Source organism: Pectinophora gossypiella, chromosome 4 (genome assembly GCF_024362695.1).
Source record: "Pectinophora gossypiella chromosome 4, ilPecGoss1.1, whole genome shotgun sequence".
NCBI classification, from domain to species: Eukaryota; Metazoa; Arthropoda; class Insecta; order Lepidoptera; family Gelechiidae; genus Pectinophora; species Pectinophora gossypiella.
The window spans coordinates 15,110,248-15,254,426 of NC_065407.1; the positions used below are offsets into that span (position 1 = coordinate 15,110,248).

At 37.6% G+C, this 144,179-nt stretch overlaps 2 protein-coding genes across 4 annotated transcripts; one reads left to right on the forward strand and one right to left on the reverse strand.

The window, feature by feature from the left end:
• Positions 1-19,904: 19,904 nt before the first annotated feature.
• LOC126382405 (uncharacterized) lies at positions 19,905-91,182 on the forward strand. 3 transcript variants are annotated; one of them, XM_050032262.1, is made up of 7 exons: positions 19,905-19,941; positions 78,354-78,559; positions 80,962-81,115; positions 84,723-84,840; positions 89,914-90,080; positions 90,584-90,643; positions 90,934-91,182. In XM_050032262.1, the coding sequence occupies exons 1-7, from the start codon at positions 19,914-19,916 to the stop codon at positions 91,005-91,007; spliced, it is 807 nt and encodes a 268-aa protein (XP_049888219.1). In that variant the 5' UTR covers positions 19,905-19,913; the 3' UTR covers positions 91,008-91,182. The 3 variants fall into 3 exon arrangements, with proteins under 3 accessions (XP_049888219.1, XP_049888218.1, XP_049888217.1); XM_050032261.1 differs by lacking the exon at positions 19,905-19,941 and adding an exon at positions 57,303-57,341; XM_050032260.1 differs by lacking the exon at positions 19,905-19,941 and adding an exon at positions 77,171-77,244.
• Positions 91,183-97,453: 6,271 nt separating this feature from the next.
• Positions 97,454-99,076, reverse strand: LOC126366468 (uncharacterized). The gene is made up of 2 exons (XM_050009576.1): positions 97,937-99,076; positions 97,454-97,591 (listed from the first exon to the last, which is right to left on the reverse strand). Exons 1-2 carry the CDS (start codon positions 98,897-98,899, stop codon positions 97,454-97,456), a joined length of 1,101 nt encoding a protein of 366 aa, XP_049865533.1. The 5' UTR covers positions 98,900-99,076.
• Positions 99,077-144,179: the final 45,103 nt, after the last annotated feature.

A 144,179-nucleotide genomic window follows, 5' to 3' on the forward strand; every position in this document is an offset into this window, starting at 1 on the left:
TGTATTTGTATTGTATTGTATTGCATTGCCTTTTGGTGTAAGTTTATTTCTGATTTCAACGGTTTTGAATTAAAATGTTCAAAAATTATCTGCAGTCTCGCGATAGTCTATTTCTACAAGAAGCGACAACCTATCATATTTTTTTTTAATAGAAAAGTCATACAAAAGGAAGGAAGCAACAAGTTTAGTCGTAACGAATTTTTCAAACAGCCATCCATAAAATATGTTTACTTGTTGTTACGTTGACCATGTTTCAGCCTCTATAAATTTAATTTAAGTTGTAAACGACTTTTTACGACATTTTTTTAAATTAAAAAACTATGTTCTTTGATTTTTTTCATAAAATAAAATAATACTTTGGAAGGATATAGGTACCTAGTAATAAAGCATATTGGCTCACTTACGTACATGAACTCATGCCTATTTCCCATCGGAGTAAGCAGAGACTGTTCCGTTTGCTTTAATCCTGACACATTTCTCTTATTTTCTCCACATTCATCACTCGTTTCATACACGCACGCCGGTTTAGAGTAGACTCACATAGCACACAGCAAAGAGCAAGTATAATTGGCCTTTAGCAAGTTGAGAGTCACGTTACTCACATTGTAAGGTCACGAGTTCGAATCCTAGGTCAGGCTCCTAACCACTAAACCCGAATTGACAACAAATTCATGTTTGGATAATAAATAATGGACACGTGCGTAAAGGTAGGTACTTAATGGAAAACATCAAGAGGAAACACACATACCCGAAATATGTGTCCAAAGTATGCGATCTAACCTGTAATTGGGCTGCGCTGGTTTTTCAGGAGGGTTCTGTATTCAAAAAACAAGAGATTAAAATTAGCATAAGATTTTTTGTGTTCGGAAATGCCTTGATTGCTGAGGGGCATTAAGAAAATAAAAGCATTGTACAAGGTATTCAGTATACGACATGGTAATATTCTACATCTCGGTAGCGCCGGCTACCGCACACGGTTCATAATGACTGCGTTTTGTCCCCGTCATACAATGCGACTGCACTTTGTCAACGGGCGTCAACGCATTTTTTATTGTCCCAGTTTCTCTGTGATACACTGCTTTGTGCCCACTGTGGATTGTTTCATACGCTTTTTACTGTCAAAGCTGGCATATGTGGGTTGGTATGGTGTTTTACTGTTACGCATGATATCTATGTCGTTTGGAATTTAAACCTTTTTTGTTATTCAGCGATGCGAATTTAGAATTTAAATGATCACCTACACTATGCCTATGCAAATGCTGGTAACTTTTCAGTAAAATGCGATATATGTGATGTGTGCATCACCATCCTATCATCTCCCCAGACTTCGTCTTATTATGTGTCAGGTGTCAGGGTTATTACTGACACCAGTCCCCAGTTTTACTCAAACATACATTTACCTTTATAAAAATTAGAACTTTGGTCACAATTACTTTTGTATCAAATCAAATAACGATGATTACGATAATAAAGAGACACAAAGAAGACTCTTGAAAGGTTGAAATTCGAAACAATATAAGTAAAAACATTATTCTATATGATTTGAAGTTGAAAGGAAAAAATCTCTAAGCTTCAGACGTCTTATTGTCTTTCGGAAATAGTACGCTAACGAGATATCCGTAACAATTAAAGTCGGGCTCGTCAAAAAGTTTTAATGACCGCTCCGCTTCGGAAAAAGAAAAAAGTAAAAACGCCGATTGAAAACAAGTCGTGAAAGAAAAGTGCTACCTGGCCTTGCCACTGTTTTTTTGTCGAAATTGCCTTTCCTTTTCGGTAACAGCTTTTCGACCGAAAAGTTTTTTTTACGTTTTATAATTATACCAAGTTTTTTTCTTTCTCTTTTCTAACTGCGATTTATGCGCAAGTAACTACCTACGCAATAAAATGATTCTCAAGTAAGTACTTACAAAAAACTTCATCGTCAAAAATAAAAGCTAATTTTTAACCCCCGACGCAAAAACGACGGGGTGTTATAAGTTTGACGTTTCTGTGTAAATGTGTATGTGTCTGTCTGTGGCATCGTAGCTCCCAAACGGATGATCTGATTATAATGCGGTTTTTTTTGTTTGAAAGGTATATCAGTCGAGAGTGTTCTTAGCTATGTTTGGTGGAAATCGGTTCAGGTTTTTAAGGTCTACAGGTCATTTGCTAAGTGTGATAGGAATATTACAAGCTCAGTTTGCTTGCAAGCATATGGGGGATATGTTAGTTTTTTGCTTTTTATAGGGTTTAGCATTTTTAACCTTTTGTCATAATAATTGAGTACTGTTTTTTGGTCGAGGATTATCTTTTTTTTTTTTCATTTCACGTTATTGGTGACCCCAAAAACTTTAAAAGATTGTAAACAATGGAAATCTGTAAAAGTAAAGAATATAGACACGAATATAAAAGAACTGGCTCGACAAAAACTACGCCACAATCACACCCTGCCGAATTGTTTTAAATCACGAAATATTTTTCAGCGTATTTTACTTTAATCAGTACGGAATACCACTGGGGAATTTACATAATTGTCCAATAAAGGGTTTATCCAGGCTAATAGCTCGTATTTTAAACTGAATACCCTTAAGGGCTGTAACTCACTGTCGCTTATATAATTCCAAAAATGTGTTAACTGACCCAACTTGGGTCGTTACACAACTTTGCACGTAAACAGTGGCTGTAGTGCGGTTTTCGTATCAAACGCTGAAGCAAAGTTTTTACTAGTCCGTGATAATTATTCGTTTTAGAACAGTTCTGTTTTGAGTTCTGTGAGAGCTAGTGATGTTTCATCGGTATCAAAGAAACATGTTTTGTCTTATATTTTACTGTGTGTCTTGTGTAAGTTGTTTTTATTATTTATTTTTATTGTAAGTTACGTGTTATTCCGCGTTTTGTTTTACTTATATTTGTTACTGTAGTGTCCGTGTATAATAAATGTTTCTTTCTTACTATCTTTTTTGATGACAATGATACAGAATAACTGGAATTCAAGTTTGAAATCTTCTTCTTCTATCGGGTAGGTTCTAAGTTCGATGATAGATCAAAATCAACAACACAGATAGTTATAAAAATGTGTTTTTAATGGTTTTTTTTAATTTTTATTTATTTTGTTTTTTTTTATCGTTAGATATTTAATGTATCCGCTTGCTGATTTTATCTGGTAATGTGTAAAAAATTTACATAAAGTTAAGTTCTTCTTCTTATCGTGTGGGTTATGAGGTGGAATATCAACCTCATCAAGAATAAGAATAAAATAAATTTATTGCCAGTAACAGTTTACATTAGATAATGTTACTTGTGCTATTTTTCTAAGTACAATCCATCGATATATTAATATTTTTTGTAGAATTATGACTTTTGAATTTGGTTGAGTAAATTTGTGCGTTACCACTGCCCTATTTTTCCTTAAAAAAGGAGCATGGAGAATATTACACCAACAAGAATCTGTGTGGCTCTTAAATTTAGTGATGTGTGTAATGAAATTGCACTTTGTTTAATGTGTTGCACTTTTTAATTTGTCGCTCTTCCGCAACGTCGATCTGAAACAACACGAATAACATATTTTCGAGTTCCAAAACGGATCCGTTTCTCCAAACTTTGTTGCTTTTTACTCTGTGTAACGTAATGTCTACCGAAGTGCAGTTTATTAAGCCGTGAAGCCCAAATGGGTTCGTGCACTACAAAACTACGTCAAACAACCAAGTTGGCCCTCTGTCTGCTGGGCACAGGCCTCCCTTCAATCAACAGGAGGGCATTCCGGGAGGGTATGGAGCCTATTCCACTACGCTGCTCCATTACGGGTTAGTGGAGCTGTTTTACGGATAAAATATCCGGGACCAACTTGCGCTACGAAACACGGAATCATCTTAATTTTTTGGACTACCAGGTGATTCAAGCCAGCAGTATCCTTACCACTTCCTTACCAAACAAAGGATAAAGGAACAAAGAAATACTTAAATAAATAGTATATAGTATTTGGGACCGACTTCTCAACGTGTCCTCCAAAGCATTAGAGCATCTTGATCAGTCTGCAATCAGGTAATAGCATGTGCTTGCGTGCGTGCGTGCGTGCGTGCGTGCGTGCGTGCGTGCGTGCATGCGTGCGTGCGTGTGTGTGTGTGTGTGTGTGTGTGTAGTGTAGAGTGTGGTCTGTGTGTGTTGTTACAATTGTAGTTGAATGGAATGTATTTGTTTATGTATTTTTAAATTACACTTAATATATTTATTGGTGGCAATTGTTATTTTTGGTGCAGTTACTGGGAAATTGCATTAAAATCGTAAATTGAACATCAATCAGGAGCAAAATACAATGGGCTTTCTAACTCCCAGACCTTCCGTCAGCCAAGCCGGAGCGATGCAAGCGATAGTATCATCATTGTCATTTGACACCGCTAGAGGATATTAAGCTGAGAGGTTCTATCAGCTTCAATATCGCTAGTCGAAATTAATGGATTAGGCCTCACTATTGGGAACGAACTGAGTAGCTATACGCTACAGAGCACTGTTACACGTATATGCCGGATTGGATGTGAATAAGAAAGCATAGTGCGCTCTCAACTGCATACCTCTTCTTTTATATAATAAAAAAAAAAATATTTTCAGACAACTTAAGTCAATAGAGTGTTAGTAACAATACCCTTAAAACTATGTTAGTAATTATACTAGGTACAAGGTAGGTAAAAAATTATCATCATCATCAGCCGTATGATGCCCACTGCTGGGCATAGGCCTCCCCCAAGGATCTCCACGACGATCGGTCCTGCGCTGCCCGCATCCAGCGGCTTCCCGCGACCTTCACCAGATTGTCGGTCCACCTTGTAGCGGGCCTACCCACTGAGCGTCGTCCAACACGTGGTCGCCATTCTAGAACCTTTCCGCCCCATCGGCCATCGGTTCTCCTCGCTATGTGTCCTGCCCACTGCCACTTTAGCTTTGCAATTCTCCGAGCTATGTCGGTGACTTTAGTTCTCCTGCGGATCTCCTCATTTCTGATTCGATCGAGCAGGGAAATACCGAGCATAGCTCTCTCCATTGCTCGCTGAGCGACACCGAGCCTCCTCACGAGACCCATAGTAAGCGGCCACGTCAGGTAAAAAATACACAAAATAAATATTTAGGTTAGGTTAATAGGCTCGCGTTTTACCACAATCTCACCAGATGTTAAGTGACGATGTGGTCTAGGGTGGATCACGCTTACCTAGCAAATGCCTATTCACTCTAGCCTTGAAGACTCCTAGATTATAACGAGTCGAAAAAACAGACGACGGCAGACAGTTCCAGTCCTTTGCCGTTCGCATCAAAAAGGAAGAGGCAAAGCGCTTAGTGCGGATTGGTGGTATATCCACAACAAAAGGATGAAATGCCCGCCGACGCCTAGTTGTCTGTAGATGGAATGGAGTGGGTGGAATTAACTCGTGAAGTTCCTGCGCACACTCACCGTGTATCCTATAAAAGACCGACAGACAAGCTGCCCTTCATCTGTGTTCTAAATTTTGGAGTCGAGTCTTCACTAACGAGTCGTTGTCTATGAGTTTTATTGCTCGTCGCTTCACCGAGTCGAGACCTCTCTAGACCAAATATTCATTTCATTTCTTTCCAGGCCTTCAGCGCTTCACATTTGTCCGGTCGAGCCATTTGCGGCATCAAGTAAGGTGAAAAAAAAAACGGGCATGTTTTAAATACCCAAAAACACCTCCACCAACCCGCAGTAGAGCAGCGTTGTGGTATGCTCCATAACCACTTCGATTGATTGAGGCCGGCCTGTGCGCTGCTGTGGGTCGTATATAGGCTATTTATGTTTTTAATTCGTTGATGAATCGTTCGGGATTACGTCCTTTCTAACATGCAGGAGCAAGTGAGGCTGCTGCCACTTTCACTGTGATCTCCAGACGGTTCATCATGTCTTAGGACTGTTTTCGCTTAATATTATGTTCCCACTTTAGAACCCCGTCGCAATAACATGTTAACAATTAGTGTCATTCACAGTTCAATTTGTCAAATAAGTTAATGTGACATGGCATTAAACGTGAACGAAGCACCCTTAACTTACGAAGTACCGAAAATCACGAAAAGTGTAAGTACTGCATCGAAAACAGTAAACGTCATTGAAGAGTAAATTTTGTTAAAGTAACTTGAGGGACCGGGTAAAATATCCATTTATCTGACGCCGGCGTCAATCGTGTGTGGAAAGTAAAAAGTTTGGGTGATAAAGTGAGTGCAAAGTGTGCCATCAAGCGAGGAAACGAGTGAGTGTGGTATACCGATACACGTATCAAGGATTCCTTAAAACAAAGCCACTTACGCATGAAAGCCTCGGAAGGAAAGGGCGAAGTAGAAATCAAAATAATAAAACAAGTAAGCTACAAAAGTCAAAGCGTATGTGAAGAGATATAATAATTGCCGTGATTCAAATAAATCACGTTTATAATGAAGGATTTTCTAGGCATCGTTCCCCAAAACCAATATAGATGGTGTGGTACAGAATTAACGTGATAATTAACTATTTTCTCATTATTCGGGTACATAATTATTCAAAAAAAAAATGTAATGACAGAAGCATAGGTATATAAAAATAATTGTTGATTGATATTTGGATCATATTATGTATGGAATTATGTTGTTTTAAGTTTACGTGGTTAGAATCATAATTAAAACACACAATAACGAGTTTTTACCGCGTTTAAATCAGAGATATGATCAAAAATCCCTATCCCTGATTTAAACGCGGTAAGAACCCGTTATTATGTGTTTTTATTATGGAATTATGTTGCTATCTATATTGCTTCTCTTAATTTTGATCAGAACAGTAGACTTAAAAGTCTACGAGTTTCTATACCAGTTTTAAATAAACTAAACATTTTTTTTTATGTAAGAACTGCTACATCCAAAAGCAAATCGTTTTGCGCGATAAAAATCGTATCCCTGAATGAAACTAAGAACACTAGAATATTTTCTCAACGTAGCTGAAAGCGGTATAAATGCAGCCACTCAAATATTCTTCTTCAGGAAGCTAATAAGAAAAAAATGCCGCATCCGCATAACTGTCAGAAGAAATTCTTCAATTCAGCATCGCGGTATCACTCTTAGCGTTTTGAATTTTTAAAGAACTCAGTCCCTCGAAGATTTCTACAGCCTTCTAACTTTCCCTGACTTGCTTCCCCCCATTTACATAACACGCGTAATGTAGAACTAACTTCGGTTTTCTTTCTACAAAAATCTCCGCACTGACTTCTCAGCTCTGTTGTTTTTTTTTTTGTTTTAATTTTAAAGTTTGCCCTCCATCTTGAACGCGGGACTTTTTCAATGTTTCTTTTAGCTTAATCCTGTGGTAATGCACTTCCTGCTTCATTGATGGATTTTGCTTTTGCTTTTAGCTTGAAAATAACTTCATATTTCATAGCGTATTTACGAAATACGCTTACAAAAAGAATTTTGTTGTGTATCATCTAATGTTTCTTCTATTTTTTGTTTTCTTAATGATGTTGTTCATTTTAAATAACAGGACCTATCTTTCATTTACAGCCATATCTTTTATGTATATTACACACATACATACTAAATTGACGTCTATTTGCAACCGGGATTAGCAAAGACTATGGAATTCCAAAGTATTTTTACAAAATATTCTTGTCTTCAAAACAAGGAGATTTGAATTTAGCACATATGCTAAATTGAAAATCTCCTTGTTTAAAGTCGGTTAGAAAGCGGTTACTGAGACGTCCTTTGACGTACTTCCAGGAACACCTTTTAAATCAAGGCTCAATTTAGCTTGCCCCAAATTCCAGAAAGCTTCAAAGCAATCAGTTTGTCAATGCGCTACAACACGAAACAGAAACAAAGGCAGCACTTGCCGTGAAGATAGCTCGGTCTCACACTCTATAGCCTTGGGCACAGACCAAATAGCAACTAGATTTTCCAGATTTTCTAGAACCTCCAGCATTATTCAGGTTGCCTAAACCTGCATTCGCTCTATCACATAAGGCCACATAAATGTCAAATAGCACTGGTCCTGGAGTGACAGTTTTGAAACCTTCGTGGCCTAGCGGTTAGAGAGTTGGGCTCATGATCTGGAAAATCCGGTTTCGATTCCCGATGGGGACATTGTCGAAATCACTTTGCAAGACTGTCCTTTGTTTGGTAAGGACATTGCAAACTTGAATTACCTGATTGCCCGGAAAAGTAAGATGATTACGTGCTTCAGAGGGCACGTTTACCTTTATAGCAGGAATTTAAAATTATATGTTCAGGGTTTTATGTCTCAGAGAACATTTCCCAAAAACCTTAATTCTAAGGAATATTAGCCGGACATCTCTACAGACAAAGTTGTAGATTTGACGTCAAAATGAATGTATCTGATTAAAAGACTGGAAGTTGCTTAATTTTACTGATTTTCACGAAGGCAAAAAAAGAATCAAAAAGTCTGACTCGGACGCGATTTGAACCCTCACCTCTTGTCAAGCGGGGAGTAGAGTGTTAACCATTTCACCACCGGGGTTCTTTTCCTGTCCATCCAAATTTTTCGATCTATTTCGTCATTACGCTAACGTTTTTATTCGTGAGTTTCCCTGAGCACGGGTGCGTGCTATAACACACTTCAATTAAGAGAAAAGATATTTTCCTGAAGTCAGCGCAAGTAGAAAGACAATCGAACTGTATGGTTGACCCTTTGTCACAGACAGGAGAAATCCGGGAAACTGGAACAACCTTTTTTGAAGCAGCTATAAAATATGACGACAGTATTGCAATTCTTTTTACTAAAAACGTGCATATTTGATTAATTAGGCACTATTTGATGGTATTCGATTTCAGATAACTCAACACACTTAGCTAAAATCGTGTTTTTTTTTTTAAGTTTTTTTCTAGAGTAACCACTATAGAGCACTTACAAGGTTTACAGGTAACGAAGGTGCTGGTTGCGCCGGCTTTAGAATTTTGATTCTAATAATGATGTTTGAAGTAAGATACAAAATCGAGAAAAGGGCACAAAATGTGTTATATCTCCTAAACCGTAAATAATCGTTGAACATACATGGGGATGTTTCTGGTAGCCAGTGAGCCCATCTATCTAATTTTTCATTTTGAACGTGAACCTCTGGACCACCCTGTATATGTCTTACTTTTTATTTAACAGATTTTATGAATTACTTTTTTTTTAATTTCTTCAACGTATTTTGTTTTTTTTTTTGGTTAGGACATTATAGGCTGATCACTGTACGAAAGTAAGATGATCCGTGCTTCGGAAGGCACATTAAACCATTGGTCTCGGTTACTTACTGATGTAAGTAGGTAGTCGTTACATGACCAAGTCAGGGGCCTTTGGCGGCCCCCTGCACCCTGGAGTCAGGGTTATTACTGACTCCAGGGTTGATGAGGTTGGTATTCCTCACAACCCACACGATAAGAAGAAGAAGATTGATAACAAATTAGAAAACTTTCAATATAGAAGGAAGGTGAAAAGAATCTGGGTTACGAGCAATAATTTTACTATTTTTATTTATTAAATAAATGAAGATGGACGTCTATTCTTTGCTCTTTGAACTCTGCAGGGTGTCAAAGCCCGTTGAAGTGTAACAAACGTGGTCGGTCAGGCGACGACTGCACCCGCCATGAGTCCGGAGATAACGGTTGACAACAAAACAATGATAAAAAGACTTGAAAAGTCTTTGAGCTTGCTTGAAAGTAAATGAAAGTGAATAATGAAAGTGGTAATTTCATCACAGCATAAAAAAATAATGTCTTTAGTTCTCTGTATAATTTATGAAATTCAATAATTATTTATATTTGTAAGTGTATATTGAATTTCATAAATTATTCAATGATTTCAACAATTTGGTCGGGTCGTGTCAGAGAACCAAAATTATTATTTTTTATGTTGAATCTGAAGAACTTTCTTCAGATTACGAAAACAATTCTTAATTTGTTTTCAATAAAATGTTATTATTACTTTTATAATCTTATTATTTTGTTCAAGTTACGTAGTTCGGTCTCGGTTTATAACCGATTTCATAAAACAAAAGGAGGTTATGAATAGGCTTAAGTGGTAACTCATTGGAATTGTACAATAGTGTACCTATTACTATTGTATGGTCATGAACAATTAATGTACCGACTTTAGGACCCTGTCGCTCTGTCATATATATGTTATTTAATAAGACTTACGGTTTAATTTGTCAAAAAAGTCAGTGGGATATGGTTCCAAAGTGTATACATATTACTCGTGACCATACATAATAAAATTATGTTAGTGGGTGGACTTGTTGTTACTAGGTGGTGGTAGTGGTATTACTAGGTGGATTTCTAAATACGCATGCCAAATTTCCCACGAGTATGTCTATAATATGTTTTATGTTTTTCCTCGAATTTCTCAGAAACTGGGAATCGTAATGAAATACTCGTAATTCTATTTTTACTGGATTTGGAATCATTCAACTTAGAAACAGCTAAATGTAGTTTGCTTAAGTAAATAACATACCTACATACATAAACTCACGCCTATCTTCCACCGTAGTAAGCAGAGACGTTGCATACACGCACGCCGGTTTAGAATAGTACTGAAACTACAAAGAACATCTGCAATTTGGTCAATGTACGGTCACGAGCATTAATATGGTACCATGTCACTTTAACTTTTTTGACAAATTGAACTGTAAGTCTCAATAAATGTCAAATATGTTAGTGCGACAGAGTCCTAAAGTGGGTACATTATATTGCTCATGACTGTACGTCCTTCTAGGTGTTCCTCTGCCAGCCCTACACCCAACCTTCGCTTTTTATACCGCTTTCCAAATCCTATCATCCTTCAAATAAAGTAAATAAATTCATATATAATTAAATACATTCGAAACATTTACTGCTAAACGAATTTTCTTCGTAAATCCAATACGATCGGATGCAAGTACCTAGTTCAACAATTCGCGCTTTCAAATTGTGAAGTCTATCAATCGGTCACTACTCTACGATACATTTTGTATGCGATCGGAAACCGACTCGAACAGAGGATAGCAATAGTGACGTAACTAGGTTGGGTGACACCTGATCCTGATAGGGTGTCACCCCATGAAAAACTAAACTTCATTATACAAACAGAGGTAAAACCGCGAGTGTTATGGACCATTATGATGCTTCGCGTAAGGTAGATGAAATGGTGAATAGGTTATTTATTATTTATTTATTTATTTATTTATTTGTACACAATGAAACAGACACAAGAAACATACAAAGAAAACAGATAGTACAGGCAAGCTTATCTAAGCTTTAAGCTTTTATTTATTTTTTATTAGGCTCAAAAACAGATTCATATACCTATATCAATATATATTTTTAGCCTCCAGTACCTACTAGAGACTAAAAATATGTACAAAATAAGTCCAAGACATAGTGTGCTCAGGAAAGCCAAATAGGGCGAAGAGGACTATTGTGGATGGAGCCATAAAGAAGCTTAAGTGGTAATGTCTCCTTTATTTATAGTTTCCAGTGTGTCAAATAAAGAAGATTATTTCTTTTTTTAATGAATGTCTAGGAACCTGTGCCGAAGATTTTCCTGTAGCTATACAAGTTTTCTTGGCTATACAGGTTGTGAGAATCTGCATTAGTTTTAAGCGGATAAGAATAAAAATATATTATTATATTTATGTTCAAATTGACGATTCAAAGCGTGAAACTACGTTACGTAATGAAGAAAGATTTTTTTTAATTTAAGTTTGAAGAGGCCTGGGAGGCTCTTCAGTGGACGAAATAGATTGACTGTAATTTTTTTTTCTCCCTTTGTATGTATTTTTTGGGCGTCACCCCGAATCAAAGAGCACACAGTGGGTGACACTTCTCTTTTCCCCTACACCACTGAACAGCAATCTATTTCGAGAAACAGGAGACGAAGCAATGATTTGTGTTCGTGTGATTCGATATTCAGCACTTAATATTGTCAGCTGAAATCCTCACTTGCCACTGAACCGGTCTGAATAGCGTCACGACCATTAATATCTATACACTTTGGTACCATGTCACATTAACTTTTTTGAAAAATTAAACTCTAAGTCTCACTAAATGTCAAATATGTTAGTACGACAGAGTCCTAAAGTGGATACATTATATTTTTCCTGACTGTACTCACAAAAACGATCGTACCTACACAGAACACAGATCTTCCTAAGTATAGAGTACAAAATACTCATCTATTAAAAAATAATATTAAACAAATGCCTGAAGGGTTAAAAAGGCCACAAAGAAGCAATTCATCTAAAAAGCAATATTGTAATCTGACATTTGCGCATATGAAAGTAAGTGCGCAATGCAAACAAATGTCAAATAGCAATATTGCTTTTTACATGAATTGGGTCGTGTACTAGATTCAAATCAAGATAAATTATGAAATTCTGATTACTAAATAAAGACTGATCTAAAGCTAACGAAAAACATTTTCTTTTTTCTATTTAACTTATTTTTGAATTTAAATAAATGAAAATGTAATAATAAATCCGACTTTTTATAACGTTTTTCAATGACGTCACAGTGTGCTTTTTGATACAAATTCCATAGTAATTTTACGTGTTTTAGCGTTTAGTAAAAAGTAACTGATTTGACTAGTTGGAAAGCTAGCCTATTGTTTCGACGTGGCCTTTTTAACCCCCCTGAAATGACAAACTAGGTACCCGCGTTTCACTAAACTTTATTGGAACAACTAAACTATTTTTTTTTTACTTTAATAAGTAATTTTTTATTTATCCTTTGGAACCCGATAGTAAAATATTTACTTAACTACATTTTCTGCATTTATACGAAATTATTACGATATTACTTTCTAATTATTTACTTTTATTACTTTGTAATCGATTCTATTTTATATTTCTAAAGCGCTCGTCTATAATTTAATATAAACCTCAATCTAAAATGGAAGATATTTTAAATAATTTATTTAAACCTTCAACTCTAATCATTGAGCTTCTCTCGTGCATTAGACAAGCGGTGCTCAAATCCTAATTTCACCCTGCGAACCCCTGCTGCATGGGTTGCGTTATCGTACGCGTCACGACAAGCAACGCTGGGTTCGACCAATACGAGCAACAAATACTACATAGATAAACTTCATACGACTTTTTGCCGTTCTAATGATTGTTAGCGGGCGCGCTATTGTAGATTTTCCGCATGGATTAACAACTTGGCCGGACAAATGGGGACCGCTGAGGGCTCTCACTCGGAGCGGCAACACTGGTTTCTATAGATTTGTATGAAACACGTACAGAATGAGTTTTTTTTTTTGGCGTGACTTATTGTAGATTTGCCGCAGATGGCATTAACTACTTGGCCGGACAAATAGGGAGCGCTGAAGGCTCTCACCCGGTACAACATTTAAGACAACAGGCCTGAGGGTGCCCAGTTGGGCGCGAACCTCGGCTCAGGGCGTCGTCTGAGAGTAAAAATATTTGAAGGAATTAATCGACCCTAGTGGGTCGAAAGCGATAAGCGCTGAGTGAGGGAACGTACGGAATGTGTTTTATACAACATACACAGAAATAAGTGCTGTCACTAGCCATAGACACCGCCAATCAGCTCGTGATACAAACGCGTTAGGACGTTTTTTGTCGTACTGCACTTATCGCGACCCACTAGAAGCAGTTTTTCTCGAACATAATATACAATTATGACAAAGTACTGTCGCCTCTCGCGGTAGATTGCTTCATCACAACATATCAACCATAATCACATATTTATCCAAGAATCCTATAATATTTAACCCATGCCGCAGGGCTGAAGTTCTTTGCACTTAAATCACGGCTATTTCAACGGTTCTTGAATGTTTTAAATTGAAAAATGGAATTCCGATTGGAACAGTGAGTGAAGCGATGGACCTCGAAATACGCTTCACTTGACGTAATAATTGATACACCAGCGCTTGATTGAGAAGTTTTCATTCATTCAATTTGACGACCTGCATTTTCGTAAAATAATGAAGTGTTTGATGATTATTATTCTGGGAAAGTAAGTAGTTAATGGTATTGCGCAAATCTACAATAAGTCATGTCAAAAAAAGATTATTGATTGTTTTACCATTTGCTGATAAACTGCCTTCTGGGGTCCGAGTATCTGCGTTAGATTAGATATCAATACAATGACATGTACTACCGGATCTTCTTCTTCTATCGTGTGGGTTGTGAGGTGGATTACCAACCCCATCAACCCTGGTGTCAGGGTTAGTATTGAGCCGCCATGGGCCCCTACCATGACTCATGTAATGACTACGTACTTACATCAGTAAGTAATAACCGGGACCAACGGCTTAACGGCTTACCTGATACCCACTCGCAGATAAGACACGCTAACAGAGAGGTTGGGTAAATCTAGCTAAGAGTCCGTTACGAATTGATGCGGAGTAGGGAGTAATCATTCTTGCCGTGTGCCGTTGTAGCCCAGTCAGAAGAATGCTTGACTTTTATTGTGAGATCGTAGGTTCGAATCCCAGCCCGGACCTAAACCAATAATTTTCCAATTCAAGTTTAGATCACAAATTATCAAATCAAATCAAATATACTTTATTGCACACAACATACAAAACAAATTAACACAGATGATGATACAGATACAGTACAATCTGGCGGCCTTATTGCTAAGCAGCAATTTCTTCCAGGCAACCAGTGGATAGGAAACATTATTACAATTTAGTGCGGGACAGTGCAACATGTATAAAATAATAAATACTATAAATAAATAAAAAAAAACAAATAAAAGTAAAAAAAAATAATAAAACATACATACATACATAAACTCACGCCTATTTCCCACCGGGGTAAGCAGAGACTATAGAATTCCATTTGCTTCGATCCTGACACACTTCTCTTGCTTCCTCCACATTCATACAAAAAAAATATATAAATATAAATACATACATACATATACCCATTTATATCAGACGTATATATTTTAATTAAATATGACATTACATGTGGATATGACAATAGTTTCCTGTAAATACTAAAGGATAAAATACATTAAGTATATTAATATCCACACAGCGACTCGTAATGAGCGAGCAAATTATGTAAATTTTTTATCTAAACATTTGAGTGCATTTGACCGCGATCCGCGTCTTAAGCAGTAGTCTAAAATTGAGTATGCAAACTCGAATAATGCTTACTCATTCTTGTCTTGAAAATTCCGTGCTCAGCCGAGAAATGCGTTTCAGAGGTAAGTATGTGACCTAACTTGGGCTGGCTTTCCCTCCGCGAGTTGGAAGGGCGGTCGATTCTGTAAAAAACCAAACCTGTCAAATTCAGTTTAGCTTAGCGGAACTTGTGAAAACGGGGTATTACTAGGGAGATATGTAGAATTACATACATACATACATAAACTCACGCCCGTAATCCCTAATGGGGTGGGCAGAGCCACAAGTAATCAAAGACAACTTGCAGCCACTGTTGATACGAAGTCCAAAGATGGATATGATGAACCTTATGGTGATAAGGGATCAGCCTATCGCCCATAACATTAGTCCATCATGTTAGAGGACACAATCCCTCTGTCGGTTTTTACGACATGCCCGGGAAGAGAAGCAGCTGAACGTGTTCTATGTTTTTTATATGCTCCCAGAACAGCATAGAAATGTTTATGTAGAATTATTCTTTATTATATGCCATCGCGCAGCAAAACTGACACAATTCCTACACCAGCTAACCGACATAATGTACTAAATATTACGAACAATTAAATAAAACGAATTCAACATTTTCTATTTCAGTTCCGCTTCTCATTTTGAAATGACTCGACCGGGTCTGATGCAAAATACAACTAGAAAGGGGTCTTAGGCTTACGCAGTTCTTGTCTCCGTTTTGCGTACAGGTTAGCACTTATTTTAGATCAGGGCTTTGTGTCGAGGTTTTACTTGCAGGAATTTTTTTCTCTGCTTTCGAGGTTTAGAAGCTGCAGTTGTTTTCGCCGCATGAGGTCTTTGGCAAAAAATATATAAATTAGTTTAAAACTAACGATTCAAAGTGTGACTATTTATTTATTGAACAGTTTATTGTACACAGAACAGGATATAAAAACAATGAGACTAACACATGACATACAAACGGTTCAGCTTATTGATAATAGAAATCTCTTCCAGGAGACCAGGAAAGAGATAAAATTAAAAGTAAGAGAGACAACCTTAACTATAATTATGAACTATGTTAACCATTGAATTACGACATTGTGAGTTTGAATCGATTTACTGAAGACAATGTCTATAAGTTATAATTTTCTATCAATATACATAAGATGTATCTGTTTTTACAGATTGTGTGGTATAGTGGTGGGTGGTCTATATAGTATATAGACTATAGTTATACTTCTGCTCTTTACACCCTCATCAAAAATTTCATAATACATGCTTGCCGGTTTAGAGCAGATTGGTCTATGGAAGTCTACACGGAGTCGCTCAGGAGAATGTAGATTTTAATATTTTGTTTTATTTTGCACCACTAAAAAGGTGGCATTTTCTTTAGGACAAAAACATTTTCAAATATAAAAAACACATCTCTAGCGACACTATTTCGGAGCCAGTAGCCAGGTAAACGGTTGGACTGTTAACAGTATGCGAGCGAAATAGCTCACTAATTAGAAGGTAGAGTAGACTGCCAGACTTTAAGATTCGATTTAGCTAAATGCACTCTGAATTCACATCAGAGCGCACAAGTCTAAAGTTTAGAGCCTAATGGGTCTTAATTAACACGGATTTTAGAGACGCTAGCAATTAAGGAACTTAATTAATTAAATTATTAAAGTAACATGTTTATTTACATTTTTAAAGAGATGTGTCGGTATTTCAAACGATCTAGGTAAAATTCTGAAGGACATTTACAGTGCGTAGCTTTGTTTTTTTTTTTTTTTTTGACGCGACTTATTGTAACGCCGCAAATGCCATGAACTACTTGGCCGGATAAATGGAGCTGACGACTCTCACCCGATGCGAAGCTTTGAAGACTAATAAACACTTCAGAAACAAATGCCTATAAAATATTTATAATTATAGATTTATATAGGAGCTCGGTGGCGCAGCGGTTAACGCGCACGGTCTGCGATTGTTGAAGTAAAGCAACTTTCGCAAAGGCCGGTCATAGGACGGGTGACCACAAAAAAAAAGTTTTCATCTTGAGCTCCTCCGTGCTTCGGAAGGCACGTTAAGCCGTTGGTCCCGGCTGCATTTAGCAGTCGTTAATAACCATCAATCCGCACTGGGAACCCCTAGGGAAGGCCCGTGCCCCAGCAGTGGGGACGTTAATGATGATTTATACATTTCACAGAAATGGTGACGGATGGTGGTGGTGAGGGAGTGTTTTTATGAGTATTCAGCCTAAATAATTCGTTTCAATTCTGAATACTTAGTAACCATATGAAAATGAACGCATAAATCGAACGATACTTATAAAGTGTATGAATGAAAAATATGAATATACATTGTTTTTTTTAGTTTACGCGGTTATTTTCATTATTAAAACACATAATAACGGGTTCTTACCGCGTTTAAAATAGGGATATGAGACTCCCGATATTTCGACACAGTTGCAAGTGCCATGATCACGGGATGATCGATGAGATTGGAGTGGAGTAGGTAGATTCATAATTTTCTGCGGGCAGACATATTTGTCTATCCTCTTTCTTTGCCGTTTGTTTATGTTCATGTTGTGGGTTTACCTACTCCACTTCAATCTTATCAGTCATCCCGTGATCATGGCACTTGCAACAGTGTCGAAATATCGGGAGTCTTTATGTGTTTTAATTAAAATATGAATATGACGATATGAATAGTACGTACGTTCGTTTGTATTATCTCTGTATTATACTCAATTCAATTCATTTATTTGCAAATAACCAATCATATAGATCAGATGCAAATTAATATAAGATAATTAAGGTTACAATAAGTAGAGTATTCAATTATTTAGCTCCCATTACATTTACAGGAACAATAAATACAAACATAAGATACACACACTCACACAGTTAATTATTCTTACATTAACAAATATAACATATTAACACAACAATTATAGAGTAAGACACACACATATAGTTAACTATCAAATAATTATACCGAATATCGAATAAATAAATAATAAAATATGTCATTGAATAAAAACGTAATTACTTTGTTTCTTTATTCTTATTTTCGTCTTAAATATTTATTTTCACATCGTAAATAGGATAATAATGTACAACATATTATTCAACGAAGCAAAACAATATCATAAAACAGTCGTCATTGAATCACGTGAAAATCCTTTGTCCTCGTGAAGGTATGAGCGATATAAATATCTCGGCACAAACATGTCTGGGACAGCGAAAATCATAAATATTTTACGTAAAGTTCCCTCTCAGGAGACAGTTTCGGGGCATTGTGGTCATTAGAAAAGTTTTAGTGGCCATTACAGCTTGTTTTATATTTCCACTGAGCGCTGCGTGGAAGATTTACGTAGGCGAAAACGCCATGGGATCGCTTTGGCCGCTATGCCGCATGGTAATGCGTAAAGATTTTCCTTGCCCCCGAAATTGACAAATAAAACGTATTTAATGTCGAACGACTGTTGTTTACATTAGCTTGCATTCACATCACTAGTTTAAGAGTCACGCTCTTGTCGGTGTAGCATGATTGCTACTTTTTAGCTTGCATTAAAAAGGTGAGTTTTATTACTGCCGCAGTGAACAGGATATAAAATGTTGATACTTATGATTGATTTCATTACCGGGAAATCATAATTGGGTAGTTTCCTAGGTCAAAGATAAATTATGAAATTCTAATTACTAAATAGATACAGGTGACACAGAGGTTGCCTTTTTCTACTTAACTTATTTATGAATTTTAACGAAGAAAATGTAATAATAAGTGCGAGATTTTGGCACGTTGCTAGTTTTTTCATACAAATTCTATAAGTAGTACGTAGTTTCGTGTTTTGACGTTTAGTAAAAAGTAACTGATTTGACTAGTTGGAATGTATGAATGTATGTTAATGCGGCGAGTATTGTGGCTACCTTTGCACCGGGAACAGTCTGGGTGTGTTATTTAATGACTAAGTTTTATATAATTTATGTTAAACGTAAAAAAATATATAACACTCCGGAGAAAATATGTCATACCCAATTTAATAAATTTACGTCCTTCTAGGTATTTCTCTACCAGCCCTACCAACAACATTCGCATTTGATACCGCTTAATTTTTTTTTTTAATTAAGTATAATTATTCATTTCAATCGGATAATATTCAATAAAGGCCTGAAATGATAAACGCGTCAACGCAAAACATCAAAGTGGCTGTGAGATACGGACGGACAGACAGACATGACGAATCCATAAGGGTTCCGTTTTTTTACATATGGCTACGGAGCCCTAAAAATAATCCAATCTGTATCTATGTTAAAACCAGGGGAGTTAAAAAGCCACATCGAAGCAATTCATCTAAAAAAGCAATATTGCTATTTGACATTTACGCATATAAAAGTAAGTGCGCAACGGAAACAAATGTCAAATAGCAATGTTTCTTTTTAGGTGAATTGCTTCAATGTGGCCTTTTTAACCCCCCAGTTCACAATCTAATTCACCGAGTTCTAAATCTAAGTACTTACCTAATTCAGCTGAATCGAAAGGAATTATTCTCTAATGGGCAATAAAATAGTCTTTCTTACGTTCGTGAACGTAGCTAATAAAATTTTCGATCTGTCGAACATAATTATTGTACTAAATTGAGCTCTTTTCTTCGAGAAAGAATTGTGAAGTTTTAATGGCGTACATTATTGTAGAGTTTGAGTTTTATAGCGATCATAAGATGATTAAATGTGTGCTTAAGTATATTAAATCATGATATTATAGCGGTAAAATAATAAATAGGTATTGGCCCTGATTCCTGTAGACAGCTCCTAAGTTTTAGTTTAAAATGTTTTATTTACATGTTGCAGATTACTCTCAAATGGCTGTTCTGGATAAAATCAAATCGGGTAAGTAATTTCAATCAATCAATAATACTTTATTGCACAACGACATACATACAAAAGATTATAAACATACGAATAAAAATAAGCATAATGGGCAGCCTAATTGCTAACCAGCAATTTCTGCCAGGCAACCTTAGGGTGAAAGAAGATAAAAATACAATCGATTTTATTTTGTGAATTTCGTATCTTTTATTTAAATTAGGTTGTATTTTCCATCTCTATCCAAACATCTCTGTCAAAGGGCTTAGCCAAGTCGCAAACGATTATGACAATCAGTGAGTGCGGTTTGTCGTAGTGAGTTTGGTGCGAGTTCAGATGGTTCCGAACATTCCGATATCCAATACATAAACAAGCGGCAAAGAAAGAGGGTAGACAGATATGTCTGCCCGTAGAAAATTATGGATCTACCTACTCCACTCCAATCTCATCAGTCATCCCGTGATCATGGCACTAGCAACAGTGTCGAAATATCGGGAGTCTCATATCCCATATTTTAAACGCGGTAAGATCCCGTTATTATGTGTTTTAATTAACTGTTACGTAGCCAATTGTCATAATCGTATGCAACTTGGCCACCCCCTGAGCGTCATCTGGCCTCGCCCTGAGCGTTATCCTACCATGTGTTATACTAAAACCAAACCCCTGGTTGTTCCAAAAGCGAGCCTAAGTTCCTATTAAGCGTAACCGCTCGTTTGAGCCAAAAAAAACGGCGAAATAACCACCACAAATCAGTTAAAACCGAAAAACATCAATTCTGATTTACATACAGTTTACTGGAAGTATGTTTCGACCTCTGTAAATGCCCCATTAAGTGCGGGTAATTGCAATATAGGATTTTCGTTTCGCGGTGAGGAATGCACGGTCGGGATTATAATATTAACGGTCGCCAACGTTTTAAAAAAGGAAATTACGGTTACACTCGGATTTTTAGGCGTACGGTCACGAGCATTAATATGTATACACTTTGGTATCATGTCACATTAACTTTTTTGACAAATTGAACTGTAAGTCTCACTAAATGTCAAATATGTTACTGCGACAGAGTCCTAAAGTGGGTACATTATATTGCTCATGCATGACTATACGTGAGATGATTTGGCCATTTATTTTGTGCAAAGGTAAGTTTATTGGTAGGTCTAACTTGATAACCCGGCACAAATTCTATGGGACTTAGAGGGAAGTGTTATTTGTATTAAATTAAATAGAATATAATAGAAAAGTAATACTTTATTATAAAAGGACGCCATACACAATGAAAGTCCTTCATTATACGTTAGTATTATATGATCTGTGATTATACGCAATGCTAGGGAGTGGAATTATTTGCCGTCTTTGTATTTCCGAATGCATATAACCCGGGTGCTTTCAAGGCCAGAGTGAACGGGCACCTATTGGGCGAGCTCACTCCATATTAGGCCTCGTCAATGCCTGCGGGCAAGTCTGGAGCAAACCCATCAAATGTAAAAAAAGACAATAAAATCATTTAAAATTATCACAAAACAATTACATATAAAAAAAGCTAAACGGATGTTCGTCGAAATGATCATACGCTGGTGGTGGACGTCCTGAGATAAAAGGGCCTCACTCAGCACAAGTCGCGGCGTGAACTACGACGCTGATATTATGTGGACCCAATTGGATGAGGCAAAAACATCGTTATAATAATATTAAGAATAATTTCAAGAATTACCTAACGTAAATTACATTTACTTAGGTACCTAAGTACAGTCATGAGCAATATAATGTACCCACTTTAGGACTCTGACGCACTAACATATTTGACATTTAGTGAAACTTACAGTTCAATTTGTCAAAAAAGTTAATGTGACATGGTACCAAAGTGTATACATATTAATGCTCGTGACCGTACAAGTAGTAGCAACCCTGGTTGCAGGGTTATTATTGAGCCGCCAAAGGCCCGTGATAGGGCTCATGTAATGACTACGCACTTGTATTGAGCAATCAGGGGATCAGCCTGCAAAGCCTAACCAAACTAAGGCTCACAAAGCATTTTTTTGTAATACGTCGCCCCCGAGTTTCGAACCTGGGACCTCTGGATCGTGATCCTAACACTCAACCACTGAACCACGGAGTCCGTTGTCCAACTATGGTGTCTTAATGAGATCTGATGAGCGCTGCAGATAGCGCCATACTTGTTGCCAAGTTTTGGGCCGATACTATTTAGTTAGCCATCGACACGATAAGAAGAATGAGATTAGAGCTCTTAGTATTTTTTCATCGAGAAACCTGAACAAAAAACTATTTTAGTTTGTTAATTAATATCAGGTCCTTTTAATAACGCTGCTGTACTTATAGTTTTATTACAAGCGGAAATTTCCTCTTTTGCCTTATTAATCTACGTTCTACCCTTCCGACGTTTAATGACGGCAACAAAATAACTAAGAGTTTTATATTTTAGTGTAGTTTCTCATTAAAAAATCTTTATCTGAACAAAGAACTTTATTTAACAATAGGTATCTTGAGTGAGTAGAAATACTGGAGTAACTGGAGGGCAATCTTATTACAGGTATCTAAACTGAGACAGCTGTTCAGCTGGGTATAATGAAAAATAAGAAAACCATGACATTGTTTAGACAAACAATACATACTACATACATAAACTCGCGCACGTAATAATTTGTATTCAGTGCTAAATACCCACAAATACAATATAATTATGTCATCTAGTAATGGCAGCCGTGGTAGCCTAGTTGGTAGAACGCGTGCCTCTCACTTTGAGGTCGCAGGTTCGAATCCAGCACAGCCCTAAACCAATGATTGTCGAGTTTGTTTTAGAATTCATTTTTCGATCATAAATGATTATCACGTGAGAATTGCATTTTCGGAGGTATATGACCTAACCTGGATTAAGCTGGTTTTCCTTTCGCGGGTCGGAAGGTTAGTTAGGCAGCCGCTTCTATAAAAAACCGGACCTATGAAATCTTCCGGTTAGGTAAGCGGACCCTGTGTATAAGCGTATAATGCTAGGGAGAGAAGACCGAAGTTGACTAGATAACTTTTAAAGCTTTTATATAACTACAAAACGTTTGGAAGTTCACTTCTGATTACTTTTTAACCTGCCCGTTTGTGTAATTCATATAATTATGTAATTTAATTAAATTATGTATTTTAATGTTTTTCAGTGTTTTGAATGATGTTGGTTTCCAAGGCTTAAAATTATATCTGTACACCGAATTCGTTTGATTGAAGTAACTGCTATAAACTTGCTCGCATGGCGTACAAAAAAGAATACGGCCTTTATATATTATTCAAAACTAAAACATCATCATCATCAGCCCATTAACGTCCCCACTCCTGGGGCACGGGCCTTCCCTATGGATGGATAGGGAGATCGGGCCTTAAACCACCACGCGGGCCCAGTGCGGATTTGTGGTTATTAACGACTGCTTATGCAGCCGGGACCAACGGCTTAACGTTGCTTCCGAAGCACGGAGGAGCTCGAGATGAAAACTTTTTTTTTGTGGTCACCCATCCTATGACCGGCTTTTGCGAAAGTTCCTTAACTTCAACAATCGCAGACCGAGCGCGTTTACCGCTGCGCCACCGAGCTCCTCAGATTCAAGTCTAAAACATAATGCAGCATAAAATAGAGTGCTCAAAATGGATCTCGGAATAAATAATGTGGAGCTCACTCGCCGTAATTAGTTCAAAAATGTAAAAATACTGCAATGTTGGACCGAATTAGGCAGACTCTAGGGAAGCCGTCGGGTGCTATGGACAAAATTAACTTTGTTACTTTGTGTTGGTTTAAAACTAAAAATAAAAAGTACGTAATATGACAATGACAATGTTGTCGTGCTGGCCACTCTAGAATTAATTCAAATTCAAAAATATCTTTATTCAGTAGGCAACATAGTTACACTTTGAATCGATTATTTTACGTAACGAACGTCTCATCCGCCTAATACTACTGGAGCTTCTGTATAGCCGGGGAAAATAAGCTGCAAGAAACACCTTTATAGATTGACAACGATGATGATAGCTAGTCGTACCTTTACGTTATAAGGGTGGCTCAAAATTTCTTAACACATATATAAACTAACGGGCATTTTTTTAAAATAGAATCCTGATATAAGATTTCTACGCCCATATAATTCCACCAGCCCGTTAAAAGTATGGTAGAGTATGCTCCATACGCTCTCCGATCGATTGAAGTGGCACGTACAGTGCTTCTATTTAATGTCTCTCGGAAATTATCACATTTAGTAACGAATGCTAATTTCCATGTTAATTACTAAATTTATTGTGTATCAGAATTCAGTACCTTACTATTGTTCCCTCTTAAGAACGCAACAAGAGCTAAATAAGAAATTTAAATTCAGAATTTAGAAGCCCACTGAATTCTGAATTTAAATTTCTTATTTAGTTCTTGTAGCTTTCTTTAGAAGGGAACAATTAGTAAGGCACTGAATTCTGAATTCAAATTCTGATACACATCATCATTGGTCTTATACGTCTTTTTCAGACGATTTATGATGTCATTGCCTCGAAGAAATGCACTTATTTAGTTCTTGTTGCTTTCTTTAGAGGGAACAATCGTAAGGTACTGAATTCTGAATTCAAATTCTGATACACAAGTAATGTTATAATTTATGATCATGGAAATTAGCATTCGTTCGTATTCGCAAATACGAGGGATATTTAGAAAAAAGAAACGCATATTATTATGCTGATTACGTTTTCTACTTAAAATCCATTTCAACCCAAATATATTAGCCAATGTTTACTGAATTACAAAAGTCATTATAGTAGACTTATGGCCATTTCTCGTGACAAAAATCTACGTTTACTAAGGTCCCAAGTCCCAACAGATTCACATCACAATAATCGTAAATACAAAGATAATAATGCGTACTCGTAAATCGTGGTCAACTATGGAATACAGATGAAGCGAGTTTGTAATAAAATATTACCGAATTTCCCTCGGCAATACTACTGAAGCTCATGTTTTGTTGAACTTAACAGCAATTACTCACTTGTCTAAAATACGTATGTTACGTTCTAGTACATAAACTCACGCCCACAGTCCCTAATGGGGTGGGCAGAGCCATATCGAAATTTACTACTTTTGTTTCGAAACCCTAATAAAAAATATATAAAACTAATAATATAAAAATAGAAGTATAACAAAAATATTTTTCATTCAACAATGTTAAGTCAAAGTTCAAATAATAAAACTTAATAAAACAAACAGCAAACATAATACTATACGATGCGGGTAGAAATCTCTCAATTATTTTTATAACTTTTTCTTCTTGAGTAAGAAAGCACTTGCATTGCTTGTCTCGCTCGCACACGAAAAGAACGAGATTTTTTTACGGAGTGTCCAGGCTGTGCCTTCGGTTTAGTGGTCAAGGTAAGCCATAACACCACAAAGGTCGTGAACCTCAAAGTAATTATACATCTATTGATTTCTACATTCCTTTCTAGTCATTACTAAGTCTTTAGGGGTTGTCCTTAATAATTTGGCTATAGGACGAAAAAGGTTAGACAGGTTATCAAAAGCCGATTAATCATACTTAATCAATGTTTAAGCGAAGAGAACGGTACGGATTAAAATGTCATTATCATTATCGATTTTCTAATTAAGAACTCTTAATTACAGGTAAGTATACTGTGTAGTTTTACATCGATGAGTGTTGATGAAGTATTGGTAAATTAACTGATGGTACCATGTGTTGGAAGAATAATTTCGAACGTTTGCTTGTAAGATTGCTTGAAAGTAAAAAAAGTGTCTTTGTGAGATTGTATACCTAAGCTATGTACATGTGGGAAGTTATTAAAATGAAAGTGCAATTCTCAAGTAAAAACTGTTTATTCATATTATTATCCAATCAAAAACATAAATGTGAAATGACAGCCAAGTTCAATACAATGATAAATGCCTTGATTGTTGACTTCAACGACAAAAGAAGTGAGATCTAAATGGGTGCCAAGTTCAATGGTCAGTCCTGAATTTATTTATAAGTCACAGTATAACATAAAATATCTTCTTATAACATGAGATAATATATTGTAGCCTAAGGTCTGTCTTAGCTAGTTTTCATATATGAATTATAGCCTTCTCAAGTTCTAAACCTACAAGTATTTTGTCGGTTCTTATTTTATAATTCCGAAAATTCGGATTGTTGGTAGGTTTATAAATACGGAAGTTTGTGAGTGTGTGTTTGTTATCTTTCACGAAAAAAATACTGAACGGATCTCAATGAAGTCTGGAATAACACATAATTCCGAGGGAAACGGGGGCGAAACTGCTGGCCTGCTGGCATAGTAACATTCTTCATTAGGTATTTTAGTTAATCGTTCATAATAGAATCTAAATATTTACAAATTGCCAGTTTTATATTTTTTCCTTTGTATTCATCTAATTACCTATCTGCATACCAAATTTTAACGGTCATCTGGAACTGGGTTAGAGTTTTGATCTATAGGTCAGTCAGTCAGTCAATGATAAAAATGAGGATTTTTGGACATTAATATCTAAATAACCGTTTGAGGTAAGCTTATGAAATTTAGAACACATATGTAACTCGCAAGTCTCAATAAATGAGCCAAATTTGATACGTTTATGTGAAATAGTTTTTGATTTATGAGGAGGTCAAAAGTGTCTCCAAATGGTTCGTGTAATATTACACACGGTGCGGCTCGCCAGTTCTGTTTCTTGAACTTGGCTTGACACGCGACCGCGTGTCTAGATAATAAATCATAACAAAAATATCTTACACCATGCCCGTTATCTGTTCGAGATAGCGGCAATTCACATCTATAAACCCTTTAGTGGTAGGCAAAGAAACAAGACAATGTAACTAGGTGCCTTTTTCGACACTAACGTTTAGAACCTCTTTCACCACAAGCTGATAGCTGTCGCAGCAGGTCGCAGGTTTGAATCCAGCACAACCCTTAACCAATGATTATCGAATTTGTTTTCAAATTCATATTTGGATCATAAATGATTATCACGTGTTCAGCGGTGACGAAAAACGTCGTGAGGAAACCCACATTATCGAGAAATGCATTTTCGGAGGTGTATCATTTGGCCTATTGGGCTGGTTTTCCAATCGTGGGTTGGAAGGTCAGATAGGCAGTCGCTTCTGTAAAACACCGGACTTGTCAAATTACTTAAGCGAACCCTGTGCAAACGCTAGAGGGATGGACGACTCATTTTGTTTTCTATATTTGTTTTCTATTTATTTTGCATTAAATTTTCTTGGATTCCCTGGCGTGTAAACTCGACAAGAGCTACAGATACTTATCAAGAAATCGATTTGGTTACGTTACACTGAACAATTCTGGGAAATCTGATAGAGTTGTGTTGTGGATCCTTTCCGGGTTTCATATTGTGATAAACAAACAAATGCCGATTCAGTAAATCGACGAAATAAACCACATTATACAAATGTGGAGAGATATTAAGCCACGAGATAAACAATTGTTTAACACAACAAATAACATAAGCTCACGACTATATTCCAATCGGGGTAGTCAGAGGTACATCCGTCGCAAGATGAACTAAGTACCCACACCTCACCGAGCTTGCTGTTAGACCAACGTAATAAGTGGTGAGCCGTATCGCCGTCTGTAAATAATTGTTTAAACCAGTAAGCGTAAGGACGGCATGTTAAGTCGCTGGTCCCGGCTATTAGCCGTAAAAACACCTCCACCAACCCACAGTGGAGCGGCTTAGTGGAGTATGCTCCATACTCCCTCCGGTTGATTGATGGGAGGCCTGTGCCCAGCAGTGGGTATATAGGCTGTTTATGTTATGTTATTGTAAGCAGTCCCCGACCAAACTGCGACAGGATTAGCAGAACGTAGAGGGTACATTGTTTTAAGTTTACGCGGTTATTATCATAATTAAAACACATAATAACGGGTTCTTACCGCGTTTAATAACCCTATTTAAACGCGGTAAGAACCCGTTATTATGTGTTTTAATTACGTAGAGGGTAGCTCACTGGGATGGGCTAACCTATAAAATACTACTTAGGTTCTATGACGATCTTGTGACGTAGCGAGTATGCACCGCTACTTCAAAAGCGCACCCCTGATGCCGGGCAGCAGCGGTATCAGTACTGGTTGGAGGCCGAGGAAATGGATTCTGGTAGGGCTCTAGCTGGAAACATCACCGATTGAGAAATTGGTCGGTGTACTGCAGAACGGAAGGCGATTGGGGCAACCACCGTTCTATACGCCCTATCTATGGAGTAATGGCGATTATTCCACCAACAAGAGCGCAGCTCTTAAATAAAGAGAGAGAGAGATGTTATGTTGTTTATTAAAAATATACATTATTGTGTATTTTAAGTTCAATTTTTTTCATGTCCCATTAAGTATTCATACACTCATTCATTCTATATTAAACACATTGTCACAAAACGAAAGCCTGTATATGATCAGTATCATTTCACACAATTTAACAGCTATTAAGTCTATTGTTGTTTCATCGCCCTCTGTAATAAATTTTGTATGCTTTTGGAATTCTAAAATAATTTACCCAGACAATGGATGTGGCGTATCGACTGTACGGCCAAATAGACGCCTATTTTATTTTTAGCCTAAAACTAGTCGAGGTAAGGAAAGGGTGAAGAAAGCGATCTGATTGGCGAATTCAAGATTTTAAACTCGCCGAAAGTTCATGAAAGCTTAAAATTAACTAAGTCACAGATGCTTAAGATATTATTATTAAAACAAACTTTTTGTTTGAGTCTTGTTTTAGACTTAATCTTCTTCTATCGTGTGGGTTCTGAGGTGGTGTACCAACCTCATCAACCCTGGCATCAGGTTTACTATTCAGCCGCCAACGGCCCCTGACATGGCTAATGTAACTACTTACTTACATCAGTAAATAGTAACCGAGACCAACGGCTTAACGTGCCTTCCGAAGCACGGATCATCTTACTCTCGGACAATCAGGTGATAAGCCTGTAATGTCCTAACCACAAAGTCGAACCCAGGACCTCCGGATCGTGAGCCCAACGCTTAACCACTGGACCAAGGAGGTCGTCAGATTATATTTTAGATTTAATAATAATAAGGAAACAAACAAACGGAACGATTTAACGAATATCAATGTTTGTGATGATTTAACATGTTAAATATAAATAAATTTAAAAAAAAACAAGCAGCTACGACTGGCCAAGGATTGTCTGTCAGCAATTTACATCGGACTTATTTGTCTGATGCATTGACAGAATACGTCTTTGTATTTTTAGGTGTCTAGTAGTTGTATTGTCGATGATTTGCTCCTGGGAATGGACGTGGCGTTTCCGTAGCGGGCGTGCTGGTTCTGCTGTGGACGTTTTTAATACGACATTAGTCACAATAACCTATACAGATAAGAGAGGTGGTGTAATTATAACACTCGAAAAGCTTTTGGGTTATCTGAACTATCTATTTTTTTACTTTGTACTTTGCTTTGTTTTATTTTTTGCCTTTGCTTTTGGTTTCATACAAGACCATTGACGCGACCCGAGGGGGGACAGGGTCACCTTCTCTGCCCTCCGCTGGGGCAATTCCTGTGCGGCGCGTCCTTACCGCGGGGCTGAGCGCCTCTTTCTTCAGTAGGCCGGAGTGAGATGGTGCCTGAGTTAAACGAACGTAGAACCCTTGCCTATGGATACCTAGGGGTGAAAACCTCAATGGTGGAAGAGTCGGAGATCGGAGCCATCGGTATAGCAATGCACGATGAAAGAGACGAGTCACAGGGGCTGTAACCTGGAACCTGACAGAGGGCTGCAGTAACTATCAGTGCTATTCAGAGGCGGCGTACAGGATTACTAGTACGGCTTTGAAATAGGCATCTCACTTGTGTCAGACAGAATACTGCGGGGTGGAAGGCAAGAGGGCAACCACTGCCCTATTTTTCCCTACAAAGTAGCATGGAGAATGCTACACAGACAAGAGCGTGGCTCTTAAATTAGTGATGACCTATTTACTTTACTATCTTTTACGTTCCTGTGGACTTCAATTATCGTGGCAAGTATTATTTTTCCATAACTTTATATTTTATGTTGCAACACCAATTTAAGAAAACTATTACTGGTCCCGGCTATTAGCCGCAAAAATATCTCCACCAACCCGCAGTGGAGCAGCGTGGTGGAGTATGCCCCATACCCACTTTCGGTTTATTGAGGGGAGGCCTGTGCCCAGCAGTGGGACGTATATAGGCTATTTATGTTATTACTGGTAACATCATTTTCTAAACGAATTATTTGTTATTAAATCGTCACCCCACTTATAGAGTAGTCAACAGACGCAGCACGGACACTTCGTACAAAAAACTCGTTCTTGCCGAGAGCCGACTAACGCGTAAGTGCGAGTGAGACAGGCAGTGCGCGCGCGCTTCGTTACTCTTTACAGCTAACAACCATTTAAACTAAAGCACACCCCGGACCACAGATTATAGAAAAATCTCTGAAATCAGAATCATTTATTCAACGTAATAAAATTATCATGGATAAAAATGTTAAAGGTCAGTGTAACATTTTTGAATTTACGTCATTTCGCAAGGTGTTATGGCTGAGGAGAAGAAATGACAAGAAACTACAACAGCTAGTACAGCAACACATCTTTTAAATCAATGAGGGTATACATTACAAGTTATTTAATAACTAGAGGACCACATTCAATACCAGACATTTTAATCTCATAATAAGCTGTGCTTCAGACACTCCATACGCTTTATAATTTTCTAATCCAAACATAATAATATAGTATAAAATCATAAATTTTGCAATGGAAAATTCCACTTGATATCAATTCAGAATCATGGTCTGAATCACCTCTCAAAGTCTTCATTACGATGTCACTAAAATCCTGTATATAGCACGCTTGCATCTACGAAGCAGAAGTGTATAGTACCTATTACACTCACTCATGGCCGGCCAAGTTTAATTCACAAACGTTTTATTCACGACAGTCCAAACTTCCTTCCCACATCAAACTGGCCATCATTAGATAATTTATTCACAAACACTCCTCAAAGCAGAAGCATTTTCCTCAGACGTTTGCTTTAAGCATTTACCAGCTGCATTTTCGATGATCTGCATACAAGCCGTCCATTGTAGCAACTTTGCAAATTCGCAACTAACAAAGCTCATCACGTCTATGCATCGGTAAGGAGATGCGAGCTCTGTTGGATAAAGGACCCGGCTGAAACAATGATGTACGAATATTTCATACGGAATCTGAAATAAGGAATAAAGGCTAAGGTTAGACTGATGTACGATCTACAGCCGCTCATTGCACTTTCAGCGCTTTTGCCACGTTTAGCAAGCATTCCGCGTGTCACATCACTGTATCATTATTGGATTCATCAATTATATTACTGGAGCTCGGTGGCGCAGCGGTAAACGCGCTCGGTCTGCGATAGCATTGGCAACATTACCAGATCCGGCTCGAAGGACCAAAAAGATGTATGGGCCGCTAGCCACGTACACCCTTTACTGCTTGCTGATTGTAGAGATGAATGATAACTGATACTAAAATAGTTCCCTTTATTCGTAAGTACACAGTAATATCATCATTATCAGCCCTTTAACGTCCCCACTGCTGGGGCACGGGCCTTCCCTATGGATGGATAGGGAGAACGGGCCTTAGACCATCACGCGGGCCCAGTGCGAACCGGGACCAACGGCTTAACGTGCCTTCCGAATCACGGAGGAGCTCGAGATGAAAACTTTTTTTTTGTGGTCACCCATCCTATGACCGGCCTTTGCGAAAGTTGCTTAACTCCAACAATTGCAGACCGAGCGCGTTTACCGCTACGTCACCGAGCTCCTCAATGATTATGATTATGATTATGAGTATTATACCCCGTTAAAGAAGATATAAAGATTTTTACTTTATAATTATCTTCTTCTTATTCATATTCATATAAAGAAGTTTGATTATTATTAGTTTAAACTATAATCAAAGCTTAAAATTTCAATGCACATAATATGTCTTTACTTTGTTATCTTTGTAATCTCTTACTTAATCGAGAAACCCTTCTACAACAATATAGTTTTCTACTAGTCAAAACTTTTTACGTCAAAATACGAAATTACTATGGATTTTATATGAAAAAGCACACTGTGACATATAACGTTTTCTTGATTAAAAATCATAAATAGAAAATGGTTTTTTGTCACCTTTAGATCTGCCTTCATTTAGTAACCAGATTTTCATAATTCATCTTGAACCTAGTACAGTCATGAGTAATATCATGTACCCACTTTACAACCCTGTCGCACTATCATATTTGACATTGAATGACACTTACTGTTTAATTTGTCAAAAAAGTTAATGTGACATGGTATCAAAGTGTATACATATTAGTACTCGTGACCGTACAAGACCCAATTACTTTGACAGCTAAAATATCATCTCAGGCCTTTACATCTTTATCAGATGAACAGCGTTTCTGTGGCAGCTTTTAAAATGGCTGTAAAGTCCAATGCGAGAGCGACAGTAGCGGCCGCACGACTGGCATTGTAGTTGGGGGTTATTAGACGGCACAAGTGGTAAATCGGCCCTTTCATTTCTGTGTCGCCTCTCGCGCTTGTCGGCTAGAATCTGGAACCAGGTTTTATCGTGTGCTTTGCACCCATCGGCCAAACCGCTCCACTTATTCCGGTCACAGCTAAAATATATAGTTCAACTATCTCTTCGCAGTACAAATGCTGTTGTCTTACATCCAAATACTTATACGTTTGCAGTTCAATTTCGTTCTAGTCCTATTTTATCTTTATCTTTCCTATCTCGATGGTATTGTCTGAGAAATAATTCACGGCCCACAAGCCCGAAGCGTGGAGTAAAGGGAGTCATTTATACATATTGAAAGACCGAGTGTGAAGATAAATACTGTTTTATGTTCAGCCTAGAGAAACTATTATATCTTAAAACCCCGCGGCACAGTACGAACTGAAAATATGTATACCTAAATTAATAATAATAATAAACTGGGACAGAACAATAATCACAGATAAAACAGTTCATTTTAATAGACCGGATATAACATTATTTGACAAGGCCAGCCAAAGCGTATTTCTGATAGACATAGCTGTATGCAACACCCATAACCTACTTACTACTCACACTGAAAAGATAGCCAAATACACCGATCTTGCGATAGAAATTCAAACCCAGTGGCAAGTAAGAGCTGTTAAAACAGTACCTATAATATTATCCACTACAGGCGTTATACCAAAAACACTCCACACCGGTCTCCACACCCTCAACATACACCCATCCACACACGCACTGCTACAAAAAGCAGTTATTCTGAATACGTGTCGCATTGTTAGGAAATTCTTATCACTGAACCAATAACAGCACTTGGCTACGGCCCGTGCCACCCATACCTCTTCGGAGAGATTTAAATATATATAAAAATAATAATAATAAAAAAGTTTATTTAGGTACAATCTACGAAACACATATACATTGGCATAAAATTATAGTGGCGTCTTTAAATTATGTACCTATATTACGCCAGTGTTCATAAATATTTACCCAGTTGTAAATATAACAATATTAAACCTCGTCTAAAACAAAGGTTACATTATAAAACCACGTGTAAGATATTTTTCTTTGACTTTAAGCAGAAGTCGGGCGATTTCGTAAAGTTTAAGTAGCCATTAGAGAAGTTGTTTACAGCTGCCCCCAGGCGCGTTGCGATTCGATTCTTGGCCCAAGCATGTTTTATTATTGCTGAAAATTGCCAAGGAAATAGCCAAGTGGCTTGGGGTACATTTGTACCAGAATATATGACGCCGTAGATAGCAAAAATACTAGGGTCATAGTCATGATCATTTATATTGTCATACGTAACGGTTGGACCGACGATCTGGTGAAGGTCGCGAGAAGCCGCTGGATGCGGGCAGCGCAGGACCGATCGTCGTGAAAATCCTTGGGGGAGGCCTGTGCCCAGCAGTAGGCGTCGTACGGCTGATGATGATGACGTAACGGTTAAGGCGTTTACGAGGATTAAATATCTTTAGTATATATTTTAGGATATATCTGTCGTGGCCAGATCTTAGAATTTATCATTTCATGACGTGTTCAACCATTTCATGAAATGATCATATAGCATGAAATAGCCAAATTAAATTAACCATAGGTGTCGTTGAAACGTCAACGTTTAATGATATTTCAATCAACGTTTGGCCATATCGTTAATGCAGACGGTGTTCATGTTATGTGGTGTAATAAAAATGCGAATAATCGATTAATTTCTTAGGTTTACAATTATTTAATCATATTACCTAATCGATATGGAAAATTGTATAATTACATCGATTCATCGATTATAATATCAATCAAGTTTTAAATATAATCTACACCAGCGCCACTACCGGTATTACTAGTTTTACGATATGATTGCCAACGTTTGGCCATATCATGAAGTAATGCATTTAGTTGCTCATATCGTTAAACGTTTGATGTTCATTGATCATATGGCCAAACTACACCATGATGTGGCAAACGAATGATATTCTATTTCATGAAATATGACCATTTCATGAAATGATCGAGCACAATGATTGGTTGAAGCAGCCGTTGATTAGCAGACCCTGTCGTAGTCGTGTTGGCTGCGCAAACAACAACACCACCACCAGTAAATACTACTTTTTTTTAATTAAAGGAGGTTCGCGTTTGACCACAATCTCACCTGATGGTAAGTGACGTTGTGGTCGAGGATGGATCACGCTTACCTCATCATCACCATCACCAGCCCATTAACGTCCCCACTGCTGGGGCACGGGCCTTCCCTATGGATGTATAGGGAGATCGGACCTTAAACCACCACGCGTGCGGATTGGTGGTTATTAACGACTGCTAATGCAGCCGGGACCAACGGCTTAACGTGCCTTCCGAAGCACGGAGGAGTTCGAGATGAAAACTTTTTTTTTGTGGTCACCCATCCTATGACCGGCCTTTACGCTTACCTAGCAAATGCCTATTCACTCTAGCCTTAAAGACTCCCAAAACAGGCAAAACGGTTAGTGCGAATTGGTGGTATATCCACAACATAAGGATGAAATGCCTGCCGACGTCTACTTGTCCGTAGATGGAATGGAGTGTGTGGAATTAACTCGTGAAGTTCCTGCTCACAAAAGCGTGGCAAAAAAAAATACATTGCTACTTTTACGTATATTGATAGAAAATATGATATTACCTTCAAGCTTATTACATAGAACAGATTGCCTTTTCAAAAGGATAGTCGATGTCAAAGGAAATTAGACCATCAACCCCATGCTATGAGAGCGTCATAATGAATCCTATCTTAGATAAGAAATAGAACATCGGCCAAGTGTGAGATAAGCTCGCTTATATAAGGTTTCGCATCATAATTCAATGGTTACTATAGTAACATATTATACATCAATGGTTCATTACAATTCAAACGGAAACTTGTGCCTTTAGTAATGGGCTAGTTTCGAACTAGTCAAATCAGTTACTTTTTCTAGACATCAAAACACGAAATTGTTATGGAATTTATATGAAAAAGCACTGAATTTTAATCAACAAAACCGCAATAATAAGTCCGAAATTTTATCATGTTTTTCTATGACGACAACGAGCGTTTTTTTTTTATATAAAATCAGTGTAACTTCGTGTATCGTCCTTTAGTAAAAAGTAACAGATTTGACTAGCCTATTGTTTTGGTCACCTTACATAGTCTTCAACATTTTATGAAGTTAGTCATTGCGACACGGAGTGTTTTTTTATAAAAAAATCATTGTAACTTCGTGTTTCGTCGTTAAGTAAAAAGTAACAGATTGACTAGCCTATTGTTTTGGTCACCTTACATAGTCTTTTTCCTATCGTGTGGGTTGTGAGGTGGAATACCAGCCTCGTCAACCCTAGCGTCAGGGTTATGAGTGAGCCACTAAAGGCCCCTGACATGGCTCATTAAACGATTACTCACTTATATTAGTAAATAGTAACCGGGACCAATGGCTTAACGTGCCTTAAATTCCGAAGTACATTTTGCACATTTTACTTAGTAAAAGACTTGCACAAATTAGTTATTTTGCACCAATTTGTCTTAAGTGCAATTCCCTATAACACAGTTGACTCTGCCATTATAGACGGCGATACGGCTCACCTATCACGTAGGACTAACAGGAAGTTCGGTATTTTTAACTTTTGTCTGACTTATATATTCATTTTTACGGTCAGCTGAGAATTGCGAACTTTTCTTGAAATCATAAAACCCTGACACGTGTAAAATTCTTAACAAAAAGGGTTCTTTGATGTTTAACATTCTATTTGAGGAGCAAATAATGTTGCGTAAATAATTACTTAAAAAATCCTTCCTTAATTTAGGAATTTTCTTTAGATGTTATTTTCGCTTCCCATTCATTTTTGGCTATTCGATTAAATTTTACTCTGCAAATAAAGGATGTCCCGGCCGGTCGCGTTTGAGAGTACGAATTCGCATTGTACGTAAATTTACGATTACCGGTGTAGAGTCATGGTCATGAGCAATATCTTGTTTTTTTCTTCTTCCAGTACCTGACCATTACGGGACGATGTTCGCCAGCTTTGAGAACTTTTCTCTGTCAGAAGCAAGCTGAATATCATCTACTCACTTCATCTTCTATACCCTCCATTATCTTCGGACTTCCAGGCGTACGGCCAGGTTCCATCCCTATTTGGTGGATATCCCAACAATTCGCACAAAGCGCTTCGTATTCTCCTTCATTATGCGCATAGTTAGGGAGTGGAATTATCTGCTGTCTTCTGTATTTCCGAATGCATATAACCCGGGTGCTTTCAAGGCCGGAGTGACAAGACACCTTCTGGGCGAGCTCACTCCATCCTAGGCCTCGCCTTCGGGCAAGTCCGGGGCCAAGAGAAAACCCATCAAAAGTTTAAAAAATCTATTGTACCCACATGAAAGCACACCCCGGACACTTCATACAAACAACCTTGTTTTACACAGACACTACATTGACAATGTCGTACACACGCATCTGTGTGTGTGATGTCTGACACCATACGATTCAAGTCTAACCTATGTTCGAGGGGGCGGGGAGTTGCCGTCCTATACGTAGTATTATTCCTTATTCTATGATGGAAGGTTCTGATTATTACTGCGTGGTGTAATTGTTAGCTCGAGACGTTTTCGCACAAAAAAGCGTCGTGGGCCTTCTTTTAGTTTTTCTTCGTTCACTTAGCCGGCCAATGAGAAACATTCAGCTCGTCAGTTTATGATTCATTTTTGCAAGCCCAAATGAACATGTTTTTTTTTTTATTATTTACAAATGTTTAAGAACGTAAATCGTCACTAAACATACACACATAAACTCACGCCTATTTCCCACCGGGGTAAGCAGAGACTATGGAATTCCATTTGCTTCTATACTGACATACTTCTCTTGCTTCCTCTACATTCATCAATCGTTTCATACACGCACGGTTCAGAGTAAATCGTACTGAACCTTTTCTAAAGACATCTCCAATTTGGTCAATGTACGTCTTTCTAGGTCTTCCTCTGCCAGTTCTACTACCAACCTTCGCTTTATATACTGCTTTCGTAATCCTATTATCCTTCATCCGCTCTATGTGTCCATCCCAAATTAACATTCCCTTCTCAATCTTAATATAATATGTATATCGTCTTTTACCCCACATCTCTCTCTCTTATCACACAATTACACTGTGTTGTGTTGTGTAAAACGTTACTAAACTACTAATCTAAGGCAAATTCGCAAAATTTTCATAAACATTGTAGGTAATAATAGTAGAGGTAACTAGATGAATTTTATTATGTCTTGGCGATATAACAACTTTGATTATGTGAACATTTTGTAAATACTGCGTTAGGACATGCAAACTCAAGAATGTTTGTTTTTAAGGAGAAATTAATTTTTAAGGTTCCATTTTTGACATGACAACCCTATGATTATGAAGATATGGAATTTTCTAACCTTTTATATTTTTCTAGACTGTTTTGAAAAAATAGTCTTCTTCTATCGTGTGGGTTATGAAGTCCCAACCTCATCAACCCTGGTGTCAGAGTTACTATTGAGCCGCCAAAGGCCCCTGACATGGCTCATGTAACGACTACTTACTTACATCAGTAACTAGTAACCGGGACCAACGGCTTAACGTGCCTTCCGAAGCACGGATCATCTTACTTTCGAATAATCAGGTGATCAGCCTGTAATGTCCTAACCAAACTAGGCGTCATAAAGTAATTTTTGTGTTTATATTATTAATATACATACATATACTTACTCTTATGGTTGTGAAAAAATCGTTTTAATAAAGCGAAAATACTCGTAACAAGAAATTATGCTTAAAAACTGCATTTGGCGATCGGTTACTATACCAGCGCTATCGGCAATAAGCTGTACAAATACCTAAATACTGCTATTAGGATCGTTTCGCTACGGAATCCATGAAAATACGAATTAAGCTCCACCTTTACGCATTTTGTTTTTTCAGCCTATTTTAACATTGTTTAGACACGCGACCGAAGCAAAACGGTACCCGTTTGTGCGTGTATATTTTTTACGGCTTCATATTTAATCAGGCACCGATTTCATATCCGATGAAGGCACCCGTTTTATAAGAGAGTCCGTACATTGAGTAGTTTTAATTATGATGTACTTAAACAAAAAAAACCGTTCTTAGGAATCTATCTAAAGGAAGACAAGAAAGCGTTAAAAAATAGCGCTGTGTAAAAATATAGCTTTTTTATCGCTTTTTACGCAGTAGGGCTCTTTTATTTATTTATTTATACACAATAAAACAGACAACAGAAACATACAAAGACAGATCATAAGCTTATATCTGAACAAAGAGATATCAAAAGAAGATATATCTACTCGTATTAGCATAAGTATTCAGTACTACCTACTGCCCAGTAATAAGTAAAATGTTTATTTTTCATCATCATCATCAATTTAAGAGCCACGCTCTTGTCGGTGTAGCATTTTCCATTCCAGTCTATCAAAGGCCAATTCCTTGACTTCCCTATAAGACACGACGTTAACCTTTTCTTTAATCTGTTCCATGTAAGCTCTTCTTGGTCTTCCCCTTCCTCTCTTTCCTTCTAGCTTTCCTTCTATGATGTTTTTAATGAATTCGTCGTGTCTTATTAGGTGTCCAATCATCTTGCCTCTTCTGTCCTCAATAATTCTCAGTATTTGTCTCTTTTCCCTTACTCTTACTAGCACTTCCTCATTTGTAACCCTTTCTGTCCAACTTATTCTTTCCATCCTCCTCCAACACCACATTTCAAAGGCCTCGAGTCTCTCTCTGTCCTTCTGTGTCAGTGTCCAAGTTTCACATCCATAGAGGGCTATACTCCATACGAAGGTTTTGACACATCTTTTTCTGATAGATTTGGCAATCTTAGCCTTGAATATGCACCCTTTGTTATGGAAAGCTTGTTTTGCCATTGCTATTCTGGTTTTAACGTCTAAAGTACATCTTGAGTCATTCGTTATTATGCTGCCTAGATACTTAAAGTTCTTTACATTTTCAATCGGGATATTATTTAACTTAATTATTTGGCTGTCTATTTTTGGAGTTTTGGAAATTGTTAGAATTTTGGTTTTACATATATTAATTTTAAGGTCGTATTTTTCAAAAACTGTGTTCATTGTGTTAAGTAGGGTTTCTAGGTCTTCTTTATTACTGGCCAGTGCCGCAATATCGTCTGCAAATCTGATACTAATTATATTCTGTCCATTTATTGTTATTCCGTTACTGATTTTAGCTATTTCCTTCATGGCACCCTCTATGAAAATGTTAAATATTAGTGGAGATAAGGAACAGCCCTGTCTTACACCTTGCCGTACTCTACCGCCGTGCCGTATTTTTCATAAGATATTCAAATAAAGATTTACTGAATTTATTTCTATGCTTCTGACGTATGATGACCAGCAGCATGTTGTACAGATACGGTACTCGTTTACGGAGTATTTTTTTTTTTTGACGTGTCTTATTGTAGATTTGCCGCAGATGGTATTAACTACTTGGCCGGACAAACTGGAAGCGCTGAAGGCTCTCACCCGCTTTACGGAAAGACCACCAAATTCTTATACCTCATCAAATACTCTTAATATTTATACATTTAAAATAATTCCACAGCATTTTGCAGCCCTCAGTTCGCCAGTAAAAACATCAGAACGACACGGTCTCGCATAAAATGAAACGACCAATCACGAGGGTTTAACCCTGTAATTGTTCGCCGGATAATTGTTATTGTAACCGATTCCATTACTGCAATAGTCAGACCGATTACTGAATATAAAATATAAATGATAATAAATTATCTTTTTAGTATACTCATGGAAACGCTTTGGAAAAAAGAACACCAAAATTCTATTAACATTTAAAAAGATTCTTGTCAAATAGTAATAAATGATAATAGTAAATACTTCATCATCATCAATTTAAGAAAGAAAGGAAAGAAATTTATTTCCATATTGGACGCCACATTAGCCACCTTACAAATAAAAAATAAACCAGGGATGAACTTGGTTTAAGTATTTGACGGTTAAGCAAAGTTCAGTCGAATTGTTTGATAATTGGATTCAATTTTACTTGGCTGTCAAATACATAAACTCACGTTCATCCCTGGTTTTATTTTTATTTGTAAGGTGGTATTTAACTTGAATTGAGTTAAAAAACAATAAGACTAATAATTAAAAATATATCAGACACCTAAACTTCACATTGTGGAAGGCATCCAAAATAAAAAAAAGGATCTCCCTCAGAATAATGCCGCGACACGTGCTTAACACGGGTTGTGGCGCTGGTACTATGGGAGATCTATCGTGAGAGCCAGGCCCTTGTCGGTGTAGCATTCTCCACTCTTGCTCCTTCGTTTTTGAAGTCATCGGGGTTAAAATGGCCACATCGAAGCATTTCATCTAAGACAGCTATATTTCAATTTGATATTTTTACGCATATAAAAGTAAGTGCACAATGCAAACAAATTTAATGTCAAATAGCAAAAAAATAATAAAAATAAATAAATAAATAAAATAAAAAAGTAAATATTGCTTTCTTAGATGCATTGCTTTGATGTGGCCATTTTAACCCCCCAGTTAAAAACAAACAAGCAATAAACGTTTAAGTATTTGAAAGACAGTCATCATCATCAAGTTAAGAGCCACGCTCTTGTCGGTGCAGCATTTTCCATGCTACTTTTTTAGGGAAAAATAGGGCAGTGGTTTCCCTCTTGCCTTCCGCCCCGCAGTACTCTGTCTGACACAAGAACAAAACAGCCAAATAATAATAATTTTGTCGGATAATGTATTATGATTCTAACAGAAAACTGTAATCAGTGACGTGCAGGTATGAAACAAAATAGCCTTCAAACAACCTCAAAACAGAAGTAAACGCTTCTCACTTTCATTATATTTTCCAAACCTAAAACCCAGATTTACAAGTGTATAGCCCTGCTTATCCGTGATCTTCGGTTTTTAAACATATGTTGCGGAAGCCATGACAGATTTCCGATATATCATGTTGTCATAATCGCAAATGATTACTCGAAGCCGTACGAAGCAATATCCACGTCGCAAACAGATATCCATACTTCCATTCTAATATTATAAATGGGAAAGTGAGTATGTCTGTCTGTGTCTATTTATTCACGTTTAAACATAATGTCAAACTCATACATTTTTATCATTGTCACTATCGATTGTACCAAGTGATAGCCCTCAGTGCTCCCCATTTGACCGGCCAAGTAGTTAATATCATTAGCAGCAAATCTACAATAAGTCACGTAAAAAGAAACTGTAGATTCCTTTGAAACGTAGCTTAGGAATCAAGACATGTCAATCCTATTTTTTATCACTATCACACGAAATGTAATTACGTCGTCGTATTTAATATGACAAAGAGATATTGAGAGATTCAGCGAAAGTTTTTATCCCGAAAACCAGCACTTAAGGGGTGAAAATAAAATGTGTGGCGCGCGATAAGCGAAAGCCCACACGGGCGGAGTCGGGGCGGAAAGCTACTCTTGATAATATATTCCGGCATGACGCTTATGAAATACTTTTTTGATTTCCTTTGGAGCGTGCGAATGAGGGGTTGTGTTGTGACTGTTTTATCTTTAATCTGTACACTTGACACCCACGTCAAAACAGGGGTACGGTTATCGTTTTTCGTATTTTGGGATCTGCAACTCTGGACATAATTATCAATAGATTATGCTAGGAAAAGAGTATGCAAACAAAACGACACAAAACGAAATAGATATTGGAGATAGAATTTATAATAAAAATATGAATAACGCCAATAAATTAAGCTTGAATTACGCCAGCCAACTACAGAAATTGTACAATCAAAGAAAGATGCTGACGTTCAACTACAGAATGATGAAACAGGGCAGCAGGTTATGCGTAATATTGTTCACTTTAAGAAAGATGTAGGGAAAATTAATGGGCCAAAATGCTGAAAAGTCAGCCATGTCAGAGGTACATACACGGTCACGAGTACTAATATGTATACACTTTGAAACCATGTCACATTAACTTTTTTAACAAATTAAAACCGTAAGTCTCATTAAATGTCCAATATGATAGTGCGACAGGGTTCTAAAGCGCGTACATAATATTGCTCATGACTGTACATCGCAAGATGAACTAAATACCCACACCTCACCGAGCTTTCTGTTAGACCAACGTGAGCCGTATCGCCGTCTATACACGGTCGAGCCAACTGTATTGTGAAAACTGCACTTAAGATAAATTAATAAAGTCCGGTCCCGCCGTGAACAAAGGACAAACAAAACAAAAGACGGACATAGACAAAGTACAAAGATCCAAAAATAAAAGCGGTTCCACAGCACACCTCCGCGCTTTTAGTATTCCGGTCTTTCCAAGACATGTCGTACATAAATTATCAAGTCAAACGGATTACCGGAGCGGTATTGATTTCAATGGCAAATTCTGTATCCGTTTGTGGACGTTCCAGAATAGTGGGGCATTTCGTATGCAATCAACGCACTCCTAGACTAAGACAAGACAGTGTAAACTTGTCTCGGAAGACAATTTTATTCCCAAAACTATAGTCTGAGGCTTCGTGTCAGTTGTGGTTGTGAGATCAATGATTGACCTCATCAACCCGGGTGTCAGGGTTACTACTGAGCTTCCAAAGTCCCCTGACAAAGCTGATGTAACGACTACATACTTAATTAAGTAAACACTGTTAGTAACAACTGCACATAACTAAAGAACTCAAACTCCAGCGCTCGTTTTTTTACCCCGACACAAAGATGTACAATTGGGTACTTTCCTAGGTTAAAGATAAATTATGAAATTCTGATTACTAAATAAAAACAGATCTAAAACTGACGAAAAACATTTTCTTTTTTCTATTTAACTTATTTATGCATAATAATCACGAAAAACGAAATAATAAGTCCGACATTTTATCACTAACTACCTTATATACATAACAACTATAACTGTACATTTGTTACTAATATTATTTCTCTTTCATATGGGTAATACCCGAAATAAATATATTTTTATCACGTTTTCCCATGACGTCATTGTGTGTTTTTTCATACAAATTCCATAGTAATTTCGTGTTAAGACGTTTAGTAAAAAGTAACTGATTTGACTAGTTGGAAAGTAGCCTAAATTATATACACTATCCCACAAAGGAATCTGACTGAAAGGTAAGCATTCTGTAGAATAGAAGCTATAGCTTATATTATTGTAAGCACTTTGAGACTAGCTTCGGGACTTGGACCCTCATTTTAGATGCAAGAGCAATACCGAGTATCAACACATTGGTGCATTGCAAGTCCCTGTAAAGGTGCAATCAGCTGTTTGAAAAACTTGCAAACTATAATATACAACTTTGCTGTAGTATGCTTATTCCCTTAATAATAATAACTTAAGTAAGCACTATGCAGTGCCACGCTTCAAATTAATAAATTCTTTTTCAATTTGAATACATTATTATCAATTTTTCATTGTCTTTAATTACCTATACTTCTGGTGGCCCACCATCAGTTCATAATTTGCCCGAGTGGCCCCTAGTCTTAATAAGTCTGTGCATCCATGACTTAAATACATTATACATACTTAAACTCACGCCTATTTCCGGGGTAAGCAGAATTCGATGCTGACATACTTTAGCTTCCTCCACACTAGTTTCTTTGCATGCCAGTTCAGAGTAGATTGTACTAAACTTTTTCTAAGGGCATCCCCAATTTGGTCAGTGTACGTCTTTCTAGGGTTCCTTGTACCAAATCTATCTTATCAACTTTCAAACCTACCTCCGCCATAATTTAAATCACGTGAGAAATCCACGTTTTTATCAAACTCCTTTATTGTATGCATTCAGCTGCTATTCATCAAGCACGATCCGAAAAATCCAAGAAGACCAAAAAGAGCTTACATGGAACAGATTAAAGACAAGGCGAACGTCGGGTCTTATAAGGAGGCGAAGGAATTGGTCTTTGATAGATAAGAATGGAGAATGCTACACCGACAAGAGCGTGGCTCTAAAATTAGTGATGAGTTCTACTCGTAATTAGCGTCCACTGATGTGAGTTTGTGTACGCGTTTGTATGCATATATCTTTTTGTATATAGTATCAGCTCTCAACAAGTCTGGAATTGATTCAGTAGCACGCTCGCATGTATTCCGCACTCGGATCATCCGAATACACCGGATAAGCCTGGCTTTGCATGCGTTACGTTATTCATTCAATGTACCACACGGGAAATTGTAACCTCTGCCTTATTTTACAAGTCTTGTGTCCGCTGTCACGTTGGTGTAACAGAAAACTCGGTGAGGTGTGCGTCCTTAGTTCATCTTACGATGGACGTACCTCTGTCTACCCCAATTGCGATATAGTCGTGAGCTTGTGTTATGTTATTTGTTCGTTAGTGCCGTATTACTTTTTAATAAGCACAAAATTCAAGGTTCAGCTCATTTCTTGTAAAAATTTCGAGTGTCAGACAGCAGATCGAAAAATAAATTTAAATTAAGAACCTCGATTTCTTATTCTTCATTTGATTTAAAAACAAAATCAAGCCAGTCGTTACCGCGGCTCCGTGTCTTTTGTTGAGACACAAAGTACGAGTTCAATTGTTCAACGAGTAGAATAAATAGCGACTCAATACTGTAGAGTGCTGTGGAAAAAGAAAAACGTAGCTGTTGGCGATCTGTAGTATCAAACGGGTTCCATATTGATAAGGCCCGTATGTACATACGCCGTACTAACGGACATAGTACAAAAAAATAACAGTATGTACACAACATACGTACAAGCAGACCTAGGCATCCAGCCCAGGCTCGGATACCTCATATAAAAATCTCGTAATGTACGCCTTACGCGTAAGTGCATACGGTCACGAGTACTAATATGTATAACACTTTGAAACGATGTCACATTAACTTTTTTGACAAATTAAACCGTAAGTCTCATTGAATGTCAAATAATGATAGTGCGACAGGGTTCTAAAGTGGGTACATAATATTGCTCATAACTGTACGTTGATGTTTAGATTATAAAGCATACTTCATAAATGACCAATTTATTCCGTTAAAAAAGCAAAAGTCAAACTCCTATTCTTTGGCTTGTTAAAAGGAATTTCTTTCGTGCAATTCTCAATTAAAAGTATTGCATAATGACCAGTTCACATTGCAATTAACCTGTGGAAGGCTGCAATTGAGACTTTAGTGCGCTCACTTAACCCTCAATCACGTGAAAAATGACTTTATATTTGTGGCACGGTGCATTAGAGAAACTTTGTTATTTTTGCTGCATTGCATTGCAGAATATAACATAGATAAGATATACAGGATGGCCCAAAGGTTCACGTTCAAAATTAAAAATTAGATAGAGGGGCTCATTGGCTACCAGAAACACCCCCATAAATTTTTAGCGATTATTTATGGTTTAGGAGATATGACCCAGTTTGTACCTTTTCCAAGATTTTCTACCTTACTTCAGAAATCATTATTTTGTCGCTATTTCTTTCTTAATAAACAGAAATTAATAAAATATCCTATTTTTTGGCTGTTGGTTAATTAAATGTTGAATTGTTAAATACTGTATTGAAATAAATAGAGATTAAAAAAAACCTAAATGTACTTTTTATAGCTGCTGGTTTTCCGAAAAGTAAATGAATAAATAAAAACAAGCAGCTTAATTCGGTATATGCTTTCCATTCGCGCCCAATTCACCACAGACACATAGCTAAGTATACAACAAGTATACACTGTTAGAGACATCGTAACGAAAACTTTGAGGGCTGATTCAGACTTGATGATTCTGAGTTGATGTCAAGTGGAATTTTCCGTCGCAAAATTCATGTTTTTATTGTATTTTCAATTCTATACTTTTGCGATTGAAAATTCCACTTGATATTAACTCAGAATAATGAGCAGAATCATCCCTCTCAGTATTCATTGTATTCAGATGCTATTTACACCCCGTACAAGTACATACAGGTAGCCATACGAGTCCATATGGGTGTTAGTGACACACCGTAACGAATACTGAGGGGTATGATTCAGAGCGCGATTCAGAGTGGATTTCAAAGTAAAATTTCGTGTCGGAATTTTCATGATAGTGTTTCTTTTTTAATTATTTTTAGTTACTTTTGCGACGGATAATTCCACTTGATATCAACTCAGAATCTGGGTCTGAATCATCGCTCAAAGCTTTCGTTACGATGTCACTAACACCCCGTATGTATGTAGTGTAGTACCTATATACACAGTATGCCCGTACTTATGTTCCGTTAGTATCGACTGCACGCGAATCGCTCATAATAATATTGTGCATATAGCACCATATTCCGCTGCATATACAGTTCATGAACATGTTACTGATGGAACTGAATATCCACGCCCACGACGTTTAATGTTTTCGTATCGAGTGATGGATAGCTTTAGGTACTTATAGGTAATTGAATATAGGTTTGTTTGTTAGCAAAGTTTTCGTACAATATTTGCCGGTTGAGTATAATTATAGTAAATATTATCCTCTTTGTCTTGGTTTTTTAAATATGTATAACTTTTACATATAGATACGGCCTCCGTGGTCTAGTGGTTGAGCGTTGTGCTCCCGATCCCGAGGTTCCGGGTTCGAATCTCGGTGGGGACAAATCACAAAAATCACTTTGTGTTCCCTTGTTTGGTTAGCACCTGATTGTCCAAAAAATAAGATGATCCATGCTTCGGAAGTCACGTTAAGCCGTTGGTCCCGGTAACTACTTACTGATGTAAACAAGTAGTCGTTACATGAGCCATGTCAGGGGCCTTTGGCGGCTCAATAATAACCCTAACACCAGGGTTTATGAGGTTGGTAATCCACTTCACAACCCACATGATAGAAGAGAAAGATATAGATATACTTTGATACAGGATTTTTGCTGGTTTTGTATCTTCATGTCATATTTCATCTACATCTATTCAGCAATTTAAGCGTGAAAAGGTAACAGACAAACACACAGAATAACTTTTGCATTTATAATATTAGTGCGGTTGACATGTCCTTGCATGTTCCAAATTCGAAACAAAAATAAAACAAAAAGGTAAAAAAACGCAATTTCAAATTTAATAGTCCTAATTACAGTGAGTAAGTAACCACATTTGAAAACCACGGAGATATCAAATTTCTTTTATCACTTTCCGAAATTTAATCCGCTTCTTTTTGAAAAAAAAAACAACCTTCTATTCTAGAGATTAAGCCACAAAATACGTAAGTAGGACAGAACAGTAGTCACGGTGTCTACCATGAGTCAGTTCGTGCACTTTACTTGTACAATACACTAGCTGGCAACATTAAGGGTACGGTCACGAGCATTAATATGTATACACTTTGGTACCATATCACATTAAATTTTTTGAAAAATTTAACTGTAAGTCTCACAAAATGTCAAATAAAAATATAGGCAATTACGTATAAATATTTTCTAAAGTAAATATCCATCTTTGGACTCTGAATAAAAAGTGGCTGCAAGTCATCCTTTGATCACAGCACTGGCATGGACTAGTTTATCTATTTATATCGTATGTCTTATAGATCTTCTGTTCTGCGGCGCGTGAATCCAATTTAGTGCCACTTCATTGAGCTAATCCTGGGAACTGTGTTCGTGCGATTTGGTATCTTATCAGAATATAATAGAGGCATCCACCTTTTTTAATAAAATAATAATTATCTATTTAGTATACAGGGTGCTAGTGACATCGTAACGAGTACTACTTACGGGAACGATTCAGATATTGATTCTGAGTTGATATCAAGTTAAATTTTCCGTCGAAAAATTCATGATACTTTTGTGTACATACAGGTAATCATACAAGTAAGTATGGGTGTTATCACTAAAACCGTCACGAATACTGAGAGGAATGATCACACCATAATTCTGAGTTGATATCAAATGGAATCTCCTGTCGGAAAATTCGTTATTTTGTGTTTTTTTAAATTATTTTCAGTTCCATACTTTTGTGACGGGAAATTCTACCTGCTATCAACTCAGAATCATGGTCTGAATCATCCCTCAAAGTTTTCGTTACGATGTCACTAACACTCTGTATACTTTGATTGGCCGAAAGTGCACAAACAACTCAATGCAACCGCTGTGTATGTGTAGAATAAAGAAAGCGTAACATAACCGGTTTAAACGTACTTAAACCATTATACGTCTTTTACTAGTACCAAACGGGTACTTAATTTAGCTGCGAGTACGCACTTGACTATATCCATAGATTTAAGTATGGTTATATCCATAACAAACGACCGAATAAACTCACGCCCGTGATCTCTGAAGGGGTGGACACAGGCAACGTTTGAACCGAGATATCTTCCCTCAACCCTGTTATCTTAAATTTTGGACCGGGTGAGTGCCTTCAGCGCTCCCCGTTTGTCCGTCCAAGTAGTTAATGCTATTTGCGACAAATCTACAATAAGTCACATGAAAAAAACATGGATTATGGTGTAGACCGACCTTTCGAACCCTAGGATCAGAGTAATTATTGAACTGCCAAAGACCCTGACATGGCTCGTGTAAAAACATGGTTACTTCAGCAAATAACAGCCATAACATACCCACTTAAAAGTTGTTAGAACTAAATCAAGACTGAATTTACTTGAACTTTTAGCATTAAGCTAAAAACATAGAGTTCATAATAGTTTAAGCATTAAAGTTATAATTTACAGCTACTTAGCGCCTGCACCTTATGTAAACGAGTCTTCTGGCGCAGATAAGAGGTTAATAAACTTAGAGGTCGGTACCTACTGGTTGGGAAGGAGAGTTTCTGAGGAGGTAATTATGTTGATTCCTCTTCACAACCACGATTGTAAGCTTTGTATAACAGGTAAAAAAAAATGTCCGGACACCTGCACGCAAGCGCTCAATATAATTCGCGCGGCGCGCGGCGCGGTTGTCATGCAGACCCGGCAGGAGAGTGAAAAAGGCCACATTGAAGCAATTCATAAAAAATGCTAATGCTATGTGACATTTGTTTGCATTGTCACATGATGTGGCCATTTTATCCCCCTGTTCTGTTATGACTCCCTGTTGATATTTTTATTTTACGTTACTTATTGTAAGTTTGCCTCAGATGGTATTAACTACTTTTCCGGACAAATGGAGAGCGCTGAGGGCTTTCACCCGGATCCACTGTTGATCAAATGCGTCACTTCTACCAATAATACTTACTTGCCCAGTAAAACTTGTTACTTTTTTCTCAACAAAACCCTAACAAGATAGGACAAAAAAAGTCCGCAACAAACATAAAATAACCAACTCCGCTTATAAAGGTCAAGGTCGACATAAGCGCTAAATAAACGTAAACAGAAGTCACTTATCTCGAGGGTCCTTAGAACGTGACGGTCCGGACCGTATGGGCGTTCGGAAGTCCGGATTACTCGTGTGGAACACATACCCTAATGGAGACACCCACAGATTATCTTAAACGGTGCCAACTATAGATAGTTGCTTAAGTTATATAATATTATGTATGAGTCATATCCTTCCTAGGATTTCGTATCTAAAGTGGTATTATATCGTCATTTGATTATTTTCTGCTCTACCTACGCCATTAGAAATTGAAGTCGTGAGCGTATTATGTATTGTATTTAGAATAGAATATAAATTATTGATTTAAAAAGGATACCTCAACACACGCAATAACAAGAAGATGACAATCACTACACAGTATAAAACAAAGTCGCTTTTTTATATAGGGACACTATATCCCTATGTACGCTTAAATCTTTGATGTACGTATTTTGATGCGGTTTTTTTAAATACTTATATAGAGTGATTCAAGAGGAAGGTTTATATTATGTATAATAACATCCATCAAAATAAATAGTGGAGTAATACTGTTATTTTTGAGGTTTTTAATGCGATGTCGTAAATAATTTCATTTTTTCCTCAGCATTGCACCCGAGCGAAGCCGGGGCGGATCGCTAGTAATACAAATAAAAATGTACTTTATTGCACAAGTTTTATTGGACGAAAGATACCTACAGAAATAATAATAATTTAATTATGGTATTTCTTTTGAAAAAATATAACTTAAGCTCACGTTCATTATATTCCTAAATGTGTTGGATCCATCGCAAGATAAACTAAGTACCATCACTGTAGATGACTAGCCTATTAGGTGGAGCTGTCTTCAATACTCACCTCATCGAGCTTTCTGTTACACCAACGTGATAGGTGGTGAGCCGTATCGCCGTCTACAATGGTCGAACCAACTTTGTTAGTGAATACTGTATTTAAGATAAATGAATAACTCATTCAAATTCAAAAACTTTTTTTATTCACAGTAAGTAGGTAAATTACCTAATTACACTTTGAATTGTCAATTTTTACTTAGCAAACGTCTCATCCGTCTAAAACTCCATTCTCACAATTGGGTAGTTTCTTAGGTCAAAAACAAAAAACCTTTTCTCTATTGTAACTTATTTATGTAACCGATTTATGAATTTTCATGAATTTTAATAAAAAAAATATAATAATAAGTGCGATATTTCGGTACGTTTTTCTATGAAATCTCAGATTGCTTTTATACATACTATAGGTACAATTTTCAAAGTAATTTCGTGTTTTGACGTTTAGTTAAAAGTAACTGATTTGACTAGTTGGAAACAACCCTTTTCATAAAATGGCAATAAAAAATAAAAAATAGATTTTATAGTCAAAATTCTCATAAGGTGTTGGTGGACGACTTGAATAAAAGGGCCTCACTTAGCACAGCCCACGGCTTAATAAATAAATAAACATATCATCTAATGATAAGTGACGATTCGTCCTACGGTAACAGGTTAAAAAAGAATTACAATTTGACATTTGCTCCTATAATGTTAGTGCGCAATGTGAACAAAATAGGTATGCTTAATAGCAATATTGCTTTATTACATGAACTACTTCAATGTGACCTTTTTAAGCTCGCAGAAGAAGTTCTTTACCAGAGTATGACATTGACATTGGGAACAGCGTTCCCGCTCACCCTTACAAAAACCGTGCCGGTCCGGTGACTGGGGTGTCTATACCCGGACGCCGGACACGGACGTCCGGCGATCTACTCGTGTGGAACATACGCATTCCGATACGGTCGTTTACCGTTCGCCGACAGTTTTTGGGGGAAGGTGAGAGTTTTAGCCCCTGTTTATTGTTTTAAAATAAATTGTATCGTATTTGTGCCGAGTGTATTCTTTATTTGTAAGGTTTTTTTTTTCAAATTAAAATCTTTTTATTTGTAAAAAAATATGTCATCGTCATAATAAATCACAATAAAATAATTGAACAATTGAAAAAGAGTAATGAATTATTATTTTTTGAGATGTAAGTATTTTTGATTTTTTTAGCAAGCGCATTTATTTCGAAAATACGATTTTATTTTGACAGACCATTAGTATTTCGAAATTAGAATCAATTTAAATCTTAAGCCAAAGATTAAAATTAAAAACAAATAATAATAAATAGTCAAATTGTAGTAAGCGGACCCTGTGAAAACGGAATAATGCTAGGGAGATGATGATAATGAAATAGTCAAATTATTAATATAAATAACTATACATTTTATGCCTTAAGAACACGGGAGTAAGTTTGTGAATGAATGACATTCGTTGATATTAATCGTCCCCTTATTTAAACACGCCATAATAACACAGTTTTAATCTACTTTAATGTCTCTTCTGGTATTATTCTTCTCATTATTTAATTCTATCTGTTCCCTCCTTTACGAATGAAAGAATCATTGACCGGATGAAACGCGACACCAATAAATATCAATTATTAAGGAAGTCATGATTATTTGTAATTCAATGACTCAGTATACGATCAGAAGTTGGTTTTATGGTCTTTATTTTTTTTATTTGGTTATTTTATTCAAAGCCGTGGTAGCCCAGTTCTCACTTGGGGTCGCAGGTTTGAATTCAGCGTAGGCCTAAACCAATAATTGTCGAACTTGTTTTCGAATTCATGTTTGGGTCATAAATGATCTTCACGTGCTCAGCGGTGAAGGAAAACATCGAGAGGATACCCATATTCCCGAGAAATGCATTGTCGGACGTATGTGACCTGTATTGGGCTGGTTTTCTCTTCGCGGGTTGGAAGTTCAGACAGGCAGTCGCTTCTGTAAAAAACCGTACTTGTCAAATCTTCAGGTTAGGTTAGGAATGCTATACTATTAGGTTATTTTATTGAGGAGCTCGGTGGCGCAGCAGTAAACGCGCTCGGTCTGCGATTGTTGAAGTTAAGCAACTTTCGCAAAGGCCGGTCATAGGATGGGTGACCACAAAAAAAGTTATCATCTCGAGCTCCTCCGTGCTTCGGAAGGCACGTTAAGCCGTTGGTCCCGGCTGCATTAGCAGTCGTTAATAATCACCAATCCGCACTGGGCCTCCCTATTCATCTATAGGGAAGGCCCGTGCCCCAGCAGTGGGGACGTTAATGGGTTGATGATGATGATTCATGAGCCAATATTAAGATGTTATAAGTGCCTGTAATTGTGTTGTAAAATAATGTAAATTATATATTGATGTAAAAGTTTATACTTACTTCAAAATTATCTGAATCCGTGATACCTCTGTTCGGAGAATGAATGACTTACATATTGCTCTAATGTAATCTGTCGCGGGCTCGAATCCCGGTTTGGGTTTGAAACCACTGATTTCGACTTTGCGAGTTGGAATTCATATTTGGATCATAGATAATTGATATCATGTGGTTTCCAGGATTTAAGCCCGGTTAACGGCAATAGTCAAATAGTAGGTAGGTGTGCTATTAGTAGTAGTGGTTAAATTGGTCGGTGTGCTGCGGAACGGAAGGCGATTGGGGCAACCACCGTTCTACACGCCCTATCTATGGAGTAATGAAGGCGATTACTCCACCGACAAGAGCGCAGCTCTTAAATAAAGAGAGAGAATGGCAATACGCTCGCCTCTATTACATGGGACTTAAAACATAGTTGGCGTGGAGTGGTGTATATACTATACACATTTGCATACCCCTTCGGGGATACAGGCGTGATGCTTTGCATCGTCTTATTCAATGGCCAGTGAGGAATCAAGTTGAAAATTACGTCATGATATTGATTCATAAAATCTTTGGCAATAAGTTCAGAAATTCACAGACAGTCTTCGCACAGATATTCTTAGACAATCAAGGCAATAATAGTAATTGTTACCTTTAATTAATATCTGATATTAATTTATTACTCAATCTTAAATGATTGAGTGATCGCTATCTTGAATGGGCAAAGCTACTCGTGGCTCTGCGTACCCCATTAGGGGCTAAGATCATTATCCCTTATCCCACTCTAAGTGGGGTTGGTACTGTAGCAGAGTACAAACTCTGCACATACTGGCCTTTTGTTCTGACCATCATCATTTTAAATTACGAAATTCTCATTCCATTCCATTCGCGTTTCCTTTCATTTTACTCACTTTTGACTCACTGCATCCCCGACCTTCATTAAAACAACAAGTATATTATACTGTTTAGGGCCGTGCCCTCTTATTCCTAAGTCTTGATTCTTTTGTGAAGTGTGTATATTGTGAACTATGTATATTCCTATCCTGTTTGTGAAGTGTTTTTAATAAACTGTATATATTGCTGCTTGCTGTTGCTTCTACTTTATCATCGTCATCACCAATCATATCCCTACTCTGCCGGCACGTCGGGATACCATATCCTCACCACCCAGCGTGCCGCAGTACAATGTATTCTCTTGCATGGATTTCTATCAGACATCATCTCAATACTCACACTTTTCACACACGTATCCTTCTTCACACAATCCATCCACACTTTCTTGGGTCTAGTAAGGTAAGTGCGTGTGGGTCCTTAGTTTATTTGTATACTCCTCAATAAATAATAAACAGCCTATATACGTCCCACTGCTGGGCACAGGCCTCACCTCAATCAACCGGAGGAGGTATGGAGCATACTTCACCACGCTGCTCCAATGCGGGTTGGTGGAGGTGTTTTTACGGCTAATAGCCGGGACCAACGGCTTAACGTGCCCTCCGAAGCACGGAATCATCTTGATTTTTCGGACAATCAGGTGATTCAAGCCTGAAAAGTCCTTGCCAAACAAAGGACAGTCTCACAAAGTGATTTCGACAATGTATACTCCTTATTGCTTTTAAATATAAAGGAAACTTACACATAATTTTACCCCACATAAAGCGAGCTTATCCCTAATTGGGATTTCTTCCAGCTTCTCCTTATTGTCGTTTTTAAACAAACAATAAAAATATTATTTTGTAAGACTGGTGCCTAAACTAGATACAAAAATATCTGTAACTGACTGACTGACATACCGTAGAGGTGCACTAAGAAAGGAATTCCCGAAATTCCCACGGGAACGGGAATTATCGGGAAAATCCTTTTGTATGAAAAATCTAAACCACTTAAGTTAGACGCTTGAAATTTGGCATTCAGGTACCTTAGTAAACTTAAAGCTTAGTTGCAACAGGATATTGCAAAATTCCCACGGGAACGGGAGTTAGCAGGAAAAATCATTTGTATGAAAATATCTAAACCGCGTAAGATACGAGTAGATGTTTTCAATCTAGCATGCATGCAAACCTTAGTATATATAAAGTTTAGTTACGGCTGTATTTTGAAAAATGGAAGTTAGCGGGAAAATAATGTTATATCAAAAAAATATAAACTGCATAAGTTAGATGCTTGAAATTTGACATGCACTCACACACACACAAAGATCTCTATTTTATAACACGCCACGCGGACGAAGTCGCGGGCAAAAGCTAGTTATGTAGATGTCAACAATATAAAAATCCCCGGGAAGAAATTAATAACTCTTGCAAGAAAACATTAGTCACAGAATAACAAATTCACGCAACAATGCCAAACCGGCAGTCACGTAGAATTAACAGGATTATTATCAGAAGCGACAATGCAAATTAACGTTTCCAATATGGATATTCGTCGGTTTGCGATATCACCGGAAGGAACAACCAAGCGGATCACGTTTGAAGACCCTAAGTTGAATACATTTAGTACGTGAAGCACGGGTCTTCGTGTTACGAAAGATGTTTTGCTATTTCAAGTGCGTGAGTGAATATTGATTTGTTGACGTGCTAGTTGATAAATCCGTTCAAAACGTGTCGCTCTGCTGTCGCGCCGCTGCCACACTGTACAGTCATGAGCAATATCATGTAGCCACTTTAGAACCCTGTCGCACCATCATATTTGACATTTAATGAGACTTACGGTTTAAATTGTCAAAAAAGTTAATGTGACATGGTTTCAACGTGTACATATTAGTACTCGTGACGGTACTCACACTGCTCTTCATCATCATCATCTCCCTAGCATTATCTCGATTTTAACAGCGTCCGCTTACCTAACCTGAAGATTTGATAGGTCCGGTTTTTTACAGAAGCGACTGCCTATCTGACTTTTCAACTCGCAAAGGGAAAACCAGCCCAATACAAGTTAAGTCACATACCATAGAAAATGCATTCCTCGGGAATGTGGGTCTCACTCACTCTGCTCTTGTGCTGCTAATTTTAAATCATCATCATCAGTCCATTAACGTCCCCACTGCTGGGACACGGGCCTTCCCTATGGATGGATAGGGAGATAATAGACAATAGATATAGATAGATATATGTATATGGATATAGTTAATTTTACATACTATCTTTATAATCACGTCGATAAATGAGGAATTAATTTAAAGGCGCGTTTATATTCCAGAAATATTATGTAGATACAGGGGCTGCAAATTTTCTTTGATGACTTGTTGCTCTGCCCAACTTATTAGGCATTACGGGCGCGAGTTTATGTATGTACTTGTGTCTGTATGTATTGTGTAGTTATATAATATTGAGGTATAGGAGCTCGGTGGCGCAGCGGTAAACGCGCTCGGTCTGCGATTGTTGAAGTTAAGCAACTTACGCAAAAGCCGGTCATAGGATGGGTGACCACAAAAAAAAAGTTTTCGGCTCGGCGGCTTCTCCTTGCTTCGGAAGGCACGTTAAGCCGTTGGTCCTGGCTGCATTAGCAGTCGTTAATAACCATCAATCCGCACTGGGCCCGCGTGATGGTTTAAGGCCCGATCTCCCTACTCGTATCCATCCATAGGGAAGGCCCGTGCCCCTGCAGTGGGGACGTTAATGGGCTGATGATGATGATGATAACATTGAGGGTGTATTCTCTGTCTTCTATCGTTTTTGTAGTTACACTGACATTAATAATAATAAAAATTATGTCAAGGCACTGACCTCTCCTAATCGACTGAAGGGGATACGGTACATAAACCACCATGCAGCTCGACTATGCATTGGTGAAAATGAGGTAAGTTATCACTAAATTAATTGAAGGTATCTCAAGAAAAAGCCTTAACAAAAAAGTTTTACGCTTTTCAAACTTACCAGCCGTATCTAGTGAAGTATTAGAATAAATTAACCAATAACTACACAATACCGAGTGCTTCCGATATGGTCTGTTGGTGCCGGACGCCAGTTGCTCGTCGGTTAGTTACCGAGTCGGGTTCGAACCCCACACACGTTGGGAAGCGGTTTTAACTTCCTAACTTGTAGCGCGTATTACTTTACGCTGGCAGTTTCGAAACGGAATTTCGAACGCGTAGTTTTTTTAAACGAAAATCCATATTCTGTTTTTGAATTAATCAACTGTGAATTTTGAATAGTGTGTTTGATTTTAAATTGAAAATAGAATAGAACATTTTAAATGTAAATTGTTCCATAACATTTTGTGAGGTTAGGGTTTATGAATTATGTGACTTGTGGAATAATTCTTTAAGACAAAGTGTACTTAATCTAGTTTTTTGAATGAAATACAATATAGTGTTTGTATAGTGAACTGTTTAGTGTACCTGGATTGCTATTTGGACTGATAATGTTGTGGTTATTGAAGCTGTCGATTGTGTTGCAATGTAAGTAAATAAATGCTAAAAAGTTGCTAAATAAAACCACAGGCAATAAAAGGGCAGTCCCTAGCTGAAAAATAAAAGCACAAACTTCATAACTAGTAATCTGTGGCTTCTTTATCATACTTAGGTACGTGGATTATTATTGATTACCAAGTGGTATTGCAAAACAAGTCCAAATTGGTACAAAATAAAAGATAAGATCTAGATTATAGCGCATTACCTACTTACGGCGGCCACTTTGACACTAAAATGTTCACTTATCACAATAGTCCTGACAGGCAAATGACGAACCATAAATTGCTTTCAATAGAGACATTCTAAAGCTGTTTGGTAGTACACTCCAAAATAAGTTACTATTTTAACACCGGTACAAATAAATGTGGTATTAAAATGTATAAAATATTAAATTAATATAAATAAATATAATCTCGCCGATAAGAAAGCTACCGTTGGCGAATTTAATTTATAAATGTACGTATTTTAATTTCAAACATTGGACTTTATTAAAGTAAATACCTACTTATATTCTTTTTAGAAATAAAAATAACATTTTTTCATCTCATACTTACATGCCGTAAAAAGTAAACATCTGAATATCGTTTAAACTAATCTTTGTACTTACGACTTTCTCATAAAATATCTCAAAAACTGTTTGGGGAAAAATTACAAAAAAAAGAATAGTGTAATAATCAATGATCGGAATAGGTAGTGCAATTTAGGGTCAACGACCTCAAACATTATATTAGTGTGGATACGCCCGGCGGGATTGCGGGATTGCGGGATTTCGGATATTTTCTATCTATACTGGTATTATAAAAGAAAACAATTATTTCATAAGTAATATATTTTAAATGTTTATCATTTCTAAAGTGAAAAGTATGGAAGAAATAAAAAACATTGGTCCTTTAAATATTTTTTTATTATTGTAAGTGTAAGCATTCAATTACGAATAAAAGTGTTCATACAATGTAGACAACAAGTTAAAATAATAATTTGTTAATTAACAACATAATCAGAGAAATACCATTAGAAAACATAGCATCACGCCTGTAACCCCGAAGGGGTAGGCAGAAGTATAAAATACCCACTCCTCGCCAGCTATGTTTGAGTCGCATATAGGGGGCGAGCCTATTGCCATTTATCGGGCACCAATTATGAGCACATGATAATCATAATGAAATTTAACATTGTTGATTAATATTTAATTTAACCTTTGCATTAAATAAAAACAGTAGTTATCGTAATTTATTTCAATTCGACAGAAAACGAACGAACGAACGATTGAATTAAAAAGTTTGTTTCCTTCAATCGTCATCCTCATTCTCACTATCAATTTCTTCAACATTTGAAATGGCATTTTCGTTTTCTGTGGAATTGAAATAAATTACGATAATCTTTTCCATATTTGCCAACTTTAATCTATTTCTTTTAACATTTAATATCCATTTATATGTCGAAAACGTCCGTTCAACTTCTACTGATGTCAGCGGGGCAAATTTCCAAATTTCCAAATAAAGTTTGCATCGAACTGTTTGTACTTTTAAAAGTAAATTACGATGGCCTCTTAATTTTTCGTAGACTATAATATATATTTATCATTCAAAATATCTTTAAAAAAACAACCTAACTATGAGCCAAATATTATTCAAATCCTATTAGCTTTTTTCTTTGTGGAGAGACCTTTAAGCATTTTAATATCCTAATCTTATTTAAAACTTTACAAGTCTTCATAGCTAAGTATTTTAAAAAAGGGCTCGGGATCAAACCTTGTTGCCTTTTATATTTTTAATACTCTTAAGTACTATTTTGAAACAATAGAGACAAATCAAGAGAACTTAAATATGATTCAAGTATAAAACCAATATCAACGAAGTAACATTGATAGACTAAAACTATTTCTAATTATAATTTTCTACGTTACAATCAAACAAAACCTTACACATTTAAATATGAATGTTAGTACTTACCGATTTTCACCCAAAAATGGTCCTTTTCATAAACAAATCCAATTCAGTCACGCAAAAATCAGAAGTCCGGTATACAAGAGCCAAATTATCACAAATGCAGAGGTTCGTCAGTCCATAAAACAAGCCAAGATGTCGTCAAGATAACCAAATAAGTAACTCGAACTCACAACGTATGCACTCAATGAACCGAAGAACAGGAGTGAACAAACACCGCCGTATCACCTCATCATCCCTTTTGCAAAAAAGAGACAGAAATATGGGATTTATTGTCTCTTTCTCCCATTTACACTTTATGTTAGTACTCTTATTAGTCGTTGCCTTTGTTAAGCAAAAACAATAATAAGTACAGAAGTTTCACTCTTTTATTGTTTAGCGCATGCCGCCGCCACTTGAAAGGCAAATGCCGCCAACAAAAAAAAAGTAGAACACTGCATTCATTTCAAATTGGCATCTTATCGCTAATCGTACAAGAGTGCAATTTGCGTGCCCTTGTATTCGTACAATACATTTTCTAAGAATTTTAGTTGAGTTTGAAATAAGGAAAAATATGGCGGTCAATTAAGTTAAGTCGCGTTAAATTGCATAATAATTTAATGTAATATAACATTTTTAAACCCTAATAATCTTTATTGTGACCAGCTCGTATCGAAATAGTAATCCCGCGCGGTTGGCATGTCCATGTTAAGATTTCGTCACGCAATCCCGCCAAATTGCACTACCTATTCCGATCACTGGTAATAATAAAGTAAGTAAGTATTGAATGTAAGTGTGTGTAATTTTTTTATTTAAATTTTAAAGTTATTTTGTCTAAAGTTCTAAATCGCAAAACAGAACTTCAATTTTTGGTCTAAACAAACTTTATTGTTGTACGAAAATTCGTTGTTGTATTATTACTATTATTAGCTTAGGAACAAAAGGATGGAACATAAGATATTCATAGAGATTGCTCTATTTAGAGCGGAACAGAAACAAAGAACAGTTTCTTAATGCATCCTCGGATAAAAGAATCTTAGTGCGCAGCAGTCACGGTTATTTTGTACTGCGAATTGAACGAGCTTGCTTTTCTGTTGAACTAAGAGTAAATACAAAATGTATACCTAAGGCGTTCAGCTGATTGTCTGTCTGGATAGTGAATAGGCTAGTTTCCAACTAATCAAATCAGTTAGGTACTTTTTACTAAACGTCAAAACACGAAATTACTATGAAAGTATGAAAAAGCACACTGTGAAGTCAAAGAAAAATATGACAAAATGTCGCACTTACGTTTTTCTTGATTCAAATTCATAAATAAGTTAATAGAAAAAAGAAAGTTTCGTTAGTTTAAAATGTGTCTTTATTTGGTAATCAGAATTTATAATTTATCTTGGGCCTAGGACAAAATGTCGTGAATAAGAATAATAATTATTGAAAGCCCTACTTCTAGAATGTACTATACGAGAGAATCGTATGGGTTGTGCGATCACAACAGAGAATTTTAGTTTTAAAAACATGAACTAATAACCAGCACCAGTCTCGTTATTTTCCTTTAGATTTTGCACGTGTGTTAAACCTACGTCTTTCTCGTAGCGACCCCCTTCCTCCGAATATATCAATCAAAAACTCACAGTAAATAAATTGCGGTTGACGCTGTTGATTTAGCGAAAAATTCGCCCAAAATCCGAAGGTGAGAGCGAATCGCTGCGAAAATAATTGAATTTCAGATTCCTGACTAGTGCTGTACGCACGGTGTATTCGTGAATATGTACCACGTTTACCATATTCGTGTCTTCTTTGTTTATAAAACGTTTTTATTCAACATTGCAATATTTTTATAAGATTTAAAAATGTTTGGCGTGAAACGGAGCGTGAAAAGAAGTCGGTGCTTTTCTACCCTCTATTTGAAATAACATAGAGTTGCATTCGATTTTACAATTAATTGATTGGTGCTTGTACATGACTGGTTACTGGATATATGACCTACTGTTCCAAATATAGGCTATATGAATAAGTTTAATAATGAAATACTTTCTACAATAACTCATCCAAAGAACTGTTTTTATAATGATTTCTACTTGACATGTATCATCATTCATACTTTTATGTGCATTGGTTTACTTATACATATATTGCGTTGTGATGTATTATGTGTGGGTTTGATGAGGTCTTGGAACTCTAACATATATATATATATATACACATACATAAACTCACGCCTATTTCCCACCGGGGTAAGCAGTGACTATGGAATTCTATTTGCTTCTATCCTGAGACACTTCTCTTAGCTTCCTCTGCATTCATCAATCGTTTTATACACGCACCCCGGAACTCTAAATAAATACATAAGCTATAATAAGCCCGTACAATATTCGAATATTAGCGTATTTTTGGGATAATAGATCGCGCTGGCACAACACTAGCTATGGTTCCAAGCACTGCGCGCTCGACTGTTCATAATACTTCCATAAATGATAAATCATTGTCATCTCCACTGGATTTGCCCCTGAACATATCAGGGATAGGATGTAGGTATGTTTGTCCATGAATTAATGTGTATGTGAGTAGGGTAGTAAAGTGCACCATATTCTATTATCAGGCGTAATGTGTGTTCCATAATGATGGCGTATTTATCTTGTGGGTTGTGAGGTGAATTACCAACCTCATTGACCTTGGTGTCGGGGTTGTTAATGAGCCACCAAAGGCCCCTGACATGGCTCATGCAACGACTACGTACTTACCTATTTAATTATTTAATTACCTATTTAATTAGTAACCGAGACCAGCGGCTTAACGTGCCTTCCGAAGCACGGATAATCTTACTTTCGGGCAATTGGGTGATCAGCCTGTAATGTCCTAACCAAATCAGGACTCACAAAGTGATTTGAGATGAGCTGATAACCTAACACCGCGCGGTTTTGCATATATCCACATTATGTTACAATTCTGCAGATTTGTGACTTTGGCGACCCTGACATAGGGATGTCAGGTGACGTCACACAAATAGCCAGAAGAGTTGTCACCCCTGGAGCTTTAGCCAACCTGCAAGCGATTTTGACAAACAACAGTGACAGTGGTAAAAATGTATGGGAACGACTTATATTGTTAATCCCGTATATTTTGACATATACATATGTCACAAGTAATAGGGTTGTTTCCAACTAGTCAAATCAGTTACTTTTTAATAAACGTCAAAACACGAAATTTCTATGGAATTTGTATGAAAAAGCAACCTCTGACATCATAGAGAAACGTGACAAAATGTCACACTTGTTATTACATTTTAAATACAAAAAAATACAACTTTTTTGTCACTTTAGAGCTGTCTTCATTTAGTTATCAGAATTTCATAATTTATCTTTGATCTAAGAAACTACCCAATTGCAACTAGGTTAAGGGCCATGTTCCCTTACAGGGATGTAATTATTTTAAGGAACTGAAGTCTGGCAACATCGCAGTCGATATGGACAAACGAAACAAAAGTCAGTACTTTTACATAGCTCAGATTCCAAGTACGGAGCTGACAAACTTCATTGCATAGGCCTTATAAATAACACTGAAGTTGCTCTTACAACCAAATAGCTAGTACAACGTAACTTATGCGAGTAATATAAAAATAAAATATGTAAGCATTCCCGGGTGTAAAACTAGTTTGACATATCGCTGGAAGAAAGGGACTCTTATATCAGTGTTCTCACGAGTGTTTTTGTAAGATATTTAGTGCACAGTAAGTTTTTGCGATAGCGGAGATATACTGTAATTTGTTTTTGTTTGAATAGGTTTTAGATGACTATGAAAATATTCGTTCGGACAGTTACGAATTGAAAATGGAACATTATTTATTTATTCGTGCACAATGGGAGAGATAAAACCAGCTAGTGAAAAAATAAACATAGAAAAGAGACAATACAAACAGTGTTAAAGTGTCAGTATGTACTTACATAGGATCAATCGTGTTTGTAATCTATTTTCATTCATGCAAAACATACGCTGTGTTCAAAATAAACCGTATTTGCCGGTTTACTTTTCCATACAATGTAATTCTAAACTGTAACCATCACTTTCAGTTTTCTAATATTTATAAATGGAAATCGTCCTGTCTATTTTCTGATTTAAAAAAAAATACATTTATAAAACTCACTCCCGTGATCTGCTGGGATGTGCAGACCCACGAGTAAACAAAAAACAACATACAGCTACTTTTAATGTGAAGTCCTAAGATAGATTTGATGTTAGAAATGATCAGCCGATCACCTACATATTTATGTAAATTTCAGTATTTATGACATACCTGGAAAGATAAGCATATATTTTTTATTTGCTCCCAGTCCAGCATAAAAGCAACACGTTCTTTATTTTTATACGCTTCCAGTCCAACACAAAAGCATCGCATTCTGTGTCTTTATCCGCTTCCAGCCCAGCATAAAAGCAACGCGTTCTGTTTTTATTCGCTCCGAGTCCAACATACTCGGAAAAGCAACGCGTTCTGTGTTTTAATCGCTCCGAGTCCAGCATAAAAGCAATGCGTTCTTTGTAATTATTTGCTATCAGTCCAGCATAGGAGCAACAAGTTCTTTGTTTAGCGACATCTTTTTATGTGCCCCCAGTCTAGCGTAGACGGATAATAATAGCAGTCCTTTCTATTCTGTGACAATATCTAACAGTCGTAAGTCAACCATTTATTGTCGCCAATTGCGCACAATATGCCGAGTGCGCTGGAGTGTGACAACCGAAGCAGATGCGGCCGCGGAGGCGAGGGTCGAATTGGTGGTTTGGTTTTCCTTGCCATAATATTACTTTATACTTTTACTATGACCCATTTACCATCTGCGTATTTATCTAGGAATTTTCGGTTACTGTGCACAATTTTCCATTCTTCTATCGTATGGGTTGTGAGGTGTTTACTAACTCCATAATCCCTTGTGTCAGGGTTATTATTGAGCCGCCATAGGCCCCTGAAATGACTCATGTAACGACTACGTACTTACATCAGTAAGAAGTAACCGGGACCAACGGCTTAAAGTGCCTTCCGAAGCACGGATCATCTTACTTTTTGGACAATCAGGTGATCAGCCTGTAATGTCCTAACCAAACTAGGGATCACAAAGTGATTTTTGTGATTTGTCCCCATCGGGAATCGAACCCGAGACCTCCGGGATCGTGAGCACATCGCTCAACTACTGGACCACAGAGGCCGTCCACGCCGGACCACGCTTTTCTATTAGGGCCCTATCTCACTACGTGATGCATCCTGACTGTTGTGTCACTGACAAAATGTATGCAGTGTCTACTATCATCTGGAGCCATTGTAGCCCAGTTAGAGAAGCCATGGTAGAACGGTTGCCAAACCAATGATTGTCGAATTTGTTTTCGAATTCATGTTTGAATCATAAATGATTATCACGTACTCAGCGGTGAAGGAAAACATCGTGAGGAAACCCACATTCCCGAGAAATGCACTTTCGAAGCTATGTAACCTTAAGCTGTATTGGGATGGTTTTACCTTCGCGGGTTGGCAGGTCGGGCAGTCGCTTATGTAAAAAACCGGACCTGTCAAATCTTCAGGTTAGGTAAGCGGACCCTGTAAAAAACAGAATCATGTTCTCAATCGTCTCTCAAAGTTTTCGTTACGATGTCACTAACATCCTGTATCTATTTCCTAATAGCAGATACCACTGATACTGATTGGATCAAAATTTATACTAAAAGGCAATCGTATCCATGATTTATAATTAAAGTTAATTGAAATGTCGAAATTTTAAATAAATACAAAATGCATTTATTATAATTTATTTTGAATCATAATAATATGAAAATTTTGCCGTTGCCAATATTGTATGCATTTGATTTGCCTTTAGGCAAAGCATTAATTGGAAAATCATTTGCCATAGCTGTACCTGATATTGATTCTGAACTATTGTAGGTATATTTTATTAATAATTAATTTTTATTAATAAAATAAAACTTAAACATAACATAAATACTAATTGCCTATACGAATATACGTCCGACTGCTAGGTACAAGCCCCTTCGTTCAACCCTTCGACTTATCTGTAAACATAATAATATATTGAGTACATACAAATTCAAATTCACAAATACCTTTATTCAGTAGGTAACATAGTTACACTTTTTTACATGACGAAAGTCTCATCCGACTAACGCTACTGCAGCTTCTCACAACCCGTGTAGAAGCTGCAAGAAAAGCCTCGGCAAAGGGGCACTAGAAGTTCCTTTTTAAAAAAAAAAAAAACAATTTAAATATTTTATAATTTAGTAATTTGGCTACCTAATATCAGTTCCCAGACAGCTAATCCCATGCATTCGTAACTTCTAGATAATCACTAATTTTATTAACTTTTTTTACGATGTTTCAGTTTAAAAACATAAGCACACGCCCGTAATCCCTAATGGGGTGGGCAGATACATAAGTAATCAAAGACTTGCAGCCACTGTTGATACGAAGTCCTAAGATGAATAAAGATGGTTAACGGGACCTAACTTCAATCAAAGAGCAAAAGTGCAGTCACTGAGCCCGGCGAATTATTTGTAAACAGTGGTGAAATTATGAACCATTAGTTGTCATAATTATAAATTTTATGTGTTTGTAGGTGTTTTTGGTCTATTACAGAAACAACATGTAACCAGGAGGTCTTAAGTGCAACCAGTTAATTTATTAATGTGCAAGAAACTGATTGGACTTTTGTACCTTACTGAAATACTTAAATAAATAAAATTAAAAAGCCCATAGTGATTTTATATTTTATTGTAAGTTTTCCTTTTGACTTTTGTTTTCCGACAGAGGGATTGTGTCCTCTAACATGATGGACTAATGTTATGGGCGATAGGCTGATCCCTTATCACCATAAGGTTCATCATATCCAGCTTACGACATCGTATCAACAGTGGCTGCAAGTTGTCTTTGATTACTTGTGGCTCTGCCCACCCCACTAGGGATTACGGGCGTGAGTTTATGTATGTATGTTTCCTTTTGACTTGTGGTAGTTCTGTCTGCACTTTTAGGGATGACGCGCAAGAGTTATGTATGCATGTGTATGAAAATTAGTGGCTCTACCCACTTCAATATTTCGAGAGTGATGTCATGTATATCCAGGCGGAGGATTTTGAGCTTCTTTATATAAGTGGTGCATGCTCGCCTCGAAATGTTCGTGTACGCGGTGGCGTCCGGAAGTCGGGTCGCACCTTTCCCTCAAAAATGTGCGAAGGGAGCGATGGCTGGCTTTCGCGTCAACTCGTGATCGGGTGCTGCGTATGTGGACAGGCCTGCTTCTGTCAGGGAGCTCATAAAACACTGTTTCTGTGATAAAGTCACATAAACTCTTTATTTTTCACTTTCCTTCCACCGACTGTAATTGGAATACCATTGTATTTAAGTCTATAAATTATGTAATACAAACTGGATTAAAAGAAAAGAAAGGAAAACATGAAACAGTAGGACTAGGGTCCTGTGCTGGGAGGTTTTCTGGCCACGTCTTTCCCTCAGCGTTACAGATTCCGATGTGGTAGTAGTTTTACAGCTAGTTACATAATATGTAATTTAATTATGTTTGACGTTCAAAAAGCGCTAACTTTGTAAGCCAATTTTGAAAAATAAATATTTTTGAATGTGAAAATGAACTTAAGGTAGACGCTTTCAAAAAAGCAATGTCTATAAAGTTTTTATTACAAAGCTTCCCACTTAAATTTTTAACAGTGCTTATTTCTCATTCTTTATTATTTTCCAACGGTATTCAATAATGGCGGAGTACACTTTAAAAACTCGTTCTGTATTCGAAAAGAAAAATAACGATGCTCCCATTTCCCCACTTCTTTACTTACTCAAGCAAACTTGTAAAACAAAGCAGCTTCACAGATAACTGAACATATCGTATATTCATATGCCTCTCACATCGGATAACGTCGACCGAAGGAAACTCTGAAAAAACTTGGCATCTAAGATTGTCGCAAAAAGACTGTGTCACGTGTTATGCAAATCGAGGGGGATAAGTTTCGAGAAGTTACCCACACTTCGCTTTTCGGGGCTGCGTGTAGAGAGACTATGAGATGGGGAAATTTTAGGACTCATTTTTTTTCTTCAAAACATCCTTAGTTGAGCAGTCAGTGCTACAAGTAATAATAAGAATTTAGTTATTTATTAAATAAATTAATTAATAAAAATACAAAATGACTAGGCATCCGCCACAGGTTACCGCTTTTCATGTTTTTTTTTACGGGAGATAGACACGCATTTGAAAACAATCTCACCGGATGCTAGGTATGTAATGTCCTGATATAAATATGACGAATATAATCGACAGGTGACCACATAATCAGTAAGATTATAGAGAAAACAGTCTGTTCGTCAGTTTTTATGAAATTTCAAGAAATAAATATAGTTCTTAGTTAATAACTTTCATAGTCACTCTACTGTATCGCGAACTTTTAACTCGGTCTGCACAGTCACTTTAAAAATTCAGAAGCGAAAGTGACATCGGAGAACGTCGTCCCTATTAACATTAAGCGGGACCCAACACTTTGCAAGTTTGAATCATTCTTTGAAAATTTTACATTGCATTGGGGACAGCTCTATCGTATCGCTTATGAAGATCTTTCCACATGTTTTAGGTAAGAAGCTATTGTTTCTATAATTAGTGCGACTAGGAGGAACGTGAGGCAAAGTATTATGTCGCAAAAGTCGATTAGGGATTCTATGATTGATTAAACTAAGGAGATCAGGACAGTAAATTTCACATTCTGCCACTTTCAGCAGAAATGACACATCAGCAATCGACCGCCGTAGATTTAGTGGTAAAAGATTTAGTAGCTTACGTTACCAATAAAGATTTGTATTTGTAGTTATTTTGGGATGAAGGAATTTTCATTATTTTGCAAAAATACTCTCGATGAATAAGTAATAACTTTAAGACTCTTTATGGGCTAAAACAACTACGATGTCAAATGTCGTTCGTCGTTAAGGCAGGCCACAAAAAGGATGGCGTGACAAATTGAATGAAAGAGTGAAAAGCTACGGTGAAAAGCAAGAAGAAAGGCCTTTGCTCTGCACTGGGACATCGACAGCAATTAATGACTATTGATGACTTTATAATTTGGCGAAAATTCTCACATAACAACGAAGTCATCGTTGCCTCACAGGGAAAACCTCAAAAACGCCTTTTTAAAAACATAAAAAATCACATCCAGATGTGATTATTTTTAACACAACTTTGCAATACACACTCAAGCTTCAATGCAGATAAAAAAAATTGGTAAAAAGATGTTTTTTTGAAGGAAAAACCACATTAAAATTTGATTTAACAAAATGGCGCTTACATGTCTTCACTAAAAGACGATAGTAAACAACGATTGATGAATATCAAAAATGCAAGAGAAGTGTGTCAGGATCGAAACAAATGGAATTCCATAGTCTCTGCTTGCCCCGGTGGGAAAGGCGTGAATTTATGTATGTTTTTGTCCATGTCCATTATACATACCTAGGTAAGTAGGTACATCACCTCACGCCCGTAATCCAAGGTTCAAGATAACTTATGTAATTCTGATTACTAAATAAAGACAGATCTAAAACTAACATTGTCTTTTTTTCTATTTAACTTATATATGAATTTTAATTCAATTTTTTTTTTTTAATATTATAATCTCTCCCTTTTGTTTAAAATAATTTTAAAACAGTTTCAAATTACAAAAAGTAAATTCAAATTCAAAAATATCTTTATTCAGTTGGTAACATAGTTACACTTTGAATCGTCAATTTTTACATAACGAACGTCTCATCCGCCTAAAACTACTGCTGCTTCTCACAACCTGTATAGTCTGTATATAATAAACGACAATACACATAGTAATAACACGTAATAATAAGTCCGACATTTTATCAGGTTTTTTTAAGACGTCACAGTGTGCTTTTTCATTCAAATTCCATAGTAATTTCGTGTTTTGACGTATAGTCAAAAGTAACTGATTTGACTAGTTGGAAACTAGTCTATTCTAATCTTACTAGCAACACCTTGACTGGCACCGTCAATAACCTGTTGCAACATGATAACAATAACATCAGCAAACAATACCTTCGCATATTGAGTGCAGAAAAAAAAGCAAAGAGGTTCACCTATAACGTATCAAGAGGTTCCGTAGCTTTAATAATAGAGTCAGAGAGAGAAAGTTTACTATAAATTAATAATAAGTGTTCAGGTATTTGAATCAGTCTATAGAGTGATTTAGTTGTCATTGTAATGTCAAATAAAAACACGCGTAAGTTGTTCTAGCTTACTCACATTGGCTTCTTGCGTTGAAGTGCTAAATGGGACCGCAATAAAGTTGCTTGTAAGACTAAACGACAATAAAACTACTTAGCCGAAATAAAAAAGGCACCTATTCATCTAACTATGCCTGCAATATGTGCTTACCAAGTATGGGTACATGTTACTTTTTAAAAACTTTTACAAAAAAAAACTACAAACGTATGTCAAATCTCAATCAAAGGACCATGACCATAACTGTATGATTCCCCCCCCCCCCCCCCTCCCTCTAACAGATACTTTATACGTGTAAGTGACTTCATTAGTATCTTGTAAAAAGATTACCCATTAGTTTTAACTTCAAAATCCATGCGGTTTAAAAATTAAATAAAAAAGAAAGATTTCTCCAAACCTGAATTACAAATAAACCCCGCGTATTTCGAGAAAGTTTTTTTTTTTTTTTTTTTTTTTGACGTGACTTATTGTAGATTTGCCGCAGATGGCATTAACTACTTGGCCGGACAAATGGGGAGCGCTGAAGGCTCTCACCCGGTACAACGTTTAAGACAACAGGCCTGAGGGTGCCCAGTTGGGCGCGAACCTCGGCTCAGGGCGTCGTCTGAGAGGAAAAATATTTGAAAGAATTAATCGACCCTAGTGGGTCGATAGCGATAAGCGCTGAATGAGGGAAATCGTCGACCACGCCGGCGGGGTCGGTATCGGGGTCCTGAAGTGTTTGGTGTCGCGAGCTGATTGGCTGCCTCTATGGCTAGGGTAATCGGGTCGTCGGGATCGTATATTACGTCCTTCGGACGCCGATACTTTTCAGTACCGTCCCTAAGCGGGATGTAATCGGAAGCCGCAACTACCAGGGGATTCGGGTGGTGCGGAGCAGAATCGAAAAAACGTTTGGAAGCTAATTTGAGCCATTGGGCAATGGTTGGCAGAGAAAGTCGCCATTGAATAAAAATATCAACTAGTTAAAACGCTTCGAATGAGATATGTCTGAAATCTGTTGGCGGAGGTGGACGTTTTGAGACATCGTCCTTTAAAGAATTAATAAAAACACTACTTGCGGTTCTGCCATTTCGCCAGCGGACCTCTAAACACGGCACGCGCTCACGAAGCGAGTATCCTGTTCGTTATAAAAACGAGGCACAAAGGTGCTGTCTTTGCGCAGCCGACCGTGAACATACGTCTTGGACGCGTGCTGTTCGAGTTTTTGTCTTTAGCTGTTTATGGGGGAAGTTAGGCAAGTGGAACTTCGCTCTTTATTGATATTAATCTCGAAATACACTTCTCATCATAAAAATCGAAACAATTCGCATTTAAATTTCTTAATGATTATCAGAAAAAATAATGTAAGTATACGAGTACCAGGCAAGAAAATAAGTGTAATTTTACAGTGGGTATTACAATTCGGAAGGGTTTTGAGATTACTTTAATGAGAAGTATATTTTGCCGATAGTTAACCTACCTTCCATAAACTTACGCTCGAAACACCTAACGGAGCAGAACCACGAGTAATCAGAAGGCAACTTGCAGTCACTTTTGATCCAGTTAACACACTACATAACATAGTGTGATACTATGCCTATTCCCCGAAGGGGAAGGCCGAGGTGTATAGTACGTATATACACACACTCTTCGCCAGTTATGTTTAAGTCCCATGCAATAGGTGGCGAGCCGTAGTAAACCATACAAATAATTGCCAGACACGGCGACGTGACGTCACTTTACTCTCCGTAGCAGGAATGGACTTGCTGTCAACGTCAAAATTTCGTGGATGAGACCAGACTTTTCAATGTCAAATAGCAATATTGCTTTCTTAGATGAATTGCTTTCTTTTTAGGCCCCCTGGTCAGTACGCCTTCTGTGTGGAAGACAGTACGTCATACCCTAGGCCACAAAAGTAGCGCTCAATTTTAGAGACTCACATAGTTAAATATTAATAATTATTCTCTTAAAAAACACGCCGATTAATCCATTCACTTCATCTATAGGAAACTTGCTTTTCTTCGACCAAGTAGTGTCCTCCGCCCAAGAAAATAATGCCATTTGTGGCAAATCACGTAAGTCACGTTAAAAAGCTAACTTTTCATAAAATATGTACTTTTCTTTTTTAAAACTGTACAGTACAACATGTGGCAGTAGAAACAGTATAGCGTCGTTACCGCGCCGCTATCGCGCCTTATTATCGCAGGTGCTTCTAAGTGGAACCGGCGCACGCGTCACTCTAGTCCAGCTAAATACCTCTACAATGCTAACGTTATACACGTAGGTACGTAGTTTAAGAACTTATTTCTTGTTAAGGGAAAGAATTCGAGAGACATAGTTCAGAGTCAGAGGACAGAGTGGAGTAGAGTGGAGTGGTTTATTAATTTAATTATAGAAATTCGAAATTAAACCACTTTAAGGTGATCTATTCAATAACCATCTGGAGGGTTCGGTCTACTTCTCCACTGCTCCACTGATTTCTCTCCCTACCTAGCCACTCTTCTTTAAAGCTAGAGTGAATAAGCATTTCGTAGGTAAATTCGTACCACTTTACGTCATATCTTCACTTACCATCAGGTGAGATTATAGTCATACGCAAGCCTGTTTTTATAATAAAAAAGGTTAAAAAAATGGACACCTTAAGGTTGCCTGGGAGAAGTTGCTATTTAGCAATAAGGCCGCCGATTGTAACACTCTTATCACATTTGTAATTGTTTTTAGTGTTGCATTTATATGTGCAATAAAGTTTTTTTGTATTGTGTTGTTTTGTAAAATGGGTAGGACATTGACTTAAAAACTTTTTTAGTCTAAAAAGGGCTCATGCTTATCAACAATAAAGGCATTTATACCCGACCCCTCGTAAATAAATAATAAGGCACCTTCGTCACCTTTTGGAAGATTTAAAAAAAAACGGGCACGTGGCAGGAAGTCGGGCGCACACTTCTCAAATTAAAAGGGGATGCTCCAATGACTTCAAATTATAAACTCCATTATCATTCTTGTGTAATGCCCACAAATTTGCATCTATTCCGGAGTTTTGTTTTTGAATACTAGTCGTAAAATATCTGAGAATGATAAGTCGAAAATACAATGTTAGATTGGTAAGTACAAAAAAAAATTGTTATTGTTGGTACCCGTACATAGTAACAATGAAGTCCTTCTTCTTCTATCTTGTGAGTTGTGAAGTGGATTACCAACCTCATCAACCCTGGTGTGAGGGAAAAAAATGTTATTGTTACTATCGAGCTGGCAAAGACCCCTGGCATGACTCATATAAGCAGTAACCGGGACCAACGGCTTAATGTGTCTTTCGAAGCACGGATCGTCTTACTTTCGGACAATCAGGTGATCAGCCTGTAATGTCCTAACCAAACTAGGGATGACGAAGTGATTTTTGTGAGCGTGAACGCAACGCTCAACGACTGGACCACGGAGGCCGCAAAATAGAGATACAATGAATTTATATCTCTATTTTAGTATTTGTCGGTGGCGCAACTCATGTGTTCTAGTAATACAAGCCCTTAAATATTTTTACAATGTGTATGATGACTATTACTGTGACAAAAATGAAGCAAGGATTAAAAATGGAAAATAAAAGAAAGTAGAGTAGGTAAATGGCTAACATGATGCATAACATTACCTTAACATACTTAATTCCAAGATAAACAAAAAAAAATGAGACAGATATGAAAAATGATATTCGCGACACTACCGGCAAGTTGCAGTAAGGCACCGACCGTTGCGCGTGCGCCGCTTCACTGCGCACCCTCAGTCACGCTTTACACATGCAAGCGTTCACGCTCAGACGTTTTCTACCTGAGTCATATGGTACAGTCAGTGCAATAACAGAAATACAAACGATAACGAAAAACGACAGTGTAATCGAAATAAATTGTATGGGGTTGACATGTCACTTTATGTCAATACCATACATTTTACTACACTGACAGTGACGTAATGTTCACTGTAATCAGTAACAGTGAAATCGAATAAAATGTATGGGATTAACATAAGGTGACATGTCAATCCCATACATTTTATTCGATTACGAGTACACTGACAGTGACGTAATCGAAATAACTGAACTGACATGTTATCTTATGTCGTGCCGAGGTTTTTCTTGCAGCTTCTTTTCCCCGGCTATACAGGTTGCGAGAAGCTGCAGTAGTTTTAGGCAAAAATTGACGATTCAAAGTGTAACTACCTACTGAATAAAGATATTTTAGAATTTGAATTTTGTCAATCCCATAAATCAATTACACTAACGTTTTCCGTCAATGTTGCAACTTCACTAAGGCCCCTGGAAAGATAAGCAACAGAATTATTTTTTATTGATTTTTTTAATATTTTTTTTTCATTAAACAAATTTCAAATTCAAATATGTTGATTACAGACATTGAAATATTCGTGAATTATCTAATAATTTACAAGCAATGGTGTTTAAGAAAATATTTACAATACACGCAATAAGTGTATGTATGAAATGAATATAATGAAACATCTATAGATTCTAACAGACGTGCAGTCATGGTCGATAACTCGGTTAATACGTGTATTTCCCTCCGCAACATGTCTATGGGAAAGTTGCTGCGTTGCACAACGACGGGAATTAACGACATGTTGGTATTCAAACTGACGTTAAATCAAAATGGACCTCAAGTACAAAACAATCTGTAGACACACAGAGGTTGCGTTCGATTCCCGGGGTGGAAGACAGGGACGGGGGGCTTATCGAATATTAAACCAGGTTTAAAATATAGTCCGCGCCACGAAAGAAGTTCAGGTTTTAATGGTACTAATTAACGAGTCATAATAATTCTACGCAGAATCTGTGTCGGTGTTATAGCTCTGGCCATAGACTAAGGAATGATACTACGTGTAGAAAGGCAACTCTCCGCTCCCCACCAGCGGCTGAGCTAGGTTTACCTCCCGAAGCACGGATCATTTTACTTTCTGGTAATCAGGTGATTAGCCTGTAATGTAACCAAACTAGGGATCACAAAGTGATTTTTGTGATATGTCCCCAGCGGGATACGAGGCTGGGCCTCCGGATCGTGAGCCCAACGCTCAACCACTGGACCACAGAGGCCTATATTACATAGACCACCGAAACTGGACGAACGTCGTCGGTGTTGCCGTTGGTAAATATATTTTTGGATGGTTTCCCCGAAGGGCAAAGCAAGGGTACTATGCCCATACAGCCATGTCTTATGTATTATTTTTTCTTGATGATAATTAATGAAATGATGAAAGGTGATGACGATGAATGATGAAACCTAAACCCCCATCTTCGGAGCAGACTCCTACTCCGAACTCCAAACAAATTAACTCAAAATGCCGCATAAACTTCCAATTTATGAAGCGGCTTCTTGACGCGAAGCGAAAATAGATACACTTTGTTAATTGAATTTTCCGATATAATAATACTATCGCAAATGTTTTTCAACTGACTTAATGCGATCATTAACCACATAACACCACTTCGTATTAATTATTTAGATTGTTTAATGAAGAAAGCAACCGTCCCGTTTCCGTTCCCGCCAAAAAGAAAACCAAACCCATAAACCATCGCAATATGATTAATTAAAACCAAAAATACTTTTTTAAGAGCGGCCTCTTTTTTTGCTATATTCGTCTGCAAAATTCATTCACAAAAAAACCAATCTCAATTTACACACTACCGCAATATAGGTTTCTATTCGTACTGGCACAAGTAAATTTTTATTGGAAAAATGTATTTTCCTCCGCGGTCAAAACAAAAACACGACCCACTGAACTAGGACATGCCCTAAATTCGGCCAGTATTTTTAGAATATGAAATATTTACTATACATTTACCCTTTTACTGGTTGAGGTATAAATACAAAAAAGTACCTACTGTGATGATTCTGATTATCTTCTGTAACGACTTTTTCCACTGCTTCATTCTTCTTACATCTTATTGATAAACATTGTAATAACATAGACAATGTCTAGCGGTCGCTCTCTATTATTTTTGTTTGTGGTTTAATGGCGTTAGATAATTATTAGTTATAATATAGATACTTTAAAAGTACTGTGGGTTGGGTGTTTTTTACTTAATAAATAAAAGACTATTAATAATAAATAAGCCTATATTTCATTTATCTTCTCATCTTCTTCTTTATAAAGCAGGTATACTACTGTCATGGTTTCCTCTTTAAGATAGTAATGTATGTTTGTATATACATATTTTATGTAATATAAAAAATATTATATACTTAAACTATTATTATTTTCATCATTTTTTATTGTCTTCTATATATTGCTTTTAATATAGTTTATACGATATATGTATACGCAAACGTTTTTTAAATATTTTGCTCTGTCTATCTCACTACGCTTTTATTAAATTCATTTCCTATACATAAACGTTGTCTGGAACAGATTTGTACCTTAGTAATAAGGTCGCCTCTTGTAATTGTTTATTTTTTAATGTTTGTTATAAATGCAATACAGAGTATTTGTGTTGTATCGTAAAGCTTTTACAGTATCGAAACTAAATAACCAAGTATAAGCTATTTTATTGGTTTATTCTTCGCTTTCTTAGGAATTTATCGCATTAATTATATTTATGTATGTCTTATTTTGTCGCTGGATGCGGGCAGCGCAGGACTGATCGTCGTGCAGATCCTTGGGGGAGGCCTATGCCCAGCAGAGGGCGCCGTACGGCTAATGATGATAATGTCTTATTTTGTTTTTATTTACAATAATTAGTTACAAGCTTAAACTTAGCTTCACAAAAAAAAACACAATCGCAAGCGTCAGCAGAATGTCTTCATTTCGCAAAGATCTTAGATTGCCAGCAATAAACAGGGAGCCAAGGCATTCGAAAATAACAAAAGAGGAAAACTCAACGACCTCGAATGATAGGAAACCACGAAACAATATTCGAAGGATTCCTCCGCCGATAATATGATGTTTCCGGGTGAGCGAGCGCCTAATAAAAAGTCATATTCACTGTAAGCGAAGAAGCGACAAGCGAAGAAAAAAATCCAAATAAATACTTTACTATACAAAAACGCTTTATTGCACATAGAAACACAACACTAAAAACAATTACAAACGTGACAAGAGAAGTACAATCGGCGGCCTTAATGGGTAAACCGATAATAATAAAAGCTCATTTCAAGATAAATATACATTTTTATAATATATATATAGCAATTTTATAATAGCCAATTTTATTTCCATACAATACAATGCTAGTAAGAACAAAATATAAATGGTGGATGGAGCATACTCCACCACGCTGCTCCACTGCGGGTTGATGGAGGTTAACGGGCCCTCCGAAGCATGGAACAGATACTCTATCATAGGTATTATAATACCATTTTGTCAACAATATATAATAAATAATTAAATATGTATTTATATACCACCCACTCCTCAGTCTTCACCAGCTATTTAATAAATACTAACAGGTACTTACTACGTGCAAATGATGGTTTTTATTCTTTATACAATCGCTGTAAATTACCCGTCACCTACACTTTTGCCACTAATATATTAAATTGTGTCACAATATATTGCACTCATCGTCCCTAGCGTTATCCTGAGGTCCGATTAACTAACCTGAAAATTTGACAGGTCCGGTTTTTTACAGAAGTGACTGCCTGTCTGACCTTTCAGTTCGTGAACGGAAAACAAGCTCAATGCAGGTTAGGTCACACGCATTTATTGGGAATATTAATAGCTGTAAGTAACCCAAATAAAAAATATGGAAACAAAACGTAAGCCAACAAATATTAGGTAAAGGATAACGGCTTTGTAAGTAAAATTGTAAGCCCACAGTGGTTAGGAAAATGTAAGGGTCTCGAAGGGTAGCAGCGACCGCGACCCCAGATATTGATTTCGCGCACATTCATGGAATGTTTTAATTTTTTGTCCCTTCCAGGAATTCGACCCTTTGGGCTTCTATAAGCCCTGTATGAAATTTTCGGACCTTGTTCTCGCAAATTGGTTTCACTTAACATGAGAGCTTGCCTATCGAATGAGTTTGTGTCAATGTTAAGAGAAATATTTTGGATAATCCCTTGATAGACGTTCTGAACATAATACATTTTCTCTTCAACTTTGGAATTAAATCCATCAACGTGGACGATGAACTTGACTGGATTAACTTGGTATGACAGAGTTTAAACAAACTTACTTAAAATCTTCTCACTCTGGATTAGTTAAGACACCTTAATACAAGATTAAATACAGCTAAAATGAACTGAAAATAAGATCCAAAGTATGTTAGACAAGTTCTAGATACCGTGATTTTTGTTGTAACTTCTATAATCAGTTTCGATCGGATAAAAAAAAGAAAGTATTTAGTTCAGCTGCTTAATCTTCCCGGGCATGTTATAAATAATGACACACAGATGAATAAAAAACCAAGGACAGAAAATTAGTTCTTTTTGTTGGTTATCTAGTTTTGACGTAACTACTTAGCCGGTAGAAATATAACATAACTACTATGGTGCTAATTCCTGTAGACACCATCAAATTGTATATTTTAAGTTATATATATCGTGGCCAGATCATAGAATTGATATATATATATATATATATATATATATCAATTCTAACTTAATAATATAACTTAATAAAAAATAACTTAAAATACAATTTGATGGTGTCTACAGGAATTAGCACCATAGTAGTTATGTGATATTTCTACCGTATAGTAGTTACTGGGTATTCCCCTCACCGAGCTTTCTGTTAGACCAACGTGATAGGTGGTGAGCTGTATCGCCGGCTATAATGGTCGAGCCAACTGTGAATATAAACTTCTATCTAATAAAATGTATTTCTTCCAGGTGTCCAATCAGTAAGAATCATCAACATACGAGTGCCAGAGGTGATACAATACGGGACGAGAGACGCCGTCACTCTTGACTGCGACTATGTGACTGGCAACGTGACAGGACTGGTGGTTAAATGGTTCTACGTGGACAAGTCGCAGCCAGTCTACCAGTGGATACCCCCGCAAAAGCCTCAAGCTTTAGGGCTATTGAAAAACAAGGTAATTATATTTTTTAATTTAACTTCTGAAAGCCCGTAAAAATCCATGACGATATAGAAAGTTCTGCTCACGATTCTGAGGTCCTAAAGAGGTTGATGGGGTTGGTAATTCACCTCACAATCCACACGATAGAAGAGGAAAAGGTCCTGGATTCGATTCCCAGCGGGGACCCGCGTAACAAAAAATCGCTCTATGAAACAGTCCCTAGTTTAGTCAGGACATTGCAAGCTGTAAGGCCTTCTTAGCCAACTTGCAAAAGATTTCACCTTATGTCCGTCACACTGTCGATTATCATTTTTTTTTGCAACTTGACTTAACTGACTGAAAAATTACAGTGACATTAAGTACGTAAATTCGATATGAGACCTTCGAACTACGAAGCGATAACTTGGTTCATCATCATCATCACCAGCCCATTAACGTCCCCACTGCTGGGGCACGGGCCTTCTCCAAGGATGGATAGGGAGATCGGGCCCTAAACCACCACGCGGGCCCAGTGTGGATTGGTGGTTATTAACGACTGCTAATGCAGCCGGGACCAACGGCTTAACGTGCCTTCCGAAGCACGGAGGAGTTCGAGATGAAAACTTTTTTTTTTGTGTTCACCCATCCTAAGACCGGCCTTTGCGAAAGTCGCTTAACTTCAACAATCGCAGACCGAGCGCGTTTACAGCTGCGCCACCGAGCTCCTCAACTTGGTTAACTTGGTTACTAACACAAAAACCACCACCAACCCGCAGTGGAGCAGCATGGTTGAGTAATGAGTATGCTCAATACTTGCACGTATTATGTATCATTTATAAAGCTTAGATAGTCAGTACAATAAATGTTTATATTTCAATATGGATCACGTTTTACAATAGCTTCAATGCGCGGTACTAATTAGATTTCTTAAAGTATAGAAACCAGTGTTGTGACGTTCATTAGCATAGTGATGTTTGATTCGAGATTTTGAGCTTTCTGCTCACGATCCGGAGGTCCCAGGTTCGAATCTCGTTTAGGACATTGCAGGCTTCTTCTATCGTGTGGGTTGTGAGGTGAATTACCAACCTCATCGACCCTGGTGTCAGGGTTACTATTGAGCCGCCAAAGGCCCCTGACATGACTCATATAACGACTACGTACTTACATCAGTAAGTAATAACCGGGACCAACGGCTTAACGTGCCTTCCGAAGCACGGATCTTTTTACTTTTTGGACAATCAGGTGATCAGTCTGTAATGTCCTAATCAAACTAGGGATCACAAAGTGATTTTTGTGATTTTTCCCCACCGGGATTCGAACCCGGGACCTCCGGATCGTGAGCACAACGCTCAACCACTGGACCACGGAGGCCGTTGTAGGCTGATCACCTGATTGTCCAGAAGTAACATGATCCGTGCTTCGGAAGGCACGTCAAGCCGTTGGTCCCAGTTACTACTGGTCTAAGTACGTAGTCGTTACTTGAGTCACGTCAGGGGCCTTTGGCGGCTTAATAATAATCCTGACACCAGGGTTGATGAGGTTGGTCATCCACCTCACAACCCACACGATAGAAGAAGAAGAAGATATTACAGATCGATTCTTTTATATCTATGATTACTTACGTATAAATGTTATGAAAGTCTTTTAAGTTGAGCGTAGACAGTGTTAGGTGTTAGACCAGACGTGACCACTCTGTCTTGGTCCCGAGGGGATGCCGCGTACCACTGTGTCTAGACTCCGTCTTAATGTTAGCCCACACACGATTAGACAGGACTTCATTATAATCTAATACCAACACTCATGACCATTACCACGAAAAAACGACGTTCAATATAGGACGTATCCTATGATTGAGATTATCAATACTACTAATAAATTCATTTCATTTCGTTTCGTTTCATTTCATAAACAGTAACCTTGGTACGATGTGGGTACTTGATTCATCTTGCGATAGATGTACTTCTGACTACCTCAATTGGCATATAGTCGTGTATGTATAGTGTATATGATATTAATATATAAACTCACGTTATAATCTCTAACCGGGTACGGGCAAATGAGTTCGGCAAAAACAAGCTAATTAATCGTTAAATTGTACGTAAATGTATTGTCGTAGTTATGAATTTCTTATTGAAAATACATTAATAAGTATTCAAGTAGGCAGATTCAACGGAATTCCATCTATCACGATCCCGACCATTAAACACACGATCATTTGTGCTTATTTCAACGTCTTTAAAGCTACATACACGCTGGCCAGTTAAAAGTACACATAACCAGGTCTCTTAAGGCCACATTGAAGCAATTCATCTAAAATCAGGATATCTTTTGGAGCACATATAAAAGTGCCAAATAAATGTAAAATATTTGAATTGCTTTAATGTGGCCGGTTGAGACCCCAATGTAGCCTTTAAAACAACATCAATTTTGTATTCCAGTTGGATCTAACATACAAAGTATCAAGAAACCCGTATACCCAACATCGAGCGCTGCGGATCCTGAACCCTGGTCTGGAGCTGACTGGCAACTACACATGCGTGGTGTCTACCTTCCTCGCTGAAGATGAGAGGACAAAACCCATGACTATATTTGGTAAGCATACGAGACCACGTCACGTTTTTCACTTGATTAGCTTAATTTATTTTTTAGCAGCGTAAATGAAAAATATTTCTCTCTAGGCTCTTTTGTTACCTTTTTTTGAACTCTTATGGTAATCCCTTTTCATCATCACTAATTTAAGAACCACCCTCTTGTCAGTGTAGCATTCTCCATTGGTACTTTTTAGAGCAAAATAGGGCAGTGGTTTCTTTCTAGCCTTCCGCCCAGCCGTACTCTGTCTGACGTGAGTGGGATGGCGCCCAAACAATCCCCTTTATTAATCTAAAAAGGCCACATTGAAGCAATTCATCTAAAAAGCTAAGTATATTGCAATTTGACAATAGTTCTAAAAATAAATGCGGAACGCCAACAAATGAAAAATAGCAATTTGTTTATTATGAGAATTGCTTCAATGTGGCCGATGACCCCCAGGTCATCGACCTCGTAACAAGCTTTGTATTTTACATAGACGATCCCAACTTGCTAGGAACCTTATATCCGTAAAACGACATCGTCAAAATGTGTTGCAATGTTGAGCATTATGAAAAGCTTCAACCGCAGGCTCTGTAAGCAATAATAGGTTGCGTCAACTGAGATGGAGCGGAAATTAGTCTGAGCAAGTTTAAGCGAGGTGCATTTCTGCGCGGTCTTATGTTACGTACACACATTTTGTACGGTGCAAATTCGAACTAGGAACATCAATCATTACATCGCAAGGTTTAACGATCTTCTATCGTGTGTGTTGTGGGGTGGATTACCAACCTTATCAACCCTGGTGTCAGGGTTACTATTGAGCCGCCAAAGGCCCCTGACATGACTCATGTAACGACTACGTACTTATATTAGTAAGAAGTAACCGGGACCAACGGCTTAACGTGCCTTCCGAAGCACGGATCGTCTTACTTTCGCATAATCAGGTGATCAGCCTGTAATGTCCTAACCAAACTAGGGATCACAAAGTCATTTTTGAGATATGTCCCCACCGAGATTCGAACCCGGAACCTCCGGATTGTGAGCCCAACGCTCAACTACTGGGCCACGGAAGCTGTTAAGTTTACGCCGAGTTTAGCGATGATGATCAGAATCCCTGGCCTGTACGGAGACGGCTGTTAAATATATTTCATAAATAAATAAAAATCATTGTTGGGTGAACTATTTTATTTATGACAATTGTTCATTGACCTATTAATTTGATTTATTCAATTTTAACATGACCACGATAAAAGCAAACAAAATCACGATTAGTCCAATAATATTATTGAATGTCCTTCCTTATTTGCCAACATTAATAAAAACGAAAGTATGAAATAAGTTGACTCGAAAGAAACGAGAATCAAAATTATAATTCATAATGGACAAATTGTAATTATTTTGCCGTATAAAAGCTACAACAAAGGTAGAGCCAAGCTAATGGAATACAAATGGCCATTTTGCTTATACGATAAAATCCATAAATATTTGAAGCGTTTTTACCAGATGCATAAAGAAACTGGAAAGGACAAATTCGGTACAATAACTGCGTACTTCTTTTACGCAACCCTCCTCACATAACATAGATAGAAGGTAAAGCATAGGTTACACTCACAGAAAGTATAAAAGTTGGCCAACCCAGGGAGATCGGGTTGCTCCCCCCCCCCCTATTTAAGGCTTCCCCGAGTAAGTATCAGAATGAGTCCAAAGTGCTATTTAAGATTTTCTGAAGACGTTTTGGAACCGTGATCAAACCATAATAATGGTTTATCATAGCGAAATATGGGTCCCTGTAGGTATCTACAGGAATATGGGTTTATCATGGCGAATTATGGGCCCCTGTAAGTGTCTACAGGAATATGGGTCGCCGTAGGTATCTACAGGAATATGGGTTCAAATGCTATGTATAGTAAATTAGTTTCAGTTAATCTTTTTTTGCAGTGACTTATTGTAAATTTTCCGGAAATGTCATCAACTGCTTTGCCAGCTCTCACCAGGTACAAAATACGAGACAACAGGCCTGAGGATGACCAATTGGGCGCGAAAGATCAGGGCGTCGTCTGAGAGGATTATATTTGAAAGATCTAATCGACCCTAGCGGGTCGATAGCGATAGGCGTTGAATGAGGGGAATCGTCGACCACACCGGCATGGGGTCGGTATCGGGGTTCTAAAGTGTTTTTCGTCGCGAGCTTATTGGCCGCCTCCATGGTCTTCGGGATCGTATATTATGTATTCAGTTAAAGAGTGATAAGATTTTTTAACTATAATGACATGATTGCTCCTTCCACGGAACACTACATCTGTGATGTTTATGCGATATCTATTACTGTTCGCGTGATCGTAGTCCGTTGTATTTTCTTAGACGTACCTTTTTAAGCGAATACTGCAATTTGATGACATCTACATTAAAAGCTCTGGTTTGAGTTATTTATTAAAGGTAGCCTTTAAAAAAAGTGACGAGCGATTGTCTAGATTTATACTATTGTTTCTTCTATTCCTTTTGACTTTACTAACTCCTCTCCTTTACCACGGGCATAAGTTTGTACTGGTATGTAATTGTTCAGTACAAACAGGTTTTGAACTTATCCATTATTATCTTACATATTAAAAGCTAAAGGTCACTGACTGACTCACTCGTCACGAACTCTCAGAAACTACAAGTGCCTGACTCAAATATTGCATGGAGGTTCCTTTCAGGACGTAAGCACTTACTAAGAAGGTATTTTGCGAAATTTTGCTAAGGGGGTAAAAAGGTACAAAAACTTATAGAAGTTCTGATTCCGGGGAGGCTTGCTCCTTGCCACATCCCAACCCACTATGTTATTATACAAAAAAAAAGCTGTTATCCACGACTCCGTTCAATTTCAACCCTACTATTAAAACTCTATAGTTTTCGTTCGTTTCATTGTAATCAAACGGAAGTGACATACCCTGCCCACCCACTTTGGTTCGCATGTTCCACCACGCTGCTTCAGTTTGGGTTGGTGGAGGCGATTTACGAATTGTAGCTGGGACCGTGCCTTCCGAAGCATATTACTTTCTCGCACAATCACGCGGTTCAGTCTGCAATGTTCATAAAAAAGTCTGCAAAAAATTCACAGACAGACAGACAGTCTCTAAAGGGTGATTTTGACAGTGTTTCCACCGGAAATCAAACACGGATCTCCGGAACGTATACCCTAACATTAGACCATTATGTGTAAGGTTGATAATACTTTACTACTATTTATACCATTTATACTATATTTGTACCATTCAGAGGCGGAGGACAGGAGTCTTAGTACAGCTTTGAAATAGACTACTTTGGGCGCCATCCCACTCGCGTCAGACAGAGTACTGCAGGGCGGAAGGCAGGAGGGAAACCACTGTCCTATTTTTCCCTAAAAAGTAGCATGGAGAATGCTACACCAACAAGATGGTGGTTCTTAAATTATATCCCACGCCTCAATGAGCTTTCTGTTAGACCAAAGTGACAGGTGGTGAGCCGTATCGCCGTCTGTAATGAATGAATGATAGAATCAATGTTTATTTCGGATTTGGATCCATAGCTGTTAGTAGTTATAATGCTCGAGCCAACTGTGTTACTGAAATCTTTGTAATGCATTACAAAAATGATATTTTTTCCGCAGTTCCAGAGAGGAGATTCGACATGATCCAGGATAGATTGGGCGACGGATATCTGAACATCATTTGTTCAGCCGAGGGCGTTTTCCCTAAACCAGAGCTTGTTATTCTAGCCGGCAACAGGTTGGTACAGAAAAAGCCAGTTTCTTTTCCTATTATTAGCTTAGTACTTGGTTAATCACGATTATTAGGTATTATTAAACAGAACGACTATTTCAGTACAGTTAGTGATTACGTATATTTCATATATTTTACATCATATTTTATTCATTCTTTTCATGCTTGAATCACCTGTTTGTCCGGAAAAGTAAGATGATTCCGTGCTTCGGAGGACACGTTAAGCCGTTGGTCCCGGCTATTAGCCGTAAAAACACCTCCACCAACCCACATTGGAGCAGCGTGGTGAAGTATGCTCCATACCCCCTCCGGTTGATTGAGGGGTGGCCTGTGCCCAGCAGTGGGACGTATATAAGCAGTTTATGTATATTTTATTCGCAACCTACCAATAATAAAACGGTTCCTATGCAAACAGCAATATATTTTACAAGAAACAAAAGGCAAAGTCATTATCAAAAAGAAAAACAAGGAATAAAAAACTATATCAAAGAGGTAAAATTCAATGCACACATTTCATAGATCTAGACACGCGGTCGCGTGTCAAGCCAAGTTCAAGGAACAGAACTGGCGAGCCGCACCGTGTGTAATATTACACGAACCATTTGGAGCCACTTTTGACCCCCTCATAAATCAAAAACTATTTCACATAATCGTATCAAATTTGGCTTATATATTGAGACTAACGAGATACATATGTGTTCTAAATTTCATAGGCTTATCTCAAACGGTTATTTAGATATTAATGTCCAAAAATCCTCATTTTTATCATTGACTGACTGACTGACCTATAGATCAAAATTCTAACCCAGTTCCAGATGACCTAGAGAGTTAAAATTTGGCATGCAGATAGGTAGTTAGATGAATACAAAGGAAAAAATATAAAACTGACAATTTTTAAATATTTAGATTCTATTATGAACGCTTAACTAAAATACCTAATGAAGAATGTTACTAAGTATGCCAAATCGCTTGAAATGATGTCTCAGTAAAGTCTGAACGTATACAAATACACTGGTTTTTGTTGTAGTCAAAAATACTTAGAAGTTTTGATTTTATAGGCACTCAAAGTTTCGAAAAATACCGAGTCCCGCTAACAGTCACGTGACCGGTTGTGACGTCACAACGCGCCGCGCGGGCCGCGGCCCGCATAGTAGGTATTAAGTCGCCAGCAGTTATAGTAGTAGCTTGCGCAGTATTTTGTTGTTTTCGTCCTAATAATAGTAAATATTATTCGATTAATAAAATGGATGAAGGATTCGAAAAAGGGCAATCGGATAATCTACCTGAATTCCCTATATGGATGAATGGTTGCGCATTATTTGTCAACAAATAGTGATTTTATTGCCACCGAAACGCGAGGAATAAAAATGCAATTGTGAGTGAACTTTCCGTGCTACTACTTATGCTTAATAGTTTATTCTAAATTGTTTTATCAAAACAAAATAGACACAGACAAGCGCCATCTAGCGGAAACCTATTGTAACAATTTAGTGGCTAGCTGGCTGCGTCCATATTTTTTATGATAGGAAATTGTAAAGTAGTAACCAAAAGAACCAACAGATGGCGCTGTTAACCAACGCCAAATAAATAGAGATACAAAATGGAGTAACGACGAAGGACGCATTTTATTTTCCCGCTCCCTAATAATTAGTATATTGAACAAAGTCATATCTATAATCTATTTCTTCAGTAGGCTTAGTCTACAATACATTATCTTATGTTATAAGAAGATATTTTATGTTATACTGTTACTTATAAATAAATTCAGGACTGACCATTGAACTTGGCACCCATTTAGATCTCACTTCTTTTGTCGTTGAAGTCAACAACCAAAGCATTTATCATTGTATTGAACTTGGCTGTCATTTCACATTTATGTTTTTGATTGGATAATATTTTACAATAGCCAAATTCGCGGCACGAAATACATCTGTCAAAATACGAAAGCCAGTCTTGTGACGTTCACATCAGTCGAGATAAAGCCGATCGATTGTATCTAGATACACTACAATACAAACGAAATATATTTCATTGAAATAAAGGAAGTAAAGAATAAAACTACGTTCTATATTATTTAATTCAGGCAACTAAGGCCCATGCAACATATACCTTAACCTAAGAATAATATCTCTCTCTTTATTTAAGAGCTGCGCTCTTGTCGGTGGAGTAATCGCCATTACTCCATAGATAGGGCGTGTAGAACGGTGGTTGCCTTCCGTTCCGCAGTACACCGACCAATTTCTCAATCGGTGATGTTCTAGCTAGAGCCCTACCAGAATCCATTTCCTCGGCCTCAAACTAGTACTGATACCGCTGCTGCCCGGCATCAGGGGTGCTCTTTTGAAGTAGCGGCGCCTATTCGCTACGTCACAAGATCGTCATAGAACCTAAGTAGCATTTAAGAATAATATACAATAATATAATTATAATTAAAATATTAAACTATTTAAAGAATTTATTATTCGTCTTTATTATGGAATTCATGTTCACCGAGCTTTGATTTAAAGTATATTCAACATTTTGAAGCTAAGATAAGTATTCAATGTCAAATAGTTGGTCTTTCTGCCGACTACTAGTCTGCAACTAGTCGGTACATCTCTAGTGTGTAAGTATGCGCTAAGAAAGTTGTTATATTAGTCCCACTGACATATAACACGGTGTAATTCAATTATCGAATTCTAATAGTCGAATAGGGCGCTACAACGGATAAAGTTTCCAACTCGCCAAATCGGTTCCCAAATACTCTTGAACACTCAGTTGGACGTGCCTTGATCATGGAAATATACGTTGTTTTAATGTGATCGGATCCGCTTCTTCTTAGCTAACGTGTGGGTTATGAGGTGGATTGCCAACCTTATCAACCTTCAGGGTTATTATTGAGCCGCCAAAAGACCCTGACATGACTCATGTACCGACTCCGTGCTTTACATCAGTAAGTACATTAATAACCGGGACCAACGGCTTAATGTTCCTTCCGAAGCACGGGTCAACCCAAATTCGCTAAAGTAGATAAATGGATATTTTCCCAGTTAGCAGATTAATTGTATTTATATTTTTTATTAATGTAACGACTACGTACTTACATGAGTAAGTAATAACCGGGACCAACGGCTGTCCAAGTTGGCTGACCAAGTGCCTTCCGAAGCACGGATCATCTTACTTTTTGAACAATCAGGTGATCAGTCTGTAATGTCCTAACCAAACTAGGGATCACAAAATGATTTTTGCGATTTGTCCCTACCGGGATTCGAACCCGGGTCCTCCGGATCGTGAGCACAACCCTTAACCACGGAGGCCGTTTTCGAAAGTGAGACACTGACAAATCGATTTCTAGACTTAAAATAATGGTATAAAACAACATGCAATACGTACGTACGGTCACGAGCATTAATATGTATACACTTTGGTACCATGTCACATTAACTTTTTTGACAAATGTAACTGTAAGTCGCACAAAATGGCAAATATGTTAGTGCGACAGAGTCCTAAAGTGGGTACATTATAATATTGCTCATGACTGTACGTACGAGTACAAAAAGCTGATTTCGGTTTAGACGAAATTAGGTAAGGAGATAGTTTGTGACATATAGAACAACAACATAACTTTTATCCCGAAACTCGACCCCTTCGGGGATGAAAAGGGAACGGCAAAAACTCAACAAGCTTGAAAGTATTATTATTTTTAATTTATTTCGAACATAAATTTAAGCCTTTAGTGACAGTTATTCCGTAGAGAGGATATAGTCGGCTGAGTTTTTCTTTTTTAAAGCACTTGTAAAACAAAGCGTTCACTAATCGGTTACCATCGCAATATATTCCCTTAAATCCCTTTCACCTTGGAGTTAGACTAAATAATTCGGATGCCTCAGGAAAGTTGGCTAACAACCCAACATCGGAGGAGTGCATACCCGGCCGGATTTAGTCCTCCCGATGGCATTCGGACTATCTCTAAGCCTTCTATTGGACCCAAAAGTATATATTATTTAGTCGTATAATGTCGTCGAGATGAGATTTTCCAGATATAATCTGCCAGCGTCTGCAACTGGATATTTGATTTGTAATCTTATTACTATATGTAGAGTGCACAAGATTGATCACGTTAGATGTTCGAAGGAAAGCAATCGAGTCTGAAATTCTCAATTTTGAGAAATTTAATCATACCAATGTGACTAGAAGTAAAATTTATTTAGGTATTTGGAAGAAAAATCTGTGCGACTAAATTTTTTTCTTTTCTTATAAAAGTACATGTGACTTTATCAAAAGAAATAGGTACCTATATTCTTGTCTGTTTAGTAAATTAAACTGTTGACTTTTTGTAATTTTTCTTTTGTTACTTACTTTTTTCTCAACTAAGAGTAAGACCTTGCGAAATGGCGTAGAACAAAAAACATCTAGAAAACATTGACAAGATAACTTTGATAATTACGTCTAATGCCTAAATGATTATCCTCCGCCGACCCGCAGTCGAGCAGCGTGGTAGAGTATGCTCCATACCAGTTGATTGAGGGGAGGTTTATGCCCAACGGGCGTATATAGGATGTTGAAGTTATGCAACATAAAACATAAACAGCCTATACGGGGCACAGGCCTTAACTCAATCAACCCTTCTTGGGGGTGGGGGGGGGTGTATGTATTATACTCCACCGTGATGATAATTAAAAAAAAATATGATTACTTAAAAGTTGTTTGCTCCAATCATCATCATCATCAGCTCATTAACGTCCCCACTACTGGGGCACGGGCCTTCCCTATGGATGGATAGGGAGATCGGGCCTTAAACCATCACGCAGGCCCAGTGCGGATTGATGGTTATTAACGACTGCTAATGCAGCCCGGAACAACGGCTTAACGTGCCCTCCGAAGTACGGAGGAGCTCGAGATGACAACTTTTTTTTGTGGTCACCCGTCCTATGACCGGCCTTTGCGAAAGTTGCTTAACTTCAACAATCGCAGACCGAGCGCGTTTACCGCTGCGCCACCGAGCTCCTCATAACCAATATAACCAGTTTGCTCCAATATAACTTGGCTTTCCTTTCTCTAGTTTTATTGTTGTTTAATTTAGCTATCTGTTGTCTACAGGCCACTTCACGCAAAATCCCAGATAAAGCTGATCAACGACCGATACACAGCTGTGACAAGCTCCATAGTCAAAATAGACTCACTACCGCCGACGGTGGAGATTCTATGCGACATGCACGTACCTTTAGCGAACTACTTCAGCAGAAAGAGGGACATCTTCTATAGAGGTAGGAGCACTATTGGCCGTATTGAGCTTTTAAATCCGGAATGCTTTGCTGAAATTCTTGAAATGCAAGTTGGAATGTTTGAAATATGGTATATTGTATATATAGGTATGGTATGATATACCTGACAGTGGATGATACGAGAATGGTATCAGGATCGTAGAAAGTAGAATTCCGTAGAATTATGCGTCATCTATTTAATTGATCTTAAGTTTATAATTAAGTATATAAATCTTGGAGATAAATTATATATTAACATTTAAAAGTTGATTTATTTACGAATATATGTATAATTGAATCATGAAAAATAAATACGATTCAAAACTAAATTAATCATTAATTTCTTCTGATTTAAGAAAAGGTTTTTCTTTTAAGTATAATAATTATCTTATAAATTATTATAATCTTATAATTATATATTTTTGTTACGTTTACTTATACATTATTTCTTATCAATATAAATTCATTGAAGTACAATGTTAAATAATTAACAATTTGTTTCATAGATCCCCCACCGACTACGCCAGACCCACCGAATTCGGCGCAAACGCAAGCTCGAGATAATGGTAAGTATTTTATCATCACATTTTCCTAATTAACTCCTATTTAATTTTTATATTTCTTCACAAAAATATTTACAATTCGCGTTCCATTATTTCTGGAAATAAGAACTCCATGGTGGATTAAAAAATGTCATTAAAGCACGCGTGTTTAATGGCCATTGTTTATACCTAAATGCAATGCAATAAGAGCTACTTACGAGCAAGTTTGTTGAAAATATTATTTAAACTTAAGTAATAATACTAAAAATAATAATCATAATTAGTAAATTTAATAATTCGTTTTTTTTTTTCAGCACACCGAGATCTTTCAACACCAATGCTGTTAATCACATCCCTAATTTATATATTCGTTATCCACATAAGGTGAAATTAATAACATTATGTAAATATATAACAGACAATAATTAGTTTTAACTGTAAATTCAAGAAGGAATAAAATGTACATAAATATTTTTGTAAGTATCTGTAGTAATTAAAGTCAAAATTCATCATGCACGATCCTATACGAAACGGTTTTGTTACTATATTATAATTCATCTTTATAATACCTGTATTATAAAGACTAACACCCTAGTGTTAGTGACATCGTAACGAAAACTTTGAGTGATGATTCAGACCATGATTCTGAGTTGATATCAAGTGGAATTTATCGTCGCAAAAGTATAAAATAGAAAATAATTTTAAAAAATACTAAAATTTTCTTGACTTTTCTGACAGAAAATTCCACTTGATTACGACTCAGAATCATGGTCTGAATCATCCTCTTCAGTATTCGTTACGGTGTTACTTACACCCACACGACTTGTATGGGCGCACTAACACCCTGTATATATTATGTATAATGATAAATATAATTTCGCATTGTGCGTGATGCATTTTAGTTGAAAAACTCTACGTCCACCTGAGCAGAATCGGAGCAGATGGAACGTTGTCAAAACATAACATAACATAACTAACACCCGTATTCTATGTTCCTCAAACCTTCCTCAACTGACGCGACTTCAAGGTCTTCCTCAAACTCAACTCAAAATTACGGAGGAGCTCGGTGGCGCAGCGGTAAACGCGCTCGGTCTGCGATTGTTGAAGTTAAGCAACTTTCGCAAAGGCCGGTTATAGGATGGGTGACCACAAAAAAAAAGTTTTCATCTCGAGTTCCTCCGTGCTTCGGAAGGCACGTTAAGCCGTTGGTCCCGGCTGCATTAGCAGTCGTTAATAACCATCAATCCGCACTGGGCCCGCGTGATGGTTTAAGGCCCGATCTCCCTATCCATCCATAGGGAAGGCCCGTGCCCCAGCAGTGGGGACGTTAATGGGCTGCTGATGATGATGATGGTGCTATGTTATGTTAAGTATGTAAAGCAAAAAATCCAGATACTTCGATTCTGATCAGTAGGTAGACAGCTTAAGTAAGTATAAATTAAAACAAAGTTTCTCTATGAAAGATGTTACATAGAATATTTTCCAAAAAACATTATTCAAATACCAAAGACGTTTCGCAATAGATTTTATATTATTACAACCGAACTCTGTCATTGAAACTGCACATTCCAAAGAACGACTTCGTCTAGTCTCAAAGAAAAAAATAAAATATGATTAATTTTTGAGCCTGTATTTTTTTTTAATAAATTGAATCCTAAACCTGTTCCTGTGTATGCTGTTGAGGGCGGCCCAAAGAGTCCTGGCGACGCTCCGTTGACCCGTAATTAAGCACTCTTGCCGTGTCATGGGAGCCAGCTGCAGCTACAAAAGATCGCGAAGAATAAAAAGAAAGAGATCTATTCAACATAGCATGATTACAAGGGCAGCTGGATAGAAATATAGAATACTAGCTTTTGCCCGCGACTTCGTCCGCGTGGCGTGTTATAAAAGAGATATCTTTGTGTGTGGGTGTGCATGTCAAATTTCAAGCATCTAACTTATGCAGTTTAGATTTTTTCATAAGTACATTTTTTTTCCCGCCAACTCCCATTTTTAAAAATACAGCCATAACTAAACTTTATATTTACTAAGGTATGCATGCATACTAGATTGAAAACATCTATCTTACGCGGTTTCGATTTTTTTATACAAATGTTTTTTCCCGCTAACTCCCGTTTGCGTGGGAATTTTGCAATATCTAGTAGCAACTAAGCTTTAAGTTAACGAAGGTACCTGCACGCCAAATTTCAAGCTTCTAACTTAACCGGTTTAGACTTTTCATACAAAAGGATTTTCCCGCTAATTCCCGTTCCCGTGGGAATTCTGGGAATTCCTTTCTTAGTGCACCTCTACAGTACCTAAACTACGTCCCTTCCAAATTTCAAGTGCCTACGTTTAGCCGTTTAGGCTGTGCGTTGATATGTCAGTCAGTCAGTTTCTCCTTTTATATATTTAGAAGATTGCCTGGTACGAAAGAGAAAAGAGATACATATGTCTCTTTCGCACTAAAAGTAAACTGCTTAGTTACAAAAGAGACGAGATATAATCACTCCAATCATGCGACGATAAATAGGATAGTATAAAATGTGTTATGGGTTGAAATCCCTCTCTAGCAGGTATTTCCGCCAATACGCTTCCTTAAATTATGGCAACATAAAGCAGCATCGTCGCGCGACATTTTCAAACAAACAAAACGCGCCATATGTCATATTTTTTTCCAACCGCCCGACTTATTTTTTCCGCCGCGTGGAATCTCAAACGAATTCAAAGTTTTATAAATTCAGTGTTGTTACCACGCATACAAAAATACAAATATACTTTATTGCATCAAAATAAAAAGAATGGCAATGACATGGCAAATCGCTTAAAGCGATTTCTTCCAGAGAACCATAAGGCGAGGAAAAATATGAAAATTGAAATTGAAAGATTGCGTGAATGATCACTTGAGTAAGTTACTTGATTACATGAGTAAGTATATTTTTCGTCTCCTTTTATCAATTTGTATTGATTTATCCATCTATGATTGCAAATTAACATATTCATTGTCAATGCCGAAATTAACAAAGATTATTTTTTCATTAGGTATATACATAAGGCTCGGATCAAACGCCTTTCGTGTTAATCATAAGTTGGGCTTGACGATTAAAGTATCAAGATTGGCTGCTCAGTATTTTCTATCTGAAATATCGGAATGAATCACCAAGCGCCTCCGAGCAAAAAGAGTATAAATTTTGTTTATCTTAAAAGAGTAGCGTTGGCCGAAATTTATTGAGCAAATAAATGGCTCAGAAGTGGCGCAAGCCTGACGGAAACTAGTTGCAGTAAAAAAGGCCAGGCCAATTTGCAATCATCCATTATTATGATAAATCGCATATGTAAATTGAGTAATTCATTCTTAAGCGGCTACTGTGCCCGCCCCATGTAGGCTTGCTATTGACCTCTTTATGTCCGTTATGATATTTTTGTACTGGTATTTTTTTTTTAAGAACGTCTAGCGCCCTTTGCCGAGGTTTTTCTTGCAGCTTCTTGTTCCCGGCTATACGGGTTGTGAGAAGCTGCAGTAGTTTTGAGCGGTTGAGACGTTCGTTATGTAAAAATCGACGATTCAAAGTGTAACTATGTTACCTATTGAATTAAGATATATTTTTGAATTTGAATTTATTTTCATATTTTCGTAGAGCGACGTTTATCTAACAGCTCGGTGACGTGTGGATACTTAGTTCATCTTGCGATGGATGTACAATCAAAGAGCAAAAGTACAGTCACTGAGCTTAGGAAATTATTTGTAATCAGTAGTGAAATTATGAACCATTAGTTGTCATAATTATAAAATTTATGTTTTTGTAGGTGTTTTTGGTCTATTACAGAAAGGACATGTAACCAGGAGGTCTTAAGTGCAACCAGTTAATTTATTACTTTGCAAGAAACTGATTCGACTTTTGCACCTCATCGTACCGCAATCGGGATGTAGTAGTGAGCTTATGGTGCTAATTCCTGTAAATACCATCTAATTTTATTTTAAGTTATATCTGTCATTTTCTTATCCGCCGAAAAGGAAAGGGACGGGTAATCGACAAGCATAAAATTTATGGAACACACGTCAATTTTAAGCACAAATCTAAACCGTCTAAAAATTTTACATCAGTCAATAACCCGACACATTCATTTACTCATTCTTCCTAAAATTAAGAGCTGTGAATCATCCGTCCCTTTCCTTTTCGACGGATATGAAAATGACGGATATAACTTAAAATAAAATTAGGCGGTGTCTGCAGGAATCGGGGCCTATGTTATGTTATAATTGTACAAAATTAATAAAAAAGGATTGGTTTCTATCGCCATACTTATAAGCTGGGTTGGAAGCGAATAAAAAATAAATAACACGTTCTGTAGGCTCTGCACGGTAACCACACCGCGCGCGGCGCCAATTATATTGAGCGCTTCGACGAATAAACGATACGAATGCTATCTACGTAGATGGACGTCAAACAGCTATTGGTCGAAGCGCTCTATATAATTCGCGCGGCGCGCGGCGCGGTTGTCATGCAGACCCGGCAGGGGGTGTTCGTTTATCTCATTTTCTATCTTGACTCTTGACAGATATAATCCTATATACTATAGTTACTTCATCCAATTAACAGAATGATTATTTCAGTATCTATTTAAGATAATATTTTAGAATAGCTTCAATGCACGATACTAATTAGAACTGTTAAAGTACGGAACTCAGTGTTGTGACTTAGGTGGTATTAATAAACTAATCTCAGTTTCGACACTGTCCTCAAGATCATGTCAATGTGTCTGTTTTTATATAAAAACAGGGACTTGAGTTTGATTTTGAGGGCAACCTCTGCTGAGGTAAGTTTATTAGTACTACCCTGAGTACAGAAACCAATCTCGTGACGTCTTGAGTCGACATTAGGCCGATCGATTTTTTTCTATCTAACAGTACTGTAAAAAAACCTCTGTATTTCTTTGATAGTGTTACGGCCCAAAAAATAGTTAATACAAACCTGCCAAAATCAAACTTTTCAAAAATGGCTGCGTGTGGCAGTAAAAATGTTTTATAAAAACGTCCGCGGCCAAATTGCAAAGTATCACCATATGCGGTTGCGGAATTGATCGAGAGCTATCAACGGTCGCAGGTGCAGGTCAGTTAGCGATTCACACGGGAATGTACCCAAGGATTGGATTGGATGTTGTTTGGAAAAATAGCTCGCGTTGTGTCCCAGTGGCTTGGGAATGACGCCGGGTTATTACGCCCGTGCCGCGTTGTGTTGTGTTGTGTCGCAGGTTTTTCCGAGAGTAATAATGGGTGAAAAAGTGCGGAATGAAAAGACTCTTTTTTCCAGAAGTAATTATGATTGAAAAAGTTTTCATACAAAGATTTACCTAGAAGGACTTACATTAACTAAATTGGAGATGTTCTTAGAAAAAGTTTATTACGATCTACTCTGAACCGGCGTGCGTGTATGAAGCGATTGATGAATGTGGAGGAAGGAAGAGAAGTGTGTCAGGATCGAAGCAAATGGAATTTATAGTCTCTGCTTACCCCGGTGGAAATAGGAGTTTATGTATGTATGTATAGTATTTATTTAGTTAAAAAGTTTTCACACTACATCCGATCCGTAGTAGTAAAAATATAAGTTTAAAAGCTAAAACCCGGCTACGGAAAAATCACGCTCTAAAAAGTATGAAACAAGATTCTTCCGAATAGTTATGTTATTTGTATGTAGTTTTATTTTTTCGATAATAGATGTTCATTTCCCATCACTATTGTACGTAATGTGTCATAACTGCCATAATAACTTGCCGCTATTTAAGTTTGTTTTTAACCCCCGACGCAAAAACGACGGGGTGTTATAACTTTGACGTGTCTGTGTAAATGTGTATGTGTCTGTCTGTGGCATCGTAGCTTCCAAACGGATGATCCGATTTTATTGCGGTTTTTTTTGTTTGAAAGGTATATCAGTTGAGAGTGTTCTTAGCTATGTTTGGTGGAAATCGGTTCAGGTCTTCAAGGACATCAGGTCGTTTGTTAAGTGTGATAGGAATGTTAATGTCAAGCTCAGTTTGCTTGCAAGCATATGTGGGATAAGTTATTTTTTGCTTTTTATAGGGTTTAGCATTTTTAACCTTTTGTCATAATAATTGAGAACTGTTTTTGGTCGGGGGTTTTTTAAATTTTTAATTTAATTTTTTTATATGACTTATTGTAGATTTACCGCAAATGGCATTAACTACTTGGCCGGATAAATGGGGGGCGCTGAGGGCTCTCACCCAAAAAAGACAACTAGCCTGAGGGTGCCCAGGCGCGAACTTCAGCTCAGGGCTTCGTCTGAGATTGTTTTCTGTCTGTTGTTGAAGTACAGCTCTTTCAGAATAGCTGCCGTAGAAGTAATGAGTCCTCATCAAAAACATTTCAAATTACGTACGGCTCATTGCTGTTGGAGGTGTTATAATATTGCCCATACAAAGTGTGTTTTTTATTTTGCTGTGTACTATTACGGGGTGGGTCAGGTGATGCTTTTTAAAAAACAATTTTATTTACGCTAAAAAGATTTATTTAAAGAAAATGTATTAGAATTATACAAAACGTAGTTGCTATCCGAATTCCAAACCCGAACTAACGATTTCCCATTGAAATGAAACTTGATGGTTCCGGAGTCCTATTGCATTGACGTCAATGCAATAGGAATTGAGTATGCAGTTTTTATTTTATATGATTACCCTGTAATTTAATATATAACAACCCCCCGAATAAGATCGAACATCACCCTTAAAATGATGTGAGATTAAAATCAGATCGAACTTGGATTTCGGTTACATTATATTAAAAATTACTGTATTAATAATAAGTTCTTATCGACGAAAATAATAAGTATGAATTTGAAGTTAAGGTGAGTGGTTTTGAGATGCAAGGATTATATTCCTTTTGACTGTGACTGGTGTCCTTATCTCATCTTCCGTGTCTGAGAAAGATTCCTGCACATTCGACATCACTACGGTCTGTGCTACTGGTTTGTTAGAACTCTTTTTATTGTGACATTGGTTAAATATCTGGACTAAGCATGTGGAAGGATTATTTCGACACAGACGTTTTCTACATCTATAAAGTAAATATAACAAAAATATTATTCCTAGGACATAGCTTAACGATATATAATGAATGCCATACTTTTGCATATGAGTTGGACTTTCGATACTATTTAATTCCTTTTCCAGGTAATCTAAATGCACACTAGCATGTAACAGTGAATCTAAGTTATCAATATTTGTAAGCTTATTATAAGGTAATTTTGACAATGTTTTGTTCAGTTTAGTCCTTTCACAACAATCATCGAGTATTATGTTAAAGTCAGAAATTGAGTTTGTTACATTGGAAATGTAGTTTTCAGTAATAGGATCAAATTGTAAAGTTTTGTGAAAAGCTTTACAGTTTTTTGGCAATTTTAAAATACCAATAGAAAACAAAATTTCATCATAACTGATAGGGTTGTTCTTACAAGTGATATGGCATTTGCCTGGTTCGGATTGGGCAAAGAGCCACCTATTATTACTTATCTTATGAAAAATATCTACATGTCCATGTAACAATTTAACTTCACAAGAATCGGGTAAATTTTGTACTACTTCGGTGATTAAGGTTGTTTCACACGTAGGATTCGCAATTGTCGAATATACGTTCGTTAACACGCACACGTAACACTTGCCACTGATCACTTTACACTTCTCAATATCTTTTATCGGTGAATAAAACATATGATCAGCTGTAATTGCTACATAAGAACTTGTAGGTGCAATAAGTACAAAAGTATCTGGTTTTGAAATGTCGTAAGGAACGGGTAAAGGGATTATATTAAATAGATTATAGGTTTGAGGTAAGACGAGCGGTATCTTGATTAACATAACTATTCTGTTAAGGTGATAATAACAAACGAGTTTAGAAATGTCTAATAGCTGATGAATGTTTTGTAGAGTTAGTGATACTGCCAACTCATGGTTTTTAGGAAGAGCATTCCTATGCTTATCTAACTCGTTATACAATTGATAAGGGCTAAGCACAGTAGGATGTAATATATTTAGCTTTGCAAAAAGGATAGCATTATTTACATCATCTATATCGAAAGATAATGTTAAAATTATAGCTTCTAAAGAATTGAATAAAGAACTTAATTGAGATTTTATTTCTAGCTTATCGTTAGAGTTACTAATCTTATTTAGCATATTATTCACGGTGTCCATATTCTTAAGTAAATTTTGTTCGTTTTCATTGACCTTAGACATAGAGTTATTAAAATTTGAAATAGTTGACTTAATTACATGTATATTGTCTCTCATCAGGTAAGACAACTGTTTTTCGTCTGTCTGTACCTGTTCAATTGCGTCAGTGAATTTAATCGCATCTTCATTGTCTAAAGTGCCGAAAAAGGTTTTTAGGATGGAGCCCCCAAAATCAATGAGACCTCGTTTTTGACGTCGGGGTTGTTCATCGACAAGTAAGTATGATATAGAAGAAAATTTATTGACATCAGTTATATGTTGATTATGTAAAGCAGACAGAGAGTTATTACAGTCTGTTTTTAGCTTTGACGATGAAAACGAATTGCAAAATAAATTTACTCTTTCGAATAAGAACTCCGCTTTATCTAAATTAGGTTTAATATGACTTATATCTAAATACGTAACGACATTCCATTCGCCGTTAGTGAATTTGACACCTAGAAGTTTGTCGAAGAAAAGTCCAGGACTATCTCGGATTTGTGAAACGAATTCACAAATAACCGGTGGTGCGGCCCTGGAATAGATAGAGACGCGCGTTATGTTACGGTGATAAGGTTTGATCAGCTGCGAGTTTTATTTCGTCATAGTGATGACGTACATGTTTTCTATTTATAAGTAATGTGACGGTGTGGTGTCCATTTAGCTTAATGATTTGAAAAGGACCTTTCCACACCGGTGATAAGGCTTTATTTTGTTTGTGATGGCATTTAATGTATACCATATCGCCAATTTTATAAGTTGTAGGTTTAGTACGTGAATCATAATAGTTTTTTGAGCGTTCTTTTGAAGATATAATGTTTTCTTTAGCTTTTTGTCGGCTGTAACATAGGCGATAATTAAGGGCTCTGACGTAGTCGGTGTATGTATTATTATCTAGAGAGTCAATACTACTCGGGATATAAGGTTTAAAACCCAGCAAAAGTTCCATAGGCGAGAATCCTGTAGTGCTATGGACGTTTGTGTTATACGCAATCATAGCGGTAGGTAAATACAGATTCCACGTGTGCTGGTTTTCTCCAATGTAAGATCTTAAATACTCTTTAAGAGTCGAGTGGCTCCTCTCTAGAGCACCACATGTTTGAGGGTGATAAGGAGATGCATATATATGCTTTATACCGAACAACTTTTCTAATTGCTTAAATACATCAGAGCAAAAGTTAGTTCCCTGATCTGTGACTATCATTTTGGGAATACCTATGTGAGATATATACCGAACGAATAATCTGGCCGTTTCCTCGGCCGAGCATGTTTGCAATGGATAAGCCTGTGAATATTTAGTCAGGTCGTCTTGCAGTGTAAGAATGAATTTGAACTTATGTTCGTGAGTTTCAGGGAGAGGACCGACTAAATCTAGGAAGACCTTTTCGTTAGGCCTTGTGGCAGTCGATGTTATTATCATCGGCGCACGATTCACTTGGCGCAAAGGCTTATTTATTTGACACGAGCGACAATTTTTTACATAATCATCAATATCTTGGCGCATGTTTTTCCACCAGTATTGAGATTTGATTCGATCAAACATGCGAGATACGCCGGGGTGTCCGGCTGAGACAGAATCGTGATTATCTTTTAAAATGTTTTTGACTTCACTAGGAGTAGGATATAGTATTGAATTTCGATAGATATTTACTTTGATTCCCGTATCATGGAATAGAAAAGATAGAATGTTGTAAATTTTAGTGTAAACTATTTTGTTAAAAGGATCGGAAAAATCTGAGATTGCGAATTCCTTTTCCTCCAAATACCAGTATTTGATCATATCTCTGTATTCGCGTAAGACATTGAATATATCCTTATAAGACATTTCGTCATAGTGATTGAGACGAATAAATAGATGAGTAAAGACATGTTTATCATTACTTGTGGAATAATAAGTGTTAAGTACACGATCGATGTCTCGGATATTTGGTTCGCTTGTGGAGGAATTGATGATTTCTGTACAGTATGGGACAGATTCATCTAAGTCAATTGACGTTGGATAAGCTATCAGTTTACACTTAGCTTTAAGTAGAGATTGATTGTGTTCTTCAATGATTGTATTGTAAGATACGTCTGGCTGACGGTTTATTTGTAAGAATTGTTCATAAGTTTCGGAAATAGAAGGACTCGGGTCATCGGACACGCGAGGTGATGAATTAGTAGAATTAGAATTAGAAGGATTACGAGTTGAATCCGGATCTCCAAAATCATTTAGAGCGTTGACAGGGCAACGAGATAAAGCGTCTGCATTACAATTAAGTTTCCCTTGTTTATAAATTATTTCGTAGTCGTACTCCTCCAATTTTAGGCGCCACCTTATTAATCTAGAACCAGGGTCCTTGACATTAAAAAGCCATACAAGTGGCCTATGATCGGTGACGATTTTAAATTTTCGACCATATAAGTAAGGTCGGAAAGTCTTCACGCCGAAAAGGATAGCTAGAAGCTCCTTTTCTATTGTGGAGTAACTACCTTCGGCCTTGTTGAGTGTTCGAGACGCATAGGCAATGGGTTTATCCTTACCTATGTCGCCTTGCGATAACACGGCTCCGACAGCGTAGTTGGAAGCGTCGGTAGTGAGAATAAATGGTTCGTTAAAATTCGGATATTGGAGGAGGGGCGCAGATGTTAGTTTATTTTTTAGAATATCGAAAGATTGTTGTTGGTCGTATGACCATTTAAATTCTGCGTCCTTTTTAAGAAGGGAAGTTAAGGGTTTGGTGATTTTGGAGAAGTTTTCGATAAATCGTCGGTAGTAACCAACGAGGCCAAGAAAAGATTTAATGTCTTTGGCATTCCTTGGAATAGGGAAGTCTGTGACTGCCTTGATTTTATCGGGATTAGGTGACACACCTTTATCCGTGATTATATGGCCTAGATAAGCGACCTCGCGACGTAAGAATTCGCATTTATCTGGCTGTAGTTTTAGATTAAATTGACGAAGTCGGTCGAACACGAGTTTTAGTTTTTGAATGTGTGAATCGAGATCATGAGAATAGATTATGCAGTCATCGAGATAAATATAACAATGTAAACCCTGGAGCCCTGTTAGAACAGTGTTCATCAATCCTTGAAATGTTGAAGGGGCATTTTTCAGCCCGAAGGGCATACGGGTGAATTCATAATGTCCTGAAGTACCATTTGTGATGACGGTGAAGCCGGTTTTCTCAGCGTCTTCCTTTTTAAGTTTTATTTGATGGAAGCCGCTGACGAGATCAAGTGTCGTAAAATACTTGGAGTGACCTAATTGATCGAGGATGTCCGTTATTAACGGAAGTGGATAGATCTCGGTAACGGTTGCGTCATTAAGCTTCCGATAGTCAATGACTATCCTCCACTTTTGTTTCCCTGACGCGTCCTTCTTTTTAGGGACTACCCAAACTGGAGCACTCCAAGGTCACATTGAAGGACGAATGATATTTTGTTCTAACATTGTTTTGATTTGGCCTTCAACTTCATCCTTATGGCATTCGGGAAAACGATAGGATTTTACATGGACAGGAGCAGAGTCCTTTGTATTGATTGAATGTTCCAGTGCACTAGTGAAAGATAATGGTTCTCCCTCCAGATGAAAGATATCTGTGTACTGAGAACAACATTCAAGTAGACGTTTGGATTCCTCGTTATTAAGATGATTTGCTCGTATAAGATCGAGGACTTGTTGATTCCTATCGGAATGTAAAACGTGGACATTGTAAATGTCTTTAAAATCATCTTGAGATGATATTTGTGTTGAAGACTGCTTATCATATGGAGTGAGATTCACGCGGTAATCTCGAATGATGATCTCTGATTCAGTAGTATTTAGAACAGATAAGTTAACTCGACCATTGGGCTTGAGAAGAACGATACAATTTGCAATATATACGCCGTCCGAAATAAAATGGTCAAGGACTAAACTTTCTTTAAGATTTTCGTACTCCTTTAGATCATTAGAAATTGAGCATTCGATTATGGCTTCTGATCGCGGAGGAATGGCATATGTGGGCCGATTGAAGCGGATTGGTAGAGAATGACCTCGCATATACAAACAGTTGCGAGAATATCTAATATCGACATCTAAAGTTTTAAGAAAGTCGTTGCCTAATATGCCATCGTAATTTAATTGAACATTGTCACTAATAGCATGAAACTTGAAATCGAAAGTTATAGTGGAAGGATTTTCGGATGACGTAATGCAATTGAAATTGATTTGGAATGACCCTAAGGTTTCACAATATGAGTCATCATCGCTAAGTCCCTTTAATTTAATTTTTTCGTTGGATAGTGAAGGTTTATTCGTAAAGTTTGCTAGTTTAGCTATGCTGACGGTTGAACCGGTGTCGATTAAGAAACATAAAGGGTGTTCCGCATAATTTGTTTTTAATAATATATGCGGTAATGAGATTTTATGTGAAATTGTGTTTACTTTATATATAGTATTGTTTTCCGACGAAGTAGAGATAGAACTCATAGGACCTTCACTATTTTGAGAGTTTTCAGGATTTAGCAATGGATGACTATTTTGACTCAACGAAACAGTGTCTCTCGTAATATGAGAGGGTTGAGATTTAAGGGATGCAACATTTTTATTGCGACTCAACGAAACAGTGTCTCTCGTAATATGAGAGGGTTGAGATTTAAGGGATGCAACATTTTTATTGCGACTCAACGAAACAGTGTCTCTCGTAATATGAGAGGGTTGAGATTTAAGGGATGCAACATTTTTATTGCGACTCAACGAAACAGTGTCTCTCGTAATATGAGAGGGTTGAGATTTAAGGGATGCAATATTTTTATTGCGACTCAACGATACAGAGTCTCTCATATGAGAGGGTTGAGATTTAAGGGGTGCAATATTTTTATTGCGACTCAACGATACAGAGTCTCTCGTATGAGAGGGTTGAGGTTTAAGGGGTGCAATATTTTTATTGCGACTCAACGATACAGAGTCTCTCGTATGAGAGGGTTGAGATTTAAGGGGTGCAATATTTTTATTGCGACTCAACGATACAGAGTCTCTCGTAAGAGAGGGTTGAGATAGAGATTTTGAATTAGATTGGCTCTTGGATACAGTGACTCTCTTTGGAGAGTTTTGAGTACAGGCTTTAGCATAACTTAAGGAAGCAGTGACACGAGAGGATTTAGCATTTACTTTTGTGTCTAAACGAGCAGAATTACGTCGACACGTGTCCGTAATTCTGTTTACTAGTTTAAATTATCGTTATCACATAGTTCGCACGGGCCATCCGAGTTGTTATACGACTCCGGCTCCGATTGCGCTTCGTCCGCAACATGATTTATAGGAGCCGTGGGATTGTTGTTTTGATAATTAGAATTTCGTTTGGAATTATTATGTTTTCGTTTAAAACATTCCGAAATATCATGGCCCGGGTTTTTACAATATCTACAATTTTTTTGTGATATCGAATTTTGTTGCGATGATATAGAATTTTGATAGTTGCGTTTTGGTTTGGAGATACCTTCCGAATGAGAATGAGCTTGCTTGTTACGATTAACCTTGTACACGAGGTTTTCAAGCTTCTCTTCTTCGAGAGCTATGTTGATGGCATCGTTCAATGACCTCGGTTCTCGGCATCGAACGATTGTGCTCAATCGTGGTGATAATCCTAAATTGAACGTAAACAAGGCAAGGTCTTCGGTCATAGCGAGTCGACCGACGAGCTCCTTTTTTAGGGAAGCTGAATTGTGTATCTCCGATTGCAAGGATGTTAAGCAGCTTTCGATACGCAAAGCGAATTGTGCAACAGTTTCGTTAAATTGTTGTTTACATGATTGAAGATCTAACAACAGATGATTATAATGCTTCCTTTCTCCAAAGTTTTGGTTTAAGAATAACTTTAATTCGTCAAATGTTTCAAACACTTTGTTAGAACATGCTACCTGTGCTTTGCCTTCTAATTTAGCTATAATATATTTTAATAATATTATTTTCTGGCAAGGTGAAGCCAGATCAAGAGCATTTTGACAATTTGTCAGAAATGCGGTTAGGGTTTCTCGATCACCCTTATATGGATTAATGAAATTACAGAGAACCTGAAGAGGACAAGGTTCAGATATGAAAATTTCAGGAACCTTCTTCGAAGCTGAAGGAGTTGATGGAGGTTTGCTTTCCGCCATTATAAGAGGTAAGTAAGTACGTAAGTATGTAAATAGGATTTAGGTAAGTATTAGGGTTAGATTATTATTTTGGATTATTAAGACAGGTAATATAATAGGAGATATTTAGGAATCGACTAAGTGATACAAAATTTACAATGTTAAGATTAATTAAAAGAGAGTGGCGAAGCAATTACAGTGAATCAAATATTTTACTCACATTAACACCAGCGCGAACACCACGTTGTAAATCTTCATTTCCAGCGAAATCAGGATACGTGCAGGAAAGCGGCAGCGAGGTGACGGCGGCGGCAGCGCAGCGGCAGGAAAAATATATGACGGCGATCGACTGGCAGGCTTACTCTGACAGTTTTGTTGTTGACCCCAGGATGCAGTCTCGGTGGTCCACCAGCAGGCTTCTCGAAGTAAGGCTTACTGTCGTGGTTAGACCTCCAGATAGACGGCGAGTATCGGCGAGCTGATGCGGGGAAGGTAGACTGTCGCCGTTTAACCGTGATTATTAATTCGACGGTGAGTTAGAAGATTTTGAGGAGTTTGACGAAGTGACGAAAATAACTTGAGAACTTGGAAGTCACTCCGGAGTCGGGTTGGCGACGACGAGCGGACAGGAATAGCGTATTAGTTTATAAGTTTGTAATTTCACAGACACATCACCAATGTTCCACACAATTTTATGAGATTCGTTTACGCGAACGCGTTATGGAATACCAGGAATCGACGAAGAAACGGTAAAATTCACTGGTATCCCACTTCTGACACCACTATTACGGGGTGGGTCAGGTGATGCTTTTTAAAAAACAATTTTATTTACGCTAAAAAGATTTATTTAAAGAAAATGTATTAGAATTATACAAAACGTAGTTGCTATCCGAATTCCAAACCCGAACTAACGATTTCCCATTGAAATGAAACTTGATGGTTCCGGAGTCCTATTGCATTGACGTCAATGCAATAGGAATTGAGTATGCAGTTTTTATTTTATATGATTACCCTGTAATTTAATATATAACAGTACCCTGATGATATTTGAAGCACAAATGCGTACTAGACATTGGCATCGCTTGCAGAATGAAACTTGTAGCCGTTAACGGGTTATAGAAATACACCGGCGGTCCTGACGTCAGAATAGCTAGTGTATGTACCATTTAGCGGTCATAACTTTTAAGTTCATAATGTTAGCACATGTCATCACAAAATGCGTATAATCTTTCTGCATATATTTTATTATATGTGATACTGCATAGGCGGTCCTGACGTTCACGAATAAGGGAGTTTATTTTAGGTAGGAGTATAAAGTCAAAGTAAAGAAAGAAAGAAAGAAACATTTATTATTTGGGACACCACAGACACGGATTACATATATATACATTATAATGACATCACATCAGAAGTCAACGCACACACGAAATATTTTCTATATAAAAGAAAAAAGATATATTAAGTCAAAGTATTTATTGCACACCATATGGTAAACAGTTGTTATAAATATTATAGTACCACATATGGACCCGATGGGTATAGCAAAAACAAACAAAAATATCAAGAAACAACATTAGACCAGAAATACAAAAAAAATAATAATTAGTACTTAACATTAAACAAACTTAATCTAAGAATAACTGAATAACGAAGGTCAACAATTAAATAGGTACTTCGTTAAGTTTTGGTACACATTTCCGAAGTACGCACAATGCTCAGAGTCTCATACTTTTACTTCGCAATCACGTTCACGGACAAATACGTTGCGAAGTTTTAATGTGAGTTTGTTTTTGAGCTTGGCTGGTGGATTTTTATTTTTCTTTTATTGCAGTTGCGTTTTCAGTGCTGTAAGATTTAATGCTCGGTATTGTTACATCGCTATTACAACAAATGTTAAAAGAAACTTTGTAATTTATTTAATGGAACATTTGTTTTATGTTTTCGAGAGAAGTAGGCACTTGTTTTTGCTTTTGTCCATACATTTGTGAATTCGCGTGGTTTCCAAGATTTGTGTCCGATTCATGGCAATAGGCTCGTCCCTATTACATATAACTTATACATAGTTCTCAAGGAGTGGGTCTTCTTCTATCATGTGGATTGTGAGATGGATTACCAACCCCATCAACTCTGGTGTCAGGGTTATTACTGAACCGCTATAGACCCCTGACATGACTCATGTAACGACTACGTACTTACATCAATAAGTAATGTAGCAGAGTACAAACTCTGCACATACTGCCGGCACGTCGGGATACCATCCTCACCACCCATCGTGTCGCAGTAATAACCGGGACCAACGGCTTCACATGCCTTCCGAAACACGGATTATCTTACTTTTTGTAAAATCAGGTGATCAGCCTGTAATATCCTAACCAAACTAGGGATCACAAATTGATTTTTGTGATTTGTCCCCACCAGGATTCGAACCCGGGACCTCCGAATCGTGAGCCTCCGTTACGAAGTGGGTGATGTTCTGTTATGTTATTGTGACGTGTGAATGAAGTGGAATTCCGTGGGCTCTGCCTACCCAAACTGGAAATAGGTGTGATTTCATATCCACTCCCTAACGGGGTAAACAGAGCCACAAGTAATTAAAGACAACTTGCAGCGCCCATCGATACGAAGTCCTAAACTGGAAAAGTATGATACTTTTACATTGACCAAATTGGAGATGTCCTCAGGCCCGGTTTAGTAACATGAACGTGCGTGTATGAAACGATTGATCTTCTTCTATCGTGTGGGTTGTGAGGTGGGTTACTAACCCCATCAACCCTGGTATCAGGGTTACTATTGAGCCGCCAAAGGCCCCTGACATGGCTCAAACGATTAATGAATGCGGAGGAAGCAAGAAAAGTATGTCAGGATCGAAGCAAATGGAGTTCCATAGTCTCTGCTTACCCATAAATAGGCGCCATTGATGTAGGCGTGTGCTTATGTATGTATGTAAGTGTTATAGCGAATATTACGCTTTAACCTATGTTCAATTTCTCAGCCTAACCTCAGACTTCAGCAAACCAATTCGGCCGCCCGCGTTCGTTCGCTAATAGTCGGTTTTTCCTGGAAATATTTCGGATCATCTTGCGTCCCGTCCGGGGCATGTAAAATACGTCTCTCTTGGGAAATTTATTTGCGGCGGGATCCTAAGCCGCCATAATGTGCCTTCGATGTCGTCCCCACTGCGGAATTAGTTGGAAAAACTGTGGGACATTATACTCATTTTGCGGATATCACCTTTGTTCAGGCAAATAGGGCTTTTTTGTCCTAGTTTGGGAAGTTATAGAATTTCAGAACAAAAAATATACGTTGTTTGAGGTTTACGAGGTTATAATCATAATTAAAACACATTATACCAAGTTCTTACCGCGTTAAAATTAGGGATATGAGGCTTCCAATATTTCAACACTGTTGCAAGTGCCATGATGATAGCCGTTTGATGTCGCAGGTTCGAATCCAGCACGGGCCTATTATACCAAGGATTGTCGAACTCGTTTTCAAATTCATGTTTGGATCATAAATTATTATCACGTGCTCAGCGGTGAAGCGAGCAAACCCACATTCCCGAGAGATGTACTTGCGGAGGTATGTGACCTAATCTGTATTGGGCTGGTTTTCCTTTCGCGGGTTGAAAGGTCAGACAGGCAGTCACTTGTGTAAAAAACCGGACCTGTCAAATCTTCAGGTTAGGTTAGGTTAGCCTGTGAAAAACGGGATAATGCCAGGGGGGTGTTGCAAGTATCATGATCACGGGATGACTCATCCCGGGTATCATCCCGTGATCGTATTCCTGATTTAACGCAGTAAGAACCCGGTATTAATGTGTTTTAAAAAATATACCTACATTATAATTAAAACCAAATGTAAACCAATTGTATGTCACTACGCGTACAAGTAGTTTACATAAATCTAGGGATAAACTACTTGTACGCGTAGTAACATACATTTGGTTTAAAAATAAAAACGTATTAAACATTCATTTCATTATGGTTTATTCTTGAAAGAAAAATTGACCCGTTAAGTAGCAATCGTGGTTGGTCAAATCTAAAATTACTACGAAATTTTAATAGAAAAAGAATAATTAGTAGGTTTAAAATATACCATACGTCAGTATGTCAGAATAAAAGATGTCTTGCTAATGAATGGTTCATTTTGTTGCAATGACGACCTTTACAGGCTACGTTCTCTAAAAAAATATAGATCACTGTTCAAATTTTACGTGATAAATTACCTTTTTTTACATTTTATATATAACGGCTTAATGGCTTTAGCCTAGTTGCAATAGATTACGAAACACGACAGTGATAGTGACAAAAATATATGTGCTATACTTACATGTCAACTTATGTAGTCAGATAGCGTTTATACAACTAAGTACATAGATTTTGAGATAGGGCCCTTAGAGGCTGTAATTTAGAGCATTCTTCACAAACTATCTTAATAGGGTTGTTGCGAACTCTTCGCCGGTTTTATAATATTTTTATATATGTTTTCTTTTTTATATTTCTTCCTTTTTGACGTTTTTGTATCTCATATTATTCTTATTTTTTTTTTGTTTCGTCCTTACGTCTTGTGCTTTTTTGGTGAACTTTGGTGAAAATACATTAAATATCTCTGAAAGCTAAGTATAAATGTTATTTATTCATTTATTAGTAATACAGTCCACATCATATTCATCAGCGACCAACGTAGCTCGCAAGGGTATTTGACTGGGTCAAAGATAAATTATAAAATGCTAATCTAGAAATAGTAGCCAGTCTATGATTATCAAAATTAATCTTATTTTATTTTTTGAATTTATTCATGAATTAAGTAACAATGAGTACGACATTTGCCCGCATTGTTGATGATGTCACAGGACTGTAAGTATTTATATACAAACTCCAAAGAAAACTTTATGTTTTGACGTTTTAGAAAAGTATCTTTGACAAGGTAGTCAAGTAGCCTATTCATTAATAATAATATAATACATACATAAACAGCCCATATACGTACCACTGCTGGGCACAGGCCTCCCCTCAATCAACCGGAGGGGGTATGGACCATACTCCACCACGCTGTTCCAATGCGGGTTGGTAGGTGTTTTACGGCTAATAGCCGGGACCAACTTTCGGTGGCGCAGCGGAGGAGCTCGGTGGCGCAGCGGTTAACGCGTTCGGTCTGCGATTGTTGAAGTAAAGCAACTTTCGCAAAGGCCGGTCATAGGATGGGTGACCACAAAAAAAAAGTTTTCATCTCGAGCTCCTCCGTGCTTCGGAAGGCACGTTAAGCCGTTGGTCCCGGCTGCATTAGCAGTCGTTAATAACCATCAATCCGCACTTGGCCCGCGTGATGGTTTAAGGCCCGATCTCCCTATCCATCCATAGGGAAGGCCCGTGCCCCAGCAGTCGGGACGTTAATGGGCTGATGATGACTGAGCCGGGACCAACGGCTTAACGTGGCTTAAGCACGGGATCATCTTACTGTTTCGGACAATCAGGTGATTCAAGCCTGAAAAGTCCCAATAATATAAAAATATTATATTATGAATTTTTCTTCTTCTGAAGAAGAAGATTATGAATTAAGTAATAATGAAGTCAATAAATAAGTAAACTTATTTTTTGTAGAGGTTGGAAGCGTTTGAGATGTGGTGTTGGCGAAGGATGGAGGGTATAAACTGGACTGAAATGGTGTCAAATGAAAAAGTGCTGGAAAGAGTTGAAGAAAAGAGAACCATATTGAAGACTATAGAGAACCGGAGAGGAAATATGATTGGCCACCTGATACGACACGATTCATTTATAACAAACATTACAGAAGGAAAAATTGAAGGGAAGAGAGGAAGGGGTAAACCTAGGATAACATTTATGAAACAAATAAAAGAGAAGGTGCAGATCGTGTCGTATCGGGAGGTGAAGGTTTTGGCGGGAAGAAGAGAGGAATGGCGGTTACTCCACCGACAAGAGCGCAGCTCTTAAATAGAGAGAGAGATTTTTTGTAAAAAAAATACATTAATAGTTCGTTATCGGCCACTACATTCATAACACCATTTTATTAAACATTTTAGACAAACAAATATTTGTGGACTCAAAAAAAACAACATAAATTTCAACTACCTAAGCTATTACAATTTAAAAAAAATGGCCCAATTTATAAAACAACTTTTCACTAATAATTTTACTCGATTGTATTCGAAACAAAACGGGCTAATCGAGATGTCCAATTAATTAAAGTTAATTATTTTCAATTAATTTACTGGAAGCCCTCGCAGCTGGTGTTGGAATGCGTTATTTTCTTTTCAGTTTCTTCCGTAATGGGGACGGATTTAGGGGGCCAAGGATTGGGGCCACATTACAAACGAAAGCCCACAAGTATCTGGGGCCATGATGCGAATGAGACCACAATTATGACGTAAGTACAACTTTATCGCACCGTGTTATGTGGTAAAATTTTAAAGGTTTTCCATTTTGATATTATAATTAAAACACGTAATAACGGGTTCTTACCGCGTTTGAAATAGTGATATGAGACTCCCGATATTTCGACGCTGTTGCAAGTGCCATGGTACATCATCCTGTGATCATGGCACTTGCAACAGTGTCGAAATATCGGGAGTCTCATATCACTATTTCAAACGCGGTAAGAACCCGTTATTATGTGTTTTAATTATGATAATAACCGCGTAAACTTAAAACATTTTGATATTTATTCATCGTTATATTTATATTTGCTTGTTGGCTAGAAGAGTTGATACTTCAGTTTGAATTCATGTTTGGATCATTGATAATGGATGTCACGTGGTTTCCAGCATTTGTCCCTGGTTATTGGCAATATGCTCGCCCTCTATGACCGAAACAGGAGTAAATTCCTGCCAAGTAGTTAATGCCATGTGCGACAAATCTACAATAAGTCACGTCAATAAAAAAGTATTAAGTAGGTAGGTTCCTAGCACTTAACTACCTACCTTCTTACTAACCTACTTCCGTAGTTCTGAATTCAAATTCTGATACACAATAAAATATTTGATGAACATGGAAATTAAATTAGCATTCATTTTGTATTTGGAAATGCAATTTATATACCTACCTACCTATATTGAAAGAGGATTTTTCATTTCTTTTTTTATACATGTTAGGTAGGTAGGTAGGTACTTTACAGGAGTGAATGAATATTATACTTACTGTGCACCTCTGCCTACCCCTTCAGGGATACAGACGTGATTCTCGGTTGTGATCTTTTATTTTTGTGTAGGATGCGAAAGATATTTCATGAATAAATGGTTTATCTAACCTATTTTTTTAGTCTCTTTGACTTGAATTAAATGCTTCAGTTAAAGGAAAAATAGTTTGCCTTTTGAGAAAAATATTATTTATATATATTTTAAAAGCTATCTTTATCTTGTTCATGAATGAATAGCAGCGTTCAAAATGTGGGCCGCAAATTCAGGCCACATTTTATAAAATACTCGTGTTGATTCCAGCACTTTTCTCAAATTTGTTTTCTTGCAAATTAGCTTTTATTGTGTTGGGAATTAGCGGGAAAACGAATGGCGATTTCGTGATTAACGAGTTGAATTATTTTTAATTTGCCAATTAGTACGGTTCTTGCTTGATTAAAGGAAAACAAACCGTAACTTCATATAGCTAGACTTATAGTAAAGTAGCAATTGATTTTCAATATTAATTATTGTGTATTTTTTTATTATTATATATGTATTTATTATTGTGCATGTATGTAGGAATGGTAGGCTGAATGAAACGTAACGCAAAGTGTGTGAAAGAGAGAGCGACGAGTGAGCGAGAGAGAAAAGGCGACAAATGACAGAGAAATGGCGGAGGGTGGTTTTGGAATAACAGAAAAGTACAAAATTATACAACGTTGTAAAATAAACAAAGTTAATTAGAAATAGTAATCGTTTTCTTCATGCCCCATCCCACATGTATTTATTTGAAGGTGGCGCGGGACCATGTGATGGACCTTGCCGCTCTCGCATTAGCTTATACAGGGTGTTAGTGACATCGTACCGTATACTAAGGGGGATGATTCAGACCGTGATTATGAGAGTGGAATATTCCGTCGCAATTTTCAGTCATGAGCAATATCATGTATCATATTTGACATTTAATGAGACTTACGGTTTAATTTGTCAAAAAAGTTAATGTGACATGGTTTCAAAGTGTATACATATTAGTACTCGTGACCGTTCATGTCTATTTGAAGATTTTTAAATTTATTTTCAATTCTATACTTTTGTGTGAATGTGTACAGGTACTTACACTACTTACAGGTAGCCATACGACTATGATGGAGTGGGTGTTAGTGACACCGCAACAAAATTTTGGGAGATGATACCATGATTCTGAGCTGATCTCAAGTGGAATTTCCTGTCGGATTAATCATGAAAATATTGGTGTGTTTTTTTTATATTTTCATTTCCATACTTTTGCCTCAGTTTTCGTTACGATGTCACTAACACTCTGTATAGTCATGAAAAAAGCGCTTCCTAGACACCGTATAAATCATCTGGAAAAGCTGTATAAGGTCTTATGCTGATTTATTGTACGGTCACGAGTACTAATATGTATATTTTGAAACCATGTCACATTAACTTTTCTGACAAATTAAACCGTAAGTCCCATTAAATGTCAAATATGATAGTGCGACAGGGTTCTAAAGTTGGTACATGATATTGCTCATGACTTAAGCTCAATAAATAAGGCCGTCATTTCAAATGTACCTTGGTGAACTTCTTTTGTAACTATTTACTTTTGTTTTGAGGCAATAAAGTATATTTCAATTTGATTTTATTCATCATCATCAGCCGTATGACGCCCACTGCTGGGCATAGGCCTCCCCCAAGGATCTCCACGACGATCGGTCCTGCGCTGCCCGCATCCAGCGGCTTCCCGCGATCTTCACCAGATCGTCGGTCCACCTTGTAGCGGGCCTACCCACTGATTTTATTCACAATAATAAAATACCTAAACGATTTATATCTGAACGTGAAGTAAATCGATAACCAAAGTGTAGTAACTCCACTTATACGGGTGAATTACAAGCTAGCATTTCAATGTAACCGGCCGTCCTCTAAATCAAAATAAATTGAGATATACGATGCTGTCACGTGCCTCTGACTAAGTTAGTTGCCTCTGTGACTAGCTAAGCAATGATGTTCACGATTTACATGATACTCTTGATATTTAATGCGAATTAGGCATACGATAGATAGGTATATATATATATAAAATATAATTTCAACACTTAGGGTAGTATTTGTTAAAAAATGTGTGTGGATTGATTATTTCACCACTCGCAGACTGTATTAAAGGAAACGCTGATTGTTTAGCTACTTCGTATATAATTCGTTTTTAGTAGATAATTACAAAGGTTATAAATACATCGATGAATACAAAATTAATTTAAAAATAGTAAAGAATTAATATTTTTTTATAACCTTGTTTTTAAAAAGGTATTTTTATGTTGCAATTGTCAACAGTATTAATAAACTCATCTCATCTGAGACTGTTTTAGTGGTATTAATCGGAAGCCATATATGTACACAATCAGAAAAGTACTTTAAATCCTTTTTTCGTTCGACTAAAAAAAATATCAAACATTTTTATTTCATTTGATCGAAATATTAATTTGCGCCACTAAAGATGTTTCTAATTTTAAATGATATAAAAGACTACACCTAGAAAAGAAAAAAGCATCACAGTCGGACCTGTCCCTGGCAAGTTAAAAGTGAAACCCTTCATTGACTCCACTATTTTTTTTTATTTATTATGAGGAGCCATGCGGTTACATGCAGGCTGATCACCGGAGTGTGCGAAAGTAAGATGAACCCTGATCAAGAGGGCACGATAAGCGGTCAGTCCTAGCTACTATTTACTTAAGTGAGTATATAAACGTTACAGTTAAATAATATATAAATAATATAATAATAGAAGTTTTATCGAAGATACTGTAGCGGACCCAACTAGTTGGCCACCTAGTTCCGCTCACATGCAACAGATGGCGCCACATTCAATAATGCAGTCTTCAAGCGGTCGTGAAACGCGGTATCGAAGTTTACACGGCAAGATGCATATAATATACAACTTCCAACACAACACTAGTGGATCGTCGATCCCTAGTCACACTACTAACTTGTGGCTAGCGGGGTACTATGCTCAATTCGGTACCCCGAAAACATCCTTTGGCGGCAGCACACCCTTGCCGCCAAAATACCTTTCATTTCGCAATGAGCAGCTTTTAATTAAAAATAATTTAATTAAAAGCTTAAAGCGCACTCTTAAAGAAAATTCCTGTGGCATTGTCAATTCCGTAGCCACTTAACTACTAAACTAAACTTTGTTCAACGCTTCAACTGAATGAGTTTAGATCTCGTAGGAAATTCTAGAGTACTCTCTTTGTAAAGTGTTCTTTAAGCAAAGTTTATTAATCCGCGGTGACCCTGTTCGTAGAACGTATGACTTCCATCTCCACAGGTCTCACAGAATACCAGCGTCGTTGCTCACGCCGCGGCATAAGCTGAGTGAGGACCTTTTATACGGGGCACCATCCACTACACATGGGTAAGCCGACATGACGTCACATTAAATTTAGGTATAAGTTTCTGTGTTCGTTTTTCATGCTTCTTTATAGAAAATATAAATATATGATCACGGGATGACAGATATGTCTGCCTGTAGAAAATTATGGATCTACCTACTCTACTCCAATCTCATCAGTCATCCCGTGATCATGGCACTTGCAACAGTGTCGAAATATCGGGAGTCTCATATCCCTGCTTTAAACGCGGTAAGAACCCGTTATTATGTGTTTTAGTCACAAAATTTTATCACGTTACGCATGTTAGCCCTACTGTTCATTGGTGCCAGAGTAGTTAGTACCTCGTAGGTACCTCGTAGTTGGGAAGTCTAGTGACGTACGACATGTGGCCAAAAGCTACCGAATGTTCAGAGCAAACACCATTTACACACACAATTGCACGGCACCCCAAACAGTGACGTTATTCGGAGGGCGATATTAAAACGATACTATAATATACGATACAATAATAAGATCAATAATAAGTTTAGTATATAAGATTGTGTATATATATAAAATGTGTCTATTGTTTTATTTTACGTATCTGCGCTCTACACTGCAGCTGTACAAATGTACCATATCCTTTGCCGAAGGTTGTCTTGAAGAGATCGCTCTTAGCGATAAGGCCGCCTTTGCCCACCTTAGAATAAGTTTATCCTGTAAATGTTTTGTGAATTTGTGTGCAATAAAGTGTTTTTATTATTATTATTATCCCGTTGGTCCCGGTTATTACTTACTGATGTAAGTACGTAGTCGTTACATGAGTCATGTCAGGGACCTATGGCGGCTCAGTAATAACCCTGACACCAGGGTTGATGGGGTTGGTAATCCACCTCACAATCCACACGATAGAAGAAGAAGAATAAGATGAAAATTAAATTAAGCTTGCTGTTAACACAAACAAACGAAAATAGCTTACTATATATTAAATAACAAGCGATGGGTAGTTCTTAATGTCGGGACCCTAAATCAAGTTGCAAACAATCTTGTTAATCCACAATGACAGTGAAAAAATGGGAGTTTTACCTTATGTCGATCTCATATATTATTTTTTTATCGCTATCCCTGTCGATTGTCATAGTCACTTCCAACGTAGCTAAGGCCCCAGAAAGGACATCATCCCTTAGTCGATGGCATATTATGCCAGCAAAGATAAACTTCTGAACATATTCCATCTTTCCGTCCAGTAGCCATAGCACAACAGCCGCTTATGCGATTCGATTATTGTGACAATAAAATTGGTGGCAAGGCATCAACAGGGAAAAAAATGTCTAGAATAGAAGCTGAAACTTAAATTTTATTATTTTTAGAGCCGTGGCAGCCTAGTTGGTTCGAATCTTAACTTTGGCCTATACTTTTTATTTATTTATTTACTTTTTTAATATATTTTGGAGAACTTACAGACTAATTATACATTAAATGAACTAAATATACATGAGACAATGCTAATAACAAGTTCCCGCCAATAAAAATTTGGTGTATTTATAGTCGTGTACCCGTCTATTTCATTTTCGGCGGAGAAAAAATACAGACATAACTTGAAATAAGCATAAAGTAAGGAGGTGTCTGCTGAAATCAGCACGAATGTAACTTAAATTTACTTAGTCGACTCGAAACTCATGATAGCCCACAAAGACCCCGGACCAAAGTAGTTTGAAACTAGTTATGGTTATGACCACATAATAGTATGTTATTATACATATTTTGGCGAACTAAAATTAATTATAGCGTTGCAAGGTCGACTAATGGCTGGCAGAAATGGTTGATGGTATCGTAATTGAAATAAACTGCTTTATTGTAGCTAAGTTTTCCCTCTACACTATTTTGGCCTCTGGGTTCACGATCTGGAGGTCCCGGGTTTGAAAAAGCCGCTCAAGTGCGAGTCCAGCTGGTGCATCAATGACAGACAGTTTTTTCTTTTGAGATTCGGAACCCTAATAATAACATTGTACTACATAATATCCACCAATCCACATTCGTCAATCTCGACTTTTTATTCAAACAAAAATCGTCAATTATTACTTAACTGTGAAATCGTTACTTGTAGGGTCACACAATCAGCATACGACTCTACAAATAACAATCACAATGCAATATTAATAAGGTCGATCTTTCTAAACTTCGTCAGCAATAATTTTGTCTGATCGTGGGTTTACCGTGGTAATTCCACGGTATCCCGTCAATCAGCATACGACCCTACAAATAACGATCGCAGTGTAGTAATAATGAGGTCGATTTTTGTTTGAATAAAAGTCATTATTGACGAATGTTGGATAGATGTAATATCCCTCTTAGTTTGGTTATGACACTGCGTTGATCACTCGATTGTCTGGATGTAAAACAATCCGTTCTTTGGACGGCATGTCAAGCAGTCGGTTTCACCTACTATTGCTTATTGGTTTCACTAAAGTGAATATTATGTAGTATGGAAGTAAGTTGTTGTTACATAAGCCATGTCAGGGGCTTTGACGGATCAATACTAACCTAGACACTAGGGTTGATAAGCCTGGTGTTTGATCTCATAGCACACACGAGATAGTAAATGTCCCTATCGAGGTGGGCTGAACCACAAGCACAGGCAAGTACTTGGCAGTCTATATAGGGTGTTAGTGACATCGTAACGAATACTGAGGGGGATGATTCAATATTAACGACCTCCGTGGTCCAGTAGTTGAGCGTTGGGCTCATGAAAAGGAGGTCCTCGGTTCGATTCCCGGTAGGGACATATCACAAAAATTACAGGCTGATCACCTGATTGTCCGAAAGTAAGATGATCCGTGCTTCGGAAGGCACATTAAGCCGTTGGTCGCGGTTACTATTTACTGATGTAAGTAAGTAGTCGTTACATGAGTCATGTCAGGGGCCTTTGGCGGCTTAATAGTAACCCTGACACCAGGGTTGATGAGGTTGGTACTCCACCTCACAACCCGCACGATAGAAGAAGAAGATTCAATATTCATATAATAAGTGCAATATTTGTAATATTCCGTCGCAATGTTCATGTTTATTTAAAGATTTTTAAATTTATTTTCAATTCTTACTTTTGTGTGAATGTGTACAGGTACTTACACTACTTACAGGTAGCCATACGAGTATGATGGGGTGGGTGTTAGTGACCCTGCAACAAAAACTTTGGGAGATGATACCATGATTCTGAGTTAATATCAAATGGAATTTCCGTTGCAAAATTCATGTTTCTTCTTTGTGTTTTTTTTAATTATTTTCAAAATACTTTTGCGATGGAAAAATCCACTTGATATCTACTTGTATGGCTTGGCTATACTTGTTGTACTTGTACAGAGTGTAAGTGACACCGTAAAAATACTGAAGGGGATGATTCAGATCATGTTTCAGAGTTGATATCAAGTGGATTTTCCTGTCGGAAAATTCATGAAAATAATAGTTTTTATTTTAATTATTTTAAGTTCCGTACTTTTGCGACGGAAAATTCTATTTGATATCATCTCAGTATCATGATCTGAACCATCCCTCAAAGATTTTGTTACTATGTCACTAACACCCTGTATAGCCATAAATTTGGCCTTAAATGGGCGAAATCTTTGAATCGAGACGATTTAGAAGATAAATACCTCCACAATGACTGCGGTATCGAATAAAAATGTAAGATGGTTTCAATCTGCATTCGATGGAGCCTCCAGCGATTTACATGCATATAGAGTATTTTTATTTGCTTTATTCCAATATCCTATAACACACCCGCCCCCAATGCGCTCTTTGAGTTGCAAACAAAGTGTAGTTTACTCGCTTTGGCATCTGCGTCTGGGAAATTTGTTCCTAGCTGGAACAATATCCCTTTGTTTCGATGTAGTTTTGCCGGTAGTAGATGCAAGACTATCAAATGCTGCTTTGCGTAGCGCGTGGTCTGTGAACGGCAAAACGGCGTACGTACCCGTTTATTTATTTAGCGATGTTGGTACCCTTGAGTTGTTTGTATGTTGGTAAAAGGAGATATTGAGGAAAGTAACAACGCAGTGGAGGTTTCTTAACGGCTTAAGGTGCCTTTTAAAGCACGGCATCTTACTATCTGCAGTCTTCTTCTATTAAGAGGTTGGAAACATTAAAATATTAATTGGCAATAGATTCTTTCTAAAATACATGGTTTTTCTATGGCAATACTGCCCTACCGGAGCGTGATGAGACACGCATATCTGTAATAAAAACTCACCTCCGTGGTCCAGTGGTTGAGCGTTGGTCTCACGATCCGGAGGTCCCGGGTTCGATTCCCAGTCCCCACCGGGACCACAAAGTAATTTTTTTTGTGATATATCGCCACATATCAGACATTACAGGCTGATCACCTGATTGTCCGAAAGTAAGATGATCCGTGCTTCGGAAGGCACGTTAAGCCGTTGGTCCCGGTTACTACTTACTAATGTAAGTAAGTAGTCGTGACATGGGCCATGTCAGGGGCCTTTGGCGGCTCAATAGTGACCCTGACACCAGGGTTGATGAGGTTGGTACTCCACCTCACAACCCGCACGATAGAAGAAGAAGAATAAAAACTCAAATGTAACTTTTCTGAAAACCCCAATAAAGCAAACAGTGGTTTACAATAAAAAGGAGTTAAAGTTTTCACCATCGCCACCACCACGCCACAAGAGACACCTCCACTTATAGTGTGGCATGGGCCGTACAGAGACCAATGACCGACCTGATCAACCCTGGTGTTAGGGTTACTATTGAGCCGCCAAAGGCCCTTAACATGGCTTAGGTAACGACTACATGACTTCATTAACGTGATAGGTGGTGAACCGTATCACCATCTATAATGGTCAAGCCAAATGTGTTAGAGAAAATTGCATTAGTAAAGAATAGGAAACTTTTCAACGCATTAGTCATAACACTGAATACATAATATACATACATAAACAGCCTATATACGTTGTTCAGATGGTTCCGAACATTCCGATATCAAAAACATAAACAAGCGGCAAAGAAAGAGGGTAGACAGATTATGTCTGCCCGTAGAAAATTATGGATCTACCTACTCCACTCCAATCTCATCAGTCATCCCGTGATCATGGCACTTGCAACAGTGTCGAAATATCGGGAGTCTCATATCCCCATTTAAACGCGGTAAAAACCCGTTATTATGTGCTTTAGCCTATATACGTCCCACTGCTGGGCACAGGCCTCCCCTCAATCAACCGGAGGGGGTATGGAGCATACTCCACCACGCTGCTCCAATGCGGGTTAGTGGAGGACACTGAATATCCTTTTAAAAACCAAACTCCATTGTTGAACTATTGTGTCTGAAAAGCTTGGCCTTAAGAGGATAAAAAATCCGAACAAAACTGGGGGTGCAGAGAGGTACCTAATTGGCTTTATCCAATGCAAATGAGGCGACTAATAGATAAAAGAAGCTGCCCAATCTTGACTTAATTCCGTTACGGTGGCCTTATAATCACGAAAACAGATTGGAGGCCTCCTAATGGCTAGTCCTTGCTAAAGTCAAGAGCGGTTATTTGAATAATTAACTCTTTGTGGGACAAAGGCATTGAGAAACGTGCACCGAATAGCCAGAGGGATTTGTTAATTTAATCACAATTTGTTATATAAAAGTCTTTGATGATCAGACGAGGTAATTGGTGCTTGTCATTCAAAAAGATATACCTTCTAGTTGATGAATTGCATTGTCTTCCTGTTCTTCTTCTATCGTGTGGTTTGTGAAGTGGATTACCAACCTCATCTACCCTGGTGTCAGGGTTATTATTATTGTCTTCCTAACAAAAGAACATTCTTTTTTTGACGGGTCGTTTTGTTGCCGCATATGGCATTAGCTACTTGGCCGGGCAAATGGGGAGCGCTGAAGACGCCTGTGGGTGGTCATTTGGAAGTGAACCTCGGCTCAAGGCATTGGCTGCTTATATTTGAAAGAATTAATCGACCTAAGCGGAAACATAAGCGCTAAATGAGGGATATCGTCGACCACGCCGGCGGGATCGATATCGGTGTCCTTCCGTGTTTGTAGTCGCCAGAAGAAGATCTCTTTTAGAGATAAGTCCACCTTTTGTACCTATTTTTTTATCATCAATCATGTATTAATGTGTATACTAAAGAATAAATAAGTAATCGGGTCGTCAGGATAGAATGGATTTTGTTTTGAATATTTATTATAAATTGCTTAGCTTAAGTGGAGATGTGTACTACATTTGCCGTTACCTCATAGTCTTCTTAAAACCACATGAGTGATTTGGGAGATTAACCCCATATATTTAGAGAGTATGTATCAATCCTATCTATACTTATTAAAATGAATAAGATAATAATAGGTGCTTGCATGCTAATGTACCTAACCTCCGTAATTATTTAAACAACGACACATTCAGTCGAATTCTTGAAGTCACATTCACATCACTAATTTTAAAGCCACGCACTCGGTGTAACATTCTCCATGCTACTTTTTAGGGAAAAATAGGGCAGTGGTTTCCCTCTTGCCTTCCGCTCCGCTGTACTCTGTCTGACACGAATGGGATCGCGCCCAGAGTAGTCTATTTCAAAGCTGTACTAGGACTCCTGTCCTCCACCTCTGAATGGTACTGACAGTTACTGCTACCCTCTGTCAGGTTCCAGGTTACAGTCCCTGTGACTCACCTCTTCCGTCCTACATTGTCGTACCGATGACTATCTCCTCTCTGCAACCGTTGAGATCTTCACCCGTATCCCTGGACAAGGGTTACATCAACATTCCATTTAAAGTTTATTCCTAACTAAGATTTATTATTAGGTATTTCGTAACAGCTATGATTACATCTCAAATGTTTACGTTGGAAATTGAAGAAAACACATAATGTAATATCAATTTACGAGCTCGTTCAGTTGTTTAGACTAAATTTTAGTTTAGTTTCGGAGTACCTTGAACTAAAGTGTGTAAGCTTGGTACATATATTATGAGAAGGGATTATTACAATAAATGGTATTTATAAACAAATACATTTGTATTCTTTTTAACAAAGGGTAATTCTAACGGGGCAGTGAGAGGTACATCCATCGCAAGATGAACTAAGTACCCACACCTCACCGAGCTTTCTGTTAGACCAACGTGATAGGCGGTGAGCCGTATCGCCGTCTGTAATGGTCGAAGCAACTGTGCTAGTGGTAACTGCGAATTCGTTACCGGATTTATTTTAAACTACTTACAGCAAAAAAAAGAAGTTGTTGATAAATAATGTAAATCCCAATCTGCATAATTTGTTAAGATCATTAAGTGTTTTCCTTGTTTTACTTCAAAAGCGAATCAAAGAAAAATCCAATTATTTAAGCAATCAAAAGTATTAAAAAAATAATAAGAAAACAGAATTATTGTTATTTCAAACAAACGTACTTATCGTTTAATTAAAAAAAATAAAACGTTTGTCGAGTATTACTGAGTTTTACATTTGACTGAAAAAACAAATGTAAAAAAATAGTCTGTTGCTGAAGTATTACTAAACTCAGATTCCCAATTATTGTAGATTTGCCTCAGATGATTTGATTTCTAGTCTGGACACATATAGAATAAACAAAAGAAAAGCGCTGATGGCGGTCACCCAGTAAAAATGTATTGACGGACAGACGGATAAAAAAGTGGTCCTATAGATAGATAGATAAAATACTTTATTGAGCACAATGGACACAAAATACAGAGATAAGGACAGCATATACAGAAAAGCACAACAGGCGGCCTTATTGCTCATGCAGCAATTTCTTCCAGGCAACCTTTGGGTACAGGATAATTTTGTACAAGTATAATAATAGCGGGTTAGTGCATTCTAACAAAATAAATAATTAAAAGAACAACCTATAGCTGTAGGAAAGTGAAAATACTATGAAGGATACTCGTAATGAATGGGAATTTGATTGTTTATGGTATGAAAGGAGGATGGTTAATGAATGGGACTTAAGGCAGTTTTAAAAAGTAAGAAAGGCGAGTCGATGGTGCGATGTCGGTCAGGTTAGAGGATTTTGTTAAAATATAAGGAGTAAAGATATTTAAAATATCCCGTATTATTTCTATATCCCACAACTTTGGAAGGGTTCCGTTTACCTTTTGAGGTACAGAACCCGAAAAATTAAAAAAAACACGAGCCTGAGAGTCCACGTGGGCGCTAGCCACAACTCAGGGAATGTCCTGAATTTTACCTCTATTATTCCCACTGCGATGTTATCCTACATTCAGATAAGAAATCAGAATCATTTATTCAACGTAATTATCATGGATAAACTTGTTGCAGGTCAATTTATTATTTTTTAATCTACTTACATCATTTCGCAAGGTGTTATTGCTGAAAAGAAGAAATGACAAGAAACCGCAACAGCCACACATCTTTAAAATCAATGTAGGTTACAAGTTATTTAATAACTAGAGGAACACATTTTTATCATTAAAGTTTTCATTAATCTTATAATAAGCTTTTCTACGTAAAGTATCATAATAATTTTTCATGTGAAGCTTACTTGAGATTTAAATTTATTTTCTGACAATTTAAAATCCTGTCTGGTATAGGTATACCTAACATTACAAGATATTTAATAACTAGAGGAACACATTTAATACCAGGCATTTTTATCATTTGGGTAATCATTAATCTTATAATAAGCTATTCTACATAAAGTAGCATTAAATTTATCTTCAGACAAATTCAAAATAAACGATTACGATATAATACGATCAATATTGAATGTATCATATCGTAACCCTGACGAAATATGTCTTGCAGATACACATTTGTAACCTATCCCTTACAACGTGTTAGAGCGAGACAAAGCAACATTTCAAATAACAATTAGCGATAAATTCAGAGACGACCCTCCCAACTAACTACTCCATTCGTTGTAGAGTAATTGGATCTTGTTTCGCTTAAATAGGTATATGAACAAACGGTTGAGTAGGGTAAATTTCATCTAGTCAATATTGATGAATTGAGACATGGATACTTTGGATGAAAATCAAATTTTATCCACGACGCCACAAGTGACTTGCTTTTATTATGCCAATACCGGGAATCGAACCAAAAACCTCCAGATCGTGAGCCCGATACCAACTACAGGGGCTGGAAAGCCTATTCTGTAACTATTGACAGCTACGGTGGCTCACTGAGATCTGTTAAAAATTAAAATCACAATATTCTTTGTTTCATCTTGATAATCAAAGATATAGGTACTTTCAGGGTGAGAGACCTCGGCGCTCTCCATTTGTCCGGTCAAGTAGTCAATGCCTGTCTATATCAGACTAGATTTGTATCCAATTTTTGACGTAGGCCTCATCCATGTTTTTCCACTTCCGACGATCTTGGGCTATCGACATCCAGCCATACCCTGCGTGCCGTATGATGTCGTCCTTCCATCTCAAATAAAATGCGGCAAATTTACCATAAATCACGTCAAAAAAAGTAAGGTGACGTTTAGAATATTTTTTCAATAGTGACCCTGGCCCAAGGTTGATGGGGTTAGTAGTAATCCACCTCACAACCCATACGACAGAAAAAGTTCAGCACAGAATGAAACGCCACATACCATTACAATCAAGCCAACTAAGTTACAAATTTCGCAATGGAGTGACCATTGAAGCGTTGGCTCTGATTTATTATGCCCCACAGCCTGGTATCAACAATGAGGTACTATGCCCGAACAAACAGCATGGGAGCTAAAAGGGTATTCATGCCTGGAGGTATGCGCGTTAACTATTCTATGCATTCGAGATTGATTCGATAAGGGACCCTCTGGTACCCTACGTGCGTTATTTAACGGCAATTGTGAGTGATTGGGTGTGTGAGGGGTACTTTGATGTTAGGGGTACTACGAGCTTTGTCTCGAGTTTCGTTGGACTAGTGGAAGCTGCGTCGGAATGAGCCCCTCAATTCCTGTTAACTTTGTGATATAACACACTAATGCTGCTGCATACGAACTCTGATCGTTGGTAATTGCGGCTTCCGAATACATCCCACTTAGCAAATGTAATATAACCTAGCTTAACAACCCGACTACTTTAGCTATAGAGGCGGCCAATCAGCTCACGCTGGCGTGGTCAATATCTTCCGTCTTTCAGCGCACATCGCTATCAGCCCAAATGTTTCGAAACGACTTCCTGAGTTCGCGCCCAACTAGGTAACCACAAGCCAGTTGTCTTAAACTTTATACCGGGTAAAAGCCCTGAGCGCTCCCCATTTGAATATGTTGTTTTTTGATTTCTTGTGCTTGCTCACGACTATATTTTCAATTAAGCTAGTTTGAGGTACATCCATCGCAAGATGAACTAAGTACCAAGGTTTCACCAAGCTTTTTGTTAGACCAACATTACATGCAGTGAGCCGTATGGAGCCAACTGTATTAGTGAAAATAGTACCTATCGCTCTGCCCACCCCACTACGGCTCATAGACTTACGTCACGTACAAGGTCAAGGTCCCGCCAGCTATTTTCGTTACACAATTAAATGTCTTATCAAATACATCGCGTTTCTTAACTAAATCCAGAGGATAAATCTTTTTGTAAGCTAAGACTTTGTTTGGCTCTCTTTGTATGGACAAAGAGCTGATATCGAGCGTGCAAGCCTGTCATCTGCACATAAGAAATTTTTCTTTACATTCTTTGTAAGGTACTTGCGAACTGGTATGTAGTTTGAAGAAATAAAAATATGAAGGAATAGAAAAGTTGTGGAAAGGAGCTAAAACTCATTGATAATAAATATTGGTAATATTATGTTGCTTCTCAAACGGGGAGCTCTTGTTTGCTCTCCGTTACCGGACCTATGAGTTAATAATTTATCTTAAGTACAGTTTTCACTAACACAGTTTTCTCGACCATTATAGACAAAATTCAAAATTCAAAATTCAAAAATATCTTTATTCAGTAGGTAACATAGTTACACTTTGAATCGTCAATTTTACATAACGAACGTCTCATCCGCCTAAAACTACTGCAGCTTCTCACAACCTGTATAGCCGGGGAAAAGAAGCTGCAAGAAAAACCTCGGCACAGGGCCCTAGACGTTCTTTAAAAAAATAAAAATAAACATAAAACATAAAATATTGGTATACAATTGAGTAATTTAGCTGCCTAATATCAGTTCTCAGACAGTTAATCCCATGCATTCATATCTTCTAAATAATCACTAACTTTATAATAACCTTTTTTGTAAAGTTTTTGTTTAACTACTGTCTTAAAACAGTTGAAAGGCAAATTCTGAATGTCAATGGGAATCTTATTGTAAAAACGTATACATTGCCCCTTAAAAGATTTAGTAATCTTATGTAATCGACTGACTTGTAAAGCAAGTTTATTTTTATTCCTGGTATTAACAATGTGCCGATCGCTATTTTTTGCAAATAATCCTATATGTTTTTTTACATATATTAAGTTTTCAAAGATATATTGTGATGCCAAAGTTAAAATATTAATTTCTTTAAATTTATTTCTAAGTGACATCTTGGGTCCCAATTTGTAAATCGCCCGAATGGCTCGCTTTTGCAGAACAAAAATGCTGTTCATATCTGCAGCATGACCCCACAGCAAGATGCCGTACGACATTAGACTGTGGAAGTAGGCAAAATAAACTAATCGCGCGGTTTCTACATCGGTTATTAAACGAATTTTTTTGACCGCGAATGCTGCTGAGCTGAGCCTTTTGGACAACTTATCAATATGAGGACTCCATTGCAACTTAGCGTCCAAAGTAATTCCCAAAAATACAGCAGTATCCGTGAGGTCCAATTCCTTATTTTTTACAATAATAGAATCGAGGGGCCTACTAACATTCGATAACGTAAAATAAACATATTTTGTTTTATTTTCATTAAGTAGCAGGTTGTTTACAGTAAACCAATCCACTACCTCTGAAATGGCGTTGTTTACATCGTCAAAGGAATCTTGTCGTCTCTTTACTTTAAAAAGTAAGGAGGTATCATCTGCAAACAGCACCACCTCATGTTTTACAAGACTAGGTAGGTCGTTTATGTAAACTAGGAATAGAAATGGACCTAGAATTGAGCCCTGCGGGACGCCTATAGTGACGTTAGATCCACACGATCTGCAGCCATGCACATCAACCCTCTGAACGCGGCCACTAAGGTATGACTCCAAAAGAGCGATGGCATTATCAGTTATTCCATAGTGACGAAGTTTCGCGATCAAGATATCATGACAAACGCAATCGAAGGCTTTGGAAAGGTCGCAAAAGACACCAATAGCATCTTTGGACTCCTCCCAAGCCTGAAAAACATGATTTATTAACTCAACACCAGCATCGGTTGTTGAGCGACCCTTTGTGAAACCAAATTGTTTATTAGACATTAAATTGTTTAAATTGAAATGTTGAAGTAATTGCAGTAATAAAATTTTTTCAAATATTTTACTAAGCGTGGGTAGTATAGATATTGGTCTAAAATTAGTAGGGTCAGAAGTACTACCAGCTTTAAACAATGGAATGACTTTACTGTGCTTCATTAAATCTGGAAACACACCATTGTCTACACATTTATTAAATATACATGATAGATAGGGAGCTATGCAATCAATCACGGAGTTAATGACTTTAACAGAGAGACCATGAAGATCTGCAGTCTTTTTGATTTCTAAAGATTTAAAAGCTCTTAAGACGTCCCTAGGACTCACGTGTGTAAATGTTAGTTTATCTACTTTGGACGTATCTATGTGCTCCCTTACAAGTGATTGAGCGAGTGCAGGAGATGACTTCAAGTCCTTGGTAGTCGAAAATGGAATGTCAGTAAAGAATTTTTCAAAAGCTTCAGCAACTTGCTTATCATTTCATCATATCAGACGGCGATACAGCTCACCATCAGTCACTTTGGTCTACGTCTAGTGGTGAGCTTATGTTATGAAAAAAGAAAGAAAGAAAAAATAATATATTTATCCAGCACAACATAAATTAACATAACTTAGAGGTAATTAAATTACTTGATAATTGTTATACTTAATGCCGAAACGTATTTTATTTTATTTTATTTTATTTCGTGTAATTTCATTTTTATTAATAATATTAATTTTATTTGATTTTATATATAATTTAATTTTAATTTATCTAATCTAATCTGATGTACTTATAATTATGGATATTAATCTGAAATAAATAATTTGAATTGAATTGAATTGAAACGGCTTCAGCTTAGCAAATGTCACAGCCTAGCAGTAGCTAGAGCTGCTACTAATCTGTGTCATAGTCTACTATGACACAGATTTTCAGCTGCAGCTGGTTATGTTGTCACCGTACGATATGACGTCACCATGACAAAACGAGACTCCGCAAGAGGGAAACCCGCTCTGTACATAATTCGTCATAATTGTTTAACTTCATACAATGAAGGGAATTTAGCTGAATTTACGGATTGTCCCCAACATTATAAAACCGTGCACACCTTCAACGTAACTACGTAACGTAGTACGTAACGCGAGTAATTACTACGAGCCGTAAATGAAATTTCGTATGCTAATTGACTAAATACAATTAAGGGGCGCCGTAAGATTGTGTGGGGCCTTGTAGCCGGCACTGGCGGTGTATACAGTCACTGGATGTGACAGGGCAGATTAAAAACATACCGACGATCTCTCGGATCACGTGGAATTCTCTGCCGTCTTCTGTATTTCCGAATGCATATGACCCGGGTGCTTTCAAGGCCAGAGTGAACAGGCACCTTCTGGGCGAGCTCCATCTCCAATACAATAATGCATTCAGGGCTCTATTGCGGCTGCCTCGCTACTACAGCGCGACGGCCATGTTCGCTGAGGCGGGTGTGGATGGTTTTGACGCTGTCTGGCGCAAAAAAACCGCATCCCTGCTGAACAGAATGCGGGTCAGTAGCAAAGGAATCCTGGCTGCAATTGCTAATAGGTGTGACAGCCCTCTGATATTGGACCTCATGAAGCGTGTCAAATCCCCTCTAGTTATAAGTTACTAACATAAGTTAAGTGAATTGCACTAACAAATAAATGGATTTGTGTTGTCTTTGACGAAAGTCTTTGACCAGTGCGTGTTGCCAGTGATGACCTACGGCAGTGAGACGTGGCGCTTACTATGGGTCTCGTGAGGAGGCTCGGTGTCGCTCAGCGGGCAATGGAGAGAGCTATGCTCGGTATTTCCCTGCTCGATCGAATCAGAAATGAGGAGATCCGCAGGAAAACTAAAGTCACCGACATAGCTCGGAGAATTGCAAAGCTGAAGTGGCAGTGGGCAGGAGACATAGCGAGGAGAACCAATGGCCGATGGGGCGGAAAGGTTCTAGAATGGCAACCACGTGTCGGACGACGCTCAGTGGGTAGGCCCGCTACAAGGTGGAAGGGAAGGGCAGCGCAGGATCGATCGTCGTGGAGATCCTTAGGGGAGGCCTATGCCCGGCAGTGGGCGTCATACGGCTGGTGATGGTGTTGTCTTTAATAAATAAATAAATAAATTATTATTATTAGGCCTCGTCAATGCTTTCGGGCAAGTCTGGGGTCAAGAGCAAACCCATCAAAGGTAAAAAAACGCTTATTTTCCGTCGGGGTACATAGAAACCACGGAATTCCACTTACTACGATCTTATTTTCGCTTTTTCCACTCTTAACAAAGTCTTCTTCATCCATGTTGCTGGTTTAGAGTACTCTTGACCAGGCATTTCTTTTAAGCATCCTGAATTTGACCGCGTTGTATGTCTATATATTTATATTCATTTATTTCGTAATAGTTATATTATTACATGTCATATGGAAGATAGAATAATACAATAATGGTACTTAAGTACTTACTAAATGGTAAATTTTAAAGTTAAAAATTCTTCAAAACTCTGGAAAGCATTTTTCTCTTCCGACTCTACACAATACACATGCAATATAAAAAGAAACAGTCTTTTTTCCATTCTTTCTCTCTATTATGTCCTAACCATCAAAGAATCTCTTTCACAATTTTCGTCAATATATCTTCTTTTAGACCATAACATCAGTTCCTAAATAAAAACATGTTAAGAATGTGTGTACAATAAATTATTGTATATTAATATTTTTTTCCACTTTTCCACTTTGGCATCGTAAAAAAACAATTTGCTTCTTTAAACCATTAGCAAAGCATATCATTTTATTTACCATCAAACCGTATCCAGTAATGCTGCAAAGTCAATGTTAATTAAATATGAAGAGAAGCCTAGACGCAGGTGGCAGGGCGAGCCGTGATAACGTGCGGCCATCGGCGATACAGTCTCTAGACTCCTAACAAAAGACTAACGGGTTCTGTCAACTCATCTGATAAATAGGTCAAATGTAAGATGCTGCGTAACAACGTTTGACCAATCGCGACTATTTCCACGACCTGTCGAGGCTGTTGGCGTCAGATCTGGCAATCCCCGTTGCCTAGGTATAGTTGATTATATGGCGCACAGCAACGGGGTGTAAACTAAGATTTTTTACATTATTATAATTTTGTGATCTTTTACTCTTTATTATACGTTAATACTGAGTTGGTGCGCTTACCCGCATTGGAGCAGCGTGGTGGAGTATGCTCCATACCCCCTCCGGTTGATTGAGGGGAGGCCTGTGCCCAGCAGTGGGACGTATATAGGCTGTTGATGATGATGATGATGACTGAGGTGGTCATCTTTAAAAGTTTACATTTGATCATAATAAAAGAATACGGAATAATACTACGTAAAGACGGGCAACTCTCCGCTCCCCACCAGCAGTTGAGATATCTCAAACGGTCTTACTTTAGTCTTCAATCGTATGGGCGTCAGATGTCACACGCAGAGATGCGCATGTACGATAACGCCAACGTGTAATGTAAAACGAGGTGTTATGTATATATGTCACCGTAAAATTGTAAATAACGTTAGATTATAATTATGAATATCTATTTATTAATCCCAAAAATAAGTTATACCTAACAAACCAGTATTCCTAGATGTTATTATGGGAAAGTATAACTATTATGCTAAAAAACGTTATGCAAAAAGGATTATGATAATTAAAATTATGACAAAAACATTTATGCATTTTAAGAGAATCCCAAATTAACATTATGCTCACTATAATAGTTTTGTAACTCTATGGTATAGCACGCGAGGTGCGTTTCGTATCACAATTTGACGGTTTCACTTCGATAGATTATAATCTGACGAATAATAATACGTTAAATTGTAAGCAGTATATTACGTTTCACAATTTTTCGACAGTCTCAATCTCGCGAGATAGATTATAATCTAACGTTATTTACAATTTTACGGTGACATACGAGGGGAGGTCAAAAAGTTCGCGGAATGAGGGGGAAGGGGGTCGAAATTAAACACGAAACTATTTTTCCTTTTCAATATATTCTCCCTTAACCTTAACACATTTTCCGGATCTATCAAATAATTTGTTTATTCCATCATAAAAAAAAGATTTCTCTTTGCTGTCAAAATAGGCCGAAATTGCAGACTTGACTTCTTCATCATCGCCAAATTTTCGTCCACGCAGTTCCTTTTTCATTTTTGAGAACAAATAATAATCGCTGGGGGCCAAGTCTGGACTGTAAGGCGGGTGGTTTAATTTTTCGAACCCGCATCGGTGAATGGCAGCCGTCGCAACATGGCACGTGTGGACGGGTGCGTTGTCGTGCAAAAGGAGCACACCTCTTGACAGCTTTCCTCTTATTTTTTCCTTGATAGCCTCTTTCAATCTATCCAGTAAAGAAGCGTAGTAATGTCCCGTTATAGTCACACCACGATCTTTATAATCAATCAGCAAAATACCTTCTGTATCCCAAAAAATAGTGGCCATGATCTTTCCGGCCGATTGTGACACCTTAAACTTCTTTGGAGGAGGTGTGCCTTTTTTATGCCACTGCATCGACTCTTGCTTCGACTCAGGTTCATAGTGGTGAACCCAGGTTTCATCTCCAGTAACAATCCGGGCCATAACTTCTTCCTTATTCTCTCCACAGAGCTCTAAAAACTGGCGAGAACACTCGACACGCTCGCTTTTTTGAAGTGGCGTGAGCATTCTTGGAACCCATCTTGCGCTGACCTTAGTCATCCCAAGATGTTGATGTAGGATATTTAAAATACTTATTTCGGATACACCGACCATTGCTGCAAGCTGCTTCTTCTTCAAGCGGGTATCTTCTAATACAAGTTTCTCTACTTTTTCGATGATTTCCGCTGTGGTGGCCTCAATGGGCCGTCCGGAGCGGGGGTCATCTTCAATCGACTCTCTTCCTTGCTTGAAAAGACTATGCCACTTGTAAACCATGGTTTTACCAGGGGTAGAGTCCGCGTAAACTGCTAACAGCTCTTGAAAAATCGTCTGAGCGGATTTTCCTTGCTTGGTGAGGAACTTAATGACGGCGCGGTGTTCAATTTTCTCCATATTCGCTGAGTTCTTCCCGATTCACTTGTTTGCTGGTCGATAGTTCAAACGTTAATGACCCGATTTGCTTCAAACTTGGTACATATACTGTTAATGAGGTGTGCAACTAGCGGCTACCTGTACGAGCAAACCAACCCCCTCCAACCCCTCCATTCCGCGAACTTTTTGACCTCCCCTCGTATATAAACTATCCAGGGTGGACCACAATCTAACCTGATAGTAAGTCAAGATGTGGCCGAAGTTGGTACTCGGTATCTACTAGGTTGTATCGTCGATACGTGTGGCCTACTCTATTTCAGCTCCGGTTTTTGAGGTGAACCTTATTTATGTGCTTACGGTTTTTAGCTCCACTCTATTTGGGACTTGTCCTAATTTATTATGCGCTCACGACGCGATTTATGCCTGACGTCGACACTGTCAACTTTGAAAAAGGAACAAGATTTATGGTTTTGAATGGAATGTGTTGAGTGTAATTGTTACGTTACATACGTGGAACGAAACTTTCAATGTACATACCTACACATGCCTCTACATACAGAAACCCTTGTTCTTAGTGTTTAATGGGGTGGGAAGAGGCACAAATATTCAGAAGCAATCTTGCAGGTAATTTTGATGTCATCTGTGGACATATAGCGAACCGTATAGTCATAGGTGATCAGCTCAGCTGACGGACGGCCTCCGTGGTCCAGTGGTTGAGCGTTGGGCTCACGATCCACAGGTCCCGAGTTCGAATCCCGATCGGAGACATATCACAAAAATCACTTTGTGATCCCTAGTTTGGTTAGGATAATACAGGCTGATCACCTGATTGTCCAAAAAGTAAGATGATCCGTGCTTCGGAAAGCACGTTATGCCGTTGGTCCCGGTTACTAGAAAGAAAGAAAGAAATAAAGAAAGAAAGAAACATTTATTATTTAGGATACCATAGACACGGATTACATATATATACATTATAATGACATCACATCAGAAATCAACGCACACACGAAATATTTTCTGTATAGAAACATGGAAAACGAACACAGAAACTTATACCTAAATTAAAATGTGACGTCATGTCGGCTTACCCATGTGTAGTGGATGGTGTCCCGTATAAAAGGTCCTCACTCAGCTTATGCCGCGGCGTGAGCCGCGACGCTGGTATTCTGTGAGACCTGAGTGAGTGAAGTACGGACATCGCGCCACCATATGTACATATACTTACTTACTATTATAGGTTACTACTTACTGATGTAACTAAGTAGTCGTTACATGAGCCATGTCAGGGGCCTTTAGCGGCTCAATAGTATCCCTGACACCAGGGTTGATGAGGTTGTTACTCCACCTCACAACCCACACGATAGAAGAAGCTCAGCTACCAAACAGTGGCATACCCCGGAAGCTCGTCTCCTTACACCTGAGCCAGAAGAAAGAAAGTAAGACCCAAAAGGGGTGAATTCGGCGCCCGATATGAGTTGGTGAGGAGCGGAGAGTTAACGGTCTATACTTAGTTTTATTTTATAATAATATAGGCCCGCGTTTGAGCACAGTCTCACCTGATGGTAAGTGACAATGTGGACTAGGGTGGATCACGTTTACCTAGCAAATGCCTATTCACTTTTACCTTGAAGTGTTGGAAAAACAAACGACGGTAGGCAGTTCCAATCATTCGCTATTCGTAACAAAAAGGAAGAGGCGAAGTTCAGTGCGGATTGGTGGTATATCCACAAGATAAAGATGAAATGGCTGCCGACGCCTAGTTGTCCGTAGATGGAATGGAGAGGATGTAATTAACACGTGAAGTTTCGCAAAGACCGACAGACAAGCTACCCTTTGTCTGTGGTGTAGACTTTGGAGTCGAGTCTTCACTAACGAGTCATTGTCTATGAGCTTTATAAATCGTCGCTCCACCGAGCCAAAAGCGGCTACCTGAGAGCTGGCAAATCCTTGCTAAGGGTAACAGCTGTACTCCATACAAGAACGAACCTGTGCTATGTCTATACACACGATCTACATCGAGCAACTGCTCTGATGTGAAGTGTGTCTGACTTTAGAAAGAATGCCTAATTTTTTGGCTGTAGTTTTTGCTATTGACTCGTTGGAGCGACTGAAGTTTAGGTTGGCAGTTAGGTCCAGACCCAAGAGCTCGCGATGGTCGGTAATCGGTACAGATACACCCTAGAAAGTCGGAGTCAGGAGGAATGGACACCGTTTTGCGGTGAACAGACACGCCGGGGTCTTAGAAGCGTTGAATCCAACCAGGTTGTTGTCACCCCAGTCTGAGACGGACTTAGGGTTAGATTCTCACGATTCACAAGATCCTCTCTGAGAACACTGACATCTCTGGTACTTGCTCGTGCATTGGACATGTATCTCTCCGTCACTGTGCTGTCGTGTGCATATCCAAAGATAACGGGCGTAGTTTCTATGAAAATGACCCAACATATTTGTTCTGATAGTCCAATATGTTACACATGCCTAAGTAAATCAGCTGATTAAGTCCTGGTTCTTTTACTCGCTCCAAATCCAGCATAAAAATAAATAAGAACTAATCATATCGCAGACACCAGTTGATTTCGACGACGACGGCAGCGTTTACATTTTTCTTATCTTGTCGTGCAAGAAACATATGTAAGTATATTATAAAGATTTTATATCAAAACATAACTAAGTCACGCTCAGGAAAATGCTAACGCTTCCTGCAAACAATTTACTACCTAAACATTAAATAAAACATGTTTTTTTAACCTTAAACAACTTTCCTACAAAGAAAGTTCTTTTCTAATCTTTATGTTACTTGCAGCATGAAATTACGACATAAACCACATAAGAAAAGTGGAAACTGTACACAAAGGCCTTTTTAAGGCTCTCAGTCGCCCACAAGACTGTAACGACCATTACCCGGCCAAAGAGAAAGGTCTTTGTTTCTACAACTACGGGCTATAAACATTGTGCTATACACATTACACGCTTAATATAAAACACGAACACCCTCCACTCTTTTATTACTTCCATAATGTTGCTTCTGAAAATGCTTCTACGAAACTTGTTCTAGTACGTAGAAATCTGTGGGCGAATATTACTGGCGGCGCCGCGTGACATTGTCCTGATACCAAAGACAATACAATACAATACAATGTAATGCAATGCAATGCAATACAATACAATGCAATGCAATGCAATGCAATGCAATGCAATGCAATACAATACAAATACACTTTATTGCACCAAAATAAAAAGAAATAATTACAAAAAGTCTCTTAACTAAGTACATGGCAAATGGCGGCCTTATCGCTTAAAGCGATTTCTTCCAGACAACCATAAGGTAAAAACAAAGACAACAAACAAAGACATGTAATGTGGCTTTTTTTTTAAACAATAATTCAACCCTTACCCAGAGTTTGTGCATCCTATAACGATTTGAACGCGAAATCTCTTCAACTGGATATATTTTTCGATTCACAGCGAGCTTTGAAGAGCAAGCTGATAAGACACTATCTCCATTAAAAATAGTTAAATTAGTATAGTTTATTTGTTTTTTGTACCAACTAGTGATATGATAAATTAATGTTATTAGTGAGATTTTAGCTTATCCTCAACAGACTAGATGTTGTTTTTTTTATGATGAATGTTGTGTTCAATTGTGATTGGCTAACACATTAGTACTGTTTTAATTATGTCCTAACTAAATGTTATAATGTGCATAACTGTAAGTGATCCTTTAATAAATAAATAAAACATAAACATTAAACAGCCTATATAATATATCCCACTGCTAGGCACATGCCTCCCCTCAATCAACCGGACGGGGTATGTAGCATACTCCACTACGCTGCTCCATTGCGGGTTGGGGACCAACGGCTTAACGTGCCCTTCGAAGCACGCAATCGTCTTACTTTTTCGAACCATCAGGTGATTCAAAGCCAGCAATGTCCTTACCAAACAAAGGTAAGTTTGTGAGACTGTTCACAAAGTGATTGCGACAATGACCCCATCGGGAATCGAACCCGGACTTCTAGATCGTGAGCCCAACGCTTTAACCACTGGACCACGAAGGCTTTAGCCTTTTTTTGACCTGACATATTGTGAGTTTTCTGCAGATGGTAGCTACTTGGTTACTACTACTTAAAAAATACCGACGATCTTAAAATAATATAAGGTTGTCATCACAACATTATTCTTTAAAAATTTACTTTAAGTATGTCAATGAAGGAAAATTAATGTTTGTATTTTTAATTATTTTCAATTCTATATTACACCACATTTAGATGAAATTGTCTTAAGGCCTCTACGTGTTGGCTTTAGCCCCACGCACGCCTTCCAAAAGTCCGGGACTCCATAGGCTCGAGATATGGAAACGACGTAAACAAAAAAAATAATTTATAATAATTATGTATTTAGCAATTATAATTTTACTCTAAGATTACAATTAATTCTACTTGCTTTGAATAAAATAAATGTCTATTTATAATTTTAATAAAAAAAAATATTGTATTATTAGTTTATAATAAAAACGTGTCGTTTATAGGCAAAATGAACATCCGTATGTTTGTAAAGTTAGACTTATGTGGTGAGAGAATCTCGTAACTTGCTAGAATGCGGTCTTTGTGTTATTCCTAAGGGAATTTTTCAGTTTAAGTTTTTAAATGCATTGTCAAAGTTTAATTTAACTCTTGCTGTGCATTGTAAATGATAGTTACTTTGTACTGATGTTGTTCTAGTTTACAAAGCGGACATTGTTACGAAGAACTTATTTAGTATCTTGGAAAACGATTACGCCGGAGATCGCAAATGCATCGTGCATTGTGGCCGCAAATGTATGCTCTAAAATAATGATTTAACCTCTCATCTGCCGAGATACCAGACACAATAGATTTTACATTGTGTCTGGTCGAGATCCGCGTTCCGGCAGATGAGAGGTTAAGATTTGTCGCAGATGGCATTCACTACTTGGCCGGACAAATGGGGAGCGCGGAGGGCTGAGGGTGCCCAGTTGAGCGCGACCCTCGTCTCAGGGCGTCGTCTGAGAGGAAGAATATTTGAAAGAATTAATTGACCCCAGTAGGTCGATAGCGATAAGCGCTGAATGAAGGAAATCGTCGACCATATAATTTACGTGAACTCAAATATATCATGACGTGATTAGAATTATAAATCCTTAAATAATAAATCTTATAATATTACGTTATAATTTTCTTTTCGAAAATGTCAGATAATAAATAACATAGTTAACATGAATACTTATTGTGGTAATCATAATCTCAGCCTTGAGACTGCTCTCAAGATCATGTCAATGTGACAGTACTTATATAAAAACTGCGATTTGAACATTATCTTGAGGGCAATCTCAGCTGAGATTGGTTTATTAATACCACCCTTGGTCAGAAATACATCCCACTTTAAAGCAAAACCTCCCCTCAATCAACCGGAGGGGGTATGGAGCTAGATAATAAAAAAAAACAAATAATAAATCACATACAAACTCTCAACCTAACTCACTACTACAACTTTTTTATAGCTCTTCGTATCGTAGAAAAGCGATGAATTCTAGAATAAAGTACTTTTATTGAATGAGCTTCAGTTTTATTGGCTTATAAATTAAGGTGCTCAACAAAACCCCCGCTAGTTGCGCGATACGATTACTATTCGACCCACCTCGCGTACTATGTACTAATCGTAAATAAATCTTGGGTAAGTGGTAAAGCAGTAAATTGAACGCGTGACTTGGACCACTGAGGGCCTTAACTCAACTGAGATCTAACGGCAATAAAAGAAAAGACAAAATAAATAGTGCATTTAGGGCCGTAACTCACATTTTTTTTTTTGACTTATTGTAGATTTGCCGCAGATGGCATTAACTACTTGGCCGGAACCCGTAACTCACCGACACGCCATGGTCACTTCGCCTGCGACGGTCGCCAAACAGTTCTAAGATGAATATGAAGAGCCATAAGGTGACAGATAATCGGTCATAGTATTATAATCATGTGTAACGGCCTCTGTGGTCCAGTGGTTGAGCGTTGTGCTCACGATCCGGAGGTCCCGGGTTCGAATCCCGGTGGGGACAAATCACAAAAATCACTTTGTGATCCTTAGTTTGATTAGGACATTACAGGCTGATCACCTGATTGTCTGAAAGTAAGATGATCCGTGCTTCGGAAGGCACGTTAAGCCGTTGGTCCCGGTTATTACTTACTGATGTAAGTACGTAGTCGTTACATGAGTCACGTCAGGGGCCTATGGCGGCTCAGTAATGAACCTGACACCAGGGTTGATGGGGTTGGTAATCCACCTCATAATCCACACGATAGAAGAAGAAGAATCATTTTCTAATACATTACAAAGGATACAATCCTTCTTTAGGTTATAATCGCTCCAAGTTTAGCATACAAACTAATTATAATCTGTATTGATGGAGCTAATTCCCAGCCAGACTTTAGATAATTTAATTTTAAGTTATATCTGTCATCTTCCTTATCCGCCAAGAATGAAAGGGTGAATGAGTGAATGAAACATTAATCCGGACGAATCAAAAGGCATTAAAATTTGACATGGGCTGTCAAATTAATCCCAACAAAAACATTTTCACGTAAAATGTGCCAAGACAAGATCATTTCGATCGCAATGTCAAACAGTAATCAAATCTTATGTAGAGCTAAGCTTCTAACTCTACGCGGGCTAACAATACAAACCCTAAGTTTACAAACTACACATTAGGCAAAATATGTGGCTTGTCCGTTGATGTTTGACTTTTTAGAGTTATGTAGGGATCAATAAAATCACTAACACATTGGTGTGGATTCCTGTCAACACCATCTAATTTTATTTTAAGTTATACCTGTCATCGAAAAGGAAAGGGACGGGTGATTGTCAGCAAGTTAATTTTAAATCGAATGAATAATCCGTGCGAATAAAATAGACATCTCGCTGGTATGCAATCCGTTTGACGTGCGGTCTACTTAATTCTGTCGGGCCGATGTAAAATTTTTAGACGGTTTTTAGATTTCTGCTTAAAATTGACGTGTGTTCCATAAATTTTATGCCTATCGATTACCCGTCCCTTTCTTTATTAATGGATAAGAAAATGACAGGTATAACTTAAAATAATTTTTTTTTTTTTTTTTTTTCATTATTCATTAACAATATAAATTGTAATTAGATGGCGTCTGCAGAAATTAGCTCCATTATCTAGTCTATACACTCACTTCTCGCCAGCTATGTTAAGTCTCATGTAAATCAATACAATTTATCGTGCAAATGTATATCCGTTAGTATTTCTGTAAAGTCAGACTTACGTGGATACACTTAAATAACGTTTTATAAATGTTCTCAACCCAGCATTCGAGTTAAGTAGTCTGTAATAATTTATCGCCATTAGCCTTTGCAGGGCTCCTCATTGACCAGGATCTCATTAATCTGTCGGAACCTAGTTCCGTGCAAACGTGGGCATCGTATTTGTGCACTTCAGTGTATTTGAGCACTTTGATGACTCAATTGTCATGGGACGTACACCAATTAGCGAGCGGTTGACTCAGCCAGTCTGATTAATTCACCTGCCCAAGCAGTTTGCTAAGTCAGGGTAATTATTTACTTGTGTGGTCGGGTGGATGGTCCAATGGGTTTACGTATGTTTGAGGTAGCTGATGAGGACCTGGTGGGGCTTGTCGATTGTCAAATCAAATCAAATATTCTTTATTTCACACACATACACTAAACATTTTAAAACACAGGAAAGACTAGAGCGATTGCCAGAGGGGGGGGGATGGATTACCAATCCTATTAACCCTAGTGTCAGGGTTATTATGAAGCCGCCAAAGGCCCCTGACATGACTCATGTAACGACTACTTACTCACATCAGTAAGTAGTAACCGGGACCAACGGCTTAACGTGCTTTCCGAAGCACGGGTCATCCTACTTTCGGACAATCAGGTGAGCAGCCTGTAATGTCCTAACCAACTAGGGACCATTAAGTAATTTTTGTGATATGTCCCCACCGGGAACTCAGGGCCTCCGGATCGTGAGCCCAACGCTCAACCAATGGACCTCGGAGGTCGTTTGATTTGTAGTATTGGTGTTGTCCTGCTTATCGTGCCGTTAAACGGCGACCTTAGTCATGTCTGTAATGCGCTCTTATGTGGCTAGCGAAACCGAACTTCGCTTTAAACACACGATCACTTAATCACGTATAATAAACATTTCTATTCTATTCTTCTATTCTATTCACTTCGAGCGCAGTAGAGCTGTCCGACATTGATGTTATATTAAGGTGCGGGATGGTTGTCCGTGCAACAGGATAGATATTTACTAAATTCCAAATTAACAGGACAATGCAACATAATTAACTGAATAACCACACTCTTGTCGGTGTAGCATTCTCCATTCTTGTCTATGCAAAGGCAGGTCTTTGACTTCTTTAGAACAGTTAGGTTACTTAACAATCGACTTCCATAATTTATTTACGTCATCCGTCTGAATTCAAGATCAGTTAAATTGTAGAAGTATTTCTAAATTAGTTTACAGCATGTTAGTGACTTCATACTGAATACTGAGGGGGATGATTCAACTCATGATTCTGAATTAATATCAAGTGGAATTTTCCGTTCTCAAAATTATAGAATTTAAAATATTAGGATTATCGAGGCCTCAAATTTTTCATTACGGTGTCATTAACATCCTGTATATTGAATAACTTATTTTATGTAACTATTGGCCCCGATTCCTGCAGACACCGCCTAATTTTATTTTAAGTTATATCCGTCATTTTCATATCCGTGGAAAAGGAAAGGGACGGCTCTAAATTTTAGGAAGAATGAGTAAATGAATGAATAACCCGGGCGAATCAAAAGGTACGTCGCTGGTATGCAATCCGTTTGACGTGCTGTCTACTTAACTGTGTTGGGTTATTGACGGATGTAAAATTTTTAGACGGTTGGTTTAGATTTGTGCTTAAAATTGACGTGTGTTCCATAAATTTTATGCTTGTCGATTACCCGTCCCTTTCCTTTTCGGCGGATAAGAAAATGACAGATATAACTTAAAATAAAATTAGATGGTATTTATAGGAATTAGCACCATTTTTTATTTATAATTTGTCTTAATTATTCTGTGACGTAAAAAAATCCTTATAAATTACGTAATAATATTATATTGTTCTTTAGCCATTTTTATTTTTCATCTAACATCAAGGTGTAAAGCAATATTGTATTTCATATTTTAGGCACCTACTCTTATCGACACCCGACAACAACATAGGGATGTTTTATCAGAAACGGGAAAATATAAAAAGTGTAAGCTTCCCACAAACAGAAAACGTGGCCAATCGAACAGACAGTTATCCACAAACTATTTCCGAGATAAAAAAAAATAACTTTCCCTTATCCGTTATAACGCGTGTAACAATTGGGCTGTCAAAGGAATGAGGGGCGTAGGTTTGATTCCGGAAAATCAATGGGTCCATTAGTGGAGATCTTCTGCCATTTCCTTTGGGGCCGGTCAGGAGGTTAATGTGGGCCCGCCCTTAGAAGATTGACCCTCGTAACATGGAGGTTACGATGACAGAACGGAGTTTCAAATGTCGAGTTTGACCTTTGTGCTTTGTGTTTGGTAATGTAACTTGACCGGCCAAGTAGCTAATGCACTTTGTGGCAAGTCTACCTAATTTAACTAATAAGATATTTGTGTAGATGACGAAAACTAATCATACAAAACAAGATTCACAATCATAATATGATTTATTGTGTTCCACATGATAGAAGGACGGTAACATAAGCTGTGTAACATATACGGACCCGAATTGGACACAGAAATTTTAAAAGAGAGTGACAGTTATGAATTTTTTAGGCATAAACATAATAAATTAGAAAACATTTAAAAAGTCAACTTTAGGCGTCATTAAAGAACTCCTGCGGAGTATAAAAACTTTTCTCGAATAGGTACTGTTTTAAGCTTTTTTTGAAATTGTTTAAATTGGGTCTTGGGAGTCTTTCGAGATTTTATTATATATTTTTGCAGACATAGTCAATGCCTGATAGAACAATTTTCAATTTAGTGAAAGGTTGGTCTAGTGTGAGGTAGACGATGCGGCGGTGGCTGCATTGTTCTAAAACATTTTTAAAAAATTGCATTGAAACACATTTGACCATTTTTTTCCTCCTCGTAATATGCTATCAGTCACTTAGACCATTGTCAGATCTGGACTCTATAAAGAGCACTTTGAAACAGTTCATCTAAAAATCAAGTGTGTATTACGAGAGGAAAAAATACAAGTGTGAAAACTAAATTGAAATTCATTGAAAAAAATACAAGGTCGAAGTTGGAAAGAAAAAGCAGCTTTTTGGTAAGGAAAATCTAAACTGATGAAAATAATGTTAACAAGTTTTAAAACGTTTGCGCAATATTGCCAGCCATCCCAGAGGCCATCAATTCTGTAAATTACTAAGAAAGCGGACAAGAAAAACCCAACAATTATAATTAAAAAACAAGGTCCAGAGTTAACACCGTCCTGAAGTTGGTAGAAATATAATTAACGAAAGGATTCCGTTCGCAAATTGCGGTAGATCCCTATTTATACCGGACTTGGGAATAAATTCGCTCAGCGAATTTTAATTTCGTAATGCAAAGGCAAACCATTATAATTCTAACCGAGACAATCGTAGGATCTCATTTCAAGTGTGTTCGCGTTTCAACCATCCTGTCACTATGTGAGAGCATCCCTAGTTTGGTCAGGGCATTGCAGGCTAATGAAAGAAAATTTTTAAGCTCTATCACCACACGCTAAAAAAATGGAAAATGCTGCACCGACAAGAGCGTGGCTCTTAAATTGATGATGATGATGATCACCACACGCTAAGGCGATGCACTTGATATCGACTGCGTAAATGCCCGTTCGAATAATGGTGCGGATTCCAGCTGCGTACACTGCCTAATTTCACATTACCTTAAATCTATCCTTTTCCTATCCATCGACACGCACAGGTCAGGTAATCGATTGATTCAAAATGTTATAAAATACATTCAGTCAATTTAGCCGGGTGACAAAGTGGCCGGTCACCATTGACACATATTTAATTTGTAAAATACTTTGGGAACAAATGTTCGGTGACAGACTCACTCTCTCTCTTGGTCGGTCCCTCATATCTGAGGATCGTGGTCAGCATCAGGGTTGCACCTGGAGCGTATGATCTGCCTCCACCGGTTCCTGTCCAGCGCTTCCCTTACTACTGTGTTGAACTTGGATGACGACGCGTCTTTCACTTGATCAGTCCATCTAATCGGTGAACGACCACGCGATCTTTTGCCTTCAGTGTTCCCAACCACAATCACACATTCCACGTTCCAATACGATGGGGGTGGCGAAACGAATTGCTGGTGTTGGGTTCATCAGTAGC

Bases quoted from the DNA above. Each gene is read 5' to 3' on its own strand.
- LOC126382405 (XM_050032260.1), top strand. From the start codon at position 77,202: ATGCAGGTTAGGTCACACGCATTTATTGGGAATATTAATAGCT. The intron at 77,245-78,353 runs GTAAGTAACCCA...TATTTCTTCCAG, and splicing joins TATTGGGAATATTAATAGCT to GTGTCCAATCAGTAAGAATC. The intron at 81,116-84,722 runs GTAAGCATACGA...TTTTTTCCGCAG, and splicing joins AAAACCCATGACTATATTTG to TTCCAGAGAGGAGATTCGAC.
- LOC126366468 (XM_050009576.1), bottom strand. From the start codon at position 98,899: ATGAGAGACAATATACATGTAATTAAGTCAACTATTTCAAATTTTAAT. The intron at 97,592-97,936 runs GTAACAAACTCA...CACAATAAAAAG, and splicing joins CTGAAAACTACATTTCCAAT to AGTTCTAACAAACCAGTAGC.